Genomic DNA, 144,179 nt, shown 5'->3' on the forward strand with positions numbered 1-144,179 from the left:
TGCATGCCACTGTAAATTCTGTTATTGGGGTGTTGAGCTGCAAAAAAATAAATTTGTTATTTGTGTTGATTAAGAATAAAAATATTGATTGCAAATTACGTTTTCAACGACACGAACCTATCGACAGATTTTTGGAATTTTGTTTTTTTTTTTGGCCACGTCCATTTGCAGTAGATGGCAGCAGCTTTAAAAAAATCAAATAAGGTAGCACTTCAGAACACCAATCAGTATAGTTTCCCAAATTAGATCCGCCACTCGCATCAATGAAAATGTTTTCCACACAGCTTTCATACTTTTCAAAGTTTTCTAAAAAACCTTTCGAAATCGCTTCTCCATATCGAAGATTAAAATCAAAATCAATCTACAACAAATAATTATTATTATTAAATGTATGCAAGTATGTGGTATAATTCTTTATACATTACCAGTGACCAATCATATAAATATATTGGGAAATATTCTAAAACGTTAACTGCAGTTGCAATAAATTTGTGTCTTGCTTTTAATGTCTCTCGGAATTTCTAAATATTGTAGAATAAATCCTGAAATGATTTTTAAGGTTCATAAGAATGTTTTAGCGCAGTATTAAGAGTCTTATTGTGTACTTACAATTCTCCAAACTTGCTGTTAGTAACCTTATAAACTGGAAAAAGATCAGTGATACGACTGATTCAGCTTAGTGCAATTTTTTCCTCACGCTTAGGGTAATTTCCACAATGCTTTCGTAAAAAGTTGGTACACTAGCGCACTAAGGAACGTAGGGAGTTATCACTTAATTTGTTAGTTTTTTTGTATTCAGAGAGATAGTCTTGCAACTCCTGGTGAATACTCTACCATTAAAATAAACTTTGGCATTTCTTCTTATACTTACCTCGTGATTTAAACTCTTAGCAACTGATAATCCCTTCTTTTGCAAATTTTCATTTATTTCCAATAAAAACCAGCTACAGCTTTTATATTGGCAAATAATTTCTTGGAAATCGTCCACAAAAATTTCGGCTCCATCGCGGTCTCTCTATGTTATTGCACAATCGATATTAATGTTTAATTGTTCCAACTGGCTAGAAATACAATTTACTTTTGTAAAATATCATTAAATATTTACATTACTTACTTGCTACAATTGCTTCGTTCGTCGAGAACTCACAACTTTCAGGATTTGCGATTTTAATGAAACGCACTTGTTCCTCGTGTTTAATTTTCAGAAACATCGTGCACATAACGCTTTCCCAATAGTCGAACAAGTGATACTGGTTTTACTTTTAAGCCAATAATACTAATGTGCAGAGTGCAATGAATATAACTGGGAGTAAGAGAATTTCTTAATATTTTTATACTCAGTTGAGCAGAGCTCACAGAGTATATTACCTTTGATTGGATAACGGTTGGTTGTACAGGTTAAAAGGAATCGAGATAGATATAGACTTCCATATATCAAAATCATCAGGATCGAAAAAAAATTTGATTCAGCCATGTCCGTCCGTCCGTCCGTTAACACGATAATTTGAGTAAATTTTGAGGTATCTTGATGAAATTTGGTATGTAGGTTCCTGAGAACTCCTCTCAGATCGCTATTTAAAATGAACGATATCCTATAACCACGCCCACTTTTTCGATATCGAAAATTTTGAAAAACCGAAAAAGGGCGATAATTCATTACCAAAGACGGATAAAGCGATGAAACTTGGTAGGTGAGTTGAGCTTATGACACAGAATAGAAAATTAGTAAAATTTTGGACAATGAGCGTGGCACCGCCCACTTTTAAAAGAAGGTAATTTAAAATTTTTGCAAGCTGTAATTTGGCAGTCGTTGAAGATATCATGATGAAATTTGGCAGGAACGTTACTCCTATTACTATATGTATGCTTAAAAAAATTAGCAAAATCGGAGAACGACCACACCCACTTTTAAAAAAACATTTTTTTAAAGTCAAATTTTAACAAAAAATTTAATATCTTTACAGTATATAAGTAAATTATATCAACATTCAACTCCAGTAATGATATGGTGCAACAAAATACAAAAATAAAAGGAAATTTCAAAATGGGCGTGGCTCCGGCCTTTATCATTTAATTTGTCTACGATACTTTTAATATGCCATAAGTCGAACAAAAATTTACCAATCCTTGTGAAATTTGGCAGGGTTTTAGATTATAGGACCATAACTTATTTCTGTGAAAAAGGGCGAAATCGGTTAAAGCCACGCCCAGTTTTTATACACTGTCGGCGGTCTGTCCTTCCGCTCGGCCATTAACACGATAACTTGAGCAAAAATCGATATATCTTTACTAAACTCAGTTCGCGTACTTACCTGAACTCAGTTTGTATTGGTATAAAAAATTGCCGAAATCCGACTGTGACCACGCCCACTTTTTCGATATCGAAAATTACGAAAAATGAACAAATGTCATAATTCTATACCAAATACGAAAAAGGGGATGAAAAATGGTAATTGGATTGGTTTATTGAAGCAAAATATAACATTAGAAAAAACTTTGTAAAACGGGTGTGAAGAAAATGAAAAAGTTTTGCAGAACGATATAAAAAACCCTTGAAACCTTGGCGGGAATACTGTTCGTGGTATTACATATATAAATAAGATGTTCTGGCTCACCCTGGTCCACATTTTGTTCGATATCTGGAAAACGCCCTCACATATACAACTACCACCACTCCTTTTTAAAACCCTCATTAATACCTTTAATTTGATACCCATATTGTACAAACAAAGTCTAGAGTCACCCCTGCTCCACCTTTATGGCGATATTTCGAAAGGCGTACACCTATAGAACTAAGCCCCACGCACTTTTAAAATACTCATTAACACCTTTCATTTGATACCCATATCGTACAAACATATTCTAGAGTCACCCCTGGTCCACCTTTATGGCGATAACTCGAAAAGGCGTCCACCTATATAACTAAGGCCCGCTCCCTTTTAAAATACTTAATAACAAATTTCGTTTGATACCCATATTGTACAAACGCATTCTAGAGTCACCCCTGGTCCACCTTTATCGTGATATCTCGAAAAGGCGACCACCTATACATTACATATATCCCTTTTAAAACCCTCATTAATACCTCTAATTTGATACCCATATCGTACAAATATATTCTACAGTCACTCCTGGTCCACCTTTATGGCGATATCTCGAAAAGGCGTCCACCTATAGAACTAAGCCCCACGCCCTTTTAAAATACTCATTAACACCTTTCGTTTGATACCCATATTGTACGAACGCATTCTACAGTCACCCCTAGTCCACCTTTATGGCGATATCTCGAGAAGGCGTCCACCTATAGAACTAAGGCCTACTCCCTTTTAAAATACTCGTTAACCCCTTTCATTTGATACCCATATCGTACAAACAAATTCTAGGGTCACCCCTGGTCCACCTTTATCGCGATATCTGGAAAAGGCGTCCACTTATAGAACTAAGCCCACGTCCTTTTAAAATTCTCATTAACACCTTTCATTTGATACCCATATTGTACAAACGCATTCTAGAGTCACCCCTGGTCCACCTTTATGGTGATATCTCGAAAAGGCGACCACCTATACATTACATATATCCCTTTTAAAACCCTCATTAATACCTTTAATTTGATACCCATATCGTACAAATATATTCTACAGTCACTCCTGGTCCACCTTTATGGCGATATCCCTAAATGGCGTCCAGCTATAGAATTATGGCCCACTCCCTCATAAAATATTCTTTAATACGTTTAATTTGATACACATGTCATACAAACACATTCCAGGGTTACCCTCGGTTCATTTTCCTACATGGTCATTTTCTCTTATGTTGTCACCATAGCTCTCAACTGAGTATGTAATGTTCGGTTACACCCGAACTTAACCTTCCTTACTTGTTTGGTTTCGTTTTAAAACCAAAAATACTTAAAATATCGCAGAGAGCATCTTAATGCCTTTCTGATCTCAAATTAAAACTAAAAAGTATTAAAGTTTGGGAGTGAGAGCACGTCTTATTGCTTTCCTGGTTTTACTTTTAAGCCAGTAGTACTAAAGCGCCGAGTAACATTAATATAATTGAGAGTGAGAGAATTTTTTAATACTTTTTTGGTTCTGTTTTTAAACCAATGACACGTAAAATATTAGAGAGCGAAATTTAATATTTTTTCGGCCTTAGTTTAAAACTGCAAAGTATTAATATTTTTAAAACGCGACAATCAGCATTGATTAAAGTTTTGTTTCAAAACCATATGGATTAAAATTTATTTCAATAATATTTCATGGTCTTAAAATAAAACTTTTTAGAATTAAAACACAAATTTAATACCAACAAGTAAGGAAGGTTAAGTTCGGGTGTAACCGAACATTACATACTCAATTGAGAGCTATGGTGACAACATAAGGGAAAATAACTATGTAGGAAAATGAACCGAGGGAAACCCTGGAATGTGTTTGTATGACATGTGTATCAAATGAAAGTCATTAAAGAGTATTTTATGAGGGAGTGGGCCATAGTTCTATAGGTGGACGCCATTTAGGGATATAGCCATAAAGGTGGATCAGGGTTGACTCTAGAATGCGTTTGTACGATATGGGTATCAAATGAAAGGTGTTAATGAGTATTTTAAAAGGGAGTAATCCTTAGTTCCATAGGTGGACGCCGTTTCGAGATATCGCCATAAAGGTGGACCAGGGGTGACCCTAGAATTTGTTTGTACAATATGGGTATCAAAAGAAAGGTGTTAATGAGTATTTTAAAAGGGAGTAATCCTTAGTTCCATAGGTGGACGCCGTTTCGAGATATCGGCATAAAGGTGGACCAGGGGTGACCCTAGAATTTGTTTGTACAATATGGGTATTAAAAGAAAGGTGTTAATGAGTATTTTAAAAGCGAGTAATCCTTAGTTCCATAGGTGGACGCCGTTTCGAGATATCGGCATAAAGGTGGGCCAGGGGTGACCCTAGAATTTGTTTGTACAATATGGGCATCAAACGAAAGGTGTTAATGAGTATTTTAAAAGGGAGTGGGCCTTAGTTCTATAGGTGGACGCCGTTTCGAAATATCGCGATAAAGGTGGACCAAGGGTGACCCTAGAATTTGTTTGTACAATATGGGCATCAAACGAAAGGTGTTAATGAGTATTTTAAAAGGGAGTGGGCCTTAGTTATATAGGTGGACTCCGTTTCGAAATATCGCCATAAAGGTGGACCAGGGGTGACTCTAGAATGTGTTTGTATGATATGGGTATCAAATTAAAGGTATTAATTGGGGTTTTAAAAGGGAGTGGTGGTTGTTGTATAGGTGGTCGCATTTTTAAGATATCGCCATAAAGGTGGACCAGGGGTGACCCTAGAATTTGTTAGTACAATATGGGTATCAAAAGAAAGGTGTTAATGAGTATTTTAAAAGGGAGTAATCCTTAGTTCCATAGGTGGACGCCGTTTCGAGATATCGGCATAAAGGTGGACCAGGGGTGACCCTAGAATTTGTTTGTACAATATGGGTATTAAAAGAAAGGTGTTAATGAGTATTTTAAAAGCGAGTAATCCTTAGTTCCATAGGTGGACGCCGTTTCGAGATATCGGCATAAAGGTGGGCCAGGGGTGACCCTAGAATTTGTTTGTACAATATGGGCATCAAACGAAAGGTGTTAATGAGTATTTTAAAAGGGAGTGGGCCTTAGTTCTATAGGTGGGCGCCGTTTCGAAATATCGCGATAAAGGTGGACCAAGGGTGACTCTAGAATGTGTTTGTATGATATGGGTATCAAATTAAAGATATTAATTGGGGTTTTAAAAGGGAGTGGTGGTTGTTGTATAGGTGGTCGCATTTTTGAGATATCGCCATAAAGGTGGACCAGGGGTGACTCTAGAATTCGTTTGTGCAATATGGGTATCAAACGAAAGGTGTTAATGAGTATTTTAAAAGGGAGGGGCCTTAGTTCTATAGGTGGACGCCTTTTCGAGGTATCGCAATAAAGGTGGACCAGGGGTGACTCTAGACTTTGTTTGTACGATATGGGTATCAAATGAAAGGTGTTAATGTGTATTTTTAAAAGGGAGTGGGCTTTCGTTCTATAGGTGTTCGCCTTTTCGAGATATTGCCATAAAGGTGGAACAGGGGTGACTTTAGAATATGTTTGTACGATATGGGTATCAAATGAAAGGTGTTAATGAGTATTTTAAAAAGGCGTGGGGCTTAGTTCTACAGGTGGACGCCTTTTCGAGATATCGCCATAAAGGTGGACCAGGGGTGACTCTAGAATGTGTTTGTACGATATGGGTATCAAATTAAAGGTATTAATGAGAGTTTTAAAAGGGAGTGGTAGTAGTTGTATATGTGAACGCGTTTTCCAGATATCGACCAAAATGTGGACCAGGGTGACCCAGAACATCATCTGTTGGATACCGCTAATTTATTTATATATGTAATACCTGTCAAGATTTTAAGGGTTTTTTATTTCGCCCTGCAGAACTTTTTCATTTTCTTCTACTTAATATGGTAGGTGTCAAAACCGTTGTATAAAGTTTTTTCTAAAGTTATATTTCGCGTCAATAAACCAATCCAATTACCTCACCATGTTTCATCCCTTTTTTCGTATTTGGTATAGAATTATGGCATTTTTTTCATTTTTCGTAATTTTCGATATCAAAAAAGTGGGCGTGGTCATTGTCGGATTTCGTTCATTTTTCATACCAAGATAAGGTGAGTTCATGTAAGTACGTGAACTAAGTTCATTAAAGATATGTCGATGTTTGCTCAAGTTATCGTGTTAACGGCCATGCGGAAGGACAGACGAATGGCTGTATATAAAAACTGGGCGTGGCATTAACCGATTTCGCCCGTTTTCACAGAAAACAGTTAACATCATAAAATCTATGCCCCTACCAAATTTCAAAAGGATTGGTTAATTTTTGTTGGACTTATGGCGTTAAAGGTATCCTAGACAAATTAAATGAAAAAGGGCGGAGCCACGCCCATTTTGAAATTTTCTTTTATTTTTGTATTTTGTTGCACCATATCATTACTGGAGTTGAATGTTGACATAATTTACTTATATACTGTAAAGATATTAAATTTTTTGTTAAAATTTTACTTTAAAAAAATTTTTTTTTAAAAGTGGGCGTGGTCCTTCTCCGATTTTGCTAATCCCTGCCAAATTTCATCATGATATCTTCAACGACTGACAAATTACATGCTGCAAAATTTTAAATTACCTTCTTTTAAAAGTGGGCGGTGCCACGCCCATTGTCCAAAATTTTACTAATTTTCTATTCTGCGTCGTAAATTCAACTCATTTACCAAGTTTCGTCGCTTTATCTGTATTTGGTAATGAATTATCGCACTTTTTCGGTTTTTCGAAATTTTCGATATCGAAGAAGTGGGCGTGGTTATAGTCCGATATCGTTCATTTTAAATAGCGATCTAAGATGAGTGCTCAGGGACCTACATACCAAATTTCATCAAGATACCTCAAAATTTACTCAAGTTATCGTGTTAACGGGCGGACGGACGGACGGACATGGCTCAATCAAATTTTTTTTCGATCTTGATTATTTTGATATATGGAAGTCTATATCTATCTCGATTCCTTTATATATGTACAACCAACCGTTATCCAATCAAACTTAATATACTCTGTGAGCTCTGCTCAACTGAGTATAAAAATGTTTAAGTTCAATAGCAACTGGTATTAAAAGTAAGACTCCACTTTTTACTGTGTGGTCATTAAGCCAAATAATGTTCGCTTATGTCTTGATGCGAGAAAAATCAATGAAGTCACCCAAAAAGATGCTTATCCACTTCCATTAAGAGAAGATATATTTGCACGGTTGCCAAAGGCACATATTATATCTAAAATTGACTTAAAAGATGCTTACTGGCAAATTGCCCTTACAGAACGATCTAAGGCACTGACGGCTTTCACAGTACCGGATCGGCCATTGTATCAGTTCGTAGTAATGCTATTCGGATTGTACAATGCCGCCCAAACTATGTGTAGATTAATGAATGAGATTATCCCACCAGATCTAAAAAATTGCGTCTTCGGTTACTCAGATGGCTTTGCATTGTGTCTGTCACCTTCGAATCACATCTTTCAGTTTTGATACGAATTGCTGATAAATACCGAAAGAGCAAATTTATCGATAAATATTAAAAAAAAGCAAATTTTTTGTTAAAAAAATTAAATATCTTGGCTATGTTATAGGCGATGGCGGTATTGCAACTGATCCGGAGAAGGTTGAGTCAATTCTTAATTGGCCAACTCCCAAGTCATTTAAGGAAGTATGCGGTTTTCTCGGCTTCGCCGAATGGTAAGTATAGGTGATTCATTGAAAATTTCGCAGATGTTACTTTCCCGATTACGGAAGTTCTTTCGACCAAAAAGGAATTCCATTGAACAGAGGCTGCGCAAGTTGCTTTCGAAAAAATAAAGCTGCTTCTAACTACTGCTCCAGTGTTGCAAAACCCGAATTTCGCGAAAAAATTTTTCGTGCATTGTGACGCTAGTGACTTTGGCATTGGCGCATTGTATCATATATGTCGAAAAAATTAAGCTCTGCCGAGCGCAACTACAGTGTGTGGGAGCGTGAATGTCTAGCTGCCATTCAAGCAATTCCGGTGTTATCTAGAGTTGCAAGATGTAATAACCGACCACTCGAATCTACTATGGCTAGAGCGGCACCCGAAGCTAAATTTTCGATTAGCTAGGTGGGTTTTAAAGTTGCAAAGCTTTAAATTTACTATTAGCCACAGGAAAGGCAAAGACAATATAGTACCAGATGCCCTTTCTAGAATGCACGAAGAAGGGAACGCATTAGAAATTGAGGCACAAATTGACCTTGATTCTTTACATTTCGATGATAAAGATTATGCAGAGTTGAAAGCAAAAATTCTTCAAAACTTGGAAAAGTATTCAGATAAAAATATTGTTGATAAATATGTTTATATTCGGACTCAGTATTATGATGGTATCGATGAAACGGAACAAAATGCGTAGAAGCTTTGGATTCCTCTAGAACTGCGCAGTGATTTTCTATCTCATGCACATGATGACATGATTGCAACTCATGGTGGAATCGCTAAAACTTTAGATTTACTTCGTAGAAATTTCTATTGGCCAGGAATGGAAAAATACGTCAAAGAATATGTAAAAAAATGTGATACTTGCAAAATGACGAAAGCGCCAAACGCGACTTTACGACCGCCAATGGGTAATCACACGATTTCTGATAGGCCATTTCAACGGCTATATGTAGATCTTTTAGGACCTTACCCTAGGAGCAATTTAGGTCATATTGGGTTGCTTACAGTAAGTAATGGATCACATGTCAAAGTTTCATTGGCTTTGTGCACTAAAAAAGTTTTTCTAGTATACGGTGTGCCTGAAGTTATCGTCAGCGATAATGGCTCCCAACTTAAAACTAACGATTTTGAAGCTTTTCTAACAGAATACGGCATAAACATGTTTTTACTGCTTTGTATTCAACCCAATCAAACGCTTCTAAGCGTGTGAATGGTTCTTTGATTGCTGCCATAAAAACATATATGAAAAGTGATCATCGTGAGTGGGATATAAATATAAGTTCCATCAGTTGTACACTTAGAAACTCTCTTCACCAAGCATTGAGCTGTTCCCCATATCTTGCTATATTCGGTTTCGATATGATAACCGACGCGTCGTCATATGAACTTCTAAGAAACCTTCAGCAATTAGATGATCCAACTGTTAGATTGTCACGTGATGACGAACTTGCTCTGGTCAGGATGAATAAGAAACTTTTCGCAATTTTTACCCCATTTTAACAGCTATAAGCACCAAGTTTCACCGATTGCTTACGTATATAGTATATATTGTTGTGTGAAAAAATCATAGAGTTCGGTGATATATATAATATATATATGGCGGTATATATAGTATATATATATTTATACCTTTCATGAAAATGAAATGGTATATTAATTTCGTTATATTAACTTTAGAAAAAACTTTGTAAAATGGGTGTGACACCTACCATATTAAGTAAAGGAAAATGAAAAAGTTCTTCAGGGCGAAATCAAAAGCCTTTGGAATTTTTGCAGGAATACTGTTCATGGTATTACATATATAAATAAACTAGCGGTACCCGACAGATGATGTTCTGGGTCACCCTGGTCCTCATTTTGGTCGATATCTCGAAAATGCCTTCACATATACAACTAAGGGCCACTCCCTTTTAAAACCCTAATTAGTGCCTCTAATTGAAACCCATATCATACAAAACCATGATGGCGTTATCTCGAAAAGGCGTCCATCTATAGAACTAAGGCCCTCTCCCTTTTAAGACCTTTCATTTGATACCTATATCGTAAAAACGCATTCTAGAGTCACCCCTGGTCCACCTTTATGGCGATATCTGGAAAAGACGTCCACCTATAGAACTAAGGCCCACTCCCTTTTAAAATACTCATTAACACCTTTCATTTGATACCCATATCGTACAAGCACATTCTAGAGTCACCCCTGGCCCACCTTTATGGCGATATCTCGAAAAGGCGCCCACCTATACAACTAAGGCCCACTCCCTTTTAAAATATTCATTAACACTTTCATTTGATACCCATATCGTACAAACATATTCTAGAGTCACCCCTGGTCCACCTTTATGGCGATATCTCGAAAAGGCGTCCACCTATATAACTAAGGCCCACTCCCTTTTAAAATACTCATTAACACCTTTCGTTTGATACCCATATTGTACAAACGCATTCTAGAGTCACCCCTGGTCCACCTTTATGGCGATATTTCGAAACGGAGTCCACCTATATAACTAAGGCCCACTCCCTTTTAAAATACTCATTAACACCTTTCGTTTGATGCCCATATTGTACAAACAAATTCTAGGGTCACCCCTGGTCCACCTTTATGCCGATATCTCGAAACGGCGTCCACCTATGGAACTAAAGATTACTCGCTTTTAAAATACTCATTAACACCTTTCATTTGATACCCATATCGTACAAACGCATTCTAGAGTCACCCCTGGTCCACCTTTATGGCGATATCTTGAAAAGGCGACCACCTATACAACAACCACCACTCCCTTTTAAAACCCTCATTAATACCTTTAATTTGATACCCATATCGTACAAACACATTCTAGAGTCACCCCTGGTCCACATTTATGGCGATATTTCAAAACGGCGTCCATCTATAGAACTAAGGCCCACTCCCTTTTAAAATACTCATTAACACCTTTCGTTTGATACCCATATTGTACAAACAAAGTCTAGAGTCACCCCTGGTCCACCTTTATGGCGATATTTCGAAAAGGCGTACACCTATAGATCTAAGCCCCACGCCCTTTTAAAATACTCATTAACACCTTTTATTTGATACCCATATCGTACAAACATATTCTATAGTCACCCCTAGTCCACCTTTATGGCGATATCTCGAAAAGGCGTCCACCTATATAACTAAGGCCCACTCCCTTTTAAAATACTCATTAACACCTTTCGTTTGATACCCATATTGTACAAACGCATTCTAGAGTCACCCCTGGTCCACCTTAATGGCGATATTTCGAAACGGAGTCCACCTATATAACTAAGGCCCACTTCCTTTTAAAATACTCATTAACACCTTTCGTTTGATGCCCATATTGTACAAACAAATTCTAGGGTCACCCCTGGTCCACCTTTATGGCCATGTCTCGAAACGGCGTCCACCTATGGAACTAAGGATTACTCCCTTTTAAAATACTCATTAACACCTTTCTTTTAATACCCATATTGTACAAACAAATTCTAGGGTCACCCCTGGTCCACCTTTATGCCGATATCTCGAAACGGCGTCCACCTATGGAACTAAGGATTACTCGCTTTTAAAATACTCATTAACACCTTTCATTTGATACCCATATCGTACAAACGCATTCTAGAGTCACCCCTGGCCCACCTTTATGGCGATATCTTGAAAAGGAGACCACCTATACAGCAACCACCACTCCCTTTTAAAACCCTCATTAATACCTTTAATTTGATACCCATATCGTACAAACACATTCTAGAGTCACCCCTGGTCCACCTTTATGGCGATATTTCGAAACGGCGTCCACCTATAGAACTAAGGCCCACTCCATTTTAAAATACTCATTAACACCTTTCGTTTGATACCCATATTGTACAAACGGATTCAAGAGTCACCCCTGGTCCACCTTTATGGCGATATCTCGAAAAGGCGACCACCTATACAACAACCACCACTTCCTTTTAAAACCCTCATTAATACCTGTAATTTGATACCCATATCGCACAAGCAAATTCTAGACTCACCCCTGGTCCACCTTTATGGCGATATCTCGAAACGGCGTCCACCTATGGAACTAAGGATCACCCCCTTTTAAAATACTCATTAACACCTTTCTTCTGATACCCATATTGTACAAACAAATTCTAGGGTCACCCCTGGTTCACCTTTATGAAGATATCTCGAAACGGCGTCCACATATGGAACTAAGCCCCACGCCCTTTTAAAATACTCATTAGCACCTTTCATTTGATACCCATATCGTACAAACATATTCTAGAGTCACCCCTGGTCCACCTTTTTGGCGATATCTCGAAAACGCGTCCACCTATATAACTAAGGCCCACTCCCTTTTAAAATACTCACTAACACCTTTCGTTTGATACCCATATTGTACAAACGCATTCTAGAGTCACCCCTCGTCCACCTTTATGGCGATATTTCGAAACGGAGTCCACCTATATAACTAAGGCCCACTCCCTTTTAAAATACTCATTAACACCTTTCATTTGATACCCGTATCGTACAAACATATTCTAGAGTCACCCCTGGTCCACCTTTATGGCGGTATCTCGAAAAGGCGTCCACCTGTAGAACTAGGGCCCACTCCCTTTTAAAATACTCATTAACACCTTTCATTTGATACCCATATCGTACAAGCACATTCTAGAGTCACCCCTGGCCCACCTTTATGGCGATATCTCGAAAAGGCACCCACTTATACAACTAAGGCCCACTCCCTTTTAAAATATCCATTAACACTTTCATTTGATACCCATATCGTACAAACACATTCTAGAGTAACCCCTGGTCCACCTTTATGGCGAAATCTGGAAAAGGCGTCCACATATAGAACTAAGCCCACTCCCTTTTAAAATACTCACTAACACCATTCATTTCATACCCATATCGTACAATCACATTCTATAGTCACCCCTGGTGCACCTTTATGCCGATATCTCGAAACGGCGTTCACCTATGGAACTAAGGATCACTCCCTTTTAAAATACTCATTAACACCTTTCATTTGATACCCATATCGTATAAACATATTCTAGAGTCACCCCTGGTCCACCTTCATGGCGATATCTCGAAAAGGCGTCCACCTATTGAACTAAGGCCCACTCCCTTTTAAAATACTCATTAACACCTTCCATTTTATACCCATATCGTACAAACAAATTCTAGAGTCACCCGTGGTCCACCTTTATGGCGGTATCTCGAAAAGGCGTCCACCTATAAAACTAAGCCCACTCCCTCTAAAATACTCATTAACACCATTCATTTCATACCCATATCGTACAAACATATTTTATAGTCACCCCTGGTCCACCTTTATGGCGATATCTCGAAAAGGCGTCCACCTATAGAACTAAGGCGCACTCCCTTTTAAAATACTCATTAACACCTTTCATTTGATACCCATATAGTACAAACACATTCTAGAGTGACCCCTGGTCCACCTTTATGGCGATATCTGGAAAAGGCGTCCACATATAGAACTAAGCCCACTCCCTTTTAAAATACTCATTAACACCATTCATTTCATACCCATATCGTACAAACACATTCTATAGTCACCCCTGGTGCACCTTTATGCCGATATCTCGAAACGGCGTCCACCTATGGAACTAAGGATCACTCCCTTTTAAAATACTCATTAACACCTTTCATTTGATACCCATATCGTATAAACATATTCTAGAGTCACCCCTGGTCCACCTTCATGGCTATATCTCGAAAAGGCGTCCACCTATTGAACTAAGGCTCACTCCCTTTTAAAATACTCATTAACACCTTTCATTTGATACCCATATCGTACAAACAAATTCTAGAGTCACCTCTGGTCCACCTTTATGGCGATATCTCGAAAAGGCGTCCACCTATAAAACTAAGCCCACTCCCTTTAAAATACTCATTAACACCATTCATTTCATTTCATACCCATATCGTACAAACATATTCTATAGTCACCACTGGTCCACCTTTATGGCGATATTTCTAAATGGCGTCCACCTATAGAACTAAGCCCACGCCCTTTTAAAATACTCATTAACACCATTCATTTGATACCCATATCGTACAAACACATTTAACCAAATGCTTACGTGTATAGCATATATTGTTGTCTGAAAAAATCATAGAGATCGGTGATATATATAGTATATATCTCATACAACCGATTGTTCAGATAAGAAACTTTGCGCAATTTCTGTCCCATTTTAACAGCTAGAAGCTTAAAGTTTCACCAATTGCCTACGTATATAGCGTATATTGTTGTCTGAAAAAATCATAGAGACCGGTGGTATATATATTATACACCCCATATAAACTGTAATTTTTGCCCCTTTTTTACGGCTAGAAACTTCAAATTTCAACAAGTTTCATCAAATAGTTCGGTTTAGGTCATATATTGTTGAACTACGTGATTCATAGTCATAGTTTTTACATGCAGACCACAAAAAACCTGAAACTTTGCATCCTCACACAAATTACCTACCTATTTTTGTACCTTTCATGAAAATGAAATGGTATATTAATTTCGTCACGAATCCCAAAATTGTAAGTCCTTAAAGGAAAATAGATAGACCCACCATTAAGTATACCGAAATAATCAGGATGAAGAGCTTAGCTGATTTAGCCATGTCCGTCTGTCCGTCTGTCTGTTTGTATGCAAACTAGTCCCTCAATTTTTGAGATCTCTTGATAAAATTTGGTGAGCGGGGTGTATTTGGGTGTCCGATTAGACATTTGTCGGAACCGACCGGATCGGACCACTATAGCATATATCCTCCATACAACCGATTTTTTAGAAAGAGGATTTTTGTCACATCTTCCTCAATTTATCAGATTGAAGCTTCAAACTTCACCGTATACTTTCGTATATTGCACATATTGTTGTCTGAAAAAATTGATGAGATCAGTCGTATATATAGTATATATCCCCACGACCGATTGTTCAGATAAGAAACTTTTCGTAATTACTGCCCTATTTTAAGAGCTAGAGGCTTCAAATTTCAACACTCAAAAAAAGTTATCATCAAGGCGATGCCATCTAGGCATCAGTGTGGAATTTTTGCTTATCTTTTTTTCGTCATCAATGATCTTATGTTATTGACATTTTCGAAATATTAGTTTGATACTTTTTTTTTGTCAAGTTAATAGACTACATACAAATGTAATGCGTTTTATAATCAATCTAGTATTAAATGTTATCATAATGAAACTAGGAAATTTATACAGGTATCATTTTGATACATTTTAAGGGCGAAACAAATATTTTCCTTGGGCAAATCAATAGTCAAGATACAAAATTGATACTTTTAATTATACTTTTTATAATATTTATCGTTGCATTGATACCACGAAAATGATACCGTTTTTAGTTTCATTTTTGCACATCGTGTATTAAATTAATAGTGATACTTCTTTTTTTTTGAGTGAACGAATGCTTACGTGTATAGCATATATTGTTGTCTGAAAAAATCATTGAGATCGGTGGTATATATAGTATATATCTCATACAACCGATTGTTCAGATAAGAAACTTTGCCCAATTTCTGCCCCATTTTAACAGCTAGAAGCTTAAAATTTCAACAAATGCTTACGTATATAGCATATATTGTTGTCTGAAAAAATCATAGAGATCGGTGGTATATATATTATATACCCCATATAAACTGTCATTTTTTCCCCTTTTTTACGGCTAGAAGCTTCAAAATTCATCAAATTTCATCAAATAGTTACGCTTACGTCATATATTGTTGAAATACGTGATTCGCAGTCATAGTTTTGACATGCAGACCACAAAAATCGTGAAGCTTTGCATCCTCACACAAAGTACCTATCTATTTTTATACTCAGTTGAGCAGAGCTCACAGAGTATATTAACTTTGATTGGATAACGGTTGGTTGTACAGTTATAAAGGAATCGAGATAGATATAGACTTCCATATATCAAAATCATCAGTATCGAAAAAAAATATGATTGAACCATGTCCGTCCGTCCGTCTGTCCCTTAACACGATAACTTGAGTAAATTTTGAGGTATCTTGATGAAATTTGGTATGTAGGTTCCTGTGCACTCATCTCAGATCGCTATTTAAAATGAACGATATCGGACTATAACCACGCCCACTTTTTCGATATCGAAAATTTCGAAAAACCGAAAAAATGCGATAATTCATTGCCAAAGACGGATAAAGCGATGAAGTTGGTAGTTGACCTTATGACGCAGAATAGAAAATTAGTATAATTTTGGACAATGGCCGTGGCACCGCCCACTTTTAAAAGAAGGTAATTTAAAAGTTTTGCAATCTGTAATTTGGAAGTCGTTGAAGATATCATGATGAAATTTGGCAGGAACGTTACTACTATTACTATATATGTGCTAAATAAAAAGTAGCAAGATTGGATGAAGAACACGCACACTTTTTAAAAAAAACCTTTTTTAAAAGTCAAATTTTAACAAAAAATTGAATATGTTTACTGTATATAAGTAAATTATGTCAACATTCAACACCTGTAATGATATGGTGAAACAAAATACAAGAATAAAAGAAAATTTCAAAATGGGCGTGGCTCCGCCCTTTTTCATTTAGTTTGTCTAGAATACTTTTAATGCCATAAGTCGAACAAACATTTACCAATCCTTCTGAAATTGTAGGGGCATGGATTCTATGAAGATAACTGTTTTCTGTGAAAATGGGCGAAATATGTTTGTTTACGCGGCATAGGCTGTCACACGTACCATTTCCCAATTGTACTTATGTTTACCCATGAATTTATTACTAACCCATATATCGTATTATATATCTAGTATTGTATATATATTGAATTATATTATATTGAAAAGTATCTTATTCCATTCCCCAAAATCAATTAATTGCTCTTTTCGTTAAATTTCCCATTGGGAATGCTCATGGACGTGTGGCAGCTTCCACCGCGTAAATCCTCCAAAACGAATTCGCCGCAATGCGCAGTGGGGCAATCCGTCATCACCGACAGCTGCCAAAGTGGACATCACATAGTTTTTTTACTTACTATTATTGTCATAGTGGAAAACTTATCATAGTTCTTTTGCTAATTTCTTTTTTAAAAAATCCAGAATAAATTTTCGAAAACCCAAGTCATCGGCGCGCATTTTGTCTATTCTAATTAAATACTCAGTTTTGGAGCGCAAACTTATTATAATCCTTTGCATGTCAAGGGTTTTTGTTTATAAAAATTTACCATCTATCAAGATTTGAAGTGAATAAAATTACAATAATTCTATCATACCCTTTATACATGTGTAATTATTGAAGAGGTGTATTTAATGATTATTGCGCATAGTTCGAGGATATCACCACAACAACTTGGAGCCATAAAGAAGTTCGTTTCGAAAGTGAATTTCAGTAAAGTGCTTCATCCTTCCCATCTACGCTTGGCAACAGTATTGAACGAGCGCGCTGCGATTCACCTGGGTACTTAAAATCCCTACTGCGGCTATTCCAATCCATAAGGATCCCCGCTACTAGCGATACGTACGCTTCCCACAATCAACAAGGCTTGTCACGGCAACGCTCAACCTGCCGATCTGCAGCAGCAACCGTGGAAACTTTACGCAGCAATAGCAAGATCCAATACAAATCGGTGAGTACCAGCCTATAAAGTAGCTAATGGTCCTTCTTCGCCATTGAAGAAACCAGCCCCTATAAAAATCATATACATATATGAAGAACATTCCCCCGACAAAATTTTTGGTGGCTCCCGCCAGAAAAATATATGTATATTCCCACCACCATATACACACGTTGTAACGACAGCCCTTATATAATAATAGCGTTAGTTGCAAGTAGGCATACAACACAATGCATCTAACATTGCAACTAAATGTGAACAGCGTGATTCTGATCGATGCGCTGTTGATTAACATGCATTAGTATGTTAGTGGTGGCTGCACATCATTCGGGTGATGCATGTGTATAGGTGTATTGGAAAATATATCCGTGTATGCGTGTATATGTTAGATTTTTAGAAACGGACATTACTGTCTGATTCGTTCACACATGCTCCTATGCCAAAAGATAGAATTTTACAGGAAAATTGCCGGTGGCCCTGTTATGCCAAAAACCGCTTTGCCTGACACTATAAAAGGGCCAGCACTCGCATCATTTGGTAAAGTTAACCAAATCGCGGATTTAATCGAGTGTCAGTGCTAAAGTTTTAAGTAAACATAAAATAAATAAGAACAATTTAGAAAAAAAATCCCGTAAAGTAGTGTGACGCGAGTGGAACAATAATAACGAGGTCCACAAGAAACTGTGCAGAACAATTCGGTGTGACGGACACCGGTAAAAAAAAAATCCGCTAAGGTTTCTGACCAAAAACCTACTGGTAAGTTGAGCCTTATTGGAAAAGTGCCCTCCTCTAATATGTGCGTGAACAAATGTGCTCGACATGTGAGACTTTTTTTTTATACTCAGTTGAGCAGAGCTCACAGAGTATATTAACTTTGATTGCATAACGGTTGGTTGTACAGGTATAAAGGAATCGAGATAGATATAGACTTCCATATATCAAAATCATCAGTATCGAAAAAAAATTCGATTGAGCCATGTCCGTCCGTCCGTCCGTCCGTCTGTCCGTTAACACGATAACTTGAGTAAATTTTGAGGTATCTTGATGAAATTTGGTATGTAGGTTCCTGGGCACTCATCTCAGATCGCCATTTAAAATGAACGATATCGGAAAATAACCACGCCCACTTTTTCGATATCGAAAATTTCGAAAAATCGAAAAAGTGCGATAATTCATTACCAAATACGCATTAAGCGATGAAACTTGGTAGGTGAGTTGAGCTTATGACGCAAAATAGAAAACTAGTAAAATTTTGGACAACGGGCGTGGCACCGCCCAATTTTAAATGAAGGTAATTTAGAAGTTTTGCAAGCTGTAATTTGGCAGTCGTTGAAGATATCAAGATGAAGTTTGGCAGGAACGTTACTCTTATTACTTTATGTCTGCTTAATAAAATTAGCAAAATCGGAGAACGACCACGCCCACTTTTTAAAAAAAAATTTTTTTAAATTCAAATTTTAAAACAAAAGTTAATATCTTTACAGCATATAAGTAAATTATGCCAAAATTCAACTCCAGTAATGATATGGTGCAACAAAATACAAAAATAAAAGAAAATTTCAAAATGGGCGTGGCTCCGCCCTTTTTCATTTAATTTGTCTAGGATGCTTTTAATGCCATAAGTCGAACAAAAATTAAACCAATCATTGTGAAATTTGGTGGAGGCTCAGCTCCTAGGACGATAACTGTTTTCTGTGAAAAAGGGTGAAATCGGTTGAAGCCACGCCCAGTTTTTATACACAGTCGACCGTCTGTCCTTCCGCTCGGCCTTTAACACGATAACTTGAGCAAAAATCGATATATCTTTACTAAACTCAGTTCACGTACTTATCTGAACTCACTTTGTATTGGTGTAAAAAATGGCCGAAATCCGACTATGACCACACCCACTTTTTCGATATCGAAAATTACGAAAAATTAAAAAAATGCCATAATTATATACCAAATACGAAAAAAGGAACAAAACATGGTAATTTTATTGGTCTATTGACACAAAATATAACTTTAGAAAAAACTTGGTAAAATGGGTGTGACACCTACCATATTAAGTAGAATAAAATGAAAAAGTTTTGCAGGGCGAAATCAAAAGCCCTTGGAATCTTGGAAGGAATACTGTACGTGGTATTACATATATAAATAAATTAGCGGTACCCGACAGATGATGTTCTGGTACACACTGGTCCACATTTTGGTAGATATCTCGAAAACGCCTTCACATATACAACTAAGGGCCACTCCCTTTTAAAACCTCATTAATACCTTTAATTTGATACCCATATCGTACAAACGCATTCTAGAGTCACCCCTGGTCCACGTTTATGGCGATATCTCGAAAAGGCGTCCACATATAAAATTAAGGCCCACTCCTTTTTAAAATACCCATTAACACCTTTCATTTGATACCCATATCGTACGAAAAAATTCTAGAGTCACCCCTGGCCCACCTTTATGGCGATATTTCGAAAAGGCGTCCACCTATAGAACTAAGGTCCACGCCCTTTTAAAATACTCATTAACGCCTTTCATTTGATACCCATATCGTACAAACAAATTCTAGAGTCACCCCTGCCCACCTTTATGGCGATATTTCGAAAAGGCGTCCACCTATAGAAATAAGGTCCACGCCCTTTTAAGATACTCATTAACACCTTTCATTTGATACCCATATCGTACAAACAAATTCTAGAGTCACCCCTGGTCCACGTTTATGGCGATATCTCGAAAAGGCATCCACCTATAGAACTAAGACCCACGCCCTTTTAAAATACTCATTAACACCTTTCACTTGATACCCATATTGTACAAACGCATTCTAGAGTCACCCCTGGTCCACTTTTATAACGATATTCCGAAAAGGCGTCCACCTATAGAACTAACGCCCACTCCCTTTTAAAACACTTATTAACACCTTTCGTTTGATACCCATTTTGTACAAACGCATTCTACAGTCAACCCTGGTCCACTTTTATAACGATATTCCGAAAAGGCGTCCACCTATAGAACTAAGGCCCACTCCCTTTTAAAATACTCATTAACACCTTTCATTTCATACCCATATCGTACAAACAAATTCTAGAGTCACCCCTGGTCCACCTTTATGGCGATATTTCGAAAAGGCGTCCACCTATAGAACTAAGGCCCACGCCCTTTTAAAATACTCATTAACACCTTTCATTTGATACCCATATCGTACAAACAAATTCTAGAGTCACCCCTGGTCCACCTTTATGGCGATATCTGGAAAAGGCGTCCACATATAGAACTAAGCCCACTCCCTTTTAAAATACTCACTAACACCATTCATTTCATACCCATATCGTACAAACAAATTCTAGAGTCACCCCCTGGTCCACGCTTATGGCGATATCTCGAAAAGGCGTCCACACATAGAACTAAGGCCCACTCCTTTTTAAAATACTCATTAACACCTTTCATTTGATACCCATATCGTACAAACAAATTCTAGATTCGCCCCTGGTCCACCTTTATGGCGATATTTCGAAAAGGGCGTCCACCTATAGAACTAAGGTCCACGCCCTTTAAAAATACTCATTAACACCTTTCATTTGATACCCATATTGTACAAAAGCGTTCTAGAGTCACCCCTGGTCCACTTTTATAACGATATTCCGAAAAGGCGTCCACCTATAGAACTAACGCCCACTCCGTTTTAAAACACTTATTAACACCTTTCGTTTGATACCCATTTTGTACAAACGCATTCTACAGTCAACCCTGGTCCACTTTTATAACGATATTCCGAAAAGGCGTCCACCTATAGAACTAAGGCCCACTCCCTTTTAAAATACTCATTAACACCTTTCATTTCATACCCATATCGTACAAACAAATTCTAGAGTCACCCCTGGTCCACCTTTATGGCGATATTTCGAAAAGGCGTCCACCTATAGAACTAAGGCCCACTCCTTTTTAAAATACTCATTAACACCTTTCATTTGATACCCATATCGTACAAACAAATTCTAGAGTCGCCCCTGGTCCACCTTTATGGCGATATTTCGAAAAGGCGTCCACCTATAGAACCAAGGCCCACGTCCTTTTAAGATACTCATTAACACCTTTCATTTGATACCCATATCGTACAAACAAATTCTAGAGTCACCCCTGGTCCACGTTTAAGGCGATATCTCGAAAAGGCATCCACCTATAGAACTAAGGCCTACGCCCTTTTAAAATACTCATTAACACCTTTCATTTGATACCCATATCGTACAAACAAATTCTAGAGTCACCCCTGGTCCACGTTTATGGCGATATCTCGAAAAGGCATCCACCTATAGAACTAAGACCCACGCCCTTTAAAATACTCATTAACATCTTTCACTTGATACCCATATTGTACAAACGCATTCTATAGTCACCCCTGGTCCACTTTTATAACGATATTCCCGAAAAGGCGTCCACCTATAGAACTAAGGCCCACTCCCTTTTAAAACACTTATTAACACCTTTCGTTTGATACCCATATCGTACAAAGCAAATTCTAGAGTCACCCCTGATCCATCTTTATGGCGATATCTCGAAACGGCGTCCATCTATAGAACTAAGGCCGATTCCCTTTTAAATAGTCATTACCACCTTTCATTTGATACCCATATCGTACAAAATAAATTCTAGAGTCACCCTGGTCCACCTTTATGGCGATATCTCGAAAGGCGTCCACCTATAGAACTTAGGCCCACTCCCTTTTAAAATTATCATTAACACATTTCATTTGATACCCATATCGTACAAACAAATTCTAAGTCAGGCCTGGTCCACCTTTATGGCGATATCCCTAAATGGCGTTCATCTATAGAACTAGGGCCACTTCCTCTTAAAATACTCTTTAATACCTTCCATTTGATACACATGTCATACAAACACATTCCAGGGTTACCCTAGGTTCTTTTTACAACATGGTGATTTTCCCTTACTTTGTCTCCACAGCTCTCAACTGAGTATGTAATGTTCGGTTAAACCGAACTTAGCCTTCCTTACTTGTTTTCTAATAGGCCTAACCGTGATTTGGTTTCGAATTTTTGGGGAAAACGTTTAAGCTACTACCCTGTTCAACCACAACATTCAACGGCAGTTTTGAATAGAAAAAAAAAATCATACCAACACACCAGAGAAATCCACACATGCATCTATGAACATACATCCACTAGTCACCAATACATTCACCCACAATCACCAGGAATCGTTAGTGAAAACTAGCAACCCTAACTGACAGCCTGACACACATCAGCATTCACCATCTTTCACCTGATCAATATTTGATAACACTCATCCATCCTAATATAAATCACAGCCCTCCAACTTTACACACACACACGCATATAACTTCATCCACCGTAACACCAACGGCACTGAGCTATCATAGGCATCAACACACACCTCAACACGATCGGTAACATCCAGTTAAAATATCCACTCATCCATCCTAGAGAACATTTACATAAAAAAAAAAAAAAGAACATTTACACACAACCGAATATTCACCAGAAAAGACACGTAAATTTGACCAACAGCACGCAAGTACACATCGATCTGCATATTCATATATCCACGGTAACACGACCACATCAACGCATAATTAAGGTAACATAATTTTAAAAGAGGTTGGCGATATCCATACTAACCAGAACTTTTCGGATTACTGCGCTCAGTTCGGCACAACAGAGATCCAAGATAACACCGAGGCATCCCTAAAACTAAAAGATAAAAATATCGATGTGTTATGGGAAAGGGTACAGAGCGCATATGACGCCGTCGTAGAGTCAGATGCCAACGACCTTCCCGAAGACTTTAAGGCCTCAGCTTTTCAATAAATACCGCGCTTGCCTTATAGCGTATGAGTACACAAACGCAAGAATAGGCGATCAACTCCAGCTAAGGGTACTAAGAAAGCCCGTCCCCGCTACAACCACCACTCCCCAAGAAAGTTCGGGATGCACCTCAAAGTACCCGCCTGTGACACCGAAGTCTTTTACGGGAGTTATGATCAATGGCCGTCCTTCCGTGACATATTCACGGCGGTCTATATCAACCACCCCAAACTCTCGAGCGCCCAAAAACTGTACCACCTCAGGTACAATACCCAAGGAAAAGCGGGCCAAATAGTGAAGCAATTCCCACTTAGTGATGACAATTTTGCTCTGGCGTGGGAAGCCCTGAAATCCCGATATGAAAATAAAAGAGTCTTGGTCGATAACCAAATAAAAGTCCTCATGAACCTCAAGGCATTCAGACTGAATACAGCGAAGACATCAAAGTTTCTGACAACTCGCTACGAGATAGTGGAAAGGGTGGATCTATGGCGACCAGCCAAACCCTGATATAATCCACCCTCCACAAATTTCTCAAGGCCTTCCCCAAGTCAGAACAATCCCAGTTCAGGCAGGCTCAGACCCAAAACCAAAGCCGCAACACCACGCAGAACAGCAACTACTCGCAAAATCGCACAAATTTCATGTGGCCGAGCATCAGAAATTCTACGCCTGCAGAATGTGCAAGCGGTCCTCACACACGCTACAAAGCTGCTTGCGTTAGAAGTTGGCAATTCCTGAGCGGAAAAATTCATGAGAGATAACAACCTGTGCGAAAATTGTCTATCCCAAACCCACCTCTTAAAACACTGCACAAGCACAAGAACGTGTCTCTACTGCCAAGGTCGCCACAACTTCACCCTCCACGACACCGGAGTATCTCATCAAACCAATGGCCCTCGAAGAACGGCATCCCAAGTAGCAACTAGTCAGGACGTTACCAACTCAGAACCCAACGAAGAACTTCCCACCACCTCAAACGCTGCCCACATCCAATCGTTTCATGCGGAAAATGATAGCCAAATCATCCTTCCTACAGCGATAGTGTCGATACAACACCGAGGGGGAGTGCTTCAGGCTCAGAGCCTTAGTGGATCAAGGGTCAGAACGTAGCTTCATCTCTTCAAAAGCTCAAATCAAGCTAGGCCTCCCATATACCCACTCCTATTTGAAATATCGGGCATGGGGGTGCGGAGTAGTACAAACCTCCAACAAGTTGTGTTCACTGATCCTAGTCTCAAATGATCACAAGGTAAAAATAAAGGCCCAGGCAATAGTGCTACCTCGGCTCACTAGGCAACTCCCAACACTCAGGCTAAATAACAACCCAAATGCGTAAATGGTCCCATCTCAAGCTAGCAGACCAGAATACTCAGAACACCTCCCAAATTGATCTGGTATAAGGTAGTGATCTTATCCCACAAATAATGCTAAATGGCACCGAAAAGATCTCCCCCACACTGCTAGCCCAAAACACAATATTTGGCTGGATAATAAGTGGCCAAACCCCCGAAAATGTCGGATCACACTCCTCTCAAGCGTGGGAAGTAACGAATGTCCAGCTGAATGAACAGCTAAGGCAATTCTGGGAAATCAAAGAAATACCCAGAGTGCGAGTGGAAACCCCAGAAGATAAATGTGCGAAGGCTTTTATCAAAGCACAGCCACTCGCATGGATGACGGTCGATATATGGTTACAGCATATAAGTAAATTATGCCAAAATTCAACTCCAGTAATGATATGGTGCAACAAAATACAAAAATAAAAGAAAATTTCAAAATGGACGTGGCTCCGCCCTTTTTCATTTAATTTGTCTAAGATGTTTTTAATGCCATAAGTCGAACAAAAATTAACCAATCATTGTGAAATTTGGTAGAGGCTTAGCTCCTAGGACGATAATTGTTTTCTGTGAAAAAGGGCGAAATCGGTTGAAGCCACGCCCAGTTTTTATACACAGTCGACCGTCTGTGCTTCCGCTCGGCCTTCAACACGATAACTTGAGCAAAAATCGATATATCTTTACTAAACTCAGTTCACGTACTTATCTGAACTCACTTTGTATTGGTGTAAAAAATGGCCGAAATCCGACTATGACCACACTCACTTTTTCGATATCGAAAATTACGAAAAATGAAAAAAATGCCATAATTATATACCACATACGAAAAAAGGAACGAAACATGGTAGCTGTATTGGTCTATTGACGCAAAATATAACTTTAGAAAAAGCTTGGTAAAATGGGTGTGACACCTACCATATTAAGTAGAATAAAATGAAAAAGTTTTGCAGGGCGAAATCAAAAGCCCTTGGAATCTTGGAAGGAATACTGTACGTGGTATTACATATATAAATAAATTAGCGCTACCCGACAGATGATGTTCTGGTACACACTGGTCCACATTTTGGTAGATATCTCGAAAACGCCTTCACATATACAACTAAGGGCCACTTTTTTTTAAAACCCCCATTAATACCTTTAATTTGATACCCATATCGTACAAACGCATTCTAGAGTCACTCCTGGTCCACGTTTATGCCGATATCTCGAAAAGGCGTCCACATATAGAACTAAGGCCCACTCCTTTTTGAAATACTCATTAACACCTTTCATTTGATCCCATATCGTACGAAAAAATTCTAGAGTCACCCCTGGCCCACCTTTATGGCGATATTTCGAAAAGGCGTCCACCTATAGAACTAAGGTACACGCCCTTTTAAAATACTCATTAATACCTTTCATTTGATACCCATATCGTACAAACAAATTCTAGAGTCAGCCCTGGCCCACCTTTATGGCGATATTTCGAAAAGGCGTCCACCTATAGAGCTAAGGTCCGCGCCCTTTTAAGATACTCATTAACACCTTTCATTTGATACCCATATCGTACAAACAAATTCTAGAGTCACCCCTGGTCCACGTTTATGGCGATATCTCGAAAAGGCATCCACCTATAAAACTAAGACCTACGCCCTTTTAAAATACTCATTAACACCTTTCACTTGATACCCATATTGTACAAACGCATTCTAGAGTCACCCCTGGTCCACTTTTATAACGATATTCCGAAAAGGCGTCCACCTATAGAACTAAGGCCCACTCCCTTTTAAAACACTTATTAACACCTTTCGTTTGATACCCATATCGTACAAACAAATTCTAGAGTCACCCCTGGTCCATCTTTATGGCGATATCTCGAAACGGCGTCCATCTATAGAACTAAGGCCCATTCCCTTTTAAAATAGTCATTACCACCTTTCATTTGATACCCATATCGTACAAAATAAATTCTAGAGTCACCCTTGGTCCACCTTTATGGCGATATCTCGAAAAGGCGTCCACCTATAGAACTTAGGCCCACTCCCTTTTAAAATTATCAGTAACACATTTCATTTGATACCCATATCGTACAAACAAATTCTAGAGTCAGGCCTGGTCCACCTTTATGGCGATATCCCTAAATGGCGTCCATCTATAGAACTAGGGCCCACTTCCTCTTAAAATACTCTTTAATACCTTCCATTTGATACACATGTCATACAAACGCATTCCAGGGTTACCCTAGGTTCTTTTTACAACATGATGATTTTCCCTTACTTTGTCTCCACAGCTCTCAACTGAGTATGTAATGTTCGGTTACACCCGAACTTAGCCTTCCTTACTTGTTTTCTAATAGGCCTAACCGCGATTTGGTTTCGAATTTTTGGGGAAAGCGTTTAAGCGACTACCCTGTTAAACCACAACATTCAACGGCATTTTTGAAAAAAAAAAAAAAAATCATACCAACACACCAGAGAAATCCACACATGCATCTATGAACATACATCCACTAGTCACCAATACATTCACCCACAATCACCAGGAATCGTTAGTAAAAACTAGCAACCCTAACTGACAGCCTGACACACATCAGCATTCACCATCTTTCACCTGATCAATATTGGTAACACTCATCCAGCCTAATATAAATCACAGCCCTCCAACTTTACACACACACACGCATATAACTTCATCCACCGTAACACCAACGACACTGAGCTATCATAGGCATCAACACACACCTCAACACGATCGGTAACATCCAGTTAAAATATCCACTCATCCATCCTAGAGAACATTTACACACAACCGAATATTCACCAGAAAAGACACGTAAATTTGACCAACAACACGCAAGTACACATCGATCTGCATATTCATATATCCACGGTAACACGCCCACATCAACGCATAATTAAGGTAACATAATTTTAAAAGGGGTTGGCCATATCCATACTAACCAGAACTAGTGGCCGTGTAGCGGTAGCAGCGCGGTCATCGTGAGGTGACTGAGCAAAAGCGGTCAGCTGTTATAAAACTTATGTACGTTCTAGTACATGGAAGGCCAATGAACTCCAATCGCCCATTAAACCACCACAAAAAAATCATCAGATTCAGCACTGAGTAAGAGCAGGCTCTCGGTTTCTCGACAGCACAAGCTGTAAGATCAGCACACCATACATTTGTACCCGTATACTCCACTCTTACGCAGCGAGAAACAGGGTGATTGAAAAAGGATGTCCGGCACTAACCAAACCCGAGATTGTTTTTTTTTATTTGGATTAAATTTTCTTTTATAGTTTAAGTTTATGTATACTTGATTTTTACGGAACATTCGGTACCTAGTTTTGTGCATGAATTTCTATTTTTAGTCTTTTACACTTACACACATATCCCCATAATTAACTTATTCCGAATAATTTAATTTTTATTAGACGCGTTTTACTTGTTATGAATACACGCACCTGGGTGTCTAAGCGGAAATAATAATAATTTACACAGACACTGCAATAATTTTATTGCACTTTTATTCAGCTAGAGAGGGCCAATATTACATGTGTGAGTAGGGTTGTTGTTTTGATCTCTATTTCTTTGCAGGATGGTACCATTAGAGAGTTGAAAGCGGGGTGAGTTTCAACAGCTGACCCATATGATATGTATGTATATGAATATGTATGCTCAATAACCTATTTACCTAAATAATTCTCATATTAGAACACAAGTCTTTACATAAATATCACTATGTACAAATGTGCCTGCATTGCGGAAAATAATTTATGCACGCACGTATGTACATACTTATATTAAGTCATACCCTCATGTACGATCGATTTTAGATACTCAGCTGAGACTGAGATTAGGTTTCAGAACATATACCCTTTAGCACTCTGCGTACATTTTTATTATTGGTACTTTTTTCTCCTATTATTGTCTTTTGATGCAAATCATTTTGCGGCTATTGAATAGTAATTTAATTTAAGTTATACAATGTATCTGTACTAGTTGCATGGAGTGCATAGTATTAAATATTGAATTTTTCTTGGATTTCATTTGGTTTCAATTTTTAAATTTCTTGTTATTGATATCCGATGCCAGCTATTATTTGCTGGGCAGAATATAAAACAAGATACTTAGTAGTTATTGTAATAAATTTGTAAGCCAGTATACACGAATACTTGCTTTGCTTCATTTCAAATGGTTCGTTGAAAGTATCTAAAGGTAAATATGGAGTAATTTAACTTTCAGTGTGTGTATGGGTGTGGCCCTTGGGAAAATGGGTGACGGTATGGGGGTTGTTGGACGGGAATAACGAACTAACCAGTGACTTAGCCCGACCTTTTGACGGACGAACAAGTGTCTGGTAAGGGAACTCCACTCGGATTATGGAGCCAAAGTGGAGTTCAAGGCTGTTCGCGTTTAGTGAACAGGTGGGGTAGGACGGCTCCCCAGACAAGGACAGGCTTCTTCGGCTTTTTCTTTGTTTACTTCTATCGTCAGATCCTCCTAAGGCATGAACTTTTTTTGTTGCTGTAACTGTGGTTAGGTACTGTGGCAAGAACAGCGCCCCAATACCAACGAGCTCTAGCCGGGCGACCACCATGCCTGCCGGCCGCCGCATCTAACCCCTACAGGCAGTTACATAACAACGTACATAAAAGCGGTGCATTACAAACCGGCAAATCGCACTCATACTTTCATAAATTTAACTTGTGTCCCTTGCGGTATAATTTAAATACATATCCCCACTTTTACATTGTTGGCGATACCCAGCAAAAAATTCAGCCACCTTTATATTGTGTGCAATACCCAGCAGTAAATTCTGCCGCTCGTCCCAACTGTCCCCAGACTAACCCCAATTCAGTCTTAACTGGGCCTAACCTACGCCAATCCTGATCAATAAGATAACTTCTCCCTATGGTTTTCGCGTATAAATAAATACTCGACAGTCCCCAAAATAGCCAAAGTAAAATTAAGCAAGCTCCTTTTTAGAATGGCTACCGTGGTCGAAAATAAATTTATATCTGAAACGGATCTCTTTTCGGATTACTGCACTCTGTTCGGCACAACCGAGATCCAAGATAACACCGAGGCATCCCTAAAACTAAAAGATAAAAATATCGATGTGTTATGGGAAAGGGTACAGAGCGCATATGACGCCGTCGTAGAGTCAGATGCCAACGACCTTCCCGAAGACTTTAAGGCCTCAGCTTTCAATAAATACCGCGCCTGCCTTACAGCGTATGAGTACACAAACGTAAGAATAGGCGATCAAATCCAGCTAAGGGTACTAAGAAATCCCGTCCCCGCTACAACCACCACTCCCCAAGAAAGTTCCGGGATGCACCTCAAAGTACCCGCCTGTGACACCGAAGTCTTTTACGGGAGTTATGATCAATGGCCGTCCTTCCGTGACATATTCACGGCGGTCTATATCAACCACCCCAAACTCTCGAGCGCCCAAAAACTGTACCACCTCAAGTACAATACCCAAGGAAAAGCGAGCCAAATAGTGAAACAATTCCCACTTAGTGATGACAATTTTGCTCTGGCGTGGGAAGCCCTGAAATCCCGATATGAAAATAAAAGAGTCTTGGTCGATAACCAAATAAAAGTCCTCATGAACCTCAAGGCCATTCAGACTGAATACAGCGAAGACATTCAAAGTTTCTGACAACTCGCTACGAGATAGTGGAAAGGGTGGATCTATGGCGACCAGCCAAACCCTGATATAATCCACCCTCCACAAATTTCTCAAGGCCTTCCCCAAGTCAGAACAATCCCCAGTTCAGGCAGGCTCAGACCCAAAACCAAAGCCGCAACCCCCCGCAGAACAGCAACTACTCGCAAAATCGCACAAATGTCATGTGGCCGAGCATCAGAAATTCTACGCCTGCAGAATGTGCAAGCGGTCCTCCCACACGCTACAAAGCTGCTTGCGTTACAAGAAGTTGGCAATTCCTGAGCGGAAAAACTCATGAGAGATAACAACCTGTGCGAAAATTGTCTATCCCAAACCCACCTCTTAAAAGACTGCACAAGCACAAGAACGTGTCTCTACTGCCAAGGTCGCCACAACTGCACCCTCCACGACACCGGAGTATCTCATCAAACCAATGGCCCTCGAAGAACGGCATCCCAAGTAGCAACTAGTCAGGACGTTACCAACTCAGAACCCAACGAAGAACTTCCCACCACCTCAAACGCTGCCCACATCCAATCGTTTCATGCAGAAAATGATAGCCAAATAATCCTTTCTACAGCGATAGTGTCGATACAACACCGAGGGGAGTGCTTCAGGCTCAGAGCCTTAGTGGATCAAGGGTCAGAACGTAGCTTCATCTCTTCAAAAGCTCAAATCAATCTAGGCCTCCCATATACCCACTGCCTATTTGAAATATCGGGCATGGGATGCGGAGTAGTACAAACCTCCAACAAGTTGTGTTCACTGACCCTAGTCTCAAATGATCACAAGGTAAAAATAAAGGCCCAGGCAATAGTGCTACCTCGGCTCACTAGGCAACTCCCAACACTCAGGCTAAATAACAACCAAATTCGTAAATGGTCCCATCTCAAGCTAGCAGACCAGAATACTCAGAACACCTCCCAAATTGATCTGGTATAAGGTAGTGATCTTATCCCACAAATAATGCTAAATGGCACCGAAAAGATCTCCCCCACACTGCTAGCCCAAAACACAATATTTGGCTGGATAATAAGTGGCCAAACCCCCGAAAATGTCGGATCACACTCCTCTCAAGCGTGGGAAGTGACTAATGTCCAGCTGAATGAACAGCAAAGGCAATTCTGGGAAATCAAAGAAATACCCAGAGTGCGAGTGGAAACCCCAGAAGATAAATGTGCGAAGGCTTTTATCAAAGCACAGCCACTCGCATGGATGACGGTCGATATATGGTTCGGCTCCCCTTTAAACCAACATTCCCGAACGATATCGACCTAGGCCATCCCGTACTGCAGCCCTACGATAGTTCCACGGTATGGAACGTATTCTCTTAAAAATGGGCGATCTCAAGCAGCAATACGACCAGGTACTCGAAAAATATCTGTCCCTAGGCCACATGGAAGAATGCAGTCCCACCGAAGTAGAATCCCGAGGTAAATACTGCTCATTCTATCTCCCTCACCATGCAGTCGTAATACCAGACAAGAAGACAACAAAGGTCAGAGTTGTATTCAACGCCTCTAAAAAGTCGGGTTCCCGTCACTCCCTTAACGATGTTTTATGTACCGGACCAACCCTCCAACCCGATCTCCGACTTATGTTGTTGAAATGGCGAACATATAAATATGTGTTTAATGGCGATGTCGAGAAAATGTACCGCCAAAGTCTCTTGCACCCCAATGACTGAGACTACCAACGGATAATATTCCGAACCCCTGAACACAGTCCAATAAAGGACTACAAGTTAAAAACGGCCACCTTCGGGGTTAACTGCGCGCCTTTCCTGGCTATTCGCACCCTATACCAGCTGTCGAAAGATATAGCCGCCTCCCATCTATGCGCAGCCACAATATTAAAGCCCGAGAAGTATGTGGACGATATTTTGTCGGGCAGTCATGATCTCCAATCAGCCGAGCAATCCCTAACAGAGACTATAGACCCTCTCAATTCAGCCGGCTTTCCCCTAAAAAAGATCACTGCAAACCATTCCGACATCCTCCAAAAAATATCGAAAACTGATCTGCTGGAAACCAACTTTCTCGAGTTCGAAAATACTAGCACCGCCAAGACCCTGGGAATCCAGTGGAACGTCCTAACGGATATATTCCCGTATACCGTCGACTGAAATCCGGCATCCACTGCAGCCACGAAGCGGCAAATTCTCTCCTCCATTGCAAAACTTTTCGACCCTACAGGGTGGCTAACGCCAATCATGATACAGGCCAAAATATTGATGCAAGAATTTTGGTTGGACGGAACCGAGTGGGACGGGGAGGTTAAACCCGTCCGTCTAGTCAAATGGGCGCAGTTCTCTCAAAATCTTCTCCTCAAAATCTCAGCCATCCAAATACCCCGATGGATGAATTTTGCGCCCGATCAATATGTTGAGCTCCACGGATTCTGCGACGCCTCAGAGAAAGCTTATAGCGCCAATCTGTACCTAAGAAATAACGTCGGTACTCAGGTCCACTCTCATCTAATAGTGTCCAAAGGCAAAGTGGCTCCTCCCAAAACTATTGGTCTGCCACGCCTGGAGCTATGCGGAGCGCTCTTATTAGCAAAATTGGTCGCAGAAGTCCAACCCCATCTTGGCCTAAGTAAACAAAAATTAATTATTCGGTCCGATTCTGAAATCATGCTAGCCTGGCTGGAAAAGCCACCCACTCTTGGAAAACCTACGTCTCTAACCGAACAGCGTTGATTACAGACCTCGTCGGAAATGTCCCATGGCGACATGTGCGCAGCAAAGACAACCCCGCGGACCTGGGAGCCAGAGGATGTAGCCCCGCCAATCTCGCTAACTCACCACTATGGTGGAATGGTCCAGAGTGGCTTTCCCGACCCCCCGAGGACTGGCCAACACCAACGGCCAGAAATATTGTACCCCCCGAACTTCGCCGAGCCGAGGCACTGCACGCAGCGGAAGAGTCAGAAGACGTCTTAGAACGGTTTTCCTCCTATCCCCGCGCCTTACGCGTAACAGCGTACTTGTTGAAATTTATAACTCGGCTTAGGAACGCTGTAGGAGGAAGTCGAACTCCTACAGATCCCGTCCTCTTCTACGCCGACGTCATCCAGCCGAAACCCGTCTGCTAAGCCTGACTCAGTCGAGATTTTTCGCTTCCGAAATTTCAGAACCCATCGGAAAGCGAAGTCCCCTACTGACACTTGACCCCTTCCTGGACACAAACGGGATTCTCCGTACCAACGGACGATTAGTAAACACCGACATTACCTACAATGAGTGTCATCCCATTATTCTCCCCGAAAAGGCCAGATTTACTACCCTCTGTATAAGGTTTATGCACGAGAGCTTCCTCCATGCGGACATCCGCCTCCTGCAACAAGCTATGAGGCAGGAATTCTATACCCCCCGACTCAAACCTAAGCTGAAAAAATGTATTTTCCAACGTAAAGTCTGCACCATCCATAAGCGACAAACGCAATCCCATATAATGGCAGCTTTACCCCCAGAACGATGTACTTTCGCGCCCCCCTCTATTACTACTGGCGTAGATTTCGCCGGCCCGTTTAAAATAAAAGCTTCGATGCTTCGATCTCCAACCCTCGGACACGTACGAGTGGTCGACGTTCGCACTCAAAACGGTGTTCTCACCAGGCCTCTCACAAAATTGTGCTTCCTACCGCCAGCGGAGCTTGAATCAGACCCCACGGTTCTCTATCATCTCCCGAACCAACTACAGTCCACCAGGCTTAACTGTCGACACCATCGAAGAACATAATTTAATCATCCCGTATCTCTCACAGGCAGTCCCTACCTTGATGTTCTCCTCAACGTACAACCAACGCACATTCATATACTCCTTTTTTCAACAGATGAATCGTCAACGTCCCAAGTTCCTACACCGCGCCGCTCCTTGGCGTCCCAAGTGACAGTGCCAGCGACTCCATCACGAATTGACGACGCCGTGTCCCATTATCGACGCTGCCATCTGTGTATACGACATCATGCGTTATCGACGTGCCCATTGTTTATGGCCATGCAACCCCAACAACGTGCCGTGATTGCAGGGCGCATAAATATTGCACTAATTGCCTGGCCTTATCACACCACACACGCATGAGTACATTCCGCGAGCGCTGTCAGGTCTGTGGGTTCCATTACCATACACTCTTGCACCGCGACACCATGAGTCGCCAACCCCAGCATTCAGCATCACAGCCGGTGCTCCACCGTCGTCAGTCGCGCCGCCGCGAACCACCAAATCGCAGCACTGGCGAAACATACCAGCAGCCAACGGCAGCAGGAGTATCCGGCACCACATCCAGTTCACGGCGTAACCCGCGCCCACCGACCGTGTCAGATCGCACCATCCGATGCACCGCCACCGGCCTGCGCACCGCCACATATAAAGGCAAAATCGGGAAGCTCCTCATGGAGGAAGCCCAATAAGCTCTACGAGAGCTAAGACACACGTTATGCGCTTAGAACGCCTAGGCGGGGCAGGATGTTTACGCGGCATAGGCACATGTACCATTTCCCCATTGTATTTATGTTTACCCATGAATTTATAACTAACCCATATATCGTATTTTATATCTAGTATTGTATATATATTGAATTATATTATATTGAAAATTATCTTATTCTATTCCCCAAAATCAATGAATTGCTCTTATAGTTAAAGTTCCCATTGGGAATACTCATGGACGTGTGGCTGCCTCCACCGCGTAAATCCCCCAAAACGAATTCGCCGCAATGCGCAGTGGGGCAATCCGTCATCACCGACAGCTGTCAAAGCGACCATCACATAGTTTTTTTTACTTACTATTATTATCATAGTGGAAAACTCATCATAGTTCTTCTGCTAATTTCTTTTGTAAAAAATCCAGAATAAATTTTGGAAAACCCAATTCATCGGCGCGCATTTTGTCTAATATAATTAAATTTTCAGTTGTGAAGGGCAAAATTATTATAATCCGTTACATGTCAAGGGTTTTGTATATCAAAATTTACCATCTATCAGGATTTGAAGTGAATAAAATTACAATAATTCTATCATACCCTTTATACATGTGTAATTATTGAAGAGGTGTATTTAAAATTTATTGCGAATAGTTCGAGGATATCACCACAAAAAAGAAGTTTGTTTCGAAAGTGAATTTCAGTAAAGTGCTTCATCCTCCCCATTTACGCGTGGGAACAGTATTGCGATTCACCTGGCTACTTAAAATCCCTACTGCGGTTATGCCAATCAATAAGGATCCCCGTTACGAGCGATACGTACCCTTCCCACAATCAACAAGGCTTGTCACGGCAACGCTCAACCTGCCCATCTGCAGCAGCAACCGTGAAAACTTTACGCAGCAACAAAAAGACCTAATACAAATCGGTGAGTACCAGCCTATAAAATAGCTACGGTTGAAACCACGCCCAGTTTTTATACGCAGTCGACCGTCTGTCCTTCCGCTCGGCCTTTAACACGATAACTTGAGCTAAAACCGATATATCTTTACTAAACTTAGTCCACATACTTATCTGAACTCACTTTATCTTGGTATAAAAAATGGCCGAAATCCGACTATAACCACGCCCACTTTTTCGTTGCCGAAAATTACGAAAAATGAAAAAAATGCCATATTTATATACCAAATACGAAAAAAGGGATGACATGGTAATTTGATTTGTTATCGTACAAACACATCCTAGAGTCACCCCTGGTCCACCTTTATGGCGATATCTCGAAAAGAACTATGGCCCACTCCCTTCTAAAATACTCTTTAATACCTTCCATTTGATACCCATGTCATACAAACACATTCCAGGGTTACCCTAGGTTCATTTTCCTACATGGTGATTTTCCCTTATTTTGTCTCTATAGCTCTCAGCTAAGTATGTAATGTTCGGTTACACCCGAACTTAGCCTTCCTTACTTGTTTATTTTATATTTATCTTAAAAATCGTTTAGATATGTTCAAATTTCACCAAATGCTTACGTGTATAGCATATATTGTTGTCTGAAAAAATCATAGAGACCGGTGGTATATATAGTAGATATATATCTCATACAACCGATTGTTCAGATAAGAAACTTTTCGCTATTGCTACCGCATTTTAACAGCTATAAGCTTCAAATTTCAACAATTGCTTACCTATATAGTATATATTGTTGTGTGAAAAAATCATAGAGATCCGTGGTATATATCTTAATATATAAAAAACACGTGCCACACAATTGAGGCCAATGGACTTCTAAACTACTGAACCGATTTTGAATTTGTTTTGCACCCCGTGTGTAGTTTGATCTAACTTGAAATATAGGATAGGTGACTGGGTGACTAGGGTATCGGGATATAGGCCAAAACGTGGACCCGGTACCCCTAGATTGTGTCTATAGAATATGGATATCAAATGAAAGCTGTTGATGAGTGCTTTAGTAGAGGGTAATTTTCATACCCCTGGGTGACTAGGGTCTCGAGATATAGGCCAAAACGTGGACCCGGGTACCCCTAGAGTGTATATATAGAATATGGATATCAAATGAAAGCTGTTGATGAGTGCTTAAGTAGAGGGTAATTTTCATACCCCTGGGTGACTAGGGTCTCGAGATATAGGCCAGAACGTGGACTCGGGTACCCCTAGAATGTGTTTATAGAATATGGATATCAAATGAAAGCTGTGGATGAGTGCTTTAGCAGAGGGTAATTTTCATACCCCTGGGTGACTAGGGTCTCGAGATATAGGCAAAAACGTGGGCCAGTGAATGCCTAGACAGTGTTTATACTATATGGATATCAATTGAAAGCTGTTGATGAGTGCTTTAGTACAGAGTAATACATTATCCAGAGACGGACTGGGACTGGGATTAGGACTAGGTTTAGGACTGAGACTCGGAATGGGACTGGGACTGGGACTGGAATAAAATACACACCACCTTCTAGGAGAGGCAATAAGGGATGCAGAAGAATGAGAAGACATTTAGAGAAGAGAAAAGAGAGAAGGAGATTGAGAAAGAGATAGAATGAGACGAAGATGGAGATAGATGAAGAGAAAAAGACGGAGGGAGGAGTGAATAAAAGGATTAGGAAAAAGTGAAGAGGGGGAGGGCAGATTCAGACAGAAAAAGCTTATTAAAATGTATGCATATTGGCCAAATTTAGGGCAGGACAACGTCTGCCGGGTCTTCTAATAGTATATATATATGCTATATATATTTTTTTTTTGCAATTTCAGCACCATTTTAACAGCTAGAAGCTTCAAATTTAACCAAATGCTTACGCGTGTAGCATATATTGTTGTCTGAAAAAATCGTAGAGATCGGTGATATATATAGTATATATCTCATACAACCGATTGTTCAGATAAGAAACTTTGCGCAATTTCTGTCCCATTTTAACAGCTAGAAGCTTAAAATTTCACCAATTGCTTACGTATATAGCGTATATTGTTGTCTGATAAAATCATAGGGATGGGTGGTATATATATTAATACCCCATATAAACTGTAATTTTTGTCCCTTTTTTACGGCTAGAAGCTTCAAATTTCAACAAATTTCATCAAATAGTTGTATGCAAACTAGTCCCTCAATTTTTGGGATATCTTGATAAAATTTGGTGAGCGAGTGTATGTGGGTGTCCGATTAAACATTTGTCGGAACCGACCGGATCGGACCACTATAGCATATATCCTCCATACAACCTATTTTTCAGAAAAAGAGGATTTTTGTCACATCTTTCTCAATTTATCAGATTGAAGCTTCAAACTTCACCATATACTTTCATAAATTGCAAATATTGCTGTCTGAAAAAATTGACGAGTTCGGTCTTATATATAGTATATATCCCCATAACCGATTGTTCAGATAAGAAACTTTTCGTAATTACTGCCCTATTTTAAGAGCTAGAGGCTTCAAATTTCAACGAATGCTTACGTATATAGCAGATATTGTTGTCTGAAAAAATCATAGAGATCGGTGGTATATATATTATATACCCCATATAAACTGTCATTTTTGCACCTTTTTTACGGCTAGAAATTCATCAAATTTTATCAAATAGTTACGCTTACGTCATATATTGGTGAAATACGTGATTCGCAGTCATAGTTTTTACATGCAGTCCACAAAAAACGTGAAGCTTTGCATCCTCACACAAGGTACCTACTTATTTTTATACCTTTCATGAAAATGAAATGGTATATTAATTTCGTCACGAATCCCAAAATTGTAAGTCCTTAAAGGAAAATAGATAGACCCACCATTAAGTATACCGAAATAATCAGGATGAAGAGCTGAGTTGATTTAGCTATGTCCGTTTGTCCGTCTGTCCGTCTGTCTGTTTGTATGCAGAATTCCACGTAACTTCACAAACAAAGTTATAACATTAATTAATCAAGTGCAGACGAAGCTTTTAAATGTGATTATATTTATCACACATGACTTCCTAATACAAAACAGAAGGGAGGCAAATATACTGAGACAAATATACGGAGGCAAATATACTGACAGAAATCAACCACACTCTTAATTCTCACCATTCAACCAAATTCTACGAAAGTGAAAATATACTGTTGGACAACCTCACAAGCAATATTAAACAGAGACAAACAAACAAGTACAAAAATCTAAGACAACAAGAGAAGAAAAAATTGAATATTAGGGTGGTACCACAATGGTTCCGAAATACCACACAAACTGAAATACCACATGATATACAATGGCTGTTATCCCTGGGCCCGAAATATGCCCTCTCGACCGAAAACAAGAAATTTCCTATATTTAAGTTTATAGCAGACGGGGAAAACATTAATCAGACGGTGAAAGGTAAGAAATCACAAGAAGTGGAAGGAACAACTTCACAACACTGATACATGACCATCTAAAGAACAATACGATTTCCACACGAGACAAATTCACACACAAAACACTGGAAGAGACAAAACGGTTCCTCAAACACAACAAACAGTTACTTGTACTCAATGCCGACAAGGGCAACGCTACAGTGGTGATAGACAAAAACGAATACGATACAAAGATTCAAAAACTGGTGAACGACATCTCTACCTACAGAGTTTTAAAACGCGATCCGAAGAACAAGCTACAAGACAAAAACAATGAGATTGTTCAAAGAATGTTCAACAGCGGTGCCATAGATATCCAGGAAAAGAACAACCTACTGTGTAAAAACGCTATTACTGCCAGAATCTATGGATTACCAAAAATTCATAAAGAAGGTATACCACTCCGACCTTTTTGTTCATCTCTCGACTCCCCATCATACAACCTCTGTAAATATGTCATGAGAATACTCAAAAATATCACTTGTTCTTCTAAATATAATGTCAAGGACTCAACAGAATTTAAGAGTAAGGTCAATGGCACATATATTTATGATGATGAAAGCCTTTTTTCCTTGCACGTAGTCTTCTTGTTTCCAAGCACTCCGGTTGATTTAGCCATTGAAATCATATCCGCAAAGTGGGAAAACATAAAAGAATATACATCCTTAACAAGGGAACTATTTATCACAATGGTGAAATTTTGCATAAAAGAGAATCGATATTTTAAATACAATAAAAAATATACGAACAACGTACAGGAATGCCCATGGGCTCACCAGCACCCCCAGTCATAGCTGACATTGTCATGGAGGAGCTGCTAACAAGATTTGAAAATGAAACTACTAGCAAACCACGCCTACTTACAAAGTATGTAGATGACTTATTTGCCATTGTAAAAACCGAAGAAATTGAAAACGTTCTCACTGAACTCAACAGCTACAGCAGAAGCATTAAATTTACAATTGAGGTTGAGAAAGATTGTCAACTACCGTACATGGACACGTTAATCAATAGGAGAAACAACAAATTATATATTGACTGGTACAGAAAACCCACAGCTTCGGGAAGACTAATCAACTTTTATTCAAAACACGAAAAAAGTACAATATTAAATACCGCCAAAAGCTTCATAATACGGGTACTTACAATAAGCGACAGAATGTACCACAAGAAGAATATCACGATCATCAAAAAAACTCTAGAGAAAAATGAGTTTCCAAGTAGCTTGGTCAATAAACTGGTCCAAAATTTCTATACCAGAGCACGTAATGAACGGAAACCCGAAGAAGCAAATAACCAAGTAAACAAAGCTATAACGTATGTCCCAAGAATAGCAGAGAGGATCAAGAGATCGGATTTTTATGACAAAGAAGAGGTCAAAATAGCTTTCACATACCACTATACATTGAAACATATTTAGAGCAATATAAAGGACAGAATTCCAAAGGATGAGAAATCCAACGTAATATACAGAATCCCATAACGGTGACGGGTCTCACTTATGCGAGAAGGTATATGTGGGGACAACTAAATTAAAATTAAAGACAAGGATTTCCGGCCATAAGTCCAATATTAAACTTAGGAACAACGCTTCGGAAAATAAAACGGCCTTAACGGCCCACTGTAAGGATACGGGCCACTATCCCGATTTCCAGAATGTTACTATATTGGACATAGAGAAACAATATAATAAGCGCTTCACCATGGAAATGCACCACATTATGAACACGCCTAATGAACAGAGAATAAATTTTAAAAGTGACACAGACCAATGCGCATATGCATATCGCAATTTATTGCTTAAGCAGCAACAACACAAAATGCAAGTCTCACGGCGCACATGAAAGAAAGCAGCGTTCAGAAATTATTCCGCTAGCAGCATATTTAGAATCAGCAAATCATAATGTTGGATGACGACATATTCTTTGTTCTATTGTTTGTATCCCTATATATTTGTTTTTGTTTATTTTTGTTTACACTTACTGTACTTTAAACTGTATACATTTTTGATGTTTATTTTACTTTTGTTTTCCGAACATATGATCAGTCGATCAAGAATAATCACAAGTGTAAATTGTGTATCGTTTATATGTATACCTAGTTGCATAAAGTAAATTTTAATGACGATGTATCCGAAATTATTGTACCCCTTTCTATATATTTGTGTTTACTTACAGTCCTGAAGATGGCTTCAGATTGAAGCCGAAATATTGACAAATTAAAAAAAAAAAAAACAAAAAAACCAATGGAATTTTAAAGATTGTGTTTTATTTTACCACGGCCTTTAAGCTCATTATTATAAACATAACATAAACGCATAAGGCTATAAAATTACCAAAAAAATTTTATTATAATTATTTTTTTTTTAGCACGGGCTAATTTTCGCACTTTTATGTGCGGTCTAATATGTATAAACAAAATGTAAGGCGCGATAACCTCCGAAGAGATCTAAGGCCAGCTTCTCTAATATGAATATATTATGGGAAAAAAGATTAACTCCACTCAATTTTTTTTCCAATATTTTGTAACTTGTTTTTTTTTCGATACGGCCTAATGCGTGCGAATTTATTTTAACAAGCTTTAATTTTCTTTCTTGTTTTGCTTAAACGGCCGAAAAATCACGTTCACTAAATTTTTCGTAAAATTTGTGTTTGTTCAAGTTTTCAACTTTACTGCCGCACTGTACTAAATTACCTACCGTTTATGCTCCAGAAAAATTTTGATATCAGTAGGTATGTATGTATATTATGTATGCACTTTTTATGTTTTTTGTGTAGCTTCTGTGTTCTGTCACCCACTTTTGCTTTCTCACCAATTATATGTTTTTTTTTTCCTTTTATATATATCTATATATATATATACTCGTATTAATATGAGAGGTAGTGCATGTACCTATGTTGATAGTTTTTAAAACTTTAGTAGCTAACACCCTTGTTCCCTTTTATGTATTTTGTTCGTTTTTAGTTTTTTGTATTTGTTGTGTATGCTTAATATTGTTTTTGCACTATATATTTTTTTATTTTTTCCTTTTCAGCGCGCCGCGATTGCCGATTTTTGTCGAAATAAATTTCTTTAGTTATTCAAAATTAATTAAATGTTATATGTATATGTATGTATATGAATTTTTGTAGATTTAATTTATTCTCTTTTTGTTTTATGTCACTGAATCTTTTATGGCTCCAAAAGGACCATGTATAATTTTCACCAACTAATCGGTAGGCACTAACTAGGATTTACTTCCTCTTAATTAAAACGCGCTGTTTCAATTTTCGAATATAAATACACTATAACTTTATTTTTGCGAACTTCAATTTTATAAAAGAATACGGGTTTGAGCGAGCGATTATAATCGTTTGAAGGATAGCGAACGACTCCCTTTAAAGCGATCCAGTACATTCCACTGGACCGTTTACTTCTCTTTTTATACCTTTCATGAAAATGAAATGGTATATTAATTTAGTCACGAATCCCAAAATTGTAAGTCCTTAAATGAAAATTAAGTGTACCGAAATAATCAGGATGAAGAGCTGAGTTGATTTAGCCATGTCTGTCTGTCCGTCTGTCTGTTGTATGCAAACTAGGCCCTCAATTTTTGAGATATCGTGATAAAATTTGGTGAGCGGGTGTATTTAGGTGTCCGATTAGACATTTGTCGGAACCGGCCGGATCGGACAACTATAGCATATATCCCCCATACAACAGATTTTTCAGAAAAAGAGGGATTTTGTCATATCTTTCTCAATTTATCAGATTGAAGCTTCAAACTTCATCGTATGCTTTTGTATATTAAACATATTGTTGTCTGAAACAATGGATGAGATCGGTCGTATATATAGCATATATTTCCCACAACCGGTTGTTCTGATAAGAAACTTTTCGTAATTACTGCCCCAATTTAAGAGCTAGAGGCTTCAAATTTCAACGAATGCTTACGTATATAGCATATATTGTTGTCTGAAAAAATCATAGAGATCGGTTGTATATATAGTATATATCTCATACAACCGATTGTTCAGATAAGAAACTTTTCGCAATTTCTACCCCCATTTTAACAGCTATAAGCTTCAAATTTCACCGATTTCTTACGTATATAGCATATATTGTTGTCTGAAAAAATCATAGAGATCGGTTGTATATAAAGTATATATCTCATACAACCGATTGTTCAGATAAGAAACTTTTCGCAATTTCTACCCCATTTTAACAGCTATAAGCTTCAAATTTCACCGATTGCTTACGTATATAGCATATATTGTTGTCTGAAAAAATCATAGAGATCGGTTGTATATATAGTATATATCTCATACAACCGATTGTTCAGATAAGAAACTTTTCGCAATTTCTACCCCATTTTAACAGCTATAAGCTTCAAATTTCACCGATTGCTTACGTATATAGCATATATTGTTGTCTGAAAAAATCATAGAGATCGGTTGTATATAAAGTATATATCTCATACAACCGATTGTTCAGATAAGAAACTTTTCGCAATTTCTACCCCATTTTAACAGCTATAAGCTTCAAATTTCACCGATTGCTTACGTATATAGCATATATTGTTGTCTGAAAAAATCATAGAGATCGGTTGTATATATAGTATATATCTCATACAACCGATTGTTCAGATAAGAAACTTTTCGCAATTTCTACCCCATTTTAACAGCTATAAGCTTCAAATTTCACCGATTCTTTACGTATATAGTATGTATTGTTGTGTCAAAAAATCATAGAGGTCGATGATATATATAATATATATATGATGGTATATATAGTATATATATATAGTATATATAATTGTTTTTGTTTTTACCGGCCTGTTGATAAATGATTCAAGGTTCGATTCGAGCTCAAGGCCAGAACAATAATTTTTTTCTAATGATAATTATTGTTATTTTTTAATTTTTCTAAATTTGAAAAATTGTATTTTTGTTTTTGGAATAGTAAGTAGAAAATTTTTCAGACAATCTGCCATAGCTGCGCAGATAGATCCATTTCGAAGGGTGCTAAGCCTTCATCATCAGTACGCTTTAGGCATGCTGTGCTAACCATTTAGCTATACAGCGGTGGTGTGTTTGACTGGCAAATTTGCTACTTCTATTCCTTTTTACCAACCATATTTATTCAGCGTTGCGCCATCTGGTGCAAATCACTGATAATGTTGGATTTTTGTTTATTGTCAATTACTTTGTTTGACATTCCCAAGTGCTCATGGTTTATTAACAATTGTTTTTGTTTTTATCGGCCTATTATTATTTGCCAGTTAAACAAATTACCGCTGAATAGCTAAATGGTTAGCGCAGCATGCCTAAAGCGTACTGATGCTGAAGGCTTAGCACCCTTCGAAATGGATCTATCTGCGCAGCTATGGCAGGTTGTCTGAAAAATGTTCTACTTACTATTCCAAAAATAAAATACAATTTTTCAAATTTAGAAAAATTAAAAAATAACAATAATTATCATTAGAAAAAAATTATTGTTCTGGCTTTGAGCTCGAATTGAACCTTGAATTATAGTATATATATATTTTTTTTGCGATTTCGGCCCCATTTTAACAGCTAGAAGCTTCAAATTTCACCAAAGGCTTACGTGTATAGCATGTTTGGATGTCTGAAAAAATCATTGAGATCGGTGGTATACATAGTATATATCTCATACAACCGATTGTTCAGATAAGAAACTTTGCGCAATTTCTGCCCCGTTTTAACAGCTAGAAGCTTCAAATTTCACAAAATGCTTACGTATATAGCATATATTGTTGTCTGAAAAAATCATAGAGATCGGTGATATATATATTATATACTTCATATAAACTGTCATTTTTGCCCCTTTTTTACGGCTAGAAGCTTCAAAATTCATCAAATTTCATCAAATAGTTACGTTTACGTCATATATTTTTGAAATACGTGATTCGTAGTCATAGTTTTTACATGCAGACCACAAAAAACGTGAAGCTTTGCATCCTCACACAAAGAACCTACCTATTTTTATACCTTTCATGAAAATGAAATGGTATATTAATTTCGTCACGAAACCGAAAATTGTAAGTCCTTAAAAGAAAATAGATAGACCCACCATTAAGTATACCGAAATAATCAGGTTGAAGAGCTGAGTTGATTTAGCCATGTTCGGCTGTCCGTCTGTCCGTCTGTCTGTTTGTATGCAAACTAGTTTCTCAATTTTTGAGATATCTTGATAAAATTTGGTGAGCGGGTGTATTTGGGTGTCCGATTAGGCATTTGTCGGAAGCGACCGGATCGGACCACTATAGCATATATCCTCCATACAACCGATTTTTCAGAAAAAGAGGAATTTTGTAATATCTTACCCAATTTAACAGATTGAAGCTTCAAACTTCACCATATACTTTCGTATATTGCACATATTGTTGCCTGAAAAAATTGATGAGATCGGTCGTATATATAGTATATATCCCCCACAACCGATTGTTCAGATAAGGAACTTTTCGTAATTACTGTCCTATTTTAAGAGCTAGAGGCTTCAAACTTCTACGAATGCTTACGTATATAGCATATATTGTTGTCTGAAAAAATCATAAAGATCGGTGGTATATATAGTATATATATGGTGGTATATATAGTATATATACTTTTCGCAATTTCTACCCCATTTTAACAGCTATAAGCTTCAAATTTCACCGATTGCTTACGTATATAGTATGTATTGTTGGCTCAAAAAATCATAGAGATCGGAGATATATATAATATATATATGATGGTATATATAGTATATATATATAATATATATATATTTTTTTTTGCGATTTCGGCCCCATTTTAACAGCTAGAAGCTTCAAATTTCACCAAATGCTTACGTGTATAGCATATATTGATGTTTGAAAAAATCATTGGGATCGGTGGTATACATAGTATATATCTCATACAACCGATTGTTCAGATAAGAAACTTTGCGCAATTTCTGCCCCGTTTTAACAGCTAGAAGCTTCAAATTTCACAAAATGCTTACGTATATAGCATATATTGGTGTCTAAAAAAATCATAGAGATCGGTGGTATATATAGTATATACTTCATATAAACTGTCATTTTTGCCCCTTTTATACGGCTAGAAGCTTCAAAATTTATCAAATTTCATCAAATAGTTACGTTTACGTCATATATTTTTGAAATACGTAATTCGTAGCCATAGTTTTTACATGCAGACCACAAAAAACGTGAAGCTTTGCATCCTCACACAAAGAACCTACCTATTTTTTATTTTATATTTATCTTAAAAATCGAGTTTTTGGCGATATCAAAGGCAAATATAGCTATTGCGTTGGTATACCGAAATCCGTCATTCTCATTGCCGACATTTAGAAGAATGCTGGAAGAGGATACTAAGGAGCTCTTCAATGAAAATTTAGAAAAAATTGTTCTTGTAGGAGACTTTAACATTTGTCGAAATTCGTCAAACGATATACTTGGGAGGAAATTGGAGCAGCTGGGACTGCATTCACTTTTGGAAAATCTTGCCACTACGAAGCAACAAACTGCTATTGATTGGTTACTGACCAGTTTATCTCCGGACAGTGTAAAGGCGATAACTTATGAAACGCCTTACAGTGACCATGATGGAATATTTTTATGTGCTCCTGGCTGTTATTAATACAATTTTAATCATTATTACAGAATGACAGACCCATCGAAATTATCAGAACAATGAGGTTAGTCGATTAAGCCATGGCTGTCTCACAGCCAGGTTTAACGCAATTTAGTTTTTCTCCCTTTCAGCTAATTGTTCAAATAAAATTTTTTTCCTTAAGTTTTTTTAGCTTTGTCAATATAGTTTAGTTTATATTTATCTTAAAAATTGCTTAGGTATGTACATCTGTTTACTATGTATTTCATATCTTATTAAGCCGATTATTTGGATATTACGAATGGGATAAAATTATTGTTCAGCCCCATTCATGAAAGGGATGAAGTCTTCGGCACAGCCGAAGACAGTCCCGTCCTTACTTGTTTTATACTCAGTTGAGCAGAGCTCACAGAGTATATTAAGTTTGATTGGATAACGGTTGGTTGTACAGGTATAAAGGAATCGAGATAGATATAGACTTCCATATATCAAAATCATCAGGATCGAAAAAAAAATTTTGATTGAGCCATGTCCGTCCGTCCGTCCGCCCGTTAATACGATAGCTTGAGTAAATTTTGAGGTATTTTGATGAAATTTGGTATGTAGGTTCCTGAGCACTCATCTCAGATCGCTATCTAAAATGAACGATATCGGACTATAACCACGCCCACTTTTTCGATATCGAAATTTTCTAAAAACCGAAAAAGTGCAATAATTCATTTCAAAAGACAGATAAAGCGATGAGGCTTGGTAGGTGAGTTGAACTTATAACGCAGAATAGAAAATTAGTAAAATTTTGGACAATGGGCGTGGCACCGCCCACTTTTAAAAGAAGGAAATTTAAAATTTTGCAAGCTGTAATTTGCAGCCGTTGAAGATATCATGATGAAATTTGGCAGGAACGTTACCCCTATTACTATATGTACGCTTAATAAAAATTAGTAAAATCGGAGAAGGACCAAGCCCACTTTTAAAAAAAAATTTTATTTAAGTAAAATTTTAACAAAAAATTTAATATCTTTACAGTAGATAAGTAAATTATGTCAACATTCAACTCCAGTAATGATATGGTGCAACAAAATACAAAAATAAAAGAAAATTTCAAAATGGGCGTGGCTCCGCCCTTTTTCGTTTAATTTTTCTAAGATACTTTTAATGCCATAAGTCGAACAAAAATTTACCAATCCTTTTGAAATTTGGCAGAGGCATAGATTTTATGACGTTAACTGTTTTCTGTGAAATTGGGCGAAATCGGTTGAGGCCACGCCCAGTTTTTATACACAGTCTTCCGTCTGTCCTTCCGCATGGCCGTTAACACGATAACTTGAGCAAACATCGACATATAATTACTGATCTTAATTCACGTACTTACCTGAACTCACTTTATCTTGGTATAAAAAATGAACGAAATCCGACTATGACCACGTCCACTTTTTCGATATCGAAAATTACGAAAATGAAAAAAATGTCATAATTCTATACCAAATACGAAAAAAGGGATGAAACATGGTAATTGGATTGGTTTATTGACGCGAAATATAACTTTAGAAAAAACTTTGTAAAATGGTTGTGGCACCTACCATATTAAGTAGAAGAAAATGAAAAAGTTCTGCAGGGCGAAATAAAAACCCTTGAAATCTTGGTAGGTATTACATATATAAATAAATTAGCGGTATCCAACAGATGATGTTCTGGGTCACCCTAGTCCACAATTTGGTCGATATCTGGAAAACACCTTCACATATACAACTACCACCACTCCCTTTTAAAACTCTCATTAATACCTTTAATTTGATACCAATATCGTACAAACACATTCTAGAGTCACCCCTGGTCCAGCTTAATGGCGATATCTTGAAAAGGCGTCCACCTATAGAACGAAGGCCCACTCCCTTTTAAAAATACTCAATAACACCTTTCATGTGATACCCATATCCTACAAACAAAGTCTAGAGTCACCCCTGGTCCACCTTTATTGCGATACTTCGAAAAGGCTTCCACCTATAGAACTAAGGCCCACTCCCTTTTAAAATACTCATTAACACCTTTCACCTTTCATGTGATACCCATATTCTACAAACAAAGTCTAGAGTCACCCCTGGTCCACCTTTATTGCGATATTTCGAAAAGGCGTCCACCTATAGAACTAAGGCCCACTCCCTTTTAAAATACTCATTAACACCTTTGACACGTTTGATACCCATATTATACAAACGTATTCTAAAGTCACCCCTGGTCCACCTTTATGGCGATATCTCGAAAAGGCGACCACCTATACAACTACCACCACTCCCTTTTAAAACCCTCATTAATACCTTTAATTTGATACCCATATCGTACAAACACATTCTAGAGTCACCCCTGGTCCACCTTTATTGCGATATTTCGAAAAGGCGTCCACCTATAGAACTAAGGCCCACTCCCTTTTAAAATACTCATTAACACCTTTGACACGTTTGATACCCATATTATACAAACGTATTCTAAAGTCACCCCTGGTCCACCTTTATGGCGATATCTCGAAAAGGCGACCACCTAACAACTACCACCACTCCCTTTTAAACCCCTCATTAATACCTTTAATTTGATACCCATATCGTACAAACACATTCTAGAGTCACCCTGGTCCACCTTTGTGGCGATATCTCGAAACGGCGTCCACCTATGGAACTAAGGATCACTCCCTTTTAAAACACTCATTAACACCTTTCTTCTGACACCCATATTGTACAAACAAATTCTAGAGTCAACCCTGATCCACCTAAATGGCGTCCACCTATAGAACTATGGCCCACTTCTTCATAAAATACTCTTTAGTGCCTTTCATTTGATACACATGTCATACAAACACATTCCAGGGTTTCCCTCGGTTCATTTTCCTACATGGTGATTTTCCCTTATTTTGTCTCCATAGCTCTTAACTGAGTATGTAATGTTCGGTTACACCCGAACTTAGCCTTTCTTATTTGTTTTAATTTATATTTATCTTAAAAATCGCTTAGGTATGTATATCTGTTCACTATATATTTTTTATGTTATACAACCGATTATTTGGAGGTTACAAATGGGATGCGATTATTGTTCAGCACCATTCATGAAAAGTATGAAGTCTTTGGCACAGCCGAAGACAGTCCCGTCCTTACTTGTTTTTTTATTAAATATTTCATGTACTAAGTTCCAACGGTAAGGCTAATTCATTTTTTACAGGGTGCCGGTGAAATAAGGTAAGTTACATATTTTAATATTCAATAAGGTAAGTATTTAACAAGTTTTGTTTTTCAGCAAATATAGGTAAGTATTTAAAGGTGAGTATTTCACTTAATTTGGGTGTTTAAAAGGGTCAGTTGCCGGTAAGTATTTATATGTTTTTTTTTTTTTTTTATACTCATTTGAGCAGAGCTCACAGAGTATATTAACTTTGATTTGATAACGGTTGGTTGTACAGGTAAAAAGAATCGAGATAGACTTAGACTTCCATATATCAAAAGCATCAGTATCGAAAAAAAATTCGATTGAGCCATGTCCGTCCGTCCGTCCGTTAACACGATAACTTGAGTAAATTTTGAGGTATCTTGATGAAATTTGGTATGTAGGTTCCTGGGCACTCATCTCAGATCGCTATTTAAAATGAACGATATAGGACTATAACCACGCCCACTTTTTCGATATCGAAAATTTCGAAAAATCGAAAAAGTGCGATAATTCATTAGCAAATACGGATTAAGCGATGAAACTTGGTAGGTGAGTTGAACTTATGACGCAGAATAGAAAGCTAGTAAAACTTTGGACAATGGGCGTGGCACCGCCCACTTTTAAAAGAAGGTAATTTAGAAGTTTTGCAAGCTGTAATTTGGCTGGCGTTGAAGATATCATGATAAAATTTGGCAGGAGCGTTACTATCATTACTATATGTATGCTTAATAAAAATTAGCAAAATCGGAGAACGACCACGCCCCCTTTTTAAGAAAAAATTTTTTAAAGTCAAATTTTAAAAGAAAAGTTAATATCTTTACAGTATATAAGTAAATTATGTCAAAATTCAACTCCAGTAATGATATGGTGCAACAAAATACAAAAATAAAAGAAAATTTCAAAATGCGCGTGGCTCCGCCATTTTTCATTTAATTTGTCTAGGATACTTTTAATGCCAAAAGTCGAACAAAAATTTACCTATCCTTGTGAAATTTTGTAGAGGCTTAGATTCTAGGGCGATAACTGTTTTCTGCGAAAAAGAGCGAAATCGGTTGAAGCCACGCCCAGTTTTTATACACAGTCGACCATCTGTCCTTCCGTTCGGCCTTTAACACGATAACTTGAGCAAAAATCGATATATCTTTACTAAGCTCAGTTCACGTACTTATCTGAACTCACTTTATATTGGTGTAAAAATGGCCGAAATCCAACTATGACCACGCCCACTTTTTCGATATCGAAAATTACGAAAAATGAAAAAATGCCATAATTATATACCATATACGAAAAAAGGGATGAAACATGGTAATTGTATTGGTCTATTGACGAAAAATATAGCTTTAGGAAAAAACTTTGTAAAATGGGTGTGACACCTACCATATTAAGTAGAAGAAAATGAAAAACTTTTGCAGGGCGAAATCAAAAGCCCTTGGAATCTTGGAAGGAATACTGTTCGTGGTATTACATATATAAATAAATTAGCGGTACCCGACAGTTGATGTTCTGGATCACCCTGGTCCACATTTTGGTCGATATCTCGAAAACGCCTTCACATATACAACTAAGGGCCACTCCCATTTAAAACCCTCATTAATACCTTTAATTTGATACCCATATCGTACAAACACATTCTAGAGTCACCCCTGGTCCACGTTTATGGCGATATCTCGAAAAGACGTCCACTTATAGAACTAAGGCCCACTCCCTTTTAAAATAGTCATTAACGCCTTTCATTTGATACCCATATCGTACAAAAAAATTCTAGAGTTACCCCTGGCCCACCTTTATGGCGATATCTCGAAAAGGCGTCCACCTATTGAACTAAGGCCCACTCCCTTTTAAGATACTCATTAACACCTTTCATTTGATACCCATATCGTACAAACAAATTCTAGAGTCACCCCTGGTCCACCTTTATGGCGATATCTCGAAAAGGCGTCCACCTATAGAACTATGGCCAACTCCCTCTTAAAATACTCTTTAATACCTTCCATTTGATACACGTGTCATACAAACACATTCCAGGGCTACCCTAGGTTCTTTTTACTACATTGTGATTTTCCCTTATTTTGTCTCCACAGCTCTCAACTGAGTATGTAATATTCGGTTACACCCGAACTTAGCCTTCCTTACTTGTTTAAATTATCTTTGTAGGTTTTGGTAAATATATTTATTGGACATCAATCATTAAACTCGATGAGATCCTCGCTCATGTCCTCGATATGCCGGCGGGCCAGATCTTGCAGCCTTTGTATGCTGAGGACCGCCTGGTCAAATAAATTTCGGATTTTGTAAAACAGTGTTATTGGGGACGCTCCTGCGTATGACCCAACTTTGTGTGGGTCGGTTCGTCGTGCGTCGTGGGATGTCTTGCATCTGTGCTCGTTGAGGTTGGCGAGTGCCGCGTTGGCCGGCGTTTCACGTGTAGTGGTTATCAGCGGGTCGTGGGGATACGAACGATGATCGGTGTAATAGAGTGTGGTAGGTAGAGAGAAAAAAAAAGAAAGAACGAAAACGAAAAACGTTATAAGAAAAGTGTTGTGATGGCGATGAATTTTTGATTCAGGAGCAGAGAGTGTACTGTAAGTGGGGGGGGGGGGGGGGGGGGGGGGGAGTGGACTATGGAGGTGGTAGCAAACATAGTTTGGTTATGTTGCGTGTATTTATACCGGCTTGAGTACGGATATCCACCACGCGGACATTTTCGTCCGGAGCAGGATGAAAGGCCACGATGCGTCCAAGTCGCCATTCATTTGGGGGCGGGAGATCGTCTTTGATGACAACTAGATCTCTTTCGCGCAGGTTGGCCTTTTGGGTTTTCCATTTGCAGCGTTTATGGAGTTCCTTTATGTATTCGGTTTTCCAGCGCTTACTGAAATGCTGATGGAGTACCCGTAATCTTTGCCATTCATTTACGAGAGAGAGGTTATCGGCGCTTGGCTCGGGAATCGAGAGAAGGGGGGCGCCGCGTAAGAAATGACCTGGTGTAAGAGCTTGCCGATCGTCGGGGTCTTGGGAGACATTGGGGAGAGCGGTCTGGAATTAAGGGCTGCCTCAATGCGAATGGAGAGAGTGTTGAACTCCTCAAAGGTGAACTTTTGGGTGGCAACTTTCGTGAAGTGAATTTTGAAACTATTCACTGCTGCTCCCCAGAGACCTCCCATATGAGGAGCATGATGAACTGCCATGAGAGACCGTGTATAGCATATTTGCTTGCGATGTCTTCGGCAGCTTCCTGGAAAAATGTGGAAAACTCGCGTTGCAGGCTGCGTTGGGCTCCTACGAATGTCTTACCATTATCGGACATAATCTTTGAGGGATGCCTCGACGGCCCACAAAACGGGCGATTGCTGCTTTGAAAGCTTCAGTGGCGAGGTCTGTGCAGTTTTCGAGATGTATGGCTTTGGTGGAAAGCATACGAAAACGCAGACTTATGCTTTGGGGTATGATGCACGTCGGAGAATTGACGTTTTGAAAGGCCCTGCAAAATCTACTCCAGTGGTATGAAAGGGTAGGGTAGGCACCTTGTCGTTGGTGTGAGGGCTTAGCCGAACTCCATAGCGCCCGACTATGAGCCGGAGCTGTTTAGGACTGACATCTACGCCGCTTCGCTTCATAGGAGGGCGGCGGGATGTCGGTGACCAAGAACTGCCAACCCCCTAATCCAGGGTGTTATGTGGACCGTGCCTATTGGACGATTTGCAGCCAGGGGATAAATTCGGCTGTATTCGAATGGAGCCGGGAAGTATTGATGGCCTTACCACAGTAAGGGGCGCAGCTGTGGCGGACGGTTCATTCCCCGTATATAATACTGGACCGCTGAGCCCGCCCTGTCGGGCAGGTGGTCGTACGACCTAGATGAACGACTCATTACCTGATTGTAATACGGACGATGATAAGAGGAGGACTGAATCGCAAAGCAAGGACGACAAATACGCATTAAGCGATGCGTCGGACTCAGCGAGCGAGAGTAGTGCAGAATCAATGAACTCCGTGTTGGAGAAACACACAAATGAAAACGGAGTATAAGAGTGGAGAATGGTACGGAGCAGAGGAAGTAAAAGAGCTCTCTCGCAGTACCGTGCAGCACTAAGAATTGTACAACTCTTGGGAGCAGCGGTCGACCCAACAGAATTGGAGATCGAGCGCTTTGAATGGGCCCATGAGGCTGTAGAAGTAGGTCGAAGGCAGTTCAAAAGGTTTGCTGCGAGAAACGCTCGGTTCTGCAACCGGTACGAGGAGGAAGAAGGGCCGAATGGCAGAATGAAGAGGCAAGGTTCGACGGAAGGCGACAAGCCTGCTTTCAAGAGGCAGAAAGGACCCAGTCCTAGAGCCGCGAGGCAGGGCAGTTGCTTAGAAAAGACAAGTAGGCCCAAAGCTGTAAGACAGATGGGCCCCAATAGCGAGGTAGCAACTACCTCGAAAGCTGCGAGTCAGAGGGAAGTTCCAACTACGGAAGTAGGAGATAATCCAAAGGCAGATAACGCAAAGACTCCGGCTTTCTCGGAGGTGCTAAAGGAAGTTAACGCTAAGACTCCGGCTTTTCCCGAGAAGATGAGTGATGTGGCAAAGCAGTCACTGACTTTGGCGCTGGTTGATCGTAGCAGTCCTTTCGAACAAATGACTACTGAAAGATGGAGATCCGTGGAAAGGGACCTTATTAGCTTAATGCTGATGCGGTAAAAACCAAGTAAGTCCCTTCCAACCTTTCATTCGGGGGGGTAGTATAATGGTGTGAAAATGATAGCGTGCGACAACATCGCGAGCTTTTTGTGGCTGGACGAAGTGGTTCCAAACCTCCAAAACCAAAGCACGAACGTGGTGAGGTGGTGGATAAAGCTCAAATCCCCACGGTACCAAAAGTTACGGTATGGATACCATGCGTGATGAAGTCGGAGGATACACTGCGACTTCTGCAGAATCAGAATCCGAACATACCGACACAGGATTGGAAGATACTTACTGTATCTCGGCATACCGAGGAAGGTCAGTTGTACATGTTCCAAATAAACAAGAAGGCGGAGGATATTTTGTATACGCAGCTTGGCAAAATGTCATTTGGCACTGGCAAAATTTACATGCGACTAAGGAAAAGAAGTCCCGAGGATAAAAATCCTAACACGCTAGAGGTGGGCGAAGTCGGAAAGGACCTCAAAAGCCTAAGGGGAAAGAGACAGGTGGAGGTCCCCGACGTCACCACGAAGGTTTTAGAAGGGGAACAACCGCCAAATGATGCTGTGACTCGCACAGAGGAACACCCGGCACAACAGTTACGAGCGGCTGAAGGGGGCCCCGAATACTCTAAACCAAAAGAGCAAGGGGTGGACGACGACGTCACGATGAAGGTGCTGGAGGGGGACAAACAGCGCCATGGTGCTGCGAGTCCTACACATAAACCTCCAACACAGCAAAGTGGCGTCGAGCGAACTCCTAACCCTTGAGGAGGGTTCGTTTAACGTGGCGCTGATCCAGGAGCCGTGGCTCTCATCGGGAGGAGAGGTTTCTGGACTTAGCGCGCGCGGGATTGGCGTTTACTACGCGCAAACGGAAGGACGGGTGCGAGCTGTAGTAATGGTAAGGAAACAGCTGCATTCATATATGCTGCCTAATTTCACTACTGAGTACTTCGTAGTTGTGGCCGTTGAGCAAAAGAATTAGCAGGCATTTATCATGGCGTCCTGCTACATGGCCTGCGGAGGTTCCACCGATGGAGTGCAAAAGGCTAGTACAGGAGGAAGGGCGCAAAGTGCGGTTGGTCATAGGCGCAGATGTAAATGCGCACAACAATGCGTGGAGAGGAGCAGATACGAACGAGAGAGGCGAATTTCTATTTTGTTATATCCTGCATACCAATTAGCATATAGCCAACAGGGGAAATGTCCCTACATACATTGGTCTAACATCCAGCAATGTTCTGGATATTAAATTGCGCTCCGAGCGTGATATATCAAGGTATGATTGTATGGTTCTTGATAGACCATCCTTCTCCGACCATGCATATATCAGCTTCAGCATCCCCCTAAAGAGGGTAGAAAAGGGAGGAACCTTTAGAAACCCTAGGTCAACGAACTTGACTAAATTCCAGAAACAGGTAGAAACAAAGTTGGGACAACCCAAAGAGGTTGCCAATGTGGAGGAACTGGAGTAGTCGAATGAACTCCTAACAAGGACTTTTATGACTGCGTATAACAAAGCTTGCCCTCTAAGAAGATTCAGAGGAAAAGCAAAGCCGCTATGGTGGAGCAATGAGCTGAGTCTTCTAAGAAGATAGGTAAAAGAAATGTTTAAGTTCACAAACACCGCGGATAGCGAAGCGTGTCGGTACGAGTACAGGGATATACTGGGGATCTACAAACGTGAAATTTCCAGAGTGAAGAGAATCTCATGGAAGGTTTTCTGTACGGATATAGAGTGCTCAAGCGAAACAGACCGATTGGAAAAAGTCCTACCAAGGGGAAACATAGTCCAGGGACTAATAAAGAAAGAGAACGGGGAATGGTCACGTAATAGTGAGGAATCCCTTTAGCTCCTTCTCGACACACATTTCCCATCGGGAGACAGTTTAGAAGAGCCAGCAGACATCACTCACACATCGATCGCGGGCGGGTAGTGCCGGGCTTGGTGACCGATACCAAGATCGAATGGGCAGAGAAAACGTTTTCCTAGTTTAAATGGCCGGGCCCAGACGGTATATTCCCGGGCATGCTACAAGTTTCAAGTATGGCGGTCGTGGAATGGCTTTAAATATCATTAGATGTGTGCATAAGGCTGAATCATGTACCGCACTCTTGGAGAACTGTTCGTGTTGCTTTCCTACCAAAGGCGGGAAGATCGGTCACGTGTATCCCGAAGACTATAGACCCATTAGCTTAACATCATTTCTGTTCAAAACCTTTGAGAGGCTGATAGATGTGTACATAAAGTCCAACGTGGACGAAAAGCTGCTCTCCACAAAAAAACATGCGTAAACCAAAGGTAGACACCGCATTGCATAGGGTGGAAATAAGTATAGAGAAATCCCTGGAATATAAGGAGTATGCTCTAGGAGTGTTCTTGGACATTGCCGGGTCTATCAATAATGTTTCTAAATGGGCGATTATGGATGGTCTTCATTACATTAAAGTACATCCCGCCTTCATCAGATGGATCGGCTGCTGATAAATTGCAGGAAGATTACGTCACAATGGGGATTGTACGAGGCCACGAAATCAGTGGACAGGGGCACGCTGCAGGGAGGGGTGTTATCACCTCTGCTGGGGACGCTGGTCATCAACCAACTGCTCAGGCGATTCGATGAGGGACCCGTAAAACTTGCGGCTTACGCAAATAATGTTGCAATTGTCATAAGAGGAAAGTGCCTTCCAACGATTAGTTTTTTGATGGATCGGGAGCTTCGGGATATTCATACCTGGGCATCTAATGTAGGGTTGAAAGTCAATGAGAAGACGGATATGTTCTTGTTTGCAAAGAGGTACAAGGTCCCAAATTGGATCAGGCCTAATTTAGGAGGGGTGACCTTACAGGAGAAACCTTGCACAAAATATTTAGGAATCATCCTAGAAAGTAAGCTGTCATGGAAGCTCAACGCGGACGAGAGGGTGAAGAAGGCCTCAACGGCACTCTATGCATGTAAAAGAATGCTGGGGTATACGTGCGGCTTATCGCCGTCTCTTTCTCATTGGGTTTTTGCATTTTGTAAGCCCTATTCTATACTATGGAGTACTTGTTTGGTGGAAAGCCACACAAAAAACAACATACATAAAAAAATTAGAGGGGGTATGCAGACTGTCGATGCCTAGCGTTACGGGAGCCCTGAAAACAACCCCGATGGCTGCACTATATGCCATTCTGCACATTCCAACTGTAGACCTGCTAGCAAAGAAAATAGCATTAACAACTGCAGCCAGGCTCGGTGCCTCGGGGCAGCTTGAGCGCCGACCATATGGCCACAGTAGTATAGCGTCATCAATCACAAGACGGACAGACTACCTGATTCCCTATCTGCGCTTCGAGGAGATCTTAAGGCCACAATAGATTTGGACGGTTGGCGCAAGGGGGTGCAAATGGCGGACGAGGCGATACATGTGTACACAGATGGTTCCAAAGTAGTGGAAGGAGTAGGGTCTGCCGTATACTGTGCTGATCCGGAAATAAGCAAACCCTTCAGGCTGCCGGATTACTGTAGCGTTTTCTCAGCTGAAATATTAGCCGTACCCAAAAAAGTAGAAACCCTGGAAAAGAATAGCTTAAGCTGCAACCGTTTAACTTTTATATTGACAGTGAAGCAGCAATTAAGGCAACACTCTCACATATCACAGCATCTAAATGCGTGTTAGAGTGTAAGCAGTCTCTGGAGAGAATCGGGGCAGGGAGAAGCATATATCTATATTGGGTCCCATGGCATAAGGGAATATATGGGAATGAAAAAGCGGTCGAACTAGTTAAAAGAACGCATCCCTTGAAGCTTGCTCCGTAGACGTCCCAATTAGAGTGGGCGAGATTAAGCGAAGGCGAGAGGTGCACATGATCGACCAAGTAAGAAAGGCGTGGGTTCAAACGCGGGGCTGTAAAGTGTTGAAGATTATGTGTAGGTCTTACAACCTTAGATTAACAAAGTTGCTTCTATCATTAAAAAGAGAGGACTGTAGGCTCATGACGGATATTCTGACTGGACACTGCCTTCTGGCGTCACATGCCTTTAAGTTAGGCTTGGTCAGTGATAGCAGATGTAGGAAGTGCGGGTTGGAGGTGGCAACGATTGAGTACGTTCTGTGCTCTGCACTTGCAAGGCTAAGACTCCAGCTATTAGGAGTGATACATCTGTCACATCTAGAAGCAGCAAGTGGTTTAAGTCCTAGGAAGCTTCTAGTATTTGCCAAGAGGACGGAGTTATTTTATAACATAGGTCCTGGTTTTTGATAGGGTTGTTCAGCTTGGTCGTTAAAATAAATTTCTGGTAACACTACGGACTCAATCAGTCTATGTGAGGTCCTCATGAACCGGCCAGTTCAACCTAACCTAACCTATGAAAGGGCAGTGAGTAAGTTACGCGCTCTGGTGGTAGAGCGGCCATCACTTGAGATTTATTTTTTTGCTTATAGATAGTGCATTTCTTGCACTGAAGTAAACATTATTTCACCTTTTGCTTAAGGCGGGGAATATAATATTCTTGTTGAATCATACGTATCATTAGTTGTGTCTCGGCATGGAGTAGGGTCGCATGGAGGAAGTCCAAAAGGAGAGTGCAGTACCGTGAGTTCTCGGGTATGATTGTAGGGTGCTTTTCGTTGTGACTGATATCTGCATAGGCGAGGCGTCCATTTACGCATAATAGTTCCATTTCGTCCAAGACCGGGTTAAGCGGGAGAAATGAACTTCTTTTTCCGAGAGGCTTTGCAGCTTTGAGGTCTGCGATCACTTCTCCATACTGGTTTTGCTGAGCGTTCGCAATGAGCTGCACCTTTGCCTGACGAATCTCTTCCTGGGTGAGATGAATTGTGGAGGGTATCAGCTGTTTCCTGGACTTCGAGACAAATCGGCGAATGTAAGCGAGGACTCTCAATGCTTGAGCGAATGACGAAAACCGGTCCAGAAAGTCATGATTTTCCTGTGAGTGCAGGGCTTTACGAGCCACCTTGGGCCTTTCCACTAGAGTGAACAGTCGATCAAGTCCTGGGGTCGACATCCTGGAGTGCCCATATCAGCGGGATTTTCGCCATTGGGTACATGTCGGCACGTTGCGTTACTGACATTGTCGAGTATCTGGGATACGCGGTTTGCTGCATATGTTTCCATGTATGTGGTGGCTTTCGAGCCAAGCCAGCACTAGGGAGGAGTCTGTCCGCAGAGTCAAGTTGCTCGCTGTGAATTTAAGCGAAGTTCGAATATGCTTTACTAATTTTGAGAGGAGTAATGCTCCACAGAGCTCTAATCGGGGAAGGCTTACTGTTTATATATATATCAGCTTCAGCATCCCCCAAAAGAGGGTAGAGAAGGGAGGAACCTTTAGAAACCCTAGGTCAACGAACTGAACTAAATTCCAGAAACAGGTAGAAACAAAGCTGGGATAACCCAAAGAGGTTGCCAATGTGGAGGAACTGGAGGAGTCGAATGAATTCCTTACAAGGACACTTATGACTGCGTATAACAAAGTTTGCCCTATAAGAAGATTCAGAGGAAAAGCAAAGCCGCCATGGTGGAGCAATAAGCTGAGTCTTCTAAGAAGACAGGTAAAAGAAAAGTTAAAGCTCGCAAAGACCGCGGGAAGCGAAGCGTATCGGGACGAGTACAGAGATGTGCTGAGGATCTACAATATTGAAATTTCCAGTGCGAAGAGAATCTCATGGAAAAGTTTCTGTACGGGCATAGAGTGCTCAAGCGAAACAGCACGGTTGAAAAAAGTCCTAGCAAGGGGAAACATAGTCCAGGGACTAATAAAGAAAGAGAACGGGGAATGGTCAAGTAATAGTGAGGAATCCCTTGAGGTGCTTCTCGACACACATTTCCCATCGGGAGATGGTTTAGAAGAGCCAGCAGACATCACTCACACTTCGATCACGGAGTGGTTAGTGCCGGGCTTGGTGACCGATACCAAGATCAAATGGGCAGTGAAAACGTTTTCTAAGTTTAAATCGCCGGGCCCAGATGGTATATTCCCGGCCATGCTACAAGTTTCAGGTATGGCGGTCGTGGAATGGCTTAAAATAATATTCGTTGGGTGCAAAGGGCTAAATTATGTACCGCACTCTTGGAGAACTGCTCGTGTAGCTTTCCTACCAAAGGCGGGGAAGATCGGTCACGTATATCCCAAAGACTATAGACCCATTAGCTTAACACCATTTCTGTTCAAAACCTTTGAGAGGCTGATAGATGTGTACATAAAGTCCAACGTGGATGAAAAGCTGCTCTCCACAACACAGCATGCGTACACCAAAGGCAAGTCGGTAAAAACCGCATTGCGTAGGGTGGTAATAAGCATAGCAAAATCACTGCAATATAAGGAGTATGCTCTAGGAGTCTTCTTGGACATTGGCGGGGCTTTCAATAATGTTTCTAAATGGGCGATTATGGATGGTCTTAATTACATTAAAGTACATCCCGCCTTAATCAGATGGATCGGCTGCATGTTAAATTGCAGGAAGATTACTTCACAATGGGGATTGTACGACGCCACGAAATCAGTGGACAGGGACACGCGCAGGGAGGGGTGCTATCACCTCTGCTGTGGATGCTGGTCATCAACCAACTGCTCAGGCGATTCGATGAGGGACCCGTAAAACTTGCGGCTTACGCAAATAACGTTGCAATTGTCATAAGAGGAAAGTGCCTTCCAACGATTAGTTCTTAGTTCCTTGTTCTTTAGTTCTACCTCAAAAAATTAGAAGGGGTATGCAGACTATCGATGCTTAGCATTACGGGAGCCCTGAAAACCACCCCGACGGCTGCACTCTATGCCATTCTGCACATTCCACCTGTAGACCTGGTAGCAAAGAACATATCATTAACAACTGCAACCAGGCTCGGTACCTCGGGGCAGCTTGAGCGCCGGCCATATGGCCATAGTGGTATAGCGTCATCAATCACAAGACGAACAGACTACCTGATTCCCCATCTGCGCTTCGAGGGAGATCTTAAGGCCACAATAGAGGTGGCGGTTGGCGCAAGTGTGCGCAAATGACGGACGAGGCGAAACATGTGTACACAGATGGTTCCAAAGTAGTGGAAGGAGTAGGGTCTGCGGTATACTGTGCTGATCCGGAAATAAGCAAATCCTTCAGGCTGCCGGATAACTGCAGCGTTTTCCCAAGCTGAAATTTTAGCCGTAACCAAAGCAGTAGAAACTCTGGAAGAGCATAGCTTGAGCTGCAACCGTGTTAACTTTTATATTGACAGTGAAGCAGCAATTAAGGCAATAATATCGCATAGCACAGCATCTAAATGCGTGTTAGAGTATAAGAATTTCTGGAGAGAATCGGGACAGGGGAAAGCATACATCTATATTGGGTCCCAGGGCATATGGGATAGATGAGAATGAAAAAGCGGACGAACTAGGTAAAAAGGGCGCATCCCTTGAAGCTTGCTCTGTAGACGTCCCAATTAGACTGGGCGAGATTAAGCGAAGGTGAGCGGTGCACATGATCGCGGGAAAGGCGTGGGTTCAAGCGCGGGGCTGTAAAGTGTCGAAGATTATGTGTAGGTCTTACAACCTTAGACTAACAAAGTTGCTTCTATCATTAAAAATAGAGGACTGTAGACTCATGACGGGTATTCTGATTGGATACTGCATTCTGGGGTCACATGCCTTTAAGTTAGGCTTGGTCAGTGATAGCAGATGTAGGAAGTGCGGGTTGGAGGAGGCAACGTTTGAGCACGTTCTGTGCTCGTGTCCTGTACTTGCCAGGCTAAGACTCCAGCTATTAGGAGTGATAGAGCTGTCAGATCTAGAAGCAACAATTGGTTTAAGTCCTAGGAAGCTTCTGGTATTTGCCAAGAGGACGGAGTTATTTTATAACAGAGGTCCTCGTTTTTGATAGGGTTTTTCAGTTTGGTCGTTAAAACAAACTTCTGGTAGCACTACGGACTCAATCAGTCTATGTGAGGTCCTCATGGACCGGCCAGTTCAACCTAACCTAACCTATGAAAGGGCAGTGAGTAAGTTACGCGCTCTGGTGGTAGAGCGGCCATCACTTGAGATTTAATTTTTTGCTTATAGATAGAGCATTTCTTGCACTGAAATATGCATTTTTTCACCTTTTGTTTCAGGCAGGTAATATATTATTTTTGTTGAACCATGCGGATCATTAGTTGTGTCTCGGCATGGAGTAGGGTCGCATGGAGGAAGTCTAAAAGGAGAGCGCAGTACCGTGAGTTGTCGGGTATGATTATAGGGTGCTTTTCATTGTGACTCATGTCTGCATAGGCGAGGCGTCCATTTACGCATAATAGTCCCATTTCGTCCAAGACCGTGTTGAGCGGGAGCTTTGAGGTCTGCCATCACTTCTCCATACTGGTTTTGCTGAGCGTTCGCAATGAGCTGCACCTTTGCCTGACGAATCTCTTCATGGGTGAGATGAATTGTGGAGGGTATCAGCTGTTTCCTGGACTTCGAGACAAATCGGCGAATGTAAGCAAGGACTCTCAATGCTCGAGCGAGTGACGAAAACCGGTCCAGAAAGTCATGATTTTCCAGTGAGTGCAGGGCTTTACGAGCCACCTTGGGCCGTTCCACCCGACTGAACAGTCGATCAAGTCCTGGGGTCGACATACTCGAGTGCCCATATCAGATGGATTTTCGCCACTGGGTACATGTCGCCACGTTGCGTTACTGATATTATCGAGTATCTGGGATACGCGGTTTGCTACATATGTTTTCCATGTATGTGGTGGATTTTCGAGCCAACCCAGCACTACGGAGGAGTCTGTCCACAGAGTAAAGTTGCTCTCTGTGAGTTTAAGCGAAGTTCGAATATGCTTTACTAATTTTGAGATGAGTAATGCTCCACAGAGCTCTAATCGGGGAAGGCTTACTATATGTAGGGGTGCGACTTTACTTTTTGTTACGAGTAAGTGAGAGGATATAGAGTTATCGCTGTGTTGAACTCTTAAATAGACGCAGGCACAATACGCCTTTTCAGAGGCGTCGGAGAAACCATGTATCTGAGTGGGCACGTTGGGTGTGAATTGAACCCAACGTGGAATTTTTATATCTCCAATTGCTGAGAGGTCTTCCGTAAAGGATTTCCGTTTTAGAAGTGAACCGGGTTTGGCGTGCTCATCCCAATCCGTTCCTTCCATCCAGAGCTGTTGCAGGAGAGTTTTTGCTACTATCATTATAGGCGATAGCCATTCTGCTGGGTCGAAAATTTCGCGACGGACGAGAGAATGTGTCGCTTGGTTGCCGAGTTTGCATCTGATATGGGGTCGTACGAATAAGAGAAGGAGTCTTCGATTGCGTTCCAGCGTACTCCAAGAGGTTTTGTGGAGCTTGAGTCGTGGAATTTTAGAGAGTCTGCGTCGAGAAGATCAGACTCGGGGATTGATTCCAATATTTCTTAGTGGTTCGCTGTCATTTTTTTGAGTGGAAAGCCTGCTGACTTCAGTGCTTCGATCAGCTGAGTCATGTTTTCGCGAGTGGGCTGTATGTTATGTCCGCCTGAGAGAATATCATCCACGTAGGTCTCTCGCAGGAGAACGTTGGTAGCGAGGGGGGTTCGGCTTTGCTGTCTTCAGCGAGCTGCTGGAGGGTGCGAATCGCCAAGAAGGAGCACAGTTAACACCGAAGGTTACTGTTTTTAATTTAAAATCTTCTACTTGGCCTTGAGGAGATTGACGAAAGAGTATTCATTGGAAGTCTTGATCTTCCTTGTGGACATATATTTGCCGATACATTTTCTCAATGTCGCCGTTAAATACATATTTGTAGAGTCGCCAGTTGAGTATAACGACCATTAAATCATTTTGTAAATCGGGACCTGTATGAAGCAAGTCGTTGAGTGAGATGCTGGAGTGAGATCGTTTGGATGCATTGAAAACTACTCGGACTTTAGTAGTTTTACTATCGGGTTTGAGTACGGCATGATGTGGTAAGTAAAACGAGAAATACTTTCCATCACGTATAATTTCCCGAGGGGTTGTGGGCTCCGTATGATCTAAGGTTAAGTATTCCGCTAAGACGTTGGAGTAGGTCGTTCGGAGCTCTGGTTTTTTCTCAATGCATCGCTCTATGCTGAGGTATTGTTGCTGAGCAGAGGGTCTAGAGTGCCCTAAAGCTATTGAGTTGGGAAACGAGTCTCTAAATGGGAGTTTTACCGCTACGTAAGCGGCCATCATTCCTTCGGATTGTGGTAATTTTGTAGAGCTCTCGCGTATTAGATCATCGTCTTTGAGAGAGGAAGCCGATGGCACTTGTTCTTGTTCCCAAAACCTTTTGATTATGTCTTCGAGGAAATCATTTTGCTTTTCAACTACTTGAGTTGAGAATATTGAGATCTGTTCCTTAAGTGGCCCGCTTAATATCCACTCAAAGATTGTGTTCTGGGCTATTAAACTTCCAGCTACATTGGTTTTGAGGCCCCGAATCAATATTTGAGGGAGTATGTCGCTACCTATTACCATATCTATCTTGGCAGGCGCGAAACAGTTGGGGTCTGCTAGAGAGAGTATTGAGTACTCTTTGAGGTCTATATAAGAGATTTTAAACGTTGGCAAGAATTGCGTCAGTTGAGGGATTATGATCGCATTAGTTGCGATTTTAATATTGAGATCTGGAGAACATATGGTGATTGAGCACACCTTATCTGCTTTTTGGACTGTTCATCCGCCCATTCCCAATATTTCGCAATTGGTCTTTTGAAAGGGTAGACCAAGTAGCTTTTGTATTCTAGAGGTTACAAAAGTTTTTTAGGATCCTTGGTCTAGAAGAGCACGAATATTAAAGATTCCTCCTTTGTGTAAGGCGGGAATGTTTGCTGAGCAAGGTTCGTTCTCTACTACTAGAGAAGTTTGAGAGTACATTTTCCGTGCTATTTTGAGTAGCTGTCTCAAAGTTCATCGATGCCGCGGGGTACAAGGATTTTCTTCATCGATGGTCACGTGAGATGTGACGAAATTTTTCTTCGGTTTTGATTTGTTTTAAGTTTGGTTGTTGGCTGAGTAGTGTAGGAGGGAGCGGTGTCACTTTTGGCAGTAAACGCAAGGGAAACTGTTTCCACATTGTTTTTCTGAGTGGGAGTAAGCCAAACAGTTCTGGCAATACCTGCTTTCCCTTACGAATTTGTTTCTATCTTGAACTGAGAGCTCTTTAAATTTAACGCAATTCATCAGCGAGTGATTGCTGTTGCACAATTTACACGAAGCCTGCCTTTTTGGGTCAGTGTGCAATGAGTGTGTCTTGTTCTTTGAGTGGAGACGAGTTATTGGTAGGAGTAGAAGACCGCGGGGTGAAATTAGATTGATTAGGCTTTGGTTTGTTAGGCCTATATGTGGTTAGGCGTTCAACTACCTCATACCGAGTAGTCAGGAACTGGACCAACTCGGACCACAGAGGAAGTTCCTTGCGGGAATTGAGCGACTGCTCCCATAATGCTAGAGTTTCGTCTGGGAGTTTGGAGGAGCAGAGGTATACCAGCATCGGGTCCCAATTATCCGTGGAAATACCGTTAGTTCTAAGGGTTGAAATACAATTATCTATCGTGGTTTGCACGTACTGTATCCGTTCTCCGTTTTCACTAGATACGGGTTGTATATTAAAGAGGGTTTTGAGCTGGTTGTCGACAAGAATTCTTCGATTCTCATATCGACTCTTTAATCGTTCCACGCGAGTTCAAAACTTTGGTCATTCAATGGATAATTTTTTATAAGGAGGGCGGCTTTTCCCCGGGTTTTTTACTTTAAATGGTAGAGTTTCTGGGCAGGAGAGAGTTCGGGTTGACTAATGTACACTGCAGTAAACATTTCCCTAAAGGATGGCCAGTCTTCATACCCTCCGTAGAAGACTTTTGTGTCACATGCAGGTACTTTCAAATAAGTTGAGTCACAAAGAGGGGGGAAAGGCTGGAACTGAGTTGGGGCATTTGAAGCTGCTTCTGTTGGGATCGGCTGACGTCTACTGAGGAGCTCATTTATTCGAAGTCTTGTACTTAGTCCGGAATCATTTGCTGCATCGTAATTCGCTTCTCTTGCTGCTCGGGTGTTTTCTTCAATGCTGCTCTTCTGAAGATTCTTGTTTGCTGTATCCACCAAAGCCATTTGTCGGTTGAGTTGATCCAAGTATGTCTTAAGACTGGACTCCGTGTGTTCAGACTCGCTTAGATTGCAAAATTTTTGACAGTATTTCTCCAGCCTTGAGACTTCGTATTTGAATTTTTTTGTGTAGAAATATCGCTTCTTCCTAGTCACTTTGTGATTTCGATCGCGTTTTCACTCCTTGTGTTGGAGGTTTTGGTTTTTTTTGTTTTTCATCGCCTGTACCGCCTATCTTGTGTAGTTAATTAATTAAAGTTGAGTGTTATACTGTTTTCACACAGAAACTTAATGCTCTCATTTCACCTGCTAATGAAATCGTAAATTTTTTGCTTTCACACAGAAGTAACTGCTCGATTAGTATGAAGGATGAGACAGACAATCATGGCGGAACGATACAAGGTGGGAGCATGGTAACATACCTACAAAAAAAAAATTCCATGTACTTGTAAATTCGATGGACAAATGTCAAAATCGTACTGCGCCGGTAGTTGATGTATCAAATCAAATAAAAAAGGTTATAATCAGCTGTTCGATGCGGCCACCTTGTATCGTTCCGCCATGCAGACAATTACATTTGCTTTGAAAACTAAGAAACGGAAACGGAAGCGGAACGCTGCCAACAGAGTTACATTGTGCTTTTGACTTCATTAGGCATTCGATTAGCTACTAATGAAATAATAATATATTCGAATTTTGTAGGGAAGATTGATTTCAATAAGCGTCTTAATGTAGAAAATTGCCTTTATTATTCAATAAGCCGTCTGTGTGAAATTAGTATTAGGTTAAGAATTAAATACATTTTTCTTCAGATTTGACGTATTGTGCCCCACTGTATTTGGGAAAGCGTATTTGCTTGGGCAATTTGTTAAGAGAGTATTGATTACTTGCCTTAGCGCTTCTAAGCACAAGTGTGTATATGTGTAAATTTTTGTTTTTTATTTTATTGGAATTGATAATAAATAGGGTGGAAGAAAACCCAAAAAAAATGCAGTGAGATGCAATTAATGGAGTTCGAGAAAATATAAAATACACGGTGAGTAAATAATTAGTTTAATATGGTTAATATGTTTTAGGGTCAATATCTATTTTAAATGTATAATTATTTGAACTAAAAATATTTGTTATACTCACCGTGCTTTGCACACAGATTATATTAACTTGGATTGGATAACGGTTGGTTGTACAGGTATAAAGGAATCGATATAGATATAGACACCCATATATCAACATCATCAGTATCGAAAAAAAATGTGATTGAGCCATGTCCGTCGGTCCGTCCGATAACTTGAGTAAATATTGAGATAATTTCACCAAATTTGGTACACTAGCTTATCTGGACCCAGAATAGATTGGTATTGAAAATGAGCGAAATTTGGCATGTGGACTGATATGGAGACTCTTGATAAAAATTTGGAAAAATTTTCAAAATTGGCGTGGCACCGCCCACTTATGATAAAATCAAATTTACAAATATTATTAATCATAAATCAAAAATCGTTAAACCTATCGTAACAAAATTCGGAAGAGAGGTTGCCTTTACTATAGGGAATGATTTGAAGAAGAATTAACGAAATCGGTTAAGGACCACGCCCACTTTTATATTAAAGATTTTAAAAGGGTCGTGGACGAATAAAATAAGTTATATCTTTGCAAAAAAGAGCTTTATATCAATGGTATTTCATTTCCTAAGTGGATTTATAACAATAAATAGAAAAACTTTAAAATTTAAAAAATGGGCGTGGCACCGCCCCTTTTATGACTAAGCAATTTTCTATGTTTCGGGAGCAATAACTCGAAGAAAAATTAACGGATCGTAATAAAATTGGGTACACAAATTTTCCCTATAGCAGAAAATATTTCTAGGGAAAATGAACGAGATCAATTAAAGACCACCCCCACGTGTATATAAAAGATTTTTAAAGGGTCCTGGAGGAATAAAATAAGCTATATCTTTGCAAAAAAGAGCTTTATATCAATGGTATTTCATTTCCCAAGTGGATTTATAACAATAAATAGGAAAAACTTCAAGTTTGAAAAGTGGGCGTTTTTTCTATGTTTCTGGAGCCATAACTCCAAGAAAAATTAACGGATCGTAATAAAATTGGGTACACAAATTTTCCCTATCGCAGGAAATATTTCTTGGGAAAATGGACGAGATCGGTTAAAGACCACGCTCACTTTTATATAAAATATTTTTGAAAGGTTCGTAAATGAAAATAATAAGTTATATCTTAGCGGAAAAGAGCTTTGTGTCAATAGAATTTTACTTTCTAAATAGAATTATAACATTAAATTGGAAAACACCAAAATTTTTGAAAATGGGTGTGGCACCGCCCCTTTTATGACTAAGCAATTTTTTATGTTTCGGGAGCCATAACTCGAAGAAAAATTAACGGATGGTAATAAAATTGGGTACACAAATTTTCCCTATAGAAGGAAATATTTCTAGGGAAAATGGACGAGATCGGTTAAAGACCACGCCCACTTTTATATAAAAGGATTTGAAAGGGTCGCAAACGAAAATAATAAGCTATATCTTAGCGAAAAAGAACTTTGTGTCAATAGAGTTTTATTTTCTAAATTGAATTATAACATTAAATTGAAAAACACCAAAATTTTTGAAAATAGGTGTGGCACCGCCCCTTTTATGACTAAGCAATTTTCTATGTTTCGGGAGCCATAACTCGAAGAAAAATTAACATTTCGTAATGAAATTGTGTACACATATTTTCCTTATAGCAGAAAATATTTCTAGTAAAAATGGACAGGATCGGTTAAAGACCACGGCAACTTAGATATAAAACAAGTTTAAAAGGGTCGTAGACTAGACTAATTAGCTATAACTTAGCAAAAAATAGTTTTGAATCAATGACATTTCACTTATCACATTTTTTTTAAACGGGCGGTGCCACGTGTTATGTAGAAAAGTAATTTATCTGAAATGAAATGTACAATTGAAGCTCACGCTGAGTATATAATGTTCGGTTACACCCGAACTTAGACACCTTTACTTGTTTAATTTTAGGGTGGAGCACCGGTTATTTAATTTTACGTAGCAACGGTATGTGAGGGAGAGTATGAAACTGTACACGTTGGTATTCAGGAGAAATTTTCCAATGGAATTGAACGGCTAAGTGTGTGAGGCGGTAAGTATATAGCAGGTAAGGCTATGAGTATGAACATATAAACGTTTTTATAGTTAGCTTGGCGGAATTTTTCTTATGTAAAATTTAGAGATTTTGTTAGAGAAATTACGTTCTTTGTACGGCCTTTTTCCTAAGGTTTCGCCAAATATACCGTATGAGTTGAGAGGGTATTTTAGAAATTCCGCTGCACTTATATGTACATATGTTTTGGGCAAGATGTACTTACTTGGGCATATTTTTTTCCTTTACCAACTTTACAGGACTTAGAATTTGTAGTTGTTGCTGTGTGGTGTTCCTTGTCTCTTGATCTGCTGAGCTTTGTGTAGGTTGTAGCTTGCTTGTTGTTGCTTCTGCTTCTCACTTGGTGGACTGTGGCTTTTCTTTTGTTGTAGATAGGTTTGCCGCTGTTTGCAGGTATACTGCTCACGGTGTTAAAGAAAAAATGTCTAATATGTATATCTTTAGTACCGTCACTTTTGTTTGCCACTATTGCAAGTATACAGCTCGTGGTGGGAGAAAGGGTATATATTTATGTAAATAACCAATTTTTTTTTGTTTGTTATAAAATTTTAAAATTTTTGCATAAAAATGTTATTACTATTTATTTTTAAGCTATTGCATAGATTTTATCGCTGGCTTGGTGACTAAATCAAAAAAAAAAACGTAACGGATATTTGTCACAAAAATTCCGAAAAGGCTCGAAAAGGTTCGAAAAGGTTCGTAAAGGTTCGGTGTTAGCAACAAACTAAAAGAGCTGTCGTTGATTTTCACGAAGTAGCCATTGTGCTATCGCTTATCGTATACATGGCGGAACGATACAAGGTGGCAGCATAAGTCAGCTGATTATAACCTTTTTTTATTTGATTTGATACATCAACTTTCGGCGCAGTACGATTTTGACATTTGTCCATAGAATTTACAAAAAAAAAATACATGGAATTTTTATTTATGTTTGTAGGTATGTCACCATGCTGCCACCTTGTATCGTTCGTCATGATCGTATACATATATGGTCGCTTACAAGCCAACCTAATAAAACCGTGCTGCGTTTTTTTAGTGCACGCAAACAACCGGGTTTTTTGCCCTAACCCAAATAAGCATGCGTTGCCAAAATGTAAAGCATGTGTGCAAACGTCAAATCTAAATGTCACGCAGAACAAAAATTGGAAATCGTGTTAGGTTTTCACGCAGCAAATTCAATTTGAGTTGCTCTCATACAAGTTGTATGTGCATGAGACATTTTTGACATAAAATGACTTGCGTGTGTTTATGTTAGGTTGGCTTGTTAGCAGGTGCTAAGGTCACGCCCACCCCAGATCATAAAGTTAAAGTTACAGTTAAAGTTAAAGTTAAAGTGAAAGTTAAAGTGAAAATTAAAGTTAAAGTTAAAGTGAATATTAAGGTTAAAGCGAAAGTTAAAGTTAAAAATAAAGTAAAAGTTAAAGTGAAAGTTAAAGTTAAAGTTAAAGTTAAGGTAAAAGTTAAAGTTAAAGTTAAAGTGGAAAAATGCGTGGTGGAAACGGAACGCACCCACGTATTTGTTAAAAATTGGTTAAGGCGAGAAAAAAGGGAAGAAAATAAAAACACCAAAAAAAGTTTCGTGTTAATAAAGAGGAATTTACAAATGGTTTGTTTTATTAACCGTATAGAAATACAACAAGTGTTAAGAAATTGTTTAATAAATGTTGTAGAAAATGGTATATAATAATAATTTTAAAAATTTGCACTTAAGTGAACGTCAGATGGCACCTTGTAGCTTCGCTGGCTGTTGGATCGAAAGAGGACGAACCTCTTTGCCACAAAAGCTATGAACCCGCGATACAGCACCTTCGTTGGGTTTCCTGGCAACAAAGTTGCTATACCGCGGGCGCACAGCGGTAAATGTAAAATACACATACGTAATACCACTCACACATGCCCGTGTGCTAGTGACTGCAGACATGTGTGGATGGCAGCGAATTATGTTACGAGGGGGGTAGATATATTTAGGTCTGTGACCTAAACATACCGGCCCCTTGCCGGAAGCAACAAAAAAAGAGAAATGAAGGAACGCAATGCCATCACACGTTCCGCAAGGCGATGCATCGATGTACCGATGCAGACGCCGTGTGATTGATCTCACGTCTCGGTCTCCTGTGGAGAAAGAAAGGAAAGTATTAAGTAAAGTACGTGGTTTTTTAATTCCGTGCAATATTTACTGAAAGATATATATGAGTATGCGTGTTGAAAATTACAAAATATCTATATTGGGTGGGCTCCAGACACGACGAGGCCGAAAATCGTGGCTTGAGTGAGAAGCCTGCTGACAGTCGAGGAGGGTGAACCGCAGACCATTATATATACGCAAACGTCGGCACCTAACGTGAGCAGCACCGGTGATGATCGGTAGAACGTCGGATCGGCCAGCTTCATAAACTGAAATGGGGCAGCTATCGACGGGTCCATATTCGCCGTTGGGTTCATTCTTGCATAGTTCGCCACTACAGTGGCTTGGGTTGTAACTTTCCCAGCCAACCCATACTTCCCTCTCAATACTATGGTGCACCGCGAATGGTACGCGGTGTTGGTGCGTTCTAGGCGGAGATCCTTGGCCAAATTGGCATCGATAATGGTGGTGGGGGCGCACGCGTCCAAAAGGGCGCGGACCAAATGAAGACGGCCTCCGTACGGCCTCCAATACGTACTATTGCCGTCGGCGCAATGGCGATAAGTGATCGCGTTATGGTTGGTGCCACTAGATTATCCCGGAGTCGGCCGCTCCAGAAGCTCGTAGGTGCTTGAAGTTTCCGAACGAGAGCTTTGTGGTTGTTGCGTACTTTAATCGGGGCCGCCCTTCCAGCAAATTGACGTGACGAGCGGGATGGACGCGTTTCCGCGTCATCACGCTGTTTACCAGTAGGGCGGTGCGATGGGCGAAAAGGACGTGTCTCCTCGCCATCCCCGTTATGTGGGCGCACCAAGGTGCCGTGCATACTCGAGCGGAACTCAGGTCTCTCGTGGTGTAGCGGTGGTCGAAATCGCTGCGTCTTTAAGCCGCCTTATTGTATCGTTTGATTTATCTCTGCCGTATTTGCAAGCCTCTCTTCGTCCTCTTCTTGTTCGACCTGCTGTGCCCATGACTTATATTGCTCAGTAACATGGATGGAGAGTGCTCCATCTGAGCTCGCATCATCGTCGTCGTTATGACCTTACGTTAGAAGCGGCTGGTCGTCGTCGATATGTAGCGTAGTATAGTGCTGCTCATTACATCGTCGGCATCGATCCTGGCTGGGGCATATTTCAAGGCGGTGAAATGGCGGCAGGCAATTTGGGCAATATTTATGTATTAATACTTCGCGTAGACGCGCTTCGGCCGACATAGCCCTGTATATCGGGCACAATCTCACTCCATGAGGCTTGTTGCATAAACGGCACGCGATGGTGAACGAATTGGTGCGTGCCTCTGTTTTGGAGCGCTTCAAATTGAATCCAGTCATTTCTGGAAATGGAAGCGTTTAATTTTATGGTCGTATTGGGGTTGTTGGGTGGCCAATGGTGTTTGGGTGGGGTAAAAACAAATATATCCCATATATTTTCGCGAAAAATTTAATTTAAATAAAGGATTAAAGGCCATGAGTAAACTTATGTGCGCAAAGAACCGAAGAAAAAAAACGGATTTAGTAGTAATCCATGGGATGTGGCTGGTGCTTTAGCACATTTAATACATTTTCTGATTCGGTTTATGTCGGTAGATGTCGCCGACATATATCTAAAATTTATTTTAGATTTGTGGTGAATTTTGTTTTCACAACAAGTGGCCTGCCACCACATGGAAAGGTTCGAAACCTGGCTGAAATGTACAACAAAGTTGCATTTCTATCATTCAATATTATTTTCGACGTGTATTGTCGATAATGTTGAGATTCGTGGAATTAAGTATTTTACATCTAGACCAAATGAATGATTGATCGAGATATGTAATACGCGACATGTGTGGCGTGTTGTGCTCGATATGTCGTGGGTAATGTAGTGCATGGCGTGTAGTGCGGCATGTAGTGTGGCGTGTAGTGCGCGAGATGCTTGCGCATGAGGCCTAACGTTTGTATTGGAATAATCATTGACAGTCAGACATTAAATGTAGAGATTTTGACATGTGCTACGCTTTTCCATTTCCTGAATTGAAAAAAAAAATGTCATAAGGGGGACTCATGTAACCGTATAAATGCCTTATAAAGTGTGTAAACGTATAAATTTATCTAGTGCGTTAGAAGTTTTGCAAGCTGTAATTTGGCAGTCGTTGAAGATATCATGATGAACTTTGGCAGGAACGTTACTGCTATTACTATATGTACGCTTAATAAAAATTAGCAAAATCGGAGAAGGACCACGCCTACTTTTAAAAAAACAATTTTTTTAAGTAAAATTTTAACAAAAAATTTAATATCATGCGTAAACCAAAGGCAAGTCGGTAGACACCGTATTGCATAGGGTGGTAATAAGCATAGAGGAATCCCTGGAATATAAGGAGTATGCTCTAGGAGTCTTCTTGAAAATTGGCGGGGCTTTCAATAATGTTTCTAAATGGGCGATTATGGATGGTCTTAATTACATTAAAGTACATCCCGCCTTAATCAGATGGATCGGCTGCATGTTAAATTGCAGGAAGATTACATCACAATGGGGATTGTACGAGGCCACGAAATCAGTGGACAGGGGCACGCCGCAGGGAGCAGTGGAAGGCCTCAACGGCACTCTATGCATGTAAAAGAATGCTGGGATGTACGTGGAGCTTATCGCCCTCTCTTTCTCATTGGGTTTTTACAGCGATTGTATTGTGGAAAGCCACACAAAAAACAACATACCTCAAAAAATTAGAGTGGGTATACAGACTATCGATGCTTAGCATTACGGGAGCCCCGAAAACAACCCCGACGGCTGCACTGTATGCAATCCTGCACATTCCACCTGTAGACCTGGTAGCAAAGAACATAGGATTAAATACTGCAACCAGACTCGGTGCCTCGGGGCAGCTTGAGCGCCGATCATACGGCCATAGTAGTATAGCGTCATCAATCACAAGACGAACAGACTACCTGATTCCCTATCTGCGCTTGGAGGGAGATCTTAAGGCCACAATAGAGGTGGAAGGTTGGCGCAAGTGTGCGCAAATGGCGGACGAGGCGATACATGTGTAAACAGATGGTTCCAAAGTAGTGGAAGGAGTAGGGTCTGCGGTATGATGTGCTGATCCGGAAATAAGCAGATCCTACAGGCTGCCGGATTACTGTAGCGTTTTCCAAGCTGAAATATTATCCGTAACGAAAGCAGTAGAAACCCTGGAAGAGAATAGCTTAAGCTGCAACCGTGTTAACTTTTATATTGACAGTGAAGCAGCAATTAAGGCAATAATCTCGCATAGCACAGCATCTAAATGCATGTTAGATTGTAAGGAGTCTGTGGAGAGAATCGGGACAGGGAGAAGCATACATCTATATTGGGTCCCAGGGCATATGGGAATAGAAGGGAATGAAAAAGCGGACGAACTAACTAAAAAGGGCGCATCCCTTGAAGCTTGCTCCGTCGACGTCCCAATTAGACTGGGCGAGATTAAGCGAAGGCGAGAGGTGCACATGATGGACCAAGCGGGAAAGGCGTGGGTTCAAGTGCGGGGCTGTAAAGTGTCGAAGATTATGTTTAGGTCTTACAACCTTAGACAAACAAAGTTGCTTCTATCATTAAAAACAGAGGACTGTAGACTCATGACGGGTATTCGGACTGGACACTACCCTCTGGCGTCACATGCCTTTAAATTAGGCTTGGTCAGGAAGTGCGGGTTGGAGGAGGAAACGATCGAGCACGTTCTGTGCTCGTGCCCTGCACTTGTCAGGCTAAGACTCCAGCTATTAGGGGTGATACAGCTGTCAGATCTAGAAGCAGCAAGTGGTTTAAGTCCTAGGAAGCTTCTAGTATTTGCCAAGAGGACGGAGTTATTTTATAACATAGGTCCTGTTTTTTGATTGGGTTTTTCAGTTTGGTCGTTAAAACAAACTTCTGGTAACATACGGACTCAATCAGTCTATATGAGGTCCTCATGGACCGGCCAGTTCAACCTAACCTAACCTATGAAAGGGCAGTGAGTAAGTTACGCGCTCTGGTGGTAGAGCGGCAATCACTTGAGATTTCATTTTTTGCTTATAGATAGTGCATTTCTTGCACTGAAATATTCATTTTTTCACCTTTTGGTTTAGGCAGGTAATATAATATTCTTGTTGAACCATGCGGATCATTAGTTGTGTCTCGGCATGGAGTAGGGTCGCATGGAGCGCAAGGAGAGCGCAGTACCGTGAGTTGTCGGGTATGATTATAGGGTGCTTTCCGTTGAGACTCATGTCTGCATTGGCGAGGCGTCCATTTATGCATAATAGCCCCATTTCGTCCAAGACCGGTTTGAGCGGGAGCAATGAACTTCTTTTTCCGAGAGACTTTGCATATTTGAGGTCTGCGATCACTTATCCATACTGGTTTTGTTGAGCGTTCGCAATGAGCTGCACCTTTGCCTGACGAATCTCTTCCTGGGTGAGATGAATTGTGGAGGGTATCAGCTGTTTCCTGGACTTCGAGACAAATCGGCGAATGTAAGCAAGGACTCTCAATGCTCGAGCGAATGGCGAAAACCGGTCCAGAAAGTCATGATTTTCAAGTGAGTGCAAGGCTTTACGAGCCACCTTGGGCCGTTCCACCAGAGTGAACAGTCGATCAAGTCTGGGATCGACATCCTCGAGTGCCCATATTAGCTGGATTTTCGCCACTGGGTACATGTCGCCACGTTGCGTTACTGACAATATCGAGTATCTGGCATACGCGGTTTGCTACATATTTTTTCCATGTATTTGGTGGCTTATCGAGCCAAGCCAACACTATGGAGGAGTCTGTCCACAGAGTCAAGTTGCTCTAAGCGATGTTCGAATATGCTTTACTAATTTTGAGAGAAGTAATGCTCCGCAGAGCTCTAATCAGGGAAGGCTTGCTGTTTGTAGGGGAATTTACTTTTTGCTACGAGTAAGTGAGAGGATATAGAGTTATCGCTGTGTTGAACTCTTAAATAGACGCAGGCACAATATGTCTTTTCAGGGGCGTCGGAGAAACCATGTATCTGAGTTGGGTGTGAATTGGGCCCAAAGTGGAATTTTTATATCTCCAATTGCTGAGAGGTCTTCCATAAAGGATTTCGATTTAAGAAGTGAACCGGGTTTGACGTGCTCATCCCAATCCGTTCCTTCCATCCAGAGCTGATGCAGGAGAGTTGTTGCTACTATCATTATAGGCGATAGCCATTCTGCCGGGTCGAAAAGTTTCGCGACGGACAAGAGAATATGTCGCTTGGTTTGCCGATTTTGCATCTGATATGGGATCGTACGAATAAGAGAAGGAGTCTTCGATTGCGTTCCAGCGTACTCCAAGAGTTTTTGTGGAGCTTGAGTCGTGGGATTTTCGAAAGTCTGCATCGAGAAGATCAGACTCGGGATTGATTCCAATATTTCTGAGTGGGATGCCTGCTGACTTCAGTGCTTCACTCAGCTGAGTCATGGTTTCGCTAATGGACTGTATGTTGTGTCCGCCTGAGAGAATATCATCCACGTAGGTCTCTCGCAGGAGAACGTTGGTAGCGCGGGGAGTTCGGCTTTGCATTCTTCGGCGAGCTGCTGGAGGGTCCGAGTCGCCAAGTAGGAGCACAGTTAACATCGAAGGTTACTCTTTTTAATTTAAAATCTTCTACTTGGCCTTGAGGAGATTGACGAAAGAGTATTCGTTGGAAGTCTTGATCTTCCATGTGGACATATATTTGCCGAGACATTTTCTCAATGTCGCCGTTAAATACATATTTGTAGAGTCGCCAGTTGAGTATAACGACCATTAAATCATTTTGTAAAACGGGACCTGTATGAAGCACGTCGTTGAGTGAGATGCCGGAGTGAGATCGTGTGGATGCATTGAGAACTACCCGGACTTTAGTAGTTTTACTATCGGGTTTGAGTACGGCATGATGTGGTAAGTAATCCGAGAAATACTTTCCATCACGTATAATTTCCCGAGGGGTTGTGGGCTCCATATGATCTAAGGTTAAGTATTCCGCTGTTGTTGTTGTTGTTGTTGTTGTAGCGATTAGGTTACTCCCCGAAGGCTTTGGGGAGTGTTATCGATGTGATGGTCCTTTGTCGGATACAGATCCGATACGCTCCGGTAACACAGCACCATTAAGGTGCTGGCCCGACCATCTCGGGAACGATTTATATGGCCACATTAAACCTTGAGGCCATCCCTCCCTCCCCACCCCCAACTTCCATGAGGAGCTTGGGGTCGCCAGAGCCTCGTCTGTTAGTGAAACGGGATTCGCCGCTCGAAGGTGAGGTTGACAATTGGGTTGGGGAAGCTATATATTGCGCTACACAACCCCTTGAATCCCCACTAAGACGTTGGAGTAGGTCGTTCGGAGCTCTGGTTTTTTCTCAATGCTTCGTTCTATGCTGAGGTATTGTTGCTGAGCAGAGGGTCTAGAGTGCCCTAAAGCTATTGAGTTCGGAAACGAGTTTCTAGATGGGAGTTTTACTACGTAGCGGCCATCATTCCTTCGGATTGTGGTACTTTTGTAGAGCTCTTCGCATATTAGATCATCGTCTTTGAGAAAGGAAGCCGATGGCACTTCTTCTTGTTCCCAATACCTTTTGAGTATGTCTTCGAGGAAAGCCTTTTTCGTTTCAACTACTTGAGTTGAGAATATTGAGATCTGTTCCTTAAGTGGCCCACTTAATATCCACTCGAATATTGTGTTCTGGGCTATTAAACTTCCAACTACATTGGTTTTGAGGGCCGGAATCAGTATTTGAGGGAGTATGTCACTACCTATTACCATATCTATCTTGGCAGGCGCGAAACAGTTGGGGTCTGCAAGAGAGAGTGTTGAGTACTCTTTGATGTCTATATAAGAGACTTTAAACTTTGGCAAGAATTGCGTCAGTTGAGGGATTATGATCGCGTTAGTTGCGATTTTAATATTGAGATCTGGAGAACATATGCTGATTGAGCACACCTTATCTGCTTTTTGGACTGTTCGTCCGCCCATTCCCAATATTTCGCAATTGGTCTTTTGAAAGGATAGACCAAGTAGCTTTTGTATTCTAGAGGTTACAAAAGTTTCTTGGGATCCTTGGTCTAGAAGAGAACGAATATTAAAGATTTCTCCTTTGTGTAACACGGGAATGTTTGCTGAGCAAGGTTCGTTCTCTACTACTAGAGAAGTGTGAGATTACATTATCCGTGCTATTTTGAGTAGCTGTCTCAAAGTTCATCGATGCCGCGGGGTACAAGGCTTTTCTTCATCGATGGTCACGTGGATGTGACGAAATTTTTCTTCGGTTTTGAGTTGTTTTGCGTTTGGTTGTTGGCTGAGTTGTTACGAACTGCCTGGTGCGGGAGAGGAGGAGTGGCGGAGTGGCGTGGTAGTAGCCCGGCTGAGGCTCGTCGGCTTTGAGGCGCGGTTCTTGCCACTTCTCCTTCCCCAACAGTTTCATAGCAAAATTGAGTTCATGCCTGAGGGAAAGTATCTAAACATACTAAAGAAAAATAAATATAGGAAAGCGGGAGAAAACCTGTCCGAGTCAGGTGGAGCCTTCCCACCCCTCCTGTTCGCGAAATTTGAACAGCCTTTGGACTCTACTATGGCTCCGCTTCCCGAGTAGAGTCCCCTTGAACCTGACTAATGTCCGTCTTTAAGTATCTACGTATCTTCCATCTTTTCCCCCAACTACCCCAACTTACCATCAGTTGTCGCAAGGGCAGCACCTACACCAACAAAGAAACTGCCTTTAGCCAGACATGTTGTAGCTAAAAATGTATGAAAAATAATACTCCTCAGCCCATATACCACAATATAAAGACGCTGATTCCAATGAATTCCAACTTCAAATTAATAAACAATATTTATTAATATAATTTATAAATGACTCCTTACAGCTAATCAAAAATTATAACTCCCGTTTCATTACTTCTTCCCTAATCCAAATCTCAAACTTTTAATTTTTATTTGAAAGGAAAATTTAAAAAGAAACTTTTATAATTATTATTACAAAGAAATATTAACAATACAACAACGGCCTAATGTCTATCTAATCATGTATGCACAAGCACACGTATAAACATATGTACAAATGCACGTACGTGTGTGCGTTCACTCTCAAAAAATGTTAACAGAAATATCTGTATAAGAATATGTGCCCTTACTCAGAGAACCACCCTACATAAATAAAGATATGTGCGTATGTTTTCTTCAAAAAAACTTACCTCGCTTATCCGTATGGTTTTGGTACCAAAAACAACACCCAAGCTGGAAGTAAAGAAAGAAAACTAACAACATATGTAGATCAATGAGTTATCCCTGATACTGTTACGGGCTTTGGGCGCTTGACCGTGCTCAAGGCTAATTATTAGGAGCTAATGTCTTTTAATGTTAGTTTAACGCGGCGGTTCGGTGCATGTGCATTATTTCATGCATATGTAAAAAAAAATTATTTGTGTTTAGCAAAAGGTAAAGATTAAAAAAAAAATAAATTAAATATAAAAATTAAAAATTAACAAAACTACATGGGGTCGCGGCGCGTAAAGCAATAAGTGTAAGTGCGGTGTAGATGTAAGGAAAAATCAAAAAAAGGAAATTTTTCAATCCTAAAAAAAGGATTGAAAATGTGATGTAAATTGTGTGGATGGGCTACGACAGCCAGAAAAGATCCACAACTAGGATTTAATTTTGAGAGTGGCAGCATACACCCTAATGGTGATGCATATGCCTGTGCACGTGTAGGCCCGAGTGCAAAAAAATGTAAAGAAACTTAAAGTTAAGGAAAATATTCAAAGTATAAGGAAATCCGTAAAACTGATGCTAATTAAAAAAATAATAAAACTGGTTTTATAACAAGGCAAAGCAAAGAGAATTAACAAATCCAAAAATAAAAAAATTCAAATTAAAAATTTATAAAAGCTTTTCGACAAAAAAAATGTTCGGTTGGTGTACCCTAATATTATAAAAAGTGTGAGTGGTGGTGGTGGTAATGATAGAGAATAAAATTTCAAGTTGGTGAGCGCGCTTCCAGTGAGCCGCGCTTTACTCCTCTCTCTCTATCCTTTTATCAGTGCTGTGATCGTGGTATCTTTGTGTTTGGGTGGCGTGTGGATGTGTGGTGAGCAAATGTTGATGAGTGCTGTTTGTGTCGCCGTGTTTGCTTTAAGCAATGTTGCCAAGTGCGTGGCAAAAAAAATGTAAATATGTTGCAAATGAGCTGATGCAACCCGTTGCCAAAATTTGTTGTGTTGTGGATATACAAGTGTATTATGTTACCTCTTGTTGGTTTTGTGAAAAATTTATGGTGTTGCGTGTTTGATTATATGTTTGAGCTCGAATGTAGCTATGCTGTGGGGTTTACTGAGTGTGTTATGTGCGTGTGTTTGTGTGTGTTGGTGTTCGTCGATTCTGGCGCTAATCCGTTTGGACGCTTTTGGCCAATATAGCCTCGTTGGCTGCCATTTTGGCCAGAAACCAAACCCTTGATTGGACTATTTCCCCCTTTTGTATGTGTGGTTGGTGTCTGTTGTTGTTTTGCGTACTTTCTTCGGCCAACTCTTTGTATCTTTTGGTATGTTTTTACGTGTGATTTTGTGTAGCTATATGTAAAAAGAAGTCGCGGCCTTCGGTTGGCTTCGTGCGCTGTAACAAGAGAACGTATATATTATTTTAAATATTTTTATTTTTAAGAATTTTTGCTTAAAAAAATTTTTTTTTTTTGTATTTGAAATTAAAGCTAGCTATTTCGTTTTTTTTCCAAATTCAAAATGACTTAACAAAAAAAATATTTCAATTACCTCCTATATTTTCTTCCTCTTCTTATTTTAATCTACCTTTTTGTTTGCATATGTGCTCGTGTAACAACAAATATTTCGACGTGAATACAATGAAAAATATTGTTCACAACGAAAACGTTCAAAATTTAAAAGGAAATTTTGGGTCAAAAATGTTTAGCTTGATAATAGAGGAATGATTTTTGTGTAAAAGCGCCACAGAAACATTTATGAAAAACTCTACTTTCGCAAGGTGGATTTTAGCCGATCTAACGATTCGAAACCATTTTTACCTCAATTAATTTTTTTTTTCTATAACCAATTCAAACAAGTAAGGACGGGACTGTCTTCGGCTGTGCCGAAGACTTCATACCTTTCATGAATGGGTCTGAACAATAATTTTATCCCATTCGTAATATCCAAATAATCGGCTTAATAAGATATGAAATATATAGTAAACAGATGTACATACCTAAGCAATTTTTAAGATAAATATAAACTAAACTATATTGACAAAGCTAAAAAAACTTAAGGAAAAAAATTTTATTTAAACAATTAGTTGAAAGGGAGAAAAACTAAATTGCGTTAAACGTGGCTGTGAGACAGCCATGGCTTATTCGACTAACCTCATTGTTCTGATAATTTCGATGGGTCTGTCATTCTGTAATAATGATTAAAATTGTATTAATAACAGCCAGGAGCACATACAAATATTCCATCATGGTCACTGTAAGGCGTTTCATAAGTTATCGCCTTTACACTGTCCGGAGATAAACTGGTCAGTAACCAATCAATAGCAGTTTGTTGCTTCGTAGTGGCAAGATTTTCCAAAAGTGAATGCAGTCCCAGCTGCTCCAATTTCCTCCCAAGTATATCGTTTGACGAATTTCGACAAATGTTAAAGTCTCCTACAAGAACAATTTTTTCTAAATTTTCATTGAAGAGCTCCTTAATATCCTCTTCCAGCATTCTTCTAAATGTCGGCAATGAGAATGACGGATTTCGGTATACCAACGCAATAGCTATATTTGCCTTTGATATCGCCAAAAACTCGATTTTTAAGATAAATATAAAATAAACAAGTAAGGAAGGCTAAGTTCGGGTGTAACCGAACATTACATACTCAGTTGAGAGCTGTGGAGACAAAGTAAGGGAAAATCACCATGTTGTAAAAAGAACCTAGGGTAACCCTGGAATGTGTTTGTATGACATGTGTATCAAATGGAAGGTATTAAAGAGTATTTTAAGAGGAAGTGGGCCATATTTCTATAGATGGACGCCATTTAGGGATATCGCCATAAAGGTGGACCAGGCCTGACTCTAGAATTTGTTTGTACGATATGGGTATCAAATGAAATGTGTTAATGATAATTTTAAAAGGGAGTGGGCCTAAGTTCTATAGGTGGACGCCTTTTCGAGACATCGCCATAAAGGTGGACCAAGGGTGACTCTAGAATTTATTTTGTACGATATGGGTATCAAATGAAAGGTGTTAATGACTATTTTAAAAGGGAATGGGCCTTAGTTCTATAGATGGACGCCGTTTCGAGATATCGCCATAAAGATGGACCAGGGGTGACTCTAGAATTTGTTTGTACGATATGGGTATCAAACGAAAGGTGTTAATAAGTGTTTTAAAAGGGAGTGGGCCTTAGTTCTATAGGTGGACGCCTTTTCGGAATATCGTTATAAAAGTGGACCAGGGGTGACTCTAGAATGCGTTTGTACAATATGGGTATCAAGTGAAAGGTGCTAATGAGTATTTTAAAAGGGCGTGGGTCTTAGTTCTATAGGTGGATGCCTTTTCGAGATATCGCCATAAACGTGGACCAGGGGTGACTCCAGAATTTGTTTGTACGATATGGGTATCAAATGAAAGGTGTTAATGAGTATTTTAAAAGGGCGTAGGCCTTAGTTCTATAGGTGGATGCCTTTTCGAGATATCGCCATAAACGTGGACCAGGGGTGACTCTAGAATTTGTTTGTACGATATGGGTATCGAATGAAAGGTGTTAATGAGTATCTTAAAAGGACGTGGGCCTTAGTCCTATAGGTGGACGCCTTTTCGAAATATCGCCATAAAGGTGGACCAGGGGCGACTCTAGAATTTGTTTGTACGATATGGGTATCAAATGAAAGGTGTTAATGAGTATTTTAAAAAGGAGTGGGCCTTAGTTCTATAGGTGGACGCCTTTTCGAAATATCGCCATAAAGGTGGGCCAGGGGTGACTCTAGAATTTGTTTGTACAATATGGGTATCAAATGAAAGGTGTTAATGAGTATTTTAAAAGGGAGTGGGCCGTAGTTCTATAGGTGGACGCCTTTTCGGAATATCGTTATAAAAGTGGACCAGGGGCGACTCTAGAATGCGTTTGTACAATATGGGTATCAAATGAAAGGTGTTAATGATTATTTTAAAAGGGCGTGGGCCTTAGTTCTATAGGTGGACGCCTTTTCGAAATATCGCCATAAAGGTGGACCAGGGGCGACTCTAGAATTTGTTTGTACGATATGGGTATCAAATGAAAGGTGTTAATGAATATTTTAAAAAGGAGTGGGCCTTAGTTCTATGTGTGGACGCCTTTTCGAGATATCGCCATAAACGTGGACCAGGGGTGACTCTAGAATTTGTTTGTACGATATGGGTATCAAATGAAAGGTGTTAATGAGTATCTTAAAAGGGCGTGGACCTTAGTTCTATAGCTGGACGCCTTTTCGAAATATCGCCATAAAGGTGGACCAGGGGTGACTCTAGAATTTGTTTGTACGATATGGGTATCAAATGAAAGGAGTTAATGAGTATTTCAAAAGGGCGTGGACCTTAGTTCTATAGGTGGACGCCTTTACGAAATATCGCCATAAAGGTGGACCAGGGGTGACTCTAGAATGCGTTTGTACGATGTGGGTACCAAATTAAAGGTATTAATGAGGGTTTTAAAAGGGAGTGGCCCTTAGTTGTATATGTGAAGGCGTTTTCGAGATATCTACCAAAATGTGGACCAGTGTGTACCAGAACATCATCTGTCGGGTACCGCTAATTTATTTATATATGTAATATCACGTACAGTATTCCTTCCGAGATTCCAAAGGCTTTTGATTTCGCCCTGCAAAACTATTTCATTTTATTCTACTTAATATGGTAGGTGTCACACCCATTTTACCAAGTTTTTTCTAAAGTTATATTTTGCGTCAATAGACCAATACAATTACCATTTTTCGTTCCTTTTTTCGTATTTGGTATATAATTATGGCATTTTTTTCATTTTTCGTAATTTTCGATATCGAAAAAGTGGGCGTGGTCATAGTCGGATTTCGGCCATTTTTTACACCAATACAAAGTGAGTTCAGATAAGTACGTGAACTGAGTTTAGTAAAGATATATCGATTTTTGCTGAAGTTATCGTGTTAAAGGCCGAGCGGAAGGACAGACGGTCGACTGTGTATAAAAACTGGGCGTGGCTTCAACCGATTTCGCCCTTTTTCACAGAAAACAGTTATCGTCCTAGGAGCTAAGCCTCTACCAAATTTCACAATGATTGGTAAATTTTTGTTCGACTTATGGCATTAAAAGTATCCTAGACAAATTAAATGAAAAAGGGCGGAGCCACGCCCATTTTGAAATTTTCTTTTATTTTTGTATTTTGTTGCACCATATCATTACTGGAGTTGAATTTTGGCATAATTTACTTATATGCTGTAAAGATATTAACTTTTCTTTTAAAATTTGAATTAAAAAATTTTTTTTTTAAAAAGTGGGCGTGGTCGTTCTCCGATTTTGCTAATTTTTTTAAGCAGACATAAAGTAATAAGAGTAACGTTCCTGCCAAACTACATCATGTTATCTTCAACGACTGCCAAATTACAGCTTGCAAAACTTCTAAATTACCTTCATTTAAAAGTGGGCGGTGCCACGCCCATTGTCCAAAATTTTACTAGTTTTCTATTTTGCGTCATAAGCTCAACTCACCTACCAAGTTTAATCGCTTAATGCGTATTTGGTAATGAATTATCGCACTTTTACGATTTTTCGAAATTTTCGATATGGAAAAAGTGGGCGTGGTTATTGTCCGATATCGTTCATTTTAAATAGCGATCTGAGATGAGTGCCCAGGAACCTACTTACCAAATTTCATCAAGATACCTCAAAATTTACTCAAGTTATCGTGTTAACGGACAGACGGACGGACGGACGGACATGGCTCAATCGAATTTTTTTTCGATACTGATGATTTTGATATATGGAAGTCTACATCTATCTCGATTCCTTTATACCTGTACAACCAACCGTTATGCAATCAAAGTTAATATACTCTGTGAGCTCTGCTCAACTGAGTATAAAAATAGGTAGGCTCTTTGTGTGAGGATGCAAAGCTTCACGTTTTTTGTGGTCTGCATGTAAAAACTATGACTACGAATCACGTATTTCAAAAATATTTGACGTAAACGTAACTATTTGATGAATTTTGAAGCTTCTAGCCGTAAAAAAGGGGCAAAAATGACAGAGTATATGAAGTATATAATATATACCACCGATCTCTATGATATTTTCAGACAACAATATATGCTATATACGTAAGCATTTTGTGAAATTTGAAGCTTCTAGCTGTTAAAACGGGGCAGAAATTGCGCAAAGTTTCTTATCTGAACAATCGGTTGTATGAGATATATACTATGTATACCACCGATCTCAATGATTTTTTCAGACATCAATATATGCTATACACGTAAGCATTTGGTGAAATTTGAAGCTTCTAGCTGTTAAAATGGGGCCGAAATCGCAAAAAAAATATATAGATACTATATATATACTATATATACCATAATATATATTTTATATATATCACCGATCTCTATGATTTTTTGACACAACAATACATACTATATACGTAAGCAATCGGTGAAATTTGAGGCTTATAGCTGTTAAAATGGGGTAGAAATTGCGAAAAGTTTCTTATCTGAACAATCGGTTGTATGAGATATATACTATATATACAACCGATCTCTATGATTTTTTCAGACAACAATATATGCTATATACGTAAGCAATCGGTGAAATTTGAAGCTTATAGCTGTTAAAATGGGGTAGAAATTGCGAAAAGTTTCTTATCTGAACAATCGGTTGTATGAGATATATACTATATATACAACCGATCTCTATGATTTTTTCAGACAACAATATATGCTATATACGTAAGCAATCGGTGAAATTTGAAGCTTATAGCTGTTAAAATGGGGTAGAAATTGCGAAAAGTTTCTTATCTGAACAATCGGTTGTATGAAATATATACTATATATACAACCGATCTCTATGATTTTTTCAGAAAACAATATATGCTATATGCGTAAGCAATCGGTGAAATTTGAAGCTAATAGCTGTTAAAATGGGGTAGAAATTGCGAAAAGTTTCTTATCTGAACAATCGGCTGTATGAGATATATACTATATATGCAACCGATCTCTATGATTTTTTCAGACAACAATACATGCTACATACGTAAGTATTCGGTGAAATTTGAAGCTTCTAGCTGTTAAAGAGGGGCTAAAATTTGCGAATATATATATATATATATACTATATATACTACCATATATATACTATGTATACCACCGATCTTTATGATTTTTTCAGACAACAATATATGCTATATACGTAAGCATTCTTTGAAACTTGAAGCCTCTAGCTCTTAAAATAGGGCAGTAATTACGAAAAGTTCCTTATCTGAACAATCGGTTGTGGGGGATATATACTATATATACGACCGATCTCATCAATTTTTTCAGGCAACAATATGTGCAATATACGAAAGTATATGGTGAAGTGTGAAGCTTCAATCTGTTAAATTGGGTAAGATATTACAAAAATCCTCTTTTTCTGAAAAATTGATTGTATGGAGGATATATGCTATAGTGGTCCGATTCGGTCGGTTCCGACAAATGTCTAATCGGACACCCAAATACACCCGCTCACCAAATTTTATCAAGATATCTCAAAAATTGAGGGACTAGTTTGCATACAAACAGACAGACGGACAGACGGGCAGACGGACATGGCTAAATCAACTCAGCTCTTCAACCTGATTATTTCGGTATATTTAATGGTGGGTCTATCTATTTCCTTTAAGGACTTACAATTTTCGTTTTCGTGACGAAATTAATATACCATTTCATTTTCATGAAAGGTATAAAAAAAAATAAAATGGTTTTCTAACTCTCCTGCTTCAAAAAGTTTACCAAAAAAATGTTAATTTCGAACAAAATTATTTAAACCAAGGTTCAAAAAAAAATGTTCTAATAAAAGGAAAAAGGTGTAAAAAAAAATCGCAGGTAAAAAAAAACACAAAGGTTTCTCAAAAAAAAAGGAATTTCAAATCTCACACTTTGGCTTACCTGTGACTTTGCTGCTCTCTTGAGGGGATTTTTCCACGCCCAGTGGTGGAGATACTACTTGCTCTGCGGTGCACCTAGGGAGGATTCCCTGGTATCAAGGTTCACTCTTATATTTTTTTTTTCGCTCGCGTTTACTTTTCGCGTGAAACCGCACTTAAAAAAATATTTTGTCACTCGCGCACCCACACTTTAAGGTGAACAAAACGCACTTTGAATATAAAACTTTTCACTTCACTTTTGGCACTAGTTAAGACCGCGACTTTTCGATTTTGAATGCTGTTGGTTAGCGGGACCCCCTTTGATACCCACTAATTCTTGCGGCATTTAGGACACAGTAAGTCACGAATCGCCTTCCAATCCGCGTTCGCCCCTTAGGCGGCACGTATATACACATATGTGCAAGCAACAGTTCAACCCACTCACACAATCAAACATCCGCTTTGTTAATATCGTAAAGCGGAGAAGGAGATTTGGTGAGCGGTTGCTTACATATCTGTTCACATACCCGCTTGCGTGTCGTCAGAAAAATCCTCAAAGGCTGTCGTTACAGAGTGGTGTCACTTTTGGCAGTAAACGCAAGTGAAACTTCTTCCGAATTGTTTTTCTGAGTGGGAGTAAGCCGAACAGTTCTGGCTATACGTGTTTTCCCCTACGAGTTTGTTTCTATCTTGAACTGAGAGCTCTTTAAATTTGACGCAATTCATCAGCGAGTGATTGCTGATGCATAATTTACAAGAAGCCTGCCTTTTTGGGCCAGTGTGCAATGAGTGTATCTTGTTCCTTGAGTGGAAACGAGTTATTGGTAGGAGTAGAAGACCGCGGGGTGAAATTAGGTTGATTAGGCTTTGGTTTGTTAGGCCTATATGTGGTTAGGCGTTCAACTACCTCATACCGAATAGTCAGGAACTGGTCCAACTCGGACCACAGAGGAAGTTCCTTGCGGGAATTGAGTGACTGCTCCCATAATGCTAGAGTTTCGTCTGGGAGTTTGGAGGAGCAGAGGTATACCAGCATCGGGTCCCAATTATCCGTGGAAACACCGTTAGCTTTAAGGGTTGAAATACAAATACATATCGTGGTTTGCACGTACTGTATCCGTTCTCCATTTTCACTAGTAACTGGTTGTATATTAAAGAGAGTTTTGAGCTGGTTGTCGACAAGAATTCTTCCACGCGAGTTCAAAACTTTGGTCATTCAATGGATAATTTGTTATAAGGAGGGCGGCTTTTCCCCGGGTTTTTTACCTTAAATGGTAGAGTTTCTGGGGAGGAGAGAGTTTGGGTAGACTAATGTACACTGCAGCAAACGATTCCCTAAAGGATGGCCAGTCTTCATACCTTCCGTAGAAGACTTCTGTGTCACATGCAGGTACTTTTAAATAAGTTGAGTTACAAAGAGGGGGGAGAGGCTGGAACTTAGTTGGGGGATTTGGAGCTGCTTCTGTTGTGATCGGCTGACATCTTCTGAGGAGCTCAATTATTCGAAGTCTTGTTCCTAGTCCGGAATAGTTTGCTGCTTCGTAATCCGCTTCGCTTGCTGCTCGGGTGTTTTCTTCAATGCTGGTCTTCTGAAGATTCTCGTTCGCTGTATCCACCAAAGCTATTTGTCGGTTGAGTTGATCCAAGTATGTCTTGAGACTGGACTCCGTGTGTTCAGACTCGCTTGGATTCGAAAATTTTTGACAGTATTTCTCCAGCCTTGAGACTTCGTATTTGAATTTTTTATGTAGTAAAATCGCTTCTTCCCAGTCACTTTGTGATTTCGATCGCGTTTTTACTCCTTGTGGTGGAGCTTTTGGTTTTTTTCTTGTTTTTCCTCGCCTGTACCGCCCATCTTGTGTATTTAATTAATTAAATTTGAGTGTTAGGGGTTTAAGAATTAAATAAATTTTACTTCAGATTTGACGTATTGTGTCCCACTGTATTTGGGATAGCGTATTTGCTTGGGCAATTTGTTAAGAGAGTAGGGATTACTTGCCTGAGCTCTTCTAACACAAGGGTGTATGTGTCTAAATTTGTATTTTTTATTTTATTGGGAATAATAAATAGGGTGGAATAAAATCCACCAAAAATGCAGTAATATGCAGTTAATGGAGTTCGAGAAAATATAAAATACACGGTGAGTATGTTAAACATACTGAATTCATATTGCAACTCTGCAACCCACATATTTACTAAATGATCAACTCTGATTTATTATAAATTTATGTCATTATAATTTATTCTTCGTCGATTACTCTTTCACTTGGAATTAAACTGTATTACTGAATAAACGTGTGTCGTTTTACTCTGCTTCTACGGACTTCAAGTAAGTAATTATACAACAGGTTATGGACCCCAGCTGCTAAAACCACTACGCAAGAAAAGCATGAAGATGAGTTCTTCATTATATTCTATCGAGAAATTAAATGACTCTAACTACGATTCATGGAGTCTGCAAATAAAAAGTGTTCTCGTTCATCAAGACCTGTGGAACGTCGTATCGGGCGAAGGAGCCAAACCAATTCCCACTGACAAGAATGAAATCGAAGTAAAAAGTTGGAAAATCAAAGATGAAAAAGCATTAGCTTCTATAATTCTAAGTGCAACACCGTCGCAAATCAGTTATGTGAAAGATGCAGTATCGGGAAGATGCGTGGACTACGTTACGTGAGCTACATCGTCCAAGAGGGCCAATTCGCAAAGTTACCCTTTTTAAACAACTACTGGCTATGAGAATGAACGACACCGAGTGCGTGCAACAATATCTGTGTAATTTTTCATTAATTGTGGACAAATTAGCAGAAATAGGAGTCAGTTTCCAGGAGGAATTATATTCAATAATGTTACTCGCTAGTTTGCCCAAGTCATATGAAAATCTTGTTGTTGCGTTGGAAAGTAGAGACGATTTACCTAAACTCGCTGCATTAAAAATAAAATTGACTGAAGAAGGTGAACGCAGAAAAATCACGCGAAAAGAAGAATCACCTGACAGCAAGGTTGAAGTATATATGGTGCGAGCGGACAACGGAAAAAGAAATTTAAAAAAGAACAACAACAACAAACAAGATGCTAGCACAAAAAAATTGTACAAATGTTATAATTGCGGACGTAGAGGTCATTACGCGGCTCAATGCAAAGACAGAGAATCAAAAAGAGATCAAAAGCAAATGTCATTCTCCGTGCTCAAACCATCGACCTCAAACATGCTGCGATCCAACATTTGGTGCGTTGACAGCGGGGCATCATCTCATTTATGCTGCAATAGAAACGCATTTACAACTTTCCAAAAATGGAGTGAAGTTATCACACTTGCTGGAGACAATACAATTAGAGCAGAAGGCATAGGCGAAATCAAGTTAAAAACTCAATCATTTGAAATAACTCTCAAACATGTTCTCTATGTGCCTGGAATTCAATGCAATTTTATTTCTGTTGGAAAAGCAGTGCAAAATAATTTGACAGTCACATTTACCAGCGAATTTGTCAGTATAATAAACACGGACGGACAAATTATATTAAAAGCGAAAAAAGTAAATGATCTATTTTTATATGAAGCAGAAGGTAATAATCTATTTATTGCGAACAGTTCTAATGTCGAAGCCATCAAATGGCATAAGCGGTATGGCCATTTAAATTTTGGCAGCCTTAAACATTTGGTGGAAGAAGAAATGGCGCTTGGAATGAAAGCCAAAATAGTTAAACGTTTAGATTGTGATATCTGTTTTAAGAGCAAATGCTGTGTAAAGCCATTTTCGAGTGCGACAACTAGGGCAACAGAAGCATTGGAAATTATCCATACTGACCTGTGTGGTCCGGTGAGTAAAACATCAAATGGTGGCACTCGTTACTTTTTGACATTTATTGACGACTGGTCAAGATTTGTTTTTGTATACTTTGTCAAAAGTAAAGATGAAGTCTTTGAAAAATTTAAAATGTTTCAATGTTTTGTTGAGCGACAAACGGGGAAGAAAATAAAGATTATTCGCAGTGATAATGGTACTGAGTTTGTAAATAAAGCTTTTGATGAATATTTACAGAAACTCGGAATCAAAAGATAGCTTACTGTTCCGCATACGCCACAACAAAATGGTGTGGCTGAACGATTCAACCGCACACTCTTGGAGATGGCAAGATGCATGATGATCGGTGCTAATGTTAACGAAACATTATGGGCAGAAGCAATAAATACTGCCGCTTACCTGCGTAATAGGTCGCCAACAAAGGCATTAGATGAAAAAACTCCGTACGAATTATGGTTTAAAAGAAAACCAAATGTATCACACCTTAAAATATTTGGCTCTATAGCTGTAGCACTAGACAAAACACAACATAGCAAGTTCAAAACAAGAGGTAAAGAATATATATTGGTAGGGTATTCAGATAATTCCAAAGCCTATCGTTTGTTTGAAAAATCTACAGGCAAAGTAATTATTAGTCGAGATGTGTATTTTATAGAAAACGCTGATGTAAGAGAAAATGTTGATTGGGAAATTGTAACTGTTCCATCTGGTGCAAATGGCATGAATATCGATACACCGAAAGTTAATGAAAATAGTTTGATTGTCGACACACCTCAAAGTAATGAAAATAATTTGAATATGGATGCATTTAAAAGCACTGAAAATTTAGATTGCGTAGAAAATGAGCAAGTACATGAAAGCGGCAATGAAATTGAGTTGATAGAAGAATGTGCCGATAGTGGTAGTGATGTGAGTGACACAGATTGTCAACCTAAGATAGGGCCCGGCCGTCCAAAAATCGTACGTAGTGGGGTTAAGGGAAGACCCAAGAAACAATATAACGTTCTTAATTTTATACGTGCGGATGATATTCAGATCCCTCAAACAGTGAGTGAGGCTTTGTCAAGTGAGTACCCTCATGAGTGGTGGGAAGCTATGCAACGTGAATACAGCGCACTTATAGATAACAAAACGTGGCAGTTGGCGGAATTGCCAAAACACCAAGAAGCTATTGGCTGTAAGTGGGTGTTTACACTTAAGCGCAATAAAGCTGGCGAAGTTGAGAGATTTAAAGCGAGGCTTGTGGCAAAAGGTTTCGCGCAAAAATATGGCATAAACTACAAGGAAACTTTTTCTCCTGTAGTACGCTACGAAACAATTCGAATGATGTTCGCATTAGCCGCAGAGCACGAGCTCCATTTACATCAAATGGATGTTTCCACAGCTTATTTGAATAGCGAATTAAATGACAACGTTTATATGGTACAGCCAGAAAAGTTCATTAATAAAAATTTTCCCAATCATGTTCTTAAGTTGAAAAAATCGCTTTACGGACTTAAGCAGAGCGGACGTCAGTGGAATATAAAATTAAATAGTATTTTAAACGATATTGGTTTTCGACGATGTGAAAGTGAACCGTGCTTATACACAAATAATCATGATGGTAACATAAATTTAATAGCTGTGTACGTCGATGATTTACTCATTGCAGGTTCTGACGTCAATGAGGTGACAGATATTAAATCGAAGATCTCAAAGAGAATTGATGTTAAAGACAAGGGGCCGGTCAACTATTTTTTGAGTATGGAAGTAGAACGTAACGGAGACACAGGTGCAATTGCTGTTAGTCAGAAAGCACAAATAAAGCAACTTTTAACTCAGTTTGGATTGGAGACGTGCCGTCCTGCATCTACGCCATTGGAGCCAAAATATCAAGTGAAATGCGAAGACGTTAACTGCAAAAGGGTTGATGCATCAAAATACCAATCATTAATTGGCTCACTAATGTACATCGCTATATTAACACGGCCTGATATTTTCCACTCTGTGTGTAAGTTAGCGCAAAGGAACTCAGATCCACATGAAGAGCATTTAACTTCAGCTAAGCGAGTTCTAAAATATTTGAGCAAAACATTAGACATGCAACTAAGGTATAAAAAAACCGGGAAGCCGATAAACTGTTTTGTCAATGCAGATTGGGGAGGCGATGCAGTCGATCGTAAATCGTACACGGGTTATACGTTTATGTTAGCAGGAGCAGCTTTTTCGTGGGAGTGCCGCAAACAACCAACAGTGGCACTCAGTAGCACTGAAGCTGAATATATGGCATTGTCTTCAGCTGCAAAGGAAGCCATATATTTACGCAAGCTACTGGAAGAGTTGAACTTGTGTAAGGACTATCCGATAACAATTAATGGAGATAATTTGAGCGCTATGCATTTAGTCAAGAACCCAGTATATCACAGCAGAAGCAAACACATTGACATACGTTATAACCATGTAAGAGACGCTTATCAGGATGGTCAAATACGACTCGAGTATTGTAGCAGCAACGAAAGGATATCAGATATATTCACAAAAAATTTATCAAAGATAATTCATGTAAAGTTAACACAAATGTTAGGCTTAAGCTGAATATCTTTTATTTTTAGTAAATATGTGTTTTTAGGAGGAATGTTAAACATACTGAATTCATATTGCAACTCTGCAACCCACATATTTACTAAATGATCAACTCTGATTTATTATAAATTTATGTCATTATAATTTATTCTTCATCGATTACTCTTTCACTTGGAATTAAACTGTATTACTGAATAAACGTGTGTCGTTTTACTCTGCTTCTACGGACTTCAAGTAAGTAATTATACAACAGAGTAAATAATGGGTTTAATTTGGTTAATATGTTTTAGGATCAATATCTATTTTAATATGTATAGTTATTTGAACTAAAAATGTTTGTTATACTCAGCGTGCTTTGCCCACAGAGTATATTAACTTGGATTGGATAACGGTTGGTTGTACAGGTATAAAGGAATCGAGATAGATATAGACTTCAATATATCAAAATCATCAGTATCGAAAAAAATTTTGATTGAGCCATGTCCGTCCGTCCGTCCGATAACTTGAGTAAATATTGAGATATTTTCACCAAATTTGATACACTAGCTTATCTGGACCCAGAATAGATTGGTATTGAAAGTGAGCGAAATCGGATGATAACCACGCTCACTATTTATATATATAACATTTTGGAAAACACAAAAAACCTAACAATTTAGTAAATAATACACCAAGAATTTTGAAATTTGGCACGTGGACTGATATTGAGACTCTTGATAAAAATTTGGAAAACATTTTCAAAATTGGCGTGGCACCGCCCACTTATGATAAAATCAATTTTACATATATTATTAATCATAAATCAAAAATCGTTAAACCTATCGTAACAAAATTCGGGAGAGAGGTTGCCTTTACTACAGGGAATGATTTGAAAAAAAAAAAATTTACGAAATCGGTTAAGGACCACGCCCACTTTTATATTAAAGATTTTAAAAAGGGTCGTGAACGAATCAAATAAGTTATATCTTTGCAAAAAAGAGCTTTATATCAATGGTATTTCATTTCCCAAGTGGATTTATTACAGTAAATAGGAAAAACTTCAAATTTAAAAAAATGGGCGTCGCACCGCCCCTTTTATGACTAAGCAATTTTTTTATATTTCGGGAGCCATAACTCGAAGAAAAATTAACGGATCGTAATAAAACTGGGTACAAAAATTTTCCCTATTGCAGAAAATATTTCTACGGAAAATGGACGAAATCAGTTAAAGACCACGCCCACTTTTATATAAAAGATTTTTAAAAGGGTCGTGGACGAATAAAATAAGCTATATCTTTGCAAAAAAATAGCTTTATATCAATGATATTTCATTTCCCAAGTGGATTTATAACAATAAATAGGAAAAACTTCAAATTTAAAACAAGTAAGGACAGGTCTGTTTTCGGCTGTGCCGAAGACTTCATATCTTTCATGAATGGGGCTGAACAATAATCTTATCCCGTTCGTAATCTCCAAATAATCGTATGTATAAGATAAGAAATATATAATGAACAGATGTACATACTTAAACGATTTTAAAGATAAATATAAAATAAAACAAGTAAGGACGGGACTGTCTTCGGCTGTGCCAAAGACTTCATACCTTTCATGAATGGGGCTGAACAATAATTTTATCCCATTCGTAATATCCAAATAATCGGCTTAATAAGATATGAAATATATAGTAAACAGATGTACATACCTAAGCAATTTTTAAGATAAATATAAACTAAACTATATTGACAAAGCTAAAAAAACTTAAGGAAAAAAATTTTATTTGAACAGTTAGTTGAAAGGGAGAAAAACTAAATTACGTTAAACCTGGCTGTGAGACAGCCATGGCTTAATCGACTAACCTCATTGTTCTGATAATTTCGATGGGTCTGTCATTCTGTAATAATGATTAAAATTGTATTAATAACAGCCAGGAGCACATAAAAATATTCCATCATGGTCACTGTAAGGCGTTTCATAAGTTATCGCCTTTACACTGTCCGGAGATAAACTGGTCAGTAACCAATCAATAGCAGTTTGTTGCTTCATAGTGGCAAGATTTTCCAAAAGTGAATGCAGTCCCAGCTGCTCCAATTTCCTCCCAAGTATATCGTTTGACGAATTTCGACAAATGTTAAAGTCTCCTACCAAAACAATTTTTTCTAAATTTTCATTGAAGAGCTCCTTAGTATCCTCTTCCAGCATTCTTCTAAATGTCGGCAATGAGAATGACGGATTTCGGTATACCAACGCAATAGCTATATTTGCCTTTGATATCGCCAAAACTCGATTTTTATATATTTATATTTATATATTTATATTTATATTTATTTATTTATTACGACTCTAAGAGCCTTATTCAAAACATAAAAATATGATTGCATTAATTAACATGTGTACTTAATCTAAATTTTTAAATTAAAGAAAAAATTTTAATTATGACACATGTATCACTAATACATTTAAATCTCAACGACTATATCATTTAATCGGCCTAGATTTGGTGTAGTCATACAACCGGCTGCTAAATAAGTTTCTATCACAATTTTTTATATATTCAGGTAGTTCGTTGAAGTATTTCAACCCTTTGTAAAAAAGACTATTTTGTTCCGATTCTGTTTTATAATTTGGCAATTTAAAATTATTTCTCTGCCTTGTATTTATATCATGGACCTCGTAATTAAATGTAATACCTGTTCTGAGATACTCTGGCAAAATTCCGTGCTTTATATTATAAATAAATTTCATTGTGTTAAAGAATATTTGTTGTTTAACGCTCATCCAATTTAAACTTAGAAGCATGACTTTTATAGGAGTATCATAACGTTTGCTTAAAATAAAGCGCATTGCTTTATTTTGCATTTTTTGCAACGTATCAATTTGCGAATCTTTCATAATAAAAAATATTGTTGAGCAATAAATAAAGTACGGCTCAACTATGGATCTATAAACCTTTACTTTGTAATAATTACTTAAGTTTTTACAAGTTCTTTGAATAAACCATAATTTTTTTTGCTATTTTACTTATTGAATAGTCAACATGGGCATCAAATTTTAATTTGCAATCAATCTGAACACCCAAATATTTAATCGTATTTATTTTTTCTATTTCAATATTATTTATAGTAATAGTTTCAAACTAAGCAATGTTTTTTCTTGAAATAAGCATGTATTTAGTTTTTTCTATATTAATTTTAAGTCTGTTTGTACACAGCCAGATATAAAGTGCGTTTAAGTCACTTTGTAACTTGATTCTTATATCATTTTCATTTTTGCCATTTATAGAAATTAGAGCATCATCAGCGAAAAGTTTTATGGAGCTGAATTTCAAAACAGAATTTATATCATTAATATAAATGTTGAATAAAAATAAGATAAATATAAAATAAAAAATAGGTAGGTTCTTTGTGTGAGGATGCAAAGCTTCACGTTTTTTGTGGTCTGCATGTAAAAACTATGACTACGAATCACGTATTTCAAAAATATATGACGTAAACGTAACTATTTGATGAAATTTGATGAATTTTGAAGCTTCTAGCCGTAAAAAAGGGGCAAAAATGACAGTTTATATGAAGTATATAATATATACCACCGATCTCTATGATATTTTCAGACAACAATATATGCTATATACATAAGCATTTTGTGAAATTTGAAGCTTCTAGCTGTTAAAACGGGGCAGAAATTGCGCAAAGTTTCTTATCTGAACAATCGGTTGTATGAGATATATACTATGTATACCACCGATCTCAGTGATTTTTTTCAGACATCAATATATGCTATACACGTAAGCATTTGGTGAAATTTGAAGCTTCTATCTGTTAAAATGGGGCCGAAATCGCAAAAAAAAATATATATATACTATATATATATACTATATATACCATCATATATATATTATATATATCACCGATCTCTATGATCTCTATGATTTTTTGACACAACTGTTACATTCTAAATGCAACTCTGCAAACCTAAACTCATACCGACATATTAGTTGTATATAACCCTTATGTATTTATACATGTAACTATTAGACATAAGATCATACCACTTTTCAAACGGCACTCTGAATAAATATTGTCAAGCGAACGGACACGTTTTTATTTCCTCTGCGCGAAAAAACTTCTACAAAGGATATGGGCCCAGAAATCGTTCTGGTTCTTTGTCCAGTCGGTATACTATAAAAAATAAAGAAAAGTGTAAATTAAAGAGTTAAATTAATATATCGGTTTAAATAAATAAAGTTATTAAATTAAAATGTCTAATTCGATCACGAATGTAGAAAAGCTGAATGGCGATAACTATGGCACGTGGTCTATCCAGGTTAAGAGCCTACTCATCACATTGGATTTATGGAGTGCAGTCGTGAATGTTTGTCCAGAAGAAGAGGCTGGAAAGGCGGTTTGGCTTAGCATCGACAAAAAGGCCCTAGCTACTATTACATTGACTGTTAAACCCAGTGAACTTATACATATCAAGCACTCTGGAACAGCGAAAAGTGCATGGTATACTTTATTTGTTCTGTATAAGTCTGATACAGCGTGTAGAAAAGTAAATTTATTCAAAAAATTGGTGCGCTTTAAATTTACAAGCGGCGAAAAATTCTCGGTTCGACTAAATGAGTTTAGTTCTACGGTAGATGAGTTGAAGGGAATTGGTATGACAATAAACGGTGATTTTTTGTCTGTTTTATTACTTTGTTCATTACCGGACGAAATGGAAAATTTTGTGGTGGCGATTGAGAGCCGCTATACATTGCCAACTTAGAGAAGAAGAACGTAGGCAAGGAGTCCGACAAGACAGCGGTGAAAGCGTTTTTTCAGAAAATGACAAGCACCGAAAATTCAGAGTCAACAGCAGCAGTGGCGGGAGCGCTAGCGCCAGCGGGAGCGCCAGCAGCAACTTGAGAGGAGGTGTAAGTGATGGTGGCAACAGCCACATTGGACGAAAAGAGGTTGGTATGCGAAATAAGAGCATCCAAAATAACAAGTCAAAAAACATTAAATGCTATCGATGTGGGCGGAGAGGCCATATTCGCTCTCAGTGCACGAATGCTAGCTATAATAATGCATCAAGCGACAAAGCATGGTCATTAGTTGACGGAGAAACTAAGCTAAGCAGTAGATGGATTATTGATAGTGGCGCGACTTCACACATGTGTAAAAATGATAATTACTTCAGCTCTCTTAGTCGCCAAAAGCATAAGATTGTATTAGCATCAGGTGGAAGCATTTATGCACATGGGAAGGGAACAGAAATATTGAGAACTAAGTACTCCAATATTAAATTGCGTGACGTATGGTACGTTCCAGGCCTTCACTCTAATTTCTTTTCCATAGGCAAAGCTATTGAGAGTGGAAACGTATTTACTTTTTCTGGATCAAATGCTATAATGACATTTAGTAATAAAGAGACGGTTTTGACTGCTTTGTTTACGAACGGTATTTATTTCGCAGATTTAATTGCAAGTACTGCAGTCGAAAGCATAAATGGTGTAATCAGTGATGATGCCAACGCTTGGCATAGACGGTTCGGTCACTTAAATGTACGAGATTTGCATAATTTATCAAACTTAAATATGGTAAAGGGTTTTAGTGTGAAAATACCGAAGTCTTTGGACTGTTTCACATGTGCTGTATGTAAAATTCATAGCGAACCATATCCGCAGTATGGTAGTGTTTTTACAAAAGACATTTTAGAACTTGTACTTACGGATTTATGTGGGCCGATTGGGACTAGTTCAATCGGTGGAGCATCTTATTTTATTACATTTGTCGATGATTTCACGCGGTACATGACGGTGTATTTCTTAACCAAGAAATCGGAAGCATTTGAGAAATTTAAACTTTTTGCTGCGACAGCGGAGAAGCAGACAGGCCGCCAGATTAAAACGGTAAGGAGTGACAACGGAAAAGAATTTATTAACGCTGAGGTATTCGGCATCAAACTACAGTAGCGTATGCCCCACAGCAAAATGGTGTTGCTGAAAGGGCCAGTAGGACCCTGGTGGAAATGGGGCGGTGTATGCTAAATGCATCGAGTATTTCACAAGCATTATGGGCAGAAGCCATTAATACGAAGACATATGTACGAAATCGGTCACCTACGAAAGTGTTGGGTGATGTGACACCATATCAAAATGGCATGGGCGGAAGCCGACGGTATCGCACCTTCGAACGTTTGGTTGTGATGTGGTGGTTCTACCAAAAGGCCCAAAACCAAGAGGCAGTAAATTTTTACCAAAAGGCAAAAAAGTGAAATTCGTCGGATACCATGATTATAGATTATTTGATATGACTTCCAAGCAAATTACAATCGGCCGCGATGTAATATTTTTTGAGGACTCATTTGAAAAAACTAAATGTAGTGACGAAAACTACGAGGAACCATTTTATATGATTTTGGAGCAATTCCTAATAATAAATTGAGCGATATTGATACCATGGCAGCAGCAGACATCGTGGTGAGTGTGCAAAATAATGCAAACGACGTCGAAGACGCAAGTGAAAATTCGAGTGAAGAAGAGGTAGAAATTGTTTACGGACGTAAGCTAGGGCGTCCAAGAATAGTACGCACGGGTAGCGTAGGAAGACCGCGTAAGGTGTATTGCTCTGAGGCTGGTCCTGAGATGTCGAACTCGGTAATTGAAAATCCGGATTCGGTAGCCGAAGCTTTGAGCTCAAGCGATGCAAAGCATTGGAAAGCAGCAATGCGAGCAGAATATGAAGCGTTGTTGCGTAATGGCACCTGGGAGTTGGTGGAAAAGCCAAACAACAAAAATGTGATTGGGTGCAAATGGGTGTTTGCATTGAAACGAAAGTCCGATGGTTCCATTGAAAAATATAAAGCCAGGCTAGTTGCATTAGGGTGCTCGCAAAAATATAATGTGGATTTTAATGAAACTTTTGCACCGGTAGTTCGCCACTCAACAATACGTTTGATTTTGGCGTTAGCTGCAAAACATAGATTGTTGGTCAATCATGTTGACATAGTATCAGCTTACTTAAATGGTGAACTAAATGATGATGTATACATGCTGCAACCACCTATGTTTGAGGACCCGATTAATTCGCATAAGGTGTGTAAATTGAAAAAAGCTTTGTACGGGCTAAAGCAAGCTGGTCGCGAATGGAATCGCAAGGCAACAGATATTTTATTGAAAATGAACTTCGTGAGGTGCAAGTCCGACACAAGCGTTTATATTCGTCGTGATGGTGATAACATCAACCTTATTGGTCTATATGTTGATGATATGTTGTTGGCATGTTCGAGCAAAAATGAGATGTTGAATATTATATCAAATTTAAACAAATTTATTGAGACTGTCGACCGTGGCCCGATATCATTTTATTTGGGCATGGAAATTGAACGCATTGGTGATAGAGGTGAAATCACTATTCATCAAAGGCGGTACACAAATCAGATTCTTCGACAATGGGGCATGGTAAACTGCAGGCCAGCGGCGACTCCATGGGCTCCTGGTAAGGCGCTAAAGAAATGCGATAAGCAGTGTAACGATCTGCAAACAAATCGTTATCAAAGTTTGATCGGCGCTCTTATGTACTTAGCTGTGATATGAAGGCCAGACATCGCTTATGTTGTATCCAAATTGTCACAGTTTAATGCGCATCCACATAATGAACATATGAATGCCGCTCAACATGTATTAAGATACTTGGCGAAGAATCCTGATGGTAAATTAACATTTTCTGCTAATTTTAAAGAATTCTTATGTTTCACAGATTCCGATTGGGGCAGTGATAATTGTGACCGGAAATCATATACGGGCTATGTTATTCTGATCGCTGGTGGGCCTGTAGCCTGGGAATCCCGAAAGCAACCTGTCGTTGCACTAAGCACGATGGAGGCCGAGTATGTAGCGTTGTGTCAGGGGGCGAAAGAACTGGTTTTCCACCGAAGTCTTCTTAGCGAAATTGGATTCAATGAGTACATAGAAAGGCCTACAACTATTTTATGTGACAATCAAAGTGCACTATTTATGGTGAAAAATCCCATGGTTCAGAAGAGGAGCAAGCACATATATTCGGTTTCATTATATACGTGAAAAGTTAGAAGAACAACAAATCGTGGTGAAGTATGTTTCGACTATTGAAAATGCTGCAGATATTCTCACTAAAGCTTTGGGAAAGCAAAAGCATTCTGATGTTTCTAAATTAATAAAAATTCAAATGTAATGTATCTGAAATGTAATTTTTGATAATATGGAGTTTGGTTTGAGGGAGCGTTTGTTACATTCTAAATGCAACTCTGCAAACCTGAACTCATACCGACATATTAGTTGTATATAACCCTTATGTATTTATACATGTAACTATTAGACATAAGATCATACCACTTTTCAAACGGCACTCCGAATAAATATTGTCAAGCGAACGGACACGTTTTTATTTCCTCTGCGCGAAAAAACTTCTACAACAACAATACATACTATATACGTAAGCAATCGGTGAAATTTGAAGCTTATAGCTGTTAAAATGGGGTAGAAATTGCGAAAAGTTTCTTATCTGAACAATCGGTTGTATGAGATATATACTATATATACAACCGATCTCTATGATTTTTTCAGATAACAATATATGCTATATACGTAAGCAATCGGTGAAATTTGAAGCTTATAGCTGTTAAAATGGGGTAGAAATTGCGAAAAGTTTCTTATCTGAACAATCGGTTGTATGAGATATATACTATATATACAACCGATCTCTATGATTTTTTCAGACAACAATATATGCTATATACGTAAGCATTCGTTGAAATTGGAAGCCTCTAGCTCTTAAAATAGGGCAGTAATTACGAAAAGTTCCTTATCTGAACAATCAGTTGTGGGGGATATATGCTATATATACGACCGATCTCATCAATTTTTTCAGGCAACAATATGTGCAATATACGAAAGTATATGGTGAAGTTTGAAGCTTCAATCTGTTAAATTGGGTAAGAATTTACAAAAATCCTCTTTTTCTGAAAAATCGGTTGTATGGAGGATATATGCTATAGTGGTCCGATCCGGTCGGTTCCGACAAATGTCTAATCGGACACCCAAATACACCCGCTCACCAAATTTTATCAAGATATCTTAAAAATTGAGGGACTAGTTTGCATACAAACAGACAGACGGATAGACGGACAGACGGACATGGCTAAATCAACTCAGCTCTTCAACCTGATTATTTCGGTATACTTAATGGTGGGTCTATCTATTTTCCTTTAAGGACTTACAATTTTCGGTTTCGTGACGAAATTAATATACCATTTCATTTTCATTAAAGGTATAAAAATAGGTAGGTTCTTTGTGTGAGGATGCAAAGCTTCACGTTTTTTGTGGTCTGCATGTAAAAACTATGACTACGAATCACGTATTTCAAAAATATATGACGTAAACGTAACTATTTGATGAAAATTGATGAATTTTGAAGCTTCTAGCCGTAAAAAGGGGCAAAAATGACAGTTTATAAGAAGTATATAATATATATACCACCGATCTCTATGATTTTTTCAGACAACAATATATGCTATATACGTAAACATTTTGTGAAATTTGAAGCTTCTAGCTGTTAAAACGGGGCAGAAATTGGGCAATGTTTCTTATCTGAACAATCGGTTGTATGAGATATATACTATGTATACCACAGATCTCAATGATTTTTTCAGACATCAATATATGCTATACACGTAAGCATTTGGTGAAATTTGAAGCTTCTAGCTGCTAAAATGGGGCCGAAATCGCAAAAAAAAATATATATATTATATATATATACTATATATACCATCATATATATGTTATATATATCACCGATCTCTATGTTGTTTTGACACAACAATACATACTATATACGTAAGCAATCGGTGAAATTTGAAGCTTATAGCTGCTAAAATGGGGTAGAAATTGCGAAAAGTTTCTTATCTGAACAATCGGTTGTATGAGATATATACTATATATACAACCGATTTCTATGATTTTTTCAGACAACAATATATGTTATATACGTAAGCAATCGGTGAAATTTGAAGCTTATAGCTGTTAAAATGGGGTAGAAATTGCGAAAAGTTTCTTATCTGAACAATCGGTTGTATGAGATATATACTATATATACAACCGATCTCTATGATTTTTTCAGACAACAATATATGCTATATACGTAAGCAATGGCTGAAATTTGAAGCTTATAGCTGTTAAAATGGGGTAGAAATTGCGAAAAGTTTCTTATCTGAACAATCGGTTGTATGAGATATATACTATATATACAACCGATCTCTATGATTTTTTCAGACAACAATATATGCTACATACGTAAGTATTCGGTGAAATTTGAAGCTTCTAGCTGTTAAAATGGGGCTAAAATTTGCGAAAATATATATATATATACTATATATATATACTATATATACCACCATATATATACTATATATACCACCGATCTTTATGATTTTTTCAGACAACAATATATGCTATATACGTAAGCATTCGTTGAAATTTGAAGCCTCTAGCTCTTAAAATAGGGCAGTAATTACGAAAAGTTCCTTATCTGAACAATCGGTTGTGGGGGATATATACTATATATACGACCGATCTCATCAATTTTCTCAGGAAACAATATGTGCAATATACGGAAGTATATGGTGAGTTTTGAAGCTTCAATCTGTTAAATTGGGTAAGATATTACAAAAATCCTCTTTTTCTGAAAAATCGGTTGTATGGAGGATATATGCTATAGTGGTCCGATCCGGTCGGTTCCGACAAATGTCTAATCGGACACCAAAAGACACCCGCTCACCAAATTTTATCAAGATATCTCAAAAATTGAGGGACTAGTTTGCATACAAACAGACAGACGGACAGACGGACATGGCTAAATCAACTCAGCTCTTCAACCTGATTATTTCGTTATACTTAATGGTGGGTATATCTATTTTCCTTTAAGGACTTACAATTTTCGGTTTCGTGACGAAATTAATATACCATTTCATTTTCATGAAAGGTATAAAAATAGGTAGGTTCTTTGTGTGAGGATGCAAAGCTTCACGTTTTTTGTGGTCTGCATGTAAAAACTATGACTACGAATCACGTATTTCAAAAATATATGACGTAAACGTAACTATTTGATGATATTTGATGAATTTTGAAGCTTCTAGCCGTAAAAAGGGGCAAAAATGACAGTTTATATGAAGTATATAATATATATACCACCGATCTCTATGATTTTTTCAGACAACAATATATGCTATATACGTAAGCATTTTGTGAAATTTGAAGCTTCTAGCTGTTAAAATGGGGCCGAAATCGCAAAAAAAATATATATATACTATATATACCATCATATATATATTATATATATCACCGATCTCTATGCTTTTTGACACAACAATACATACTATATACGTAAGCAATCGGTGAAATTTGAAGCTTATAGCTGTTAAAACGGGGCAGAAATTGCGCAAAGTTTCTTATCTGAACAATCGGTTGTATGAGATATATACTATGTATACCACCGATCTCAATGATTTTTTCAGACATCAATATATGCTATACACGTAAGCATTTGGTGAAATTTGAAGCTTCTAGCTGTTAAAATGGGGCCGAAATCGCAAAAAAAATATATTTATACTATATATATATACTATATATACCATCATATATATATTATATATATCACCGATCTCTATGCTTTTTGACACAACAATACATACTATATACGTAAGCAATCGGTGAAATTTGAAGCTTATAGCTGTTAAAATGGGGTAGAAATTGCGAAAAGTTTCTTATCTGAACAATCGGTTGTATGAGATATATACTATATATACAACCGATCTCTATGATTTTTTCAGACAAAAATATATGCTATATACGTAAGCAATCGGTGAAATTTGAAGCTTATAGCTGTTAAAATGGGGTAGAAATTGCGAAAAGTTTCTTATCTGAACAATCGGTTGTATGAGATATATACTATATATACAACTGATCTCTATGATTTTTTCAGACAACAATATACGCTATATGCGTAAGCAATCGGTGAAATTTGAAGCTTATAGCTGTTAAAATGGGGTAGAAATTGCGAAAAGTTTCTTATCTGAACAATCGGTTGTATGAGATATATACTATATATACAACCGATCTCTATGATTTTTTCAGACAACAATATATGCTGTATACGTAAGCAATCGGTGAAATTTGAAGCTTATAGCTGTTAAAATGGGGTAGAAATTGCGAAAAATTTCTTATCTGAGATATATACCATATATACAACAGATCTCTATGATTTTTTCAGACAACAATATATGCTATATACGTAAGTATTCGGTGAAATTTGAAGCTTCTAGCTGTTAAAATGGGGCTAAAAGTTGCGAAAATATATATATATATACTATATTTATATACTATATATACCACCATATATATACTATATATACCACCGATCTTTATGATTTTTTCAGACAACAATATATGCTATATACGTAAGCATTCGTTGAAATTTGAAGCCTCTAGCTCTTAAAATAGGGCAGTAATTACGAAAAGTTCCTTATCTGAACAATCGGTTGTGGGGGATATATACTATATATACGACCGATCTCATCAATTTTTTCAAGCAACAATATGTGCAGTATACGAAAGTATATGGTGAAGTTTGAAGCTTCAATCTGTTAAATTGGGCAAGATTTTACAAAAATCCTCTTTTTCTGAAAAATCGGTTGTATGGAGGATATATGCTATAGTGGTCCGATCCAGTCGGTTCCGACAAATGTCTAATCGGACACCCAAATACACCCGCTCACCAAATTTTATCAAGATATCTCAAAAATTGAGGGACTTGTTTGCATACAAACAGACAGACGGACATGGCTAAATCAACTCAGCTCTTCAACCTGATTATTTCAGTATACTTAATGGTGGGTCTATCTATTTTCCTTTAAGGACTTACAATTTTCGGTTTCGTGACGAAATTAATATACCATTTCATTTTCATGAAAAGTATAAAAATAGGAAGGTTCTTTGTGTGAGGATGCAAAGCTTCACGTTTTTTGTGGTCTGCATGTAAAAACTATGACTACGAATCACGTATTTCAAAAATATATGACGTAAACGTAACTATTTGATGAAATCTGATAATTTTGAAGCTTCTAGCCGTAAAAAAGGGGCAAAACGACAGTTTATATGGAGTATCTAATATATATACCACCGATCTCTATGCTTTTTTCAGACAACAATATATGCTATATACGTAAGCGTTTGGTGAAATTTGAAACTTCTAGCTGTTAAAACAGGGCAAAAATTGCGCAAACTTACTTATCTGAACAATCGGTTGTATGAGATATATACTATGTATACCACCGATCTCAATAATTTTTTCAGACATCAATATATGCTATACACGTAAGCATTTGGTGAAATTTTAAGCTTATAGCTGTTAAAATGGGGTAGAAATTGCGAAAAGTTTCTTATCTGAACAATCGGTTGTGGGGGATATATACTATATATACGACCGATCTCATCAATTTTTTCAGGCAACAATATGTGCAATATACGAAATTATATGGTGAAGTTTGAAGCTTCAATCTGTTAAATTGAGTAAGATATGACAAAAATCCTCTTTTTCTGAAAAATCGGTTGTGTGGAGGATATATGCTATAGTGGTCCGATCCGGCCGGTTCCGACAAATGTCTAATCGGACACCTAGATACACCCGCTCACCAAATTTTATCAAGATATCTCAAAAATTGAGGGACTAGTTTGCATACAAACAGACAGACGGACAGACGGACATGGCTAAATCAACTAAGCTCTTCAACCTGATTATTTCGGTATACTTAATGGTGGGTCTATCTATTTTCCTTTAAAGACTTACAATTTTGAGTTTCGTGACGAATTTAATATACCATTTCATTTTCATGAAAGGTATAAAAATAGTAGGTACTTTGTGTGAGGATGCAAAGCTTCACGTTTTTTGTTGTCTGCATGTAAGAACTATGACTACGAATCAGGTATTTCAAAAATATATGACGTAAACGTAACTATTTGATGAAATCTGATAATTTTGAAGCTTCTAGCCGTAAAAAAGGGGCAAAACGACAGTTTATATGGAGTATCTAATATATATACCACCGATCTCTATGATTTTTTCAGACAACAATATATGCTATATACGTAAGCGTTTGGTGAAATTTGAAACTTCTAGCTGTTAAAACAGGGCAAAAATTGCGCAAACTTACTTATCTGAACAATCGGTTGTATGAGATATATACTATGTATACCACCGATCTCAATAATTTTTTCAGACATCAATATATGCTATACACGTAAGCATTTGGTGAAATTTTAAGCTTCTAGCTGCTAAATTGGGGCTGAAATTGCAAAAAAAAAATATATATATACTATATATACCATCATATATATATTATATATATCACCGATCTCCATGGTATTTTTACACAACAATGTATATTATATACGTACGTTTTTTTTTTTTTTAAGCACTCGGTGAAATTTGAAGCGTATAGCTGTTAAAATGGGGTAGAAATTGCGAAAAGTTTTTATTTGAACAATCGGTTGTATGAAATATATACTATATATTCAACCGATCTCTATGATTTTGCCAGACAACAATATGTGCTATATACGTAAGCATTCGCTGAAATTTGAAGCTTCTAGCTGTTAAAATGGGGCTGAAATCGCGAAAATATATATATATATATATATATATATATTATATATATACTATATATACCACCATATATATACTATATATACCACCGATCTTTATGATTTTCTCAGACAACAATATATGCTATATACGTAAGCAATCGGGGAAATTTGAAGCCTATAGCTCTTAAAATAGGGCAGTAATTACGAAAAGTTTCTTATCTGAACAATTGGTTGTGGGGGATATATACTATATATACGACCGATCTCATCAATTTTTTCAGACAACAATATGTGCAATATACTAATGTATATGGTGAAGCTTAAAGCTTCAATCTGTTAAATTGAGGAAGATTTGACCAAAATTCTCTTTTTCCGAAAAATCGGTTGTATGGAGGATACATGCTATAGTGGTCCGATCCGGCCGGTTCCGACAAATGTCTAATCGGACCCCCAAATACACCGGCTCGCCAAATTTTATCAAGATATCTCAAAAAATTGAGGGACTAGATTGCATACAAACAGACAGACGGACAGAGGGACAGACGAATAAGGCTAAATCAACTCAGCTCTTCATCCTGATTATTTCGGTATATTTAATGGTGGGTCTATCTATTTTCCTTTAAGGACTTACAATTTTGGGTTTCGTGACGAAATTAATATACCATTTCATTTTCATGACAGCTATAAAAATAGGTAGGTACTTTGTGTGAGGATGCAAAGCTTCACGTTTTTTGTGGTCTGCATGTAAGAACTATGACTACGAATCAGGTATTTCAAAAACATATGACGTAAACGTAACTATTTGATGAAATCTGATGAATTTTGAAGCTTCTAGCCGTAAAAAAGTGGCAAAAATGACAGTTTATATGGGTATATAATAGATATACCACCGGTCTCTATGATTTTTTCAGACAACAATATATGCTATATACGTAAGCATTTGGTGAAATTTGAAGCTTCTAGCTGTTAAAATGGGGCAGAAATTGCGCAAAGTTTCTTATCTGAACAATCGGTTGTATGAGATATATATTATGTATACCACCGATCTCAATGATTTTTTCAGACATCAATGTATGCTATACACGTAAGCAATCGGTGAAATTTGAAGCTTCTAGCTGTTCAAATGGGGCTGAAATTGCGAAAATATATATATATATATACTAGCAGACCCCGCAGACGTTGTTCTGTCCTAAATTTAGCATATTTGCATACATTTTAATAAGCCTTTTCCGTCTAAATCTGCCCTACCCCTCTACACTTCCTCATCTTTTTATTCACTCCTCCCTCCGTCTTTTTCGCTTCATCTCCAACTTCGTCTCATTCTATCTCTTTCTCAGTCTCCTTCTCTCTTTTCTCTTCTCTCAAGTTTTTCTCCTTCTTCTTCATCTCTTATTGCCAGTCCCAGAGGGTGGTATGTATTTTGTTCCAGTCCCACTCCGAGTCTCAGTCTCAGTCCCAGTCCAAGTCCTAATCCCAGCATTTATCTTTAATTTATTTTGGCACATCCAGAGATATACACTATCTAAATCTGATTGCATTTTTTCAATAGCTACATTGAGATTTTTATCGCTTATCATAATAAGGGTATCATCTGCAAATAATTTGATATCACAATGGTTTACTGCTTTGACTATGTCATTTATATATATTTTAAAAAGTATTGTTGCAAGTATCGATCCTTGTGGAAGGCCGATATTAACAGCTTCTTCACTTGATATAGAAGTACCATTAATTAATGTTTGTTGACGTCGGTTGGAGAAATAACTTTTAAACCAGTCCAGCGCTTTGTCTCTTATGCCGATACTACACAGTTTATCCATCATAATTTGGTGAGATACAGTTTCGAAAGCTCGTTTTAGGTCCAAAAATACCGCAATTGCGTAGTTTCTTTCATTTAGTTGATTTTTCCACTCAAAAACAATTGAATTTAAAACCGTCTCACATGAGTGTTTTTTTCGAAAACCTGATTGCTTCGAAGTTATAATTTTATTTAATTCAATGTATTCTTGCAGCTGCTCTTTTACAATTAATTCCATGATTTTCTCATCTGCTGGCAATGTATTTATTGGTCGCATTTCATTCGATTTTATGGTATTTTTGACTTTATAAACTGGCGTTACCGTAGTAAGTTTCCAACAATCTGGCATGGTAGCAGTTCCAAAGCTAATTATATCAGCATAAAAGTATCCTGTGTATTCAACTGAGTCTTTTACGGTATTATTAATTCTTGTCTTTATTTCGGCTTCGCATGCATGCTTATCAGTTTTGCCAGGTTGATGTGACTAAATCGAATATCACAATGAACTTTAGAGCTATCAGCAACAGCTTTCATTTTATAGCCATAATATACATTCATTCTAGGGGTATCCGGGTACATGTTTTATCCTATATCTCGAGACCCTAGTAACTCAGCGGTGTAAAACTTACTCTGTATTATAGCTCACATCAACAGCTTCAATTTGATACCCATAATATAAAAGCACATTCTAGGTGTATCCGGGTCCATGTTTTGGCCTATATCTCGAGAACGTAGTCACCCAGAGGTGTAAACTCACTCTGTACTAAAGCATATATCAACAGCTTCAATTTTATACCCATAATGTAAAAACACATTCTAGGTGTATCCGGGTTCACGTTTTGGCCTACATCTCGAGACCCTAGTCACCCAGCGGCATAAAACTTAGGTTAGGTTAGGTTGGGTGGTAGCTTCCCTGATAGAGGAAGCTCACTTGGACAACATGACGGTCCGTTGTGATACCACATATAATAAACTAAACTAACGGTGACGTAGATATAACTACTTAGAGAATCGTTGGGTAGCAACGATAAAGTTCTGAATGATCCCGATCTCAACCTTGGATAGCTCCTCGGGAGATCCAAGTGAGTCACGACCGAAATACTTTCGCCTAGTTCTGGCAAAAGCTGGGCAGTCAAGCATAAAGTGATTTGGTGATTCCACCTCATCATCCTCCATACAGCTGCAGCAGGATGTAGTTTCCAATATATTGAGACGTACCGCATGGATACCCATGGGACAGTGCCCTGTCAAAACCCCAATGACCATTGATAGGTGAGCCTTAGTGAACCCAATTATTTCAGCAGACCTCCTGCCATCCACTTTCGGCCAGAAAGATCTTGATATCCTACAAGACGTAGTGTCCGCCCAACGTTTGCTGAGCTGACTCGAGGCCCAGCTATGGAAGAGCAATCCACAGGTGGCTAGCGGAATCCCGAAATCCCTACAGCCATCTTCATCCGGTTCAGTTGTACCGATTCGGGCTAGGAGATCCGCTTGACAGTTACCCGGAATATCACTATGGCCCAGGACCCAGATAATCTTAATTGTAAAATAATTCGATGCAATCGCAAGTGTGGTCAGGCACTCCCAGACCACCCTCGATCGCACTGTAGTTGAGCTCAAGGCCTTTATAGCCGCTTGGCTATCAGAGTAGATGTTAAATTCCCTAACCGTAGTAGCGCTGGATAGCATTTCATCCACCGCATCCTTAATCGCAGCAACTTCCGCTTGGAATACACTGCAGTGATCAGCCAACTTAAACTTGCGGCTTACATTTAGCTCTTGAAAAAAGACCCCCCGCCAACCTTTCCGTCCAACTTCGACCCATCCGTGAACAAGTTATCCGGTCCCATGCCCCAGATAATTCCTCTTCTCCACTCCTCCCTCGGGGGAATGACTGGGGTGAATGTTGTATAGGGAGCGGCCACCGGCATACAATAGTCCGTCCTGTCCGGGATAAAGTCGAAACTAGTAAGAAGGCTAGAGTGTCCGAAATCAGAAAGCATATAACCCATATCACGAAGCCTGACCAACAACCGAGCCGCGGCTGCCTTTCCCGCAATATCTACTGGATGTATATTCAGCATGACATTCAGTGCCAAGGTAGGTGTTGTTCTCATAGCGCCACTGATATCGATAAGCGCCGTCCGTTGCACTGACACTAGCATTTTGGAGGTGCTCGCCGTGTCCAGTGCTTTCCACCAGACCAGCACCCCATATAGCAGAATCGGTTTGACCACCATCTCATAAAGCCAGTGTACTACTCCTGGCGAGAGCCCCCATCTCTTTCCGATAGCCCCCCTGCAGCAGTACAAGGCAACCGCGGCCTTCCTGGCCCTATCTTCTACATTGGGCCTCCAGGACAGCTTCTTGTCCAGAACAATTCCCAAATATTTAACCCTGTCAGTAAGTACCAACGGTACCCCTCCAATCGAAGGAGTTCTGAAGTCGGGTATCTTATATCTCCTTGTAAAAAGAACCAATTCTGTTTTTCCCGGGTTGACCGCCACTCCACATGATTCAGCCCACCTAGCCACAGTATCCAGGTATCCCTGCAGAACATCGCGCAGGGTGCCTAGAAATTTGCCCCTGACTAGGATAGCGAGGTCATCTGCATAGGCAACCACCCGACAGCCATTGGCTTCCAGCTCCACAAGAAGCTCGTTGACTACCACAACCCAGAGCAGAGGAGATAGGACACCTCCCTGTAGCGTGCCCCTGCACACCTTCCTCCTTATTATGGCTCCTCCCCACTCCGCTGCGACAATTCTGCCGCATAGAAGTTTGCTAATAAATTCAACCAGAGCCGCTTCGACTCCTAAACCCACCAGAGCTCTTTCGATTGCCCCCGGTAGAACATTGTTAAAAGCCCCCTCGATGTCTAGAAAGGCACCCAGAGCATACTCTTTATGTTCTAGAGACCCCTCTATTTGCTTTACAATCGAATGGAGAGCCGTTTCCGTCGATCTGCCTTTGCAGTACGCATGCTGTGAAGCCGACAGTAACCCCCCAGGTATCCTTTCTCGTAGGTACAGGTCAATCAGCCGCTCAAACGTCTTAAGAAGAAACGACGAGAGACTGATTGGCCTGAAATCCTTAGGTGACACATGAGAGCCCCTGCCGGCCTTCGGAATGAAGATGAGCCTAACCGTGTGCCACGACTTAGGGATATAGTTAAGCCTGAGGCAGTTAGTGTAGATGATGGCCAACCAGCGGCAGGAAATCCCTAAAGACCTTTGAAGTTGCGCAGGAATGATGCCATCCGGACCGGGTGACTTATAGGGTTTGAACGAATTTATAGCCCAGGATATTTGACTTTCCCGTAGTGGGATGGCAGGCATTTCTGCATGGCCAGCAACCGCCGACCACGCAAGCGAAGATCCCTGCGCAACTGGGACATCGGGAAAATGATTGTCCAGTAAAAGTCTCAGGGACTCCTCGCTACTCATCGACCAGTCCCCACCATCATCTCTCAGATACCCCCGAGGGGCGGGATTCCTAGAGAGTATTTTTCTAAGCCTCGCGGATTCATTGCAGCCCTCTACGTTTTCGCAGAAGCTTCGCCATGAATCTCGCTTGGCTAACCTTATTTCATATTTATAAATCCCCAGACTCACCTTATAAAGCTCCCAGTCCGAGGGTAGTTTACTCCTCCTGGCTCTATTAAAGAGCCGCCTACTGGACGCTCTTAGGTCGTCAAGGGAATCAGACCACCAGGGCGGCTTGCCCTTCCCCCTGTAAGTTTTCAGTGGGCAGGACTGTTGAAAGGCGCTATTGCTTGCCAAGGTGAGGTTTTCCACCAGACCGTCTATTTCAGATTCGGACAGGTCCGAACCAACGATAGGCGCCTCAGGCAATAGCTCTCCCAACTTCCTACAATACAAGTCCCAGTTGGTACTTTTAGGGTTCCTAAAAGATATTTTACCGGGACGTTCTTCATTCACCGAGAACTGAATATATCGGTGATCAGAGAAAGAGTGCTCGTTGAGAACCCTCCATCCAGATATCCGATCTTCCAGTTCTCTGCTAACCAGGGTGAGGTCCAGGACCTCCTCCCTTACCGCAGTAATAAAAGTCGGGTCATTCCCCCTATTACATATACAAAGTCCCTCATCTACAATAAAAGTAAATAAAGACTCACCTCTGGTGTTCGTATCCGAGCTCCCCCATATGCTATTGTGTGCATTAGCATCGGCACCTATGATTACGCCAACACCTCTCCGCCTTGCTTCAGCGGTGATTTCGCCCAGTATCACAGGCGGTGGTCCCGTTACGTCCCCATGGGGCATATACGCTGAGACCACCCACAATTCGTTACTGCCTCGCTCGAGGCAGACCGTGGTTACGTCAGCATTGCTGAAATTAGAGAGAATAAAAGCTTTAAATTCCTTTCTAATAAGCACACAGGATCTAGGCCTACCTGCCTCCCCATGCACCAAGGTGTTGAATTTTCCCGTCCTTAATCCAGAAATTTTTCCGCCGTTACTACTCAGCCACGGCTCCTGGACAAGGACAATATCCACTCCGCCTTTCTCAAGACAGAGCAACAAGTTTGCGGAAGCCGCCTTAGAATGCTGAAGATTGATTGGACGGATTTCCATCAACACCACTCTTCTTCTTCTGCACCCCATCCTTGGCGGCTTCGCCCTCGGAGACTAGGAGATCCTCCTCCTCCCCCAACAGACGACTTACACTGATGACGGATCCCGCCATCGATGATTCGTCCTCGGAGGCCAGGAGCTCCTCCTCGGCCCTATCAGCCAGACGACTAGCACTGATGACAGATTCCGCTATTGACGGGACGTCAACAGTGCTTTCGCTGTCCAAATTAGCGGAGTCAGCATCCACAACCATGGGTACTGGCTCCCCTGCGGACGCCTCCACCTCCCGAACAGTCTCTGTGGGAGAGGAACCATCTCCCCTGGAATCGGCGTGTAAGATTTTGAGAACCACACGCTCGAGGCAATAGGAGATAACCCCCCTCGTGCCAGAGAGAGGACCGGTGGACTCTGCGTTTAGCAGAATCAGCACTTGCCGACGTGGCCCAACAGCCTCCTCTACTCTGAGGACCCTCCAGTTATGCGTCGGAAGGTTCGGGTTGCAGTAACGCATTAATTCGAGTATTTTCTCCGGCTGAGATGGCCCGGCAGGCAACCACACCCGAGCCCTCGGTCGAAGGGGGAGATCCCTCCGTTCCACGGCCTCGAGTCTGGCCCCCCTCCAGACCTCCCCTACCAAAGAAATTATTTTCTTAAAGATACAGGCCGACCGCTCGTCAGCACAAGTAATCAGTCTAAAACCATGATACCACCCCGAGTATTCGAAGCATGGCCGCGTACCTGGGCTCTCCATAACAGCGGTCATATAGGCCGCTGATATGGCGCTGGCGACCCACGGCCACTCCTCTCGGGAGATGGCACCATCCTCCCTACTCCTATCCAGGACCCCGAGGGTGATGGAGCCTGCACGTTTAGCGATTTCGCTAAACGAAATTGCGTCCCCACCTCCTCGGGCCCTTTTTGTCGTTGAGGCATTCCGCTCATCCGACCTTTGCCGCTTCATAGCCCCCAAACCCTGCTGCTCACCCGCATCGTTCGACACCGGTGTGTGGTCGTCGCAAGCTACGACGCTCCTGTCCCACTCCAGCGTCCGGGAATGTTTCCCAGACATCTGAGCTGCATCCCTTCCGCCGTAGCGCTCCAAGATCTTCTCAGCTAGGCGCCGATCACCCAGAGCTTTCCTACGCGGCGTCGATCGCCTACCTTTCCCGGCAGGCTTCGACCCCAGGGCTCCCGTTGGGAAAGCTCCTCGCGACAGGGCTTCCTTACTAGTACTGGGCTGGTCCGTCGCATTCGCCGGACCTATGCCTTTCCCTGTCACAGCCCCATATGGGCCTGCATTGGGTGTCGGTTTCGACACCCCTCCACTACCCGAACTACCCATACCTACGGGGTTTGAAACCAAACCCCTGCGCTGATCCGTCTGATCAGCCCTTTTGACCCGCCGGGAGCTTTCCCGGCTGGCGGCGACCTGCTTCGGAGCACTCTCCGCACCTGTCGCGTCCCTCGCACCATGACGACTTTCGCCGTCACTCCTACCCTCCTTTTTATTCGTCTTCGTGTCCATTCTAAGAAGTCCCCCCTCAAGGCCGCTATCCGGAGCCGATTGTGTAGTCGACCTTCAGCGGTCCCGTGGTTATCTATGCTGCGCAGGGAGGCCACGCGAGGGTTGACGCATTACCTTATGAGTAATGCGTTCAGAGCCAGACCGGACGCAAAGCGGGAAAATCTTCAACCGCACCTACACCACCAACTTAACGGCGACGGAGCCGGAACGTACCTTGAGCCCCGCCACGGTTTTAACGGGACGTGGGCAGGTGCAGCATTAGCCTACCAGCCATTTCGATAGGGTTTCACCCCGACCTACTAAGGTGGCAGAATACTGCACCTACCAGCCCAAAGTCATCAATTCCTATCCATAGTCAAAATCAAGTCCCTAACAATCCGGTTCGTCACCGTTGAGTACCGATCTTGACCCTTAACAGGGTCCTCCCTCCCCTGAGCTCGGCACAATGACTCAGGGGTGCGGGTTTTATCGAGTTGTCCTCTCTAGATCCGCCATTATCAGTAGAAGCAGGGGCACCTCGTGCAGGACGTGACAACCAATCACGTGTGACAATTCGTCACTATGGCCGGTCTAAGACTGATACCAGTCCCTGATCCAGAGCCTGGAACCACGTATGATATCCAAGCCAAGTATCTTAACCCCTGGCATAAAACTTACTCTGTACACATCAACAGCTTCAATTTGATACCCATAATGTAAAACCACATCCTAGTGTTACCCTGATCCACGTTTTGGCCTATATCTCGACACCCTAGTCACCAATAGGTATAAAAGTACCCTGTACTAAAGCACTCATCAAGACCTTCAATTTGATACCCACGATGTAAAAGCAAAGTCTAGGCGTTCACGGGCCCACGTTTGGCCTATATCTCCAGACCTTAGTCACCCAGGGGTATGAAAATTATCCTCTACTAAATCACTCATCAACAACTTTCATTTGTTATCCATATTGTATAAACACATTCTAGGGGTATCCGGGTCCACGTTTTGGCCTATGTCTCGAGACCCTAGTCACCCAGGAGTATGAAAATTATCCTGTCCTATAGCACTCATCAACAGCTTTCATTTGGTAAACATATTGTATAAACAAATTCTAGGGGTACCCGGGTCCACTCTTTGGCTATATCTCGAGACCCTAGCCTCCCAGTTGTATGAAAACTATCCTGTACTATAGCACTCATCAACAGCTTTCATTTGATATCCATATTGTATAAACACATTCTAGGGGTACCCGGGTCCACGTTTTGGGCTATATCTCAAGACCCTAGCTTCCCAGTTGTATGAAAATTATATTGTACTATAGCACTCATCAACAGTTTTCATTTGATATCCATATTGTATAAACACATTCTAGGGGTACCCGGGTCCACGTTTTGGGCTATATCTCGAGACCCTAGCCTCCCAGTTGTTTGAAAATTATCCTGTACTATAGCACTCATCAACAGCTTTCATTTGGTAACCATATTGTATAAACAAATTCTAGGGCTACCCGGGTCCACTCTTTGGCTATATCTCTAGACCCTAGCCTCCCAGTTGTATGAAAATTATCCTGTACTATAGCACTCATCAACAGCCTTCATTTGGTATCCATATTGTATAAACACATTCTAGGGGTACCCGGGTCCACGTTTTGGACTATATCTGGAGACCCTAGCCTCCCAGTTGTATGAAAATTATCCTGTACTATAGCACTCATCAACAGCTTTCATTTGGTAACCATATTGTATAAACAAATTCTAGGGCTACCCGGGTCCACTCTTTGGCTATATCTCGAGACCCAAGCCTCCCAGTTGTATGAAAATTATTCTGTACTATAGCACTCATCAACAGCCTTCATTTGGTATCCATATTGTATAAACACATTCTAGGGGTACCCGGGTCCACGTTTTGGGCTATATATCGAGACCCTAACCTCCCAGTTGTATAAAAACTATCCTGTACTGTAGCACTTATCAACAGCTTTCATTTGATATCCATATTGTATAAACACATTCTAGGGGTACCCGGGTCCACGTTTTGGGCTATATCTCAAGACCCTAGCTTCCCAGTTGTATGAAAATTATATTGTACTATAGCACTCATCAACAGTCACACAGGGGTATGAAGATTATCCTGTACTATAGCACCCGTCAACAGCTTTCATTTGATATCCATATTGTATAAACACATTCTAGGGGTACCCGGGTCCACGTTTTGATCTTAAGACCCTAGGCACGTAGCGCAAAAAGGGTAGACGTTGGCCGATTCCCAGACCTACCCAATATGCTCACAAAATTTCATAAGAATCGGTTCAGCCCATTCGGAGGAGTTAAGCCTCTAAAACCGTGACAGAAGAATTTTATATATTAGATTATATATATATACTATATATACCACCATATATATGCTATATATACCACCGATCTTTATGATTTTTTCAGACAACAATATATGCTATATACGTAAGCATTCGTTGAAATTTGAAGCCTCTAGCTCTTAAAATAGGGCAGTAATTACGAAAAGTTTCTTATCTGAACAATCGGTTGTGGGGGATATATACTATATATACGACCGATCTCACCAATTTTTTCAGACAACAATATGTGCAATATACGAAATTATATGGTGAAGTTTGAAGCTTCAATCTGTTAAATTGAGGAAGATATGACAAAAATCCTCTTTTTCTGAAAAATCGGTTGTATGGAGGATATATGCTATAGTGGTCCGATCCGGCCGGTTCCGACAACTGTCTAAACGGACACCCAAATACACTCGCTCACCATATTTTATCAAGATACCTCAAAAATTGAGGGACTAGTTTGCATACAAACAGCCAGACGGACATGGATAAATCAACTCAGCTCTTCATCCTGATTATTTCGGTATATTTAATGGTGGGTCTATCTATTTTCCTTTAAGGACTTACAATTTTGTATTTCGTGACGAAATTAATATACCATTTCATTTTCATGGAAGGTATAAAAATGGGCGTGGCACCGCCCCTTTTATGACTAAGCAATTTTCTATGTTTCTGGAGCCATAACTCCAAGAAAAATTAACGGATCGTAATAAAATTGGGTACATAAATTTTCCCTATAGCAGGAAATATTTCTAGGGAAAATGACGAGATCGGTTAAAGACCACGCCCACTTTTATATAAAAGATTTTTGAAAGGGTCGTAAACGAAAATAATATGCTATATCTTAGCGAAAAAAGCTTTGTGTCAATAGATTTTTACTTTCTAAATTGAATTATAACATTAAATTGGAAAACACCAAAATTTTTGAAAATGGGTGTGGCACCGCCTCTTTTATGACTAAGCAATTTTCTATGTTTCGGGAGCCATAACTCGAAGAAAAATTAATCGTAATGAAATTGTGTACACATATTTTCCTTATAGCAGAAAATATTTCTAGTACAAATGGACAGGATCGGTTAAAGACCACGGCAACTTAGATATGAAACAAGTTTAAAAGGGTCGTAGACTAGACTAATAAGCTAAACCTTAGCAAAAAATAGTTCTGAATCAATGACATTTCACTTATCAAGTTTTATTGTAAGAGGATATGGGGAGACATTTTTTTTAAACGGGCGTTGCCACGTGTTATGTAGAGAAGTAATTAATCTGAAATGAAATGTACAATTGAAGCTCACGCTGAGTATATAATGTTCGGTTACACCTGAACTTAGACACCTTTACTTGTTTAATTTTAGGGTGGAGAACCGGCTATTTAATTTTACGTAGCAACGGGATGTGAGGGAGAGTATAAAATTGTACACGTTGGAATTCAGGAGAAATTTTCCAGTGGAATTGAACGGGTAAGTTTGTGAGGCGGTAAGTATATAGCAGGTAAGGCTATGAGTATGAACATATAAACGTTTTTATAGTTAGAGTTATATGTGAGAAATATATGTATATGTAAGACCAGCTCAGCGAAATTTTGCTTATGTAAAATTTTGAGATTTCGTTAGAGAAATTACGTTATTTTGTACGGCCTTTTTCCCCAGGTTTCGCCAAATATACCGCACGAGTTGAGAGGGTATTTTAGAAATTCCGCTGCACTTATATGTACATATGTTTTGGGCAAGGTGTACTTCCTTGGGCATATTTCTTTCCTTTACCAACTTTACAGGACTTTAAATTTTGAGTCGGCGTTGTTGCTGTGTGGTATGCCTGGTCTGTTGATCTGCTGAGCTTTGTGTAGGTTGCGGCTTGCTTGTTGTTGTTTCTGTTTCTCACTTGGTGGACTGTGGCTTGTATAAACACATTCTAGGGGTACCCAGGTCCACGTTTTGGGCTATATCTCGAGACCCTAGCATCCCAGTTGTATGAATATTATCCTGTACTAAATCACTCATCAACAGCTTTCATTTGTTATCCATATTGTATAAAAACATTCTAGGGTACCCGGGTCCACGTCTTGGCCTATATCTCGAGACCCTAGTCACCCAGGTGTATGAAAACTATCCTGTACTATAGCACTCATCAACAGTTTTCATTTGATATCCATATTGTATAAACACATTCTAGGTGTACCCGGGTCCACGTTTTGGGCTATATCTCGAGACTCTGGCCTCCCAGTTGTATGAAAATTATCCTGTACTATAGCACTCATCAACAGCTTTCATTCGATATCCGTATTGTATAAACACATTCTAGGGGTACACGGGTCCACGTTTTTGCCTATATCTCGAGACCCTAGTCACCCAGGGGTATGAAAATTATTCTGTACTATAGCACCCATCAACAGCTTTCATTTGATATCCATATTGTATAAACACATTCTAGGGGTACCCGGGTCCACGTTTTGATCTCAAGACCATAGGCACGTAGCGAAAAAAGGGTAGACGTTGGCCGATTCCCAGACCTACCCAATATGCTCACAAAATTTCATGAGAATCGGTTCAGCCGTTTCGGAGGAGTTAAGCCTCTAAAACCATGACAGAAGAATTTTATATATTAGATTATATATTTCGGGAGCCATAACTCGAAGAAAAATTAACGAATCGTAATAAAATTGGGTACAAAAATTTTCCCTATAGCAGGAAATATTTCTAGGGAAAATGGACGAGATCGGTTAAAGACCACGCCCACTTTTATATAAAAGATTTTTTGAAAGGGTCGTATACGAAAATAATAAGCTATATCTTAGCGAAAAAAGCTTTGTGTCAATAGATTTTTACTTTCTAAATTGAATTATAACATTAAATTGGAAAACACCAAAATTTTTGAAAATAGGTGTGGCACCGCCCCTTTTATGACTAAGCAATTTTCTATGTTTCGGGAGCCATAACTCGAAGAAAAATGAACATATCGTAATGAAATTGTGTACACATATTTTCCTTATAGCAGATAGTATTTCTAGTACAAATGGACAGGATCGGTTAAAGACCACGGCAACTTAGATATAAAACAAATTTAAAAGGGTCGTAGACTAGACTAATAAGCTATAACTTAGCAAAAAATAGTTCTGAATCAATGACATTTCACTTATCAAGTTTTATTGTAAGAGGATATGGGGAGAAATTTTTTTTAAACGGGCGGTGCCACGTGTTATGTAGAGAAGTAATTTATCTGAAATGAAATGTACAATTGAAGCTCACGCTAAGTATATAATGTTCGGTTACACCCGAACTTAGACACCTTTACTTGTTTAATTTTAGGGTCGAGAACCGGCTATTTAATTTTACGTAGCAACGGGATGTGAGGGAGAGTATAAAACTGTACACGTTGGAATTCAGGATAAATTTTCCAGTGGAATTGAACGGGTAAGTTTGTGAGGCGGTAAGTATATAGCAGGTAAGGCTATGAGTATGAACATATAGACGTTTTTATAGTTAGAGTTATATGTGAGAAATATATGTATATGTAAGACCCGCTCGGCGGAATTTTGCTTATGTAAAATTTTGAGATTTTGTTAGAGAAATTACGTTATTTTGTACGGCCTTTTTCCCAAGGTTTCGCCAAATATACCGCATGAGTTGAGAGGGTATTTTAGAAATTCCGCTGCACTTATATGTACATATGTTTTGGGAAAGTTGTACTTCCTTGGGCATAGTTTTTTCCTTTACCAACTTTACAGGACTTAGAATTTGGAGTCGGCGTTGTTGCTGTGTGGTATTCTTTGTCTGTTGATCTGCTGAGCTTTGTGTAGGTTGTAGCTTGCTTGTTGTTGCTTCTGCTTCGCACTTGGTGGACTGTGGCTTTTCTTTTGTTGTAGATAGGTTTGCCGCTGTTTGCAGGTATACTGCTTACGGTGTTAAAAAAATTTTCTAATATGTATATCTTTAGTGCCGTCAATTTTGTTGGCCACTATTGCAGGTATACTGCTCGTGGTAGGAGAAAATTGTATGTGCTCTTTTTTTTTACAAAGGGTATATATTTATGTATGGCGGCCACCGTGGTGTGATGGTAGCGTGCTCCGCCTATCACACCGTATGCCTCGGGTTCAACTCCCGGGCAAAGCAACATCAAAATTTTAGAAATAAGGTTTTTCAATTAGAAGAAAATTTTTCTAAGCGGGGTCGCCCCTCGTCAGTGTTTGGCAAGCGCTCCGGGTGTATTTCTGCCATGAAAAGCTCTCAGTGAAAACTCATCTGCCTTGCAGATGCCGTTCGGAGTCGGCATAAAACATGTAGGTCCCGTCCGGCCAATTTGTAGGGAAAATCAAGAGGAGCACGACGCAAATTGGAAGAGAAGCTCGGCCTTAGATCTCTTCGGAGGTTATCGCGCCTTACATTTATTTTTTTTTATTTATATATTTATGTAAATAACCAATTTTTTTAGTTTGTTATAAAATTTTAAATTTTTGTATAAAAATTGTATTATTATTTATTTTTTTTTTTAGCACGGGCTAATTTTCGCACTTTTGTGTACGGTCTGATATGTATATATTATGGGAAAAAAGATTAACTCCACTTTTCAATCAATTTTTTTCCAATATTTTGTAACTTAGTTTTTTTTTTTTGATACGGCCTAATGCGTGTGAATTTATTTCAACAAGCTTTAATTTTCTTTTTTGTTTTGCTTAAACGGCCGAAAAATCACTTTCACTAAGTTTTTCGTAAAATTTTTCTAAGCAGGGTCGCCCCTCGGCAGTGTTTGGCAAGCGCTCCGAGTGTATTTCTGCCATGAAAAGCTCTCAGTGAAAACTCACTTGCCTTGCAGATGCCGTTCGGAGTCGGCATAAAATATGTAGGTCCCGTCCGGCCAATTTGTAGGGAAAATCAAGAGCAGCACGACGCAAATTGGAAGAGAAGCTCGGCCTTAGATCTCTTCGGAGGTTATCGCGCCTTACATTTATTTATTTTTTTCTGTGTTCTGTCACCCACTTTAGCTTTCTCACCAGTTATATGTTTTTTTCCCTTTTTATATATATATATATATACTAAGGCGGGTCTATTTAAAAATAGCCCATTGCTCTAAGAAAATCATATTCTAGGGATCAAAATAAGAAACTTTGCCGAAGGAACCATTCCTCTAAAACGAATTCTGATGTCCCCCAATTTTGGTCGAACTTTTGGGTAGGGGCAGATTTTGAAAAATCCCAATTTGACCCATTTAGAGTGCTCCAATCGAGTCCAAATGTATGACCGACCCCCACTAACTTTGGAGGCCCGACCCACCGATGCCAGTGGCACACCCCCTGGAACTCCCTTGGGGGTTCACCATACAAACATTTCAAAAAATCGCCGGTTTTGCACTTTACATGAAAAAATCAGCTAAATGGCTATGTGGTAATAAGGCCAATTGACCTTATGGCCGTTGACATTATGTCACCACACCATCACATTAATGCATTGTCATCGAGCCTCGATAGGTGTGCAAAGTTGCAATCAAACTTATCGCCATTCAAAGTGGTGTTAAGGCCAATTGACCTTATGGCCGTGGACCTTATGTCACCACACCATCACATTAATGTATTGTCATCGGTCCTTGATACGTATGCAAAGTTTCAAATTAATCAGACTTCTAGAAACCGGTGAAAATTAAGCTCAAAGATTCCGTTACATACAGGCCAAGCTAATAAAAGCTTGTTAAAAATGAATTTAACTTAGTAATAGAAAAGAAATCAAAAAAAAATTATTAGAAATTAGCGTTTTTACAACCCTTTTAAAACCAAGGCATCACTGTGATGCATTTGCATGTCGTAAACATAGTTGTGTGGGTTTTTTATTCAACCGTTTTAAAAAATGAAGGTATTGAAAAGTTAAAATAATAAGAAATGTATTGACTTTGGTAGTCAGATCAAGATTGCCTTTATTAAAAAAATTCTTTCTCTTTTTATAGCTAATTACTTAACCTACACATTTATAAATATCCTAATACTAACAACTAAAAATAAGTACATTTGTATTACTGAGCATATATGTAGATTTGTATTGCTATGCATATATGTAGATTTGTACTAATATGCATATATGTTTTATATGTAGATTTGTATTGCTATGCATATATGTAGATTGGTATTGCTATGCATATATGTATATTTGTATTACTACGCATGTATGTAGATTTGTATTAATATGCATGCATGTAGATTTGTATGCAAAGTCAGCAGATCGATATTCATGTGAAATGTGAATATTTGGTTAATTCATATTATTGGTTGTATGTAAATATTTTGGTGACAAACTAACATAAGCATTTTTAAATTTATACATATTTTTGATTTTATTAATTTTTATCATTTAGTGTAATTTTTTTATTCAAAAATTTTGAAATTTATCAAATAAACTAATTATTCAATTCATTTTTTAATTTTAAAATTTTAAAATTTATTTTACTATTAAATCTACTATCTTTAGGAGGAATACCACCATTTAATGGATTCTTACCAAAATGATTAGTAATTCAACATTTAATTGTAAATAATCAATACTTATTGACAACAATTATAGTAACAATATCATTAATTACATTATTTTTTTATTTACGATTATGTTTTACTACATTCACATTAAATTATTATGAAAATAATTGAATATTTTCAATAAAATCAAATAAATTTTTAATAAAAGAATATTAATGATTTCCTTTATTTCAACATTTAGTTTAATTAAAACTTCTGTTATTCATCCACTATTCTACTAATATTTGGAGGCTTTAAGTTAAAAAAACTAATAGCCTTCAAAGCTATAAATATTAGTAGAACCTTTTAAGCTTTAGTAATCTAATTACTCCTTTAGATTTGCAATCTAATGTCATTATTGACTATAAAACTTAATTAAAAAGAAATATTCTTATAAATAGATTTACAGTCTACCTCCTAAAATTCAGCCATTTAATTACATTATTGCGTCTATCCATAAATAAGTCGCACTTAGTCGCGACAATGGTTATTTTCAACATATCATAAAGATATCGGAACATTATATTTTATTTTTGGAGCTTGAGCAGGAATAATTGGAACTTCATTAAGAATTATTATTCGAGCTGAATTAGGTCATCCAGGTAACTTAGTTGGAAATGATCAAATTTATAATGTAATTGTTACATCTCATGCTTTTGTAATCATTTTTTTTATAGTTATACCAATCATAATTGGTGGATTTGGCAATTGACTAGTACCCCTTATACTAGGAGCCACTGATATAGCATTCCCTCGAATAAATAATATAAGTTTTTGATTATTACCTCCATCCCTTACATTATTACTTGTTAGCAGTATAGTAGAAACTGGAGCTGGAACAGGTTGAAGAGTTTATCCTCCTCTTTCATCTACTATTACACATAGAGGAGCAACTGTTGATTTAGCTATTTTTTCTTTACATTTAGCTGGAATCTCTTCTATTTTAGGAGCAGTAAATTTTATTACTACTATTATTAATATACGATCAACAGGTATTATATTTGATCGAATGCCTTTATTTGTATGAGCAGTAATATTAACTGCCCTTTTACTTCTTTTATCCCTACCAGTTCCAGCAGGAGCTATGACTATATTATTAACAGACCGAAATTTAAATACATCATTATTTAATCCAGCAGGTGGTGGAGACCTTATTTTATATCAACATTTATTTTGATTTTTTGGTCATCCAGAATTTTATATTCTAATTTTACCTGGATTTGGAATGATCTCATATTATTAGACAAGAATCAGGAAAAAAAGGAACCTTTGGTTCTTTAGGAATAATTTATGCTATAATAGCAATTGGATTATTAGGTTTTATTGTATGAGGTCATCATATGTTTACTGTAGGAATAGATGTAGATACACGAGCTTAGTTCACTTCAGCAACTATAATTATTGCTGTCCCTACAGGTATTAAAATTTTTAGTTGATTAGCAACATTACATGGAACTCAATTAATATATTCTCCAACAATACTATGATCTTTAGGGTTTGCATTCTTATTTACTGTTGGAGGATTAACAGGAGTAGTATTAGCTAATTCATCAATTGATATTATTTTACATGATACATATTACGTAGTTGCTCATTTCCACTATGTTTTATCTATAGGAGCAGTTTTTGCTATTATAGCTGGACTAATCCATTGATATCCTTTATTTGCAGGATTAACTTTAAACCCTATTTGATTAAAAACTCAATTTATAATTATATTTTTAGGTGTAAATTTAACATTCTTCCCTCAACATTTCCTAGGTTTAGTAGGAATACCACGACGATATTCACATTATCCAGATGTCTATACTACATGAAACATCACCTCTACAATTGGTTCATCTACTTCATTAATAGGAATCTTATTGTTTTTATTTATTATTTGAGAAAGTATAATTTCTAAACGAATTGTTTTAAATCCTATACAATTTAGATCTTCAATTGAGTGATCCCAAAATACTCCTCCAGCAGAACACAGATATTCTGAATTACCTTTATTAACTAATTTCTAATATGGCAGACTAGTGCAATGGATTTAAGCTTCATATATAAAGATTTACTTTTATCAGAAATTAAATGACAACATGAGCCACTTTTAGACTTCAAGACAGTGCATCACCTTTAATAGAACAATTAACTTTTTTTCATGATCATACATTAATAATTCTAGTTATAATTACAAGATTAGTTAGTTATTTAATATTTATATTATTCTTTAATAAATATACAAATCGAAATTTATTACATGGACAAACTATTCAAGTAATTTGAACAATTCTCCCAACAATTATATTATTATTTATTGCTTTCCCATCACTTCGATTATTATATTTATTAGATGAAATTAATGAACCATCAATAAAATTAAAAACTATTGGGCATCAATGATACTGAAAATATGAATATTCAGATTTTTTAAATATTGAATTTGACTCATATATAATCCCAACAAATGAAATAATTAATAATTTTCGATTATTAGATGTAGATAATCGAGTAATTTTACCTATAAATTCACAAATTCGAATTTTAGTTTCAGCAGCAGATGTTATTCATTCATGAACTATTCCTGCTCTTGGTGTGAAAATTGATGGAACACCAGGACAACTAAACCAAACTAATTTTATAATTAACCGTCCTGGATTATTTTTTGGACAATGTTCTGAAATTTGTGGAACTAATCATAGTTTTATACCTATTGTAATTGAAAGAATTCCTGTAAAAAATTTTATTAAACGAATTAATAGTAATTCATCATTAGATGACTGAAAGCAAGTATTGGTCTCTTAAACCACTTAATAGTAAATTAGCAATTACTTCTAATGTATTTAATAAAATTATTTCATAATAAAAAAAAATTTGTTAAATTTATAACATTGGTATGTCAAACTAAAATTATTAATAAATTTTAATATTTTTTAATTCCACAAATAGCTCCTATTAGATGATTAATATTATTTTTTATATTTTCAATTACATTCATTATATTTAGAATTATTAATTATTATTCATTGTTTAATCAAACATCTAAATCTAATTATTTTAAAAACAAAATAGTTAATTCATTCAACTGAAAATGATAACTAATTTATTTTCTGTATTTGATCCTTCATCAAGAATTTTAAACTTATCATTAAATTGAATAAGTTCATTTATAGGGCTATTAATTATTCCATCAACTTATTGATTAATTCCTTCTCGATGAAATATTATATGAAACTTTATTTTAACATCTTTACATAAAGAATTCAAAATTTTATTAGAAACAAAAAGTTATTCAGGATCCACTTTTATTTTTATTTCATTATTTTCAATACTTTTATTAAATAATTTTATGGGGTTATTCCCATATATTTTTACAAGAACTAGACATTTAATCTTTACATTAACAATAGCATTACCTTTATGAATATGTTTCATAATTTATGGATGAATCAACAATACTCAACATATATTCACTCATTTAGTTCCTCAAGGACCACCTAAAATTCTAATACCATTTATAGTTTGCATTGAAACTATTAGTAATATTATTCGACCAGGAAATTTAGCAGTACGATTAACTGCTAATATAATTGCTGGTCATTTATTATTAACTTTATTAGGTAATACAGGACCTTCTATTAATAATATAATTATAATATTATTATTAATTAGTCAAATTGCACTATTAATTCTTGAATCAGCAGTCGCAATTATTCAATCTTATGTATTTGCAGTATTAAAAGCTGTCCGCCTGTCTGTTTGTATGCAAACTAGTCCCTCAATTTTTGAGATATCTTGATAAAATTTGGTGAGCAGGTGTATTTGGGTGTCCGATTAGACATTTGTCGGAACCGACCGGATCGGACCACTATAGCATATATCCTCCATACAACCGATTTTTCAGAAAAAGAGGATTTTTGTAATATCTTACCCAATTTAACAGATTGAAGCTTCAAACTTCACCATATACTTTCGTATATTGCACATATTGTTGCCTGAAAAAATGTATGAGATCGGTCGTATATATAGTATATATCCCCCACAACCGATTGTTCAGATAAGGAACTTTTCGTAATTACTGCCCTATTTTAAGAGCTAGAGGCTTCAAATTTCAGCGAATGCTTACGTATATAGCATATATTGTTGTCTGAAAAAATCATAAAGATCGGTGGTATATATAGTATATATATGGTGGTATATATAGTATATATATATAGTATATATATATATATTTTCACAAATTTTAGCCCCATTTTAACAGCTAGAAGCTTCAAATTTCACCGAACATTTACTTATATAGCATATATTGTTGTCTGAAAAAATCATAGAGATCGGTTGTATATATAGTATATATCTCATACAACCGATTGTTCAGATAAGAAACTTTTCACAATTTCTACCCCATTTTAACAGCTATAAGCTTCAAATTTCACCGATTGCTTACGTATATAGCATATATTGTTGTCTGAAAAAATCATAGAGATCGGTTGTATATATAGTATATATCTCATACAACCGATTGTTCAGATAAGAAACTTTTCGCAATTTCTACCCCATTTTAATAGCTATAAGCTTCAAATTTCACCAACTGCTTACGTGTATAGCATATATTGATGTCTGAAAAAATCATTGAGATCGGTGGTACACATAGTATATATCTCATACAACCGATTGTTCAGATAAGAAACTTTGCGCAATTTCTGCCCCGTTTTAACAGTTAGAAGATTCAAATTTCACAAAATGCTTACGTATATAGCATATATTGTTGTCTGAAAAAATCATAGAGATCGGTCGTATATATATTATATACTTCATATAAACTGTCATTTTGACCCCTTTTTTACGGCTAGAATCTTCAAAATTCATCAAATTTCATCAAATAGTTACGTTTTCGTCATATATTTTTGAAATACGTGATTCGTAGTCATAGTTTTTACACGCAGACCACAAAAAACCGGAAACTTTGCATCCTCACACAAAGTACCTACCTGTTTTTTATTTTATATTTATCTTAAAAATCGTTAAGGTATGTAGATCTGTTCACTATATATTTCTTATCTTATACATCCGATTATTCGGAGATTACGAACGGGATAAGATTATTGTTCAGCCCCATTCATGAAAGGTATGAAGTCTTCGGCACAGCCGAAGACAGTCCCGTTCTTACTTGTTTTTATTAGGTAACATTATTACAATTTTAACTGTTTATCAATGATAACGAGATATCTCACGAGAAGGAACATTCCAAGGACTTCATACATTACCTGTAACACTATGATTACGATGAGGAATAATTTTATTTATTTTATCAGAAATTTTATTTTTTTTATCATTTTTTTGAGCTTTTTTTCATAGAAGATTAGCTCCATCAGTTAAATTAGGTATTTCATGACCACGTATAGGAATTAAACCTTTTAACCCTTTCCAAATTCCTTTATTAAATACTATCATTTTATTAACATCAGGAGTAACAATTACATGAGCTCATCATAGATTAATAGAAAATAATTATTCACAAACAACACAAGGATTATTTTTTACAATTTTATTAGGAATTTACTTTAGAATTCTTCAAGCTTATGAATATATTGAAGCCCCATTTACAATTGCAGATTCTATTTACGGGTCTACATTTTTTTTATCTACAGGATTCCATGGAATTCATGTATTAATTGGAACAAATTTTTTATTAATTTGTTTAATACGCCACTTAAATTATTATTTTTCAAAAAACCACCATTTCGGATTTGAAGCAGCTGCTTGATATTGACATTTTGTAGATATTGTATGATTACTATTGTATATCTCAATTTATTGATGAGGAAATTAATAATTTATTAATATCTATACAATATAATTAAATTAATTAATAAATCTATATAATATAATTGTATATTTGACTTCCAATCATAAAGACTACTAACAACAGTAGTATAGATAATTTATTAAACTTAATAATAATAATATTAGTTATAATTATTACAACAATTATCATAATTATTGTATCTATTTTATCCAAAAAAACCTTAAGAGATCGAGAAAAATGCTCACCATTCGAATGCGGATTTGATTCTAAGTCATCATCACGATTACCTTTCTCTTTACGATCCTTTTTAATTACCATTATTTTTTTAATCTTTGATGTAGAAATTGTATTAATTTTACCTATAATCATTATTATTAAATTATCCAATATTTTTATATGAAATATTACTTCAATTACATTCATTTTTATTTTAATTATTGGGCTCTATCATGAGTGAAACCAAGGAATACTAAACTGATCAAAATAAATATATAATAAATAGGGTTGTAGTTAAAAATAACATTTGATTTGCATTCAAAAAATATTGATTCTTCAATCTACCTTGAATAATGAAGCAATTTTATTGCATTTAGTTTCGACCTAAACTTAGGTAAATATTTGTACCCTTATTCATAATATTAATTGAAGCCAAAAAGAGGCTTATCATTGTTCATGATAAAATTGAGAAAATAAAACTCCAATTAAAGAAGTAAGATGATCAAGAAGAAGCTGCTAACTTTTATCTTTTAATGGTTTAATTCCATTTATACTTCTATAATTTATATACTTTAATAAAAATATTACATTTTCATTGTAAAATTAAAAATTTTTTTTTATAAATTTCATTATTATTACTATAATTTATTCACTATATATATATATATATATATATATATATATATATTCATATATTCATTTATATATTCAAAAATTTTTTAATTACCCTAACAACTTCAATGTTATACTCTAAATTTAAGCTATTTGAATAAAACAATAATAATACAATTATTAATATAATAATTCATAAAATAAATAATGTTAAATAAATTTTTAAATTATTATTATGAAAAACAAAAAGTAATTGAGAATATTTAATTAAATTGTTATATAAATTTTGACTACCTAAAAATTCAGACCAACCTTGATCAAAAGATTTATAAACTATATTTCCCAATACTAAAGGATAATTAATTAATCCATAAGTAGAGATATAGGGTATAAATCATATTGAACCAAAATAACTAATAATTGAATAATTATTTAAAGATTTATTAAAATTGATATTAGAGAAAAATTGTAAGTTTACAAACGGCGATGGTTACTAGGACATGTTTCTGAATTTCACTTCTTCATCAGCTAGCTTTTCGGGCGCTGAGCGTTGAACTCGAATCTCCAACATTCATATCAGTGCAAGCCTTTTAGCTGCTAAGCCATATGAATGTCCCGTTGTTCGCTGTACAATTGGTCTCTATATTCCTTTTGATCACCATGTAGGCACATACACTCTGTATGTAGTTTATTCCTAATGGTGTGAATATGATTTTTAGGCGCGCTTTTGAAAGCTTAGTAACATTTGTTCGGATTTTTACAGTATTTGTTTTTAATACTTCTACTAAACTACATACAGAGTGTATGTGCCTACATGGTGATCAAAAGGAATATAAACAAAAAGGCAATTCTTAGAGACCAATTGTACAGCGAACAACGGGACATTCATATGGCTTATCAGCTAAAAGGCTTGCACTGATATGAATGTTGGAGATTCGAGTTCAACGCTCAGCTCCCGAAAAGCTAGCTGATGAAGAGGTGAAATTCAGAAACATGTCCTAGTAACCATCGCCGTTTGTAAACTTACAATTTTTCTCTAATATCAATTACAAAAACCATTGTATAAAGCAATATGAGCAAAGCTCGCTAATTAAATACATATGATTTATTAAAATAAAATAAAGACACATTAGAAATTATATACCCCAATACTCCTCCTAAAATACAAATAAATAATGTTATAAATTTCATATAAAAAGATAAACAAATCATATAAGGAGTAACAAATAATAATCATCTCAATATTCTACCACCTAAAATTCTTATAATTACTAATCCTATTATACCTCGAAGTATAATTCATCCCTCATCATTTAATATATTCAAAGATCCACAATTTAACTCACCAATTATTGAATAATAAATTAAACTGAATGAATAACATACAGTTAAACCAGTTGAAAAAAAAATAAAAAAAAATATCTAAACAAATTAATATAATTTATAGAAACTCTTTCTAAAATTATATCTGTTTGAGAATTTACTTGATGGTTGTCCACTCTTGATGGTTGTCCACTCCTGTGAGGAGATAATTCACTTGAGGGTTATCCTTGAGTTAAAGAAAAAAAACGATGATTTCCAGATAGTGTGGTTCACTACCACTTTCAATGAACAAACTTTATTAATAACTAAAATTAGTGATAAGACAAAATGAGATCTTATTCGATATATCTAGCAATAAAAATCGATAAAATATCAGCACCAATCAGGTGCAGACCCAGTCGGACAGTTGGTGTCACAATCTGCGGACGATCCGTTGACTTCGGTGTGCAATCTGCAAACATAGTTAACAATCTCAAACATCCTGCCCTGCCGAGCGGGTACGTTCAGGATGATCCACAAGTCGGCACAACTTCTGAATTGGTCGCGTACATTCTCCCATTGCATGTTTGATGGTAACCACTCGTACCAACCCGTCCTTGCCCGGATGTAGCTGAATGACTCTACCGAGTCGCCAATGAGTAGCGGGTAGATTCTCATGTCGAATAATGACAATATCACCTACTTGGACATTGGCTCTAGCCCCTTGCCATTTTGAACGAGCCTGCAGAGTAGACAGATACTCATCGTGCTAGTGCTTCCAGAAATGTTGTTGCATTTGTCGTAGCTGGCGCCAGTACGATAATCGGTTAGCAGGTATCTCGCCAATTGGTCTTTCTGGCACTGCCACAATTGATCTACCGATTAGGAAGTCCGCTGGTGATAATGCCATCTTGTCGTCGAGCGTATCGTGTAATGCAACAAGGGGCCTGGAATTAAGACATGCTTCCACATGCACCAAGAGTGTATGCAGCTGGTCGTAATATATCGAGTGCGTTCCCACTATACGCAGGATGTGTTTCTTTGCGGATTTTACCGCAGCCTCCCAGAGTCCCCCATGATGGGGTGCTCCAGGTGGTATGAAATGCCACCGAGTGCCCTTGTTCGCCAAACTCTGTTTAGTATACTCGCCTAGCCATGCTTGCAGGTCCTCTGACATCATGCGATTTGCGCCTGAGAAAGCCGTGCCATTATCACTGTATAGATCGGAGCATGGGCCACGTCTATTCACGAAACGGGTATAAATGTTGATAAATGCTTCAGCTGAAAGATCTTCTGCAAGCTCGATGTGCACTGCCTTGGTGGACATACATACAAAGATTCCAGCATAAGTTTTCTTGACCGTGCGGACAGATTTCGAACCAATCCGAATATTAAATGGGCCGCAGTAGTCCACACCGGATATCGAAAAGGGTGGTGCGGAGATAACGCGTTGCTTTGGCAAAGACGCCATTCGTTGAGTAACCATTTTATGCTTATGGCGTCTGCAAACTGTGCATGCATGAACACATTGCTTAACCAAACTTCGCCCGCTTAGAATCAAATATTTTTGACGAAGAGTGTGTAGCATGAGTTGGATACCTCCATGCAACGTGTCCCGATGAACTTGCTGTACGATAAGTTTAGTTAAGGAGCTTTCCCTTGGAAGTATGATAGGATGTCGTTTTCCCTGCTCAACAGTTGCATTGTCTAATCGGCCAGCCACCCGAAGAATGTTGAATGTAGAAACATCAATAAATGGAGCCAAAGTGAGAAGCCTACTTGATGAAGGAATATCTCGGCCCTTTAGGAGCGATGCAATTTCCGGTTGGAAGAACCTGTATTGCTCTGCGTATATATGCCAGTAGAGCGCAGAGTCAATCTCGGATGCGGATACGTTGGAGGTGGACCGATAGCTCCAATTACCTTTCTTCATTCTCATGATGTATGCTGTTGTGCGTAGTAGCTTTCCAAGATATCTGAATCGGTCTAGCAAGTCTATGACCATTGTGTCCTCCCCCTTGGTATATTGAGTTTGCAATGTAAAACCCATAGTAGTATGCACTATAGTTGATTTGACCGGTCTGAATTCAGCTTCCATTTGGACAATCTCCTCCGGTGCCAAATAATGTATTCTATCGATTGGGTAAGCATCTAATGCGGGACCCTGCCACCATAGTTGATGCTTAATCAAGGCCGACGCAGGAATACCTCGGCTTGCCACATCGGCTGGATTTAATGTAGAGGGAATGTGCTGCCAATTTTCTACCCTTGTGATTCGCTGAATCAGGCCAACTCGATTTGCCACATACTGTTGCAACTGTGACGTATTTTTATGCAGCCAATGTAGGACAATATTCGAATCGGACCATAACTTATACGGTAGATGCTGTAATCGTAAACTTGCCTTGATCTCATTAAGTAGCGTAGCCAATAGGTGTGCGGCACACAACTCCAGTCGTGGAATAGTGATGTGATGTAAGGGTGCCACTCGTGTTTTCGCTGCAATCATCCGGTTCACGACCTTCCCGTCAGCGTTTTTCGTTCCCAAGTAGAGAACGGCCGCATATGCCTTTAAACTCGCATCACAAAATCCATACAGATATGACGTTTCAGGGGGCTGTGTGCCAAGCCATCGGGGTATTCGTAACTCTTGCAGTTGCTTCAGATGGTTACGGAAGGTTAGCCAATCATGTAGTAACTCCGATGAAAGGGGTGAATCCCACTCTAATCTCGCTTGCCATAATTTTTGTACAAACAGTTTTGCGAGAAGAAGTACGGGACACAACATTTCAGTTGGATCATATAATCTTGCCGCATCACTAAGCGCCTGTCGTTTCGTTATGAGGACGGATTCGCTCAAGGCAACATGATAAAATAGCTCATCCGTGGAGGGATCCCACTGCAGACCAAGTATAGATGTCTCCGCCAACTGTAAGTCTGGTTGAATTGTATCTAAGGTGCCAATCAGTTTACCTAAGACCTCAACGCAATTTGATCGCCACTTTCGTAGGTGAAAATGGCCCTCCCTTAAAACTGTGGTGACATCAGTAGCCAATTCGATCGCCTCTTCTGGTGTAGCGACACTAACAAGGTAATCATCTATATAAAAGTTGTGTATAATGGTGTCAAGAGCCCGTGTGGCTCTTTCTGAAGGTAAAATTTTGGAGCTGTTGTCTCTTCCACATTGCTGCATAGCGCGAACTGCTAAATAGGGACCACTCCGTGTGCCATATGTCACAGTAGCCAGTTGGTAAGTGTGAATAGGTTGGGAAGGGTTCTCGCGCCAGAAAATCTGTTGCCATTGTCTGTGCCGCGCGTCCATCCTTACCTGCCGGAACATCTTTTCGACATCTGCAGTCAATGCGATGCGATATAACCTAAATCGATGTATCAAGTCGGTGAGAGAGTCTTGTATGGTTGGGCCCGCCAGCTGCGTATCATTCAGCGACACACCATTCGATGATTTGGCGGACGCATTGAACACAACTCGAAATTTCGACAAAACCGCGTGATGCGGAATGTAATAGGCCTGTGAGGGGTCACCTGATGGTTCGGAAATAGGGACCATATGCCCCAGCTCTTCATATTCTCGCATAAATGCCACATAATTCGTCCTCAATTCCGGATTTAAAGCCAATTTGCGTTCCAGTTGATGGAATTGTCGAAGAGCCATTGTGGCGGAATTTCCTAGGGTAGGTACATCGGGACGGAAGGGTATTTCTACCACATAGCGGCCATCAAGGGAGCGCCGGCAAGTCTTACTGAATATTTCTTCGCAGGTGCCAAGGCCAGCCAAGTTCGTGCCATTACCGTTGTTCCCCAGCTCAGTCTCGAATAGTGTACGTAGCAGCGAATCGAGACTCACATCTTCCTCAGTGGTTCGAAGTGGCCTAGCTTGAAGTGGGGTACTGGGAGTAGTTGTCCCCTCAGCTGGTCCGAAAACAACCCAGCCTAGTTGGGTTTGTTGTGCAACGGGATCGTTAATGCCACCACGGCAAATGCCATCTTCTATTAATTGGCCCCAAATATCGGAACCGAGCAATGCGTCGATGCGACTAGTAGATCCGAATTCCGGATCAGCCAAAGCCAGGTCGCGTAAGTGTTGCCAACAATGGTCAGTTATGGGAGCGACAGGGGTAGGTGTTGTGATAGAATCGAGAATATAAAAGTTAACAGGGAGAGTAAAGCCAGGGTTGGTAAAGGAGACGATGTGGATAACTGCCATGCCTCTTACCTGCGAGTATACTGTGCCACCTATACCTTCGACTCGTAATGTGCACTTCTGCCTCGGAAGAGACAAACTATTAAAGAGCCGTGACGTTATAAAACTAACCTGTGATCCAGGGTCACAGAGCAACCGACAAGAATGTGAGCCACCAAAGCCATCTATGATATGTACGCGCGCAGTCGCCAAGAGAATAATGCGGTTGCTGAGAAGGGTGAATGTCTTGACGTCACCATGTAGTCATTGATGAATTCGGGGAGGTGTAGGAGTAGTGCTTCCCGCTGCCATGGAGGAAGTTGGTGTCTTACTAGAGGTAACGGACCCGTTAGCTGATTGTGGATTGCGACACAGTAGTGTGTGATGGCGTCCGTTGCATACTCTACAGTTCGTGGAAGTGCAAGCCTTTGTTGCGTGGCCAGGTCTCAAGCAGTTGAAGCACAGATTGGAACCTTTCAATTTGTGGACCCTCTCCTGCACCGGTAAAGCCAAGAGTTGTGGGCAACGCCCGATCCGATGTGTATGTAAATTGCAATATTCACAGTTTCCTGGAGTCGTTGCGGCCAAATTCGATTTCACCAAACGTGATGTACGTGCTGCGTGTTCGCCTTGTGAATGTCGTTGAGGGCACGATGTACCCTTTATGCCAGTAATTGAATGCTTAATGGGCCATTGTAGAATATCAGCTGTTAGACTATGTGCTCGTTTCTCTATGAACTTGAGTAACTCATCCAGCCGAGGTATATCCTGTGTCGTGCGGCTCATACCCCAAGCCTGCTGTGTGCGAGTTGGAAGTTTTGAAACCACTATGGGAACCGCCAATGCATCCCATTGCTCGACTGGAACTTTCATCACCATAAGTGCCCGCAGCGATTCGCGCACAGTGTCGACCACAGATAGCAAGGCTGATGTGGACTCGGTTGAGATGGGTTCCAATCCGATAAATTGCGCAACATGAATATCAACCAGTTGTCTCGGACTATCATAACGGTCCTTGACTGCCTGCCAGACGTCTTCATATCCACCACTGTACATGCCACCTACCAACGAAACAGCATCCCCTTGCACAGCTTCCCGCAATTTTCCCAGCTTGTATGCCTCTGGAAATTCCTGTGAGTGAACCAATGTCTCAAACGCGTCCTTAAAAGCTAGCCAGTTTCGTAGTGTGCCATCAAATTTCGGAACGGATAACCGCTCCAACTTAAGATTCATAGCCGTTGTGTTACGAAAAGTGACCGGGACGTGACTACCAGCCCCCGGCGAGGTGCTGTGTATGAGCGGATTGTGGGTTGCCTGCAATCTATGAGCTTTAGTGCTAGGTGAGCGTCGAGCTCCTCCTTTTTAGCATCTGTGATTAAGGCATCATGATTCTGGCCAAATCGTTCGAAATGAGATTGCAATGCAGTCTCTTCTTGAGCAATTTCGAAAGCATCACCACAATAATCCTCTGCGAGTATTCTATTTGCTATGCGATTTATTGCGGTAACTGCAGCAGTTCGTTTATTTAATGAACCCATTTTGGCGCAAGTGGTAATAAAAAAAAACCAAGTAAGCTTATGTCAGCGCAAATGTGTATTAAAGAAAAAAAAAGATGGTACACCTAATGGGGCTTCCGTTAACTTCACCGTTCGTATAACGGTGGCTTGTATTGGTTGTTGTTGGTTATATATGCGATGAAAGCCGCTCACGCCACGCTAACCAAGATTATTCCGCCAGTTCCCGGGTTTCGGCACCAAAAAATGTTTGAGAATTTACTTGATGGTTGTCCACTCTTGATGGTTGTCCACTCCTGTGAGGAGATAATTCACTTGAGGGTTATCCTTGAGTTAAAGAAAAAAAACGATGATTTCCAGATAGTGTGGTTCACTACCACTTTCAATGAACAAACTTTATTAATAACTAAAATTAGTGATAAGACAAAATGAGATCTTATTCGATATATCTAGCAATAAAAATCGATAAAATATCAGCACCAATCAGGTGCAGACCCAGTCGGACAGTTGGTGTCACAATCTGCGGACGATCCGTTGACTTCGGTGTGCAATCTGCAAACATAGTTAACAATCTCAAACAATATCCTTAGAATAAAATCCAGCTAAAAAGGTAGCCCACATAAAGCTAAATTTTCAACATTAAAACAAGTTGAAGTAAAAGGTATAAAACTTCTCAACCCCCCTATCACAAAGTATGCAAATCACAAATACGCTAAGAACCGCTTTACGTCAAAACTATTTTCAATTCAATAGTAAAATATATAGACAAACAAACGGTCTTGAAATGGGAAGCCCCACATCAGCAATTCTTATGGAAGTGTTCATGCGAAATCTGGAAGAAAAGTACATACAGGAGCTGAAGTCCAAATTAGGCGTGTCATTTTATGCTAGATACGTGGATGACATAATATGCGTTTTAACTACTAATAACGAAGAGCTTGTACTGGAGTACCTCAACAAGCAGCACGGAAATATAAAATTTACAATGGAAACCGAAAAAGACGGAGGAATCAACTATCTAGACCTCACGATAAATATTGATAAAGAAGCCAAAAGATTTAAATATGACATATATAGAAAGTCAACGGCCACAGATACAATAATACAAAATACCTCAAATCACCCTCAACAGCATAAAAATGCAGCATTAAGGCACTTGGTACATAGACTTGAAAGAACACCTCTTACACAAGAGGCATATAAGAGAGACCTTGAAGTCATATATAATATCGCTGCAAACAACGGATAGAAAAAAGCACTAGTAGATAAGCTCAGAAGGACAAATGGGGAACCAAAAAGAAATAATGAAAAGGAAAATAATAGCTGGACGACTATGACATATACTGGAAAAGCATCATATAAATTGGCAAACTTCTTTAAAAAGTACAACATTAACACAGCATTCAAAACATCGAACAATCTAGGGCGAAAACTAAGAACTAACATTTACTCAGAGGATCCGTTTAGCAGAACATCCGTTTCAGAGAACATATTAGAGATTACAACAAAAAAATTCGGAATCCAAACATTATACCCGAGTCTAACTTCGCGAATCACATGGTCGAGAATGAATGTTCCCCAGCAAACATCAATAAAACAGTTAGGGTTCTTCACATACAAGAAAGGGCCGACGTCTCAACGTACTCGAAAACATGGAAATCTACAAACAGAAGACATTCGACGGTAGAATAATAAACGAACAGATAAACACAATTTCTGACACAATATTCGAGCCTTTAAAAATTGTTTACAGGAAACAACGCAATCACACAGGTACAACAGACAAACACACAACAACAAATAAATACAAAACAATTAACACACCAAAACAAAAAACCGACAAAGAAGGTCAAACGACTAAAATCACAGATTTTTACCTACCCCAGTCAGCCACACAAATCGATTAGTAAACCACCCTCGGTTCTGAATGAACTCACAGCACATACACATAGCTAAATATACCCAATCATCAATTTGACAATACCTGCTCATATACCTACGAACTATAAATACAGGACAAACGACAAAAACAGATCAGAACGAAAATCGACACTGATGATGGCACAACGCCGAAACGGTTTGTCTCAAAACCAAATTTGACAAGGGATGATGGAAAATCGTTCCAATATACATCATTTATCCACCCTGTCGGAAAATCAACCAAACAAGATAAGTGACCTAATTCTCCTTCACAAACTCTAAAAATTAAAAATAAAATTCTAAAAAATATTCTATAATCTATTAAATTCAAATATATAAACAATATAAAAAATAGACTCAAAACAATATATTCTAATCTCAACAATATTGATAACAAATGTTTACGATTAGAAACAAAAACTGAAACTCCAATTAAAAATAAAATAAAAGGTAATATTCAATATAAAAGTATTAGCATTAGTTTTAATAAAAACATTGGTCTTGTAAATCAAAAATAAAAATCCTTTTTTTTTAAAAACTTCAAGAAAAAAGAAACTTCTTTATCATTGATCTCCAAAATTAATATTTTTATAAATTATTCCTTGTATAATTCAATTAATTTTTTTTTAAATAAATCACCCATTAGCTATAGGAGTAATATGACTTATACAAACATTACAAATTTGTATATTAACAGGAATATTATATAAAACATTCTGATTTTCTTATATTTTATTTTTAATTTGTTTAGGAGGAATATTAGTATTATTTATTTATGTTACTTCACTAGCATCAAATGAAATATTTTCATTAACAATCAAAATAACAATTTCATGTATTATAATATTCATTATTATAATAATAATTTCAATTTTCTTAGATAAACCTTTTATACTAAATTATATAGAAAATAATGAAATAAAAATAATATATGATATAAAATCATTTATACAAGAAAATTCTATTATACTTAATAAATTATATAATTACCCAACAAATATAATAACTATTATATTAATAAACTATTTATTCATTACATTAATTGCAGTAGTAAAAATTACAAATATATTTTATGGACCACTACGAATTATAAACTAATGAATAAACCTTTTCGAAATCAACATCCTTTAATTAAAATTACTAATAATGCTTTAATTGATTTACCAACACCTATAAATATCTCAACTTGATGAAATTTTGGTTCATTATTAGGATTATGTTTAATTATTCAAATTATAACAGGATTATTTTTAGCTATACATTACACCGCAAATATTAATCTAGCATTTGACAGAGTAAACCATCTTTATCGGATGTAAAGTACGGTTGATTATTACGAACATTACATGCTAATGGTGCATCTTTTTTTTTATTTATATCTACGTAATTAATTGGAATTTTAATTTTATTTTTAGTAATAGCAACAGCTTTTATAGGATATGTATTACCCTGAGGTCAAATATCTTTTTGAGGTGCAACAGTTATTACATATTTATTATCACCAATTCCTTATTTAGGAATAGATTTAGTTCAATGAGTATGAGGAGGATTTGCAGTTGATAATGCTACATTAACTCGATACTTTACTTTCCATTTTATTTTACCTTTTATTGTGCTAGCTATAACAATAATTCATCTATTATTCTTACATCAAACAGGATCAAATAATCCTATTGGATTAAATTCAAATATTGATAAAATTCCATTCCATCCTTATTTTTCGTACAAAGATATTATTGGAATCACTATTATAATTTCAATATTAATATTATTAACATTAATTAATCCATACTTACTAGGAGACCCAGATAATTTTATTCCAGTAAACCCGCTTATGCAATTTAACGATCAATCCCTAATAAATTAGGAGGAGTCATAGCACTAATTATATCAATTGCAATTTTAACAATTCTTCCATTTTATAACTTAAGAAATTTCCGAGGAATTCAATTTTATCCTATCAATAAAATTTTATTCTGAATTATAATTATTACAGTAATTTTATTAACATGAATTGGAGCACGGCCAGTAGAAACTCCTTTTATTATTGTAGGTCAAATCTTAACAATTATTTACTTTTTATATTATATTATAAATCCCATAATTAATAAATGATGAGATAATTTAATCAAATAGTTAATTAGCTTGAATAAGCATATATTTTGCAAACATAATATAGAAAATTATTTTCTATTAACTTTACTTAACAAAATTAATTAAATAAAATTTAATAACAACAACTTAAACCCAATAAAAAATAATAAATAATTCAAAGAAATTGGTAAAAAACACTTTCAAGCTAAATATATTAATTTATCATAACGAAAACGAGGCAAAGTACCACGAACTCAAATAAATATAAAAGAAATAAATATTAATTTAAAATAAAACATAAAATTAAATAAATCACAACCTAAAAAAATAACTCTAAAAA

The sequence above is a fragment of the Eurosta solidaginis genome, chromosome X (assembly GCF_040869045.1).
Source record: "Eurosta solidaginis isolate ZX-2024a chromosome X, ASM4086904v1, whole genome shotgun sequence".
Lineage (NCBI taxonomy): Eukaryota > Metazoa > Arthropoda > Insecta > Diptera > Tephritidae > Eurosta > Eurosta solidaginis.